At 34.6% G+C, this 119,766-nt stretch overlaps 5 protein-coding genes and 2 pseudogenes across 6 annotated transcripts; 4 read left to right on the forward strand and 3 right to left on the reverse strand.

The window, feature by feature from the left end:
• Positions 1–9,092: 9,092 nt before the first annotated feature.
• LOC143580495 (BEL1-like homeodomain protein 11) lies at positions 9,093–12,564 on the forward strand. The gene is made up of 4 exons (XM_077063498.1): positions 9,093–11,128; positions 11,222–11,589; positions 11,678–11,738; positions 12,065–12,564. The coding sequence occupies exons 1-4, from the start codon at positions 10,439–10,441 to the stop codon at positions 12,329–12,331; spliced, it is 1,386 nt and encodes a 461-aa protein (XP_076919613.1). The 5' UTR covers positions 9,093–10,438; the 3' UTR covers positions 12,332–12,564.
• A 2,768-nt stretch (positions 12,565–15,332) lies between these two features.
• LOC143580496 (peroxidase 9-like) lies at positions 15,333–17,921 on the forward strand (annotated as a pseudogene). Its single transcript, XR_013143668.1, has 4 exons — positions 15,333–15,608; positions 16,959–17,150; positions 17,240–17,405; positions 17,487–17,921. The product of XR_013143668.1 is annotated as a peroxidase 9-like (transcript).
• A 2,149-nt stretch (positions 17,922–20,070) lies between these two features.
• Positions 20,071–20,502, reverse strand: LOC143580503 (bZIP transcription factor 44 pseudogene; annotated as a pseudogene).
• Positions 20,503–37,066: 16,564 nt separating this feature from the next.
• LOC143580497 (mitogen-activated protein kinase homolog NTF3) lies at positions 37,067–39,598 on the reverse strand. The gene is made up of 3 exons (XM_077063499.1): positions 39,289–39,598; positions 38,579–39,005; positions 37,067–37,940 (listed from the first exon to the last, which is right to left on the reverse strand). Exons 2-3 carry the CDS (start codon positions 38,999–39,001, stop codon positions 37,224–37,226), a joined length of 1,140 nt encoding a protein of 379 aa, XP_076919614.1. The 5' UTR covers positions 39,002–39,005; positions 39,289–39,598; the 3' UTR covers positions 37,067–37,223.
• A 12,967-nt stretch (positions 39,599–52,565) lies between these two features.
• Positions 52,566–55,894, forward strand: LOC143580508 (transcription factor bHLH110-like). The gene is made up of 7 exons (XM_077063510.1): positions 52,566–53,006; positions 53,290–53,875; positions 54,005–54,148; positions 54,260–54,325; positions 54,521–54,586; positions 55,293–55,352; positions 55,499–55,894. Exons 1-7 carry the CDS (start codon positions 52,912–52,914, stop codon positions 55,622–55,624), a joined length of 1,143 nt encoding a protein of 380 aa, XP_076919625.1. The 5' UTR covers positions 52,566–52,911; the 3' UTR covers positions 55,625–55,894.
• A 9,544-nt stretch (positions 55,895–65,438) lies between these two features.
• On the forward strand, positions 65,439–70,768 carry LOC143580504 (phosphatidylinositol/phosphatidylcholine transfer protein SFH12-like). Its single transcript, XM_077063505.1, has 10 exons — positions 65,439–65,472; positions 66,585–66,801; positions 67,145–67,244; positions 67,322–67,588; positions 67,659–67,733; positions 67,834–67,935; positions 68,017–68,066; positions 68,160–68,259; positions 68,350–68,436; positions 70,454–70,768. Exons 1-10 carry the CDS (start codon positions 65,439–65,441, stop codon positions 70,766–70,768), a joined length of 1,347 nt encoding a protein of 448 aa, XP_076919620.1.
• Positions 70,769–72,043: 1,275 nt separating this feature from the next.
• Positions 72,044–72,983, reverse strand: LOC143580509 (heavy metal-associated isoprenylated plant protein 2-like). Its single transcript, XM_077063511.1, has 2 exons — positions 72,575–72,983; positions 72,044–72,454 (listed from the first exon to the last, which is right to left on the reverse strand). Exons 1-2 carry the CDS (start codon positions 72,590–72,592, stop codon positions 72,074–72,076), a joined length of 399 nt encoding a protein of 132 aa, XP_076919626.1. The 5' UTR covers positions 72,593–72,983; the 3' UTR covers positions 72,044–72,073.
• Between the last annotated feature and the right edge of the window lie 46,783 nt (positions 72,984–119,766).

Here is a 119,766-nt window from a genome sequence, read left to right on the forward strand (position 1 = left end):
ATTACAATAACCGGCGTCAAACACCGTATGGGTGCCTTGCTCTTCTTATGTTTTGACTTTACATGTGTGGTACATTTTGGTTGGGTAAACACTGGTTCGTAGAAGAAAGCATATTGAACATTTGCATCTGCTCATTCCTTTAGACCCTCGTTGCCCACTTTATATAGAAATTCTAGATAGGATGTCTCCATGCCTGGGCTACAAAAATAATAGTTGGTATCCCTCCTTTAACTTTGAATGGTTTACCATATTTCATATTTGCAATCCAGTTTTTTCTTTCCTTTTTTTTACCCTAAGTAATTGTTTGAATTGTTGACCGAGGCGACACTCACACCTATATAGAGGTTAGTAACTATATAATCAAGAAAAATAAATATATAGTACGAGAAATTAACAACACAAATAAATTTATATCACAAATCTTCAAAACCAACACATTAAGCTTTTCACAAGTTAATAGCACCAATACATTATACATATAAAAAGTTCAATACCAACACATTATTTTTTTTAGTAGTTATCAGTACCGATATCACAAATGTTTAAATACTAACACATTATAGTTACCAGCACTAATATATATATAAAAGTATAATCTAGAAAAAAAAATGTAGCACGAGAAGAAATTTTACTACTTATTTGAGGGGATTTTTTTCTTTCAATATTTAATGTTGATTACCATTTTAATTTTTTGTTTTGATGTTCAAAATTTCGTTAATTAAGGAGGTGAGGTTTTTCTAAAGTTTCTATTATTAAGATTGTTCTAATTCCAAAACTTCCATTTATTCCCATTTAAAATGGTAGAGAATGTTTAATTTGCTTGCCTCATAATCTCACACAAGGATTAAAAAAATAAACGTACAAGATTTGTTTCACCGTTTCCATGCAATTATCTATTTATAGGGTAACCATACTCATCATTTAGATGTTGGGTTATGCAAAACATACATCCCTTGTGTACTTGTCATACATTCTCTGTAACATCCGCCTCCTCGCACCACAAATATTGTCCGCTTTGTCCACGAATAACTCACAGATTTGTTTTTGGTTGCCCATGTGGAGTCTTACCAGGAGGTCACCCATCCTGCTACACTTCCAGCTGAGCACGCTTAACTGTAGAACTCTCCTCTCGTCCACTACCGTTAAGCCCAAAACGCGTTGGTGGTTTAAGAGGCGGGGCATTTACTTATGTATCAAGGATCTCTCTTGTACACGGCCGATGTAATTTTTGCCTAGGATGTTACAAACACTCCCCTTTGGACTCATCGTCCTCGATGAGGTTTGCCCCACCATCCCATTTATGATGTGGGATTTGCCTAAGGTGTACCTTAACGACACCCCCGAGGACTCACCGTATCTGATGAGGTTTGCCCCACCATCCCGAACGGAACAAGAGTGGCTCCGATACCACTTGTAACATCCGGCCCTCGCACCACCAATATTTCCGCTTTGCCACGAAGAGCTCACGGATTTGTTTTTGGTTGCCCAGGTGGAGACTTCCCAGGAGGTCACCCATCCTGCTACTACTTCTAGCTGGGCACGCTTAACTGTGGAACTCTCCTCTCGTCCACTACTGTTATGTCACACCCCAACCAAAGGAGGCTGGAACATTCCGAGGTGTAACGATTGCTCATAAGCGCATGACACTATTTAAAGCGACAATATTTAACAAACTCATTTCATTTCACAACATCGAAAATGTCACATAACCAAATGTTCATAAGTCAAATACAACAAAATATATCAAAATATAGCAAATCAAATATTATTCATTTTTGCTAATATCCTAACGGTATTTGTGTCATTTTCTTCACCTAACTCCATAATCAACCTATATGCAAACCTGTAACATTTCATAAAATAAAGTTGTCAACAAAAATGTTGTTGAACAATTCATAAGTTTGAACAATAGATATATAGTATGAAAAGCCACAAAACTAGTATACAAAACAATAAATAATAGCTATAAACTTGGATAAATTGACAATCGCTAATAGAATTACGTTAGCGCCACCTAGCTACAAGGGATTGCCAAGTAGTCTTGGATTTAATAGAATATCGTTAATTGCATTACGTTAACGACACCTTGCTACAAGGGGAATGCAAGTAGTCTAGGATTTATAGATTCCACCAACCGGAAAGCGATAAATACATAGGGCATATAAGCATAGAACACCAAATCGAGCAATTATTCAAGTAAAGTATACAACAACGTTTTTGGTTTAAGCTCAAGTATAAAGCATTTGATTTGAATAAGTATGAAATGTCACCCCCAAAACAAAAGATAGAAAACGGGGTATGAAGTTACTCACGCTCAAGTATAAAACTTGATCGGTAAAAGATGAATAACCGGATGGATGAAGTTTAACGAGCAAGGCCTAAATGACAATAAAATCTTGGATTTAGAATGGTTGTCTTGAAGATCTTTAAATAAAATAATTGTTGCAAAAAGTAAACAGTTAAAGTTCAAGGTTTAAAATGTAACTATTTAAGAATTTATAATAACAATCCTTTAAAAATGTAAGTTTGCTCGAAACCGGGTTAAAGTATCTAACCTTAATATTTAACTTAACCAATTTTAAGTAATAAGGTGTGAAAAATGCTAAAATGCAAGTTCCTTTGGGACAAAGATACTAAAACGGGTTTTTTAACGAGTGTTCGGGTTGTCGATTCGGGTCTTGACAAAGATCAAACCCAAAGTCAACTTTCCAACATATTAATTGTTATGAGATAACTCATTAAAAATATACTAAAATTTAACCAAGTATGTAGATCTATTGTTTTAGAACTAACAACGCACGTTAAGCGAGTGTGTTCGGTTTTGTTGGTCCAAACTATGTGATGAGATCAAGTTAGATCCAACAATTCCAAGTACTTAAGAAAATAATTAAAATCAGTTTGTAAACTATTTTTAAATAAATATACAAGTCTTGATAACTAAAAACACACTTGTGTGTCTTAAGCGAGTAAAAGTCGGTATAGTTCGGTTTAGTTCGGTCTCCATCTCACAAATAGTTCATAGATGGTTTCTACATGCCCAAATATCATAGAACTTATATATTGGTTTATAAATGAAAAAAACTTAAATTTTACAACTAAAAAGTTAACTACAAGTCTTTTAAGCAAAAGTTTTGGTTTAGTTCGGTTTCCATCTCCCAACGAGGTTCATATATGGATTCCATATGCTTAATATCAAAGAACTTGTAAAAATGATTTTTGAAACTCAAATCTAGCAATAAACATGTTTAAACAACTATTTTAACAAAACTAGTAAACAAAAGTTCGGTTTCCGGTTTGGACTAGTTTCGGTTTAAACCGAGGTTTGGTCTTATACAAACCCACACCATGGAACTTGTAAATAAGATGAACAAACTACAAAGGGTTAGAAGTTAGTCATAAGTGATATGTATAATAAGTTATGTGTGTGTAAATATATATCAAGAACACGAAGTCCTCCATGAAGCCTTGCCTTATGGACATTCGAAACTTAACCAACCGGAGTCGGTGAAGTAACAAAATAAAGGAAACAAGGGGTGTGTATTATTATATAAGTTGTACCACCATATTCAAGTGTTAGTAATATTAGATGAACAAGTTAAAATGAAAGATTATAGTTAGTTGACCTTAAGAAATAAAAGTAACAAAATGTTGAAGATGAATACTTGGATTTGAGAGAGATTTTGGAGAAGATGAACAACCAAAATGGTGTATGGAGCCTTGCTTTATAATGGTAAGAGTATGGTTCATACAAATAGGGTAAATATACATGTGATGGTTGAAATGGTCAAACAAGTTTTTGGTAAATGACAATAATAGTCCCCAAAGTTTGGGTTTTAAGTCATTTAAGGAGGTTTTAAGGACCAAAAAGAATGTTTTCAAGACCCAACAAGTGTAAAACAATATTGTAACATAAAATCCATCATTTTGATTATATAATAAGCTTTGGTTACATGATAAACGAATACAAACGAATACCTAATGGTGGGCCCATACGTACTGGGCAACAAAAAGGGGCGATATTGGGCGACAACAACCGCCCCCCTGGGCGAGAAGATGGGCGAAAAGGGGCGGGGCGACAACAGTTTATCACCTGCTTCCTTTCTTTTTTATTATTATTATATTCTAATGTGTTATATATATATACATACATACACATATATATATATATATATATTATATAATATATATATATATATATATATTATATAACTATTGTAGCCCCTACGCTATTATACCCTAAAAACAAATTCTCACCCCTTGCTGACTTGGGCGCCACACGGCACAAAACGTTCCAATTTGTAGCCCCTCCACTACGCATAGCCTAAGGGTTATGTGCATTTAAAATGTAACTTTGCTGGGCCCAAAGGTTACTTGTGTATCTATTGGGTGGTCTTTCCAAAAGAGAGGGGGCCATAGTGGATGAAAGATGAAGCTGCTATCGATCGGTACCCATGGAAAACACCATTCATTTGGTCTTGGCACCTGCCCAAAATTCCATGGTACACTTCTATCCCACAATGCAACTTTTACCATTTTCTAATTCATTAATTATCATTGTACTATTTATTATTAGGGCGATTTCACCATTTACATTTCATTTTGTAATATAATACATTAAATATTATTATACCACCACCACAACTTAATTGCTAAAGAACAAATATATTTTAACTTGAAGCGATGTAATTTATGTTTTAAATTAATTCAATTTGATTAATTTGAAATATGTGTGCCAAATGTAGTTTGATATATAAAATAATTTATAGCTAATTAGGAGATAATTGGGATATATGTATGATTTAAATGTGATCGGAAACTGGCAAACTACAGTTACCAATTAGTTTTCATTAACAATTTCCGCCGATAGTGATTGTTGATTCACATAGAGAAAGAGAGATGAATTTATGTGATTTGATATCTATTTTTAGACAGTAGACTCAATCCTTCTTTTATTTATTTGCTACTCACAAGGTTTACGTAGGTGTCTTTCCTTTTTTCAACTTTTACACTTCATTATTTCAATAATTTTAAAATTATATGTGAAACTTAGTTTTCGATAATATGAAACTTGAGTGTAAATAGTTGTCAAACTTTAGTGATTTTAGTGTTTTTTTAGGGGTGCACAAAATATCGGAACCCGAAAAGAATATCCGGTACCGGTCTTTTTAACACCCGAACTCGTAATCGACCATACCCATAGGGTACGGATTTGGTATGCATTTCAATACCAAAACTCGTACCCGAAAACCGGAACCGGTTCCATACCCGGATCCGGGTTTCTCCAATACCCGAAATCGGGTTTTTTTAAATACCCGAAAATACTCGAAAATACTCGAAAAATACCTGAAAATACCCCTAAAAAGTGCAACACCTTTAAAAATCAAATCTGACCCGAAATATGGTTTTTCAATACCCGGAAATAGGGTATTCAAAAACCTGGTTTTAGAATACCTTGTTCTATACCCAACCCGAACCCGATGCATAGAATATGGGTTTTAGAGACAGTACATGGACCCGAACCTGACCCGGGTATTGCCAATACTCGATTTTCCAATACTTGTGGTCATACCCGAACCCAGTTCCATACCTGAAACCGGGTATTTGAAAACCCGATTTATGTGCCTCAAGTTATTTTAATCAGAATTTTAGTAATAGTAACCCGATTGACTCATTGACCCAACCTGAAACTTCTAACGCCGAGTTGATAGAAATCCGAATATGACAATACCGTATAAATTCTGGCTCCACTACTAACTTGTAAAACCCACGGAGTGTACACGCACAAACAAAACTTAAAAGACCAAGTAGATATTAGGTGGTCACGACTTAGTCACCAAGGTACCCATTATTAACGATGGTCCAAAGTGGACGGCCATATGTACAAACGAAAGTTGAAAAGCATAGAACTTTTATTGTTTTTTTAACTTATAAAAGTTAAATAGATAGATATTAAATTAAGTGATATATTTCACGCCATTTATTTAACCGTTTTGTTCTATGTGATGAGAAAAAAAAAAAGTTAGTATCTTTATAAACAATTTGTAACAAGTTATATTTGGGGTGGTGTTCTTTTGATTCATTTTGCGGGTTTCTCTGGTCGGGGTACTTTGAGTTTCAAAGTTTTAAATCTTAACCCGAAACCCAACCCAAATCTCTCATGGGTTTTTTGGTTCGGGTAATTTGGGTTCGGGTGTTTTCGGGTTGGGTTAATCGAGCTTTGAGTATCATAGAAAACAAAACAAAAAACAAAAAACAAAAAAAAAAATAAAAAATAAAAACATCAATGCTTAAAAAACGAACAACATATTCTTCTTTGTTCGTAACGCAAACAATCAAATAATAAACCAACATAACTTGATAAAACAGTTCAAAACAATGATAAAACTAAGTAACTAACTTGATCCTTAATACTTTTTCAATCGGACGTGATTTAGTTATTCGATTATGGTTGCTATTAGTTTTAAACTAGAACAAAAATTAACAATAAACAATCGACTCATAATAGTTGGAACGTCAACAATCGATTAGGGTCAGATTCTGATAAATTTAATGGTTAAGACTAAGCCTATCATACCGTAAAAATATATTCAATTTCAAAAATAAAAGTTTATTCGGGTTGACCCGAAACTTATAAATCAAACCCGAAAACCAACCGAATTACTTCGGTTCGGTTAGTCTTTTATTGGGTTCGGGTACGGGTTTTTTTGTGTTAGGTTTTGGGTTTCGGGTAAAAGTGACATCCCTAAGCTATATACAAATCTCATATAGACCAAACTTAATACAAATATATATGCACTTAAAACACTGGGTTTTTGGTTTAGTGGTGACCAGGTTTGAATTAAACGTGTTATCGCGCAAGCAGTTTGGACTTAACTGCCAAAAAAAAAAGATGTAGATTTTAAGTAGGATTCATCGGTATATCAGTTGTTGCTTTAAAGAAAGTATAAAATGTTGTAACTTTATTTTTTGATTAATACTTCTAACTTTATCTACATCGTACTTGAGCCTATCTCTGTTAGACTAAATAATATTTTTACATTATGGTTTATTGTATTTTGCTTTCTTGCAATCATAAAATGTATAAGGTAAAGGAGTGAGAAATTAATACTCGTCTTTTAATATATAGAATTAGACGTCCGTTTACACTGTTTTCCCAAGTTTCATTTAACTGAGGAAAGGGAAGGAAAATGAGGGATGAAAAAAGTATGTTGTGTTCCTGAGTTTCATTTAAGAAAGGAAAATGAAGGAAAATTTAGAAAGATGTGTTCCCGAGTTTCATTTAAAGAAAGAAAGGAGGGGAGGGAGGGGAGGGTAAGAGAAAATGATAAGTAAAATAAAAGAATTTGTATATTTCCAAATTGGAAAGATTAGGAAGGAAAACAAGTTGAAGCAAAAGATGAGATACCCAAAAGAAAAGATAAGAAGAGAAAATTTTTTTTCCTTGCCTTTCTTTTCTTATATAAACTCGGGAACACATCGTAAAGTTGATCTTCATTTTAGGAAATTAGTAATGTGCGTGCCAAACGGGCTTCGTTTTTGAACCTTTTTATAGGGTATTGTCGTATTTGGATCATAGTAAAGGTCATTTTATGAAGTATGGTTAGGGCCTCCACTTTATAAAGTTTGTGGTCGATCCACTTTCATTTCTTCATCGATATAGGACAAACAAACAATTGAATGAATGAATTCTTTGGAAAAGCCAAGGGGCCATTTTATAGTCATTTCTATGTGCATAGATTTGTAAACAAGATGGACAAAATTGTAAATGACTAATTGATGATGTATCAACACTTGTATCAAATGCAAAAACAATGTTCTTAAGTGTCTTAAAATTAAGCTAAATTACTTTCTTACCCTAAATAGATGTATCACATTACGTGAAAACTTTAAACTTTTTAAAAAATAAATTATATAATTTTGGTTGCATGAGGAATGAGATTTAATGCTCTAACAAAGTGATATATAATGAAGAACCAAGTTTAAATTTAGAGTTGCAAGAAGTGCATAGCCGTTTATATATGTTGTGATATATAATGAAGAAGCAAGTTTAAATTTAGAGTTGCAAGAAGTGCATAGTCATTTGTATATGTTGCGACATATAATGAAGAACCAAATTTAAATTTAGTGTTGCAGGCAGTGCATATATAGTCATTTATATGTTGTAGTATAAATATGATAAATAGTACATTTTTTTCCTGTCATATATGTATGATATAGTATATAAACCATGTAGGCTATATTCTAAAAGGGAAATGACTACATATAGAGAAAAATAAAAGTAGAAAGGAAGTTAAAGTATTCAACAACATATATGGTTCCAACATCATTAAATAGTTACGTCTCTTTCAAAAGGTAGTTTGTATATGACTTTATATTGGTACTCTTTTTTTTTTTTTTATGAAAAACTAAGATAAATTCAACACATTTTATCAAAGATAAAACAACCTATGAATGCACTAGATGCGTTTAAAACTCGTTGAAACCGATCAAACCGTTCATGTTTAAGCAAATTGGCCAATTTGAAATGTATGTGGTTTGATAATAACAACTTGTCGATTTATAAGTCTGACCGGTGGTGGGAATCTGAAATTGATCAAGTAAATTGAACCGAAAATTTACCTTTAGATATTTTTTAGTTTGAAGTTATATTTAATGTATTATATCCTTAAAATATTTTTATAATATAAAAATTTTGAATACTGAGTAATTATATGAATTTTTAAAAGAAGCTGATTAATCCTACAAAGTGTAAAAATAAAACCTTCTAACTGTTAAAAACGACAGGCCCAACCAACCTTCCTACTCCGTCGGTTCAGTTTATCATTTTCCGAAGTTGTAGGCGATTTGGTTTGAATATTTGTCTACCCTTATAACATGACAAATCAGAACGTAAACACTAAAAGAAAATATATAGATATGTTGTAAATTACTTAAAACTAGAAAACTAATCCAACGGTGGAAAATGAATCTGAAGCAGAAGTAGTGTTTGTTGCCGGCAATATGAATAAAAATGAAACCCAACGTGTGTTTATTATTATTATTATTATTATTATTATTATTTCACCAATTTCATTTTCTTGATCAACACAATCATATTATTAATCCAAGGTGTGTTATATTCTACTTCTACTTCTACTTCTACCAACTGGTTGTTACCCTTCACAATCTCCAAATTTCAAGCAATCTTCTTTCTTTATTTATTTACTTACATATCAAACACTCAATTCAACCAAAACCCATTTCAATTCCCACGCTTTCTTCCTCAAATCATTCAAAATCTTGCCTTTTGTCCACACGTGAGAATTGGGTGGGTGTTTGATTAATCTTTGTTTAATTATATCCATTATAATATTATTTTTGTTTGCTTGTCATCCAATAATTGCAGTGTTTAATCTTTGTTTAATTGTGGGTGTTGGTCATTGTTCAATAATAATGAGGTTTGGTTGTGTGGATTTCTTTTTTTAATCCATTTGTTTATTAAGTCGTCGTGTTTTGTTCTTGTTCATATCCAAACTTTGTCCCACTTTTAGGAAGATTTCCTCGCACCTGCTTTGTTTCTGTCTTCATCTTTTGGTCTAATTTACACCCCGTCTTTCACATACACACACAGTGGACTTATTTTTGGTAAAACTCGTCTGGTTTTTTATGCACAGTAAGTGTTCGACGATATGCCTGTGTGAAATTTTCAAGATTTTTGTGTTTTGAAAGTTGCTGATTGTTATTATTTTGGGGTTTTCATGCCATGTGTTTCCAGTTGGGACATTTAGAATAGTTATAACCTAAATTAACAAGCTTGGTTCTGTTTTTAAAATTTTTTTTGTATGCACGGTAAGTGTTCGACGATATGCCTGAGTGAAATTTTCAAGATTTTTGTGTTTTGACTTTTGAAAGTTGTAGATTTTTATTAGTTTGTGTATTTCATGCCATGTGTTTCCAGTTTTGACATTTAGAATAGTTAAAACCTAAATTAACAAGCTTTTTTCTGTTTTTCTGTTTCGGTTTTTATGCACGGTAAGTGTTCGATGATATGTCTATTTTGAAATTCTTTTGTGTTTTGAAAGTAACATATTGTTATTAGTTTGTGTGTTTTATGCCATGTGTTTCCAGTTTTGACATTTAGAATAGTTAAAACCTAAATTAAGAAGCTTTGTTCTGTTTTTCTGTTTTGGTTTTTACGAACGGTAAATGTTCGATGATATGCCTAAATGAAATTTTCAAGATTTTTGTGTTTTGAAAGTAACAGACTGTTATTAGTTTGTGTGTTTCATGCCATGTGTTTCCAGTTATGACGTTTAGACTAGTTAAAACCTAAATTAACAAACTTTTTTATGTTTCTTGTTGAATTGGGTACCGTATCTGCTTTCAAGAGGATCATCAGTATATCATCAGCCGGTCTATCTAAATCCGGTTGATAATTGCTGTTTATTCAGGAATTTAGATGGCTACTTATTATTCCACTTCGAGTAATCATCAACGAGATGTATTTCCAAATTCTTATATTTCAAGTGACTCGTATCAAGAATCAGGTCATCCGGTTGACATGATGTATCAAAACCAATCATCAACTGACACCTCGTTTTTGGAGCTTTTATCTGGTAATATGCAACCAAACCCTCAAATTCTCCCACGGGTTGAAGACCGTGACAACTTAGACGAAGAACATAAATTGAATTATCAAGAGTTGTCACTTAGTTTAGGAATGCAACTACCATCATCTTCCATGGATTTGCCTGCTTTCCAATACAATTATTTGGATTCTCAAACCAACAAAGTGGAAAACACTCAATACATATCATTCAATCTAGTTAATACTCCAAAAAATGGAGCTTTGACCAATGGTCAATGCTTGGTTTCCGACACTTATGATGGTTCATACGGGGTTATCGGTAGAATCTTGGAATCAAAATATCTTAAACCGTCACAAGAATTACTCGATGAAGTCGCTAATCTTCGCGACGCGTTGACTCAGCTAAAGATGAATAGGCAGTATAATAATAACAATAATAATTATATGCATAACCTTCATTTTGATGAAAAAGATTCCAAATTTACCCCTCGTGAACTTTCGGCTTCCGAGAAACAAGATCTACAGAACAAGGTCGCAAAGTTATTTTCGTTGTTAGACGAGGTAAATATTGTATTTCTTGAATATTACATTATGTATTTTTGAATTATGATTGCTAAATACTAATACAAAAACATGACAATATTTGACATATAGGTAGACAGAAAATATAGAGAATATTGTCAGCAATTGCAAGTGGTTGAATCAGCATTAGATGTGGTTTCGGGACACGGGTCTGCAAGGCCATACACAGCACTCGCACATCAAACGATTTCCCGCCATTTTCGGTGCTTAAGGGATGCGATTAACAGTCAAGTTCGGTTGACTTGTCAAAGTCTAGGAGAACAAGATGATACACCGGGCAGAGTTTTACCACGTTTAAGGAATGTTGAAAAACAGCTCAGACAACAAAGAAACCTTCATCATTTTGGCGGGACTCGCCATTCTTGGAGGCCGCAACGAGGGTTGCCGGAAGGCTCCGTTTCCATTCTTCGTGCTTGGCTTTTTGAACATTTTCTTAACCCGTACGTTCATTTAATTCTCGGTTCTATTGTTTCTCATTTGATTCGTTATATTATTGTATTTTGTTGTTAAATTGCTAATATTTTACAGTTACCCGAAAGATTCAGAGAAGATCATGCTGGCGAAACAAACCGGTCTCACACGTGGTCAGGTAATTACATATTTTGGAATTATTAGGGATGAACATTTGGTACCGAACACCCATACCGAACCGGTACCGTACCAATAGTTTCGGTACCCACTTTTGCAGAATTTCGGTCTCGGTACGGTACGGACGCCATATAGAGATGAACATTGAGATGAGTACCGGTATCGGTACTCGTTCCAAGCCGAACAAGTACCGATATATTCGGTACCCACTTTTCCAAAAATTCGGTATCAGTATTTTCAGTATCGATCTCATCTCTATTTTGGATGATCTTGATTTACATATTATGAGTTTGAATTATGTTTCGATTTCATATATATTTTTGTTAGATTGCAAATTGGTTCATCAATGTGAGGGTGCGGTTATGGAAACCGATGATTGAAGATATGTATAAAGAAGAATTTGGTGATGCAGAAGGCAATTCACAAGAACATGCATTGAACAACAACTCATCTTCTTCAGAAGATAAAGATAAAGACTTGGGTCAAATGGGCGGACACACGGGTCAATCTAGCGACTCAAATCCTGATATTTACCACCAGATGGAAGTTAGCAGGTTTGTGGAGCCTCAGTTGTTATCTGATTTTGTGGTATAACTATATATATAAAAGGTGCAATTTAGTTATAGTAAAGAAGTGTACACAACACACTTATGCTGATCTTTGTTTGAATCTGTGAAGCAGTTGTGCATAGTTATGTATGCATGTATGTATGTATGTATATAGGGATATGTATATAGGTGGTGTTTTGTTTAGAACTTAATAGTATATATTTTTATCAAAGATCAGTCTAGTAAAGATATTATGACTTCATTGGATGAATAAAGTTATAAAACTTGTTATTTTGTTTAGAACATGTGTGGCATTAAACTATTAAAGGTCCAATTTTGATAGGGTAGCAGGCTACTTTGTGTCCTTTATGGTAAATTGATTTGAATTGATATAGGTTGTTGCATTGTAGACAAGGGTAGGTGCATGTGACATTGCTAGATTTAGATGTTTTTTAGCATGATTAGTTATACATAAAAATCTTGTAGACATTTATTCAGTTTGGAAGTTTATGAAAATGGCCATGAGGGGTCTGAAATGGAAAACTTAATGACATTTATGACCTCTTCTGTCTTTCTTTGGAAAGATAGGTTCTTTATTTTCCCTAACAAGATCATCACTTTCTTGAAATTTGAACTGGTTTTCAAGACTTTCATATTATATTGGCAAACATAGTTTGATCAGAAGTATAAGTCATTCAGATCAGTGTATGATAGTGAGATTCTGACCAAGATTGTCAACCTCATGAGACTTAAAATTATCCCAAAATATTGTATGAAAAATCTTTAGGAGTAAACTGTGATTTTCGTCCCAGTGATTTGTCAAAACATGTGGTTTTTGTTTAATAGTTTCAAATTTACGATTTCCATCCATGTGGTTTCATTTCACTTGCAATTAAACCCGATCCCACTACCCCCGTTAAGTTTGGTTGTTAAACCCGTCAACGTGCCCCTCACGTGAGGTAGTTTTGTTCTTTTTCTCCCCAAATAAAACTCCGTCTAATTTGTAAGCACCCTCACGTGAGGGGCTGGGGTGTATTTTGGGAATAAAGAATAAACTGTCTCTCACGTGAAGGGCATGCTGATGGGTTTAATGACTAGACTTAATGGGGTTACTGGGTCGGGTTTAATTGCAAGTAAAATGAAACCACAGGGATGAAAGTCGCAAAATTGAAATTATTGGACTAAAACCGTAGATTCGGACAAACCATAAGGATGAAAACCACAATTCACTCGTTTAAACATGTTTTCATGTGTTGAAAATCTGGCTAACGTGCCGATTTGACTTGTCAAAATACAATGAAACAACGTAGTAAAAATATGTAGTAATTGGAGCAACTCCAAATGTAGAGGTCAAAGACGAATGAACTACTCGTATCTTTTAGTGTTGTAGGTATTTCTTTATACTAAAATTTTGAGTGCCAAAAACATTACATGAGGTTCTTTTTATGAAGAATCCAAAACATGATGGGCTTAATAAATTGACAAAATTATACAGACTAATAATTTTTTGAGATAAAATTCATAAATAGATGCGTGAAATAATTACGCGTATTAGGTTAAGAGGAAAGGTAGAGAATTGGAAATTGACCAAATTGTTGGAAAATCTTGTGTGACGACATCGGAGCCTTAAGTGAAGAAATTTGGGTCTGATAGCTTGGCTAAATCGCATGTTCAGTTCGCCATATGATCCAACTCGTCAAGTCCTTTTCGTTTGCTAGTTTCGGGCAAATAACACCCTTCCTAGCCCAAGTTGTATTTGCTTTTGAAGGTTGAGGATATTTATATTTGTCTACAGGAGAGTGAACCAATTTTTGGATGCTTTTGTCAATTAGACAAAGATATATATTTTACTAGGAAAATTAATGTAATAAAATTAGCGTGCTAAACATGAGAATTAAGTAGAGTAATTATGTAATTACATCATATAATTACTCTATGATGTAATTACATTATATGATGTAATTACATAAATATTCTACTTGAATTTCACATTTAACACGTTAATTTCATTTGTATTTAATTCAAACACTATATTTTACAATAAAAAATGGAAACTAAGTTAAACAGTAATATCTGAAAACATTGTTTTGAAAAAAAAAATAGTTTTAATTAAACATTCGAACTAATCATGATCATGGGCCATAGCTTACATAATATATTACATTACCTAATAATACAAATTTTCCTACACCCCACACTACCTTATCCCATATATAGGCGTATAGCCATTATATATTTAACGTCAAGAACGAAAAAACAAATAGTTGCTCAACTGTAATAATGCTCATGATTTAATATGCATTTTCTTGAAAACTTAACATTTCCATATATGACACAAGGTGTCATTCACGTTACTTTTTAACTTCTAAAATGAAAACGTTATTTTTCTTGTAAACCAAAGGAAAAAGTAATCATAATAATACAAAAAGATAAAAAAACATCTGCTAAGAATACATAACTTTAATTTGTAGTTTCCTTCGTAATGAAAATAACTTTAGTATGTCAATTTAGGATACAACTTTTAAATATCTCTATATATTATTTAAATATTATTCACTTTTACTTGTTACCGGACCTAATTTGATCAATTATAAATATAAAGAACTATGACATAAGATCCATCTTTTTATTGTGTAGCAGGTAACATTAAATCAAACCACTCTATATAAACTTACAACACCTAATAATTTCAATATTCTGTTATAAAACAGTAACGTTTTCTTTTCGTCCTGTCTCTTGATATAATGATATAAGTACCTAACACATTCTTACCGGTTTCATTCAACCTAACACAATTTCACTTTAAGCTTAGGTAAGATCTTGTATCGTATATGGCCCCGAAAACTTGTCATGGTTTCACCAAAAACACCTACTCAATGATCATTTTTAAAAGGGTATATCATGTAGTATGTAACTATGTATGTATATTGAAATGGTCATAGTAACCTACTAGTGGTAATTGGGTTTGGTGATCTTGAGCCACTCTTTATAAGCTCTTCATGATCATTCAATATTTTTTCACAAAGTACACTCTACTAGGTTCATCAATGGGTTCCTTTCTATACACTACTTTTAAATTAATGGTAATTTTGCTCCCGTCTTGCGGTATATGTTTTGGTTTTCCGGGATATAACTTTGGAGGAGGCGGAGATGGGCCTTTTGGTGGCGGCCAAGGGTATTATGGTCTTTCTCCGGAATTCTATAGTTTCACATGCCCTCAAGCTAATGACATTGTCATGTCTATACTTGAGAGTGTCATTGCTGAAGAGCCAAGAATGGCTGCTTCTTTACTAAGGCTTCATTTTCATGACTGCTTTGTTCAGGTGATTATATTATCTTGTTTCATGATACATGCATGCATTAAGACTCCCAAATATTAGGAGGGGACTCTTTGGCACCTTAGAGAAATTCCTTTACCTAGGGGATCAAGTGGTAGTTGATCAATGAACTAATATCTTTCGGTATAGGGCGAAGGTAAGGGCTTGGGCATGGCACGAGGGTTGTTAAGCTCACATCCGTTGTAAGACTTTGTAAGAAATGCTGGATTGTGCCCTCCGAGCAGAAGGTGTCCTCAGGGCTTAGTTGGGTTTGAGTAGAAATCTTGATTACGTCGAGTGGAGAGGCCTTAGTGTTCAACGCACCACATCCATCCTTATGGAATCCATCTGGACAACTTCCCCTTAAACTTTTTCCAACCCCAGAGAAGAGAACTTCGAGGATACGCGGTAGACATGCTTTTCCCAATAATCTTCAAACTTTTTGCTTATGTAATGGGGGAGGTACCAGCTGATGTCTTTGAAGACATTCAGAAGGACGTTCGAGATATGGAGGGGTGCTTTGGGTTTGATCTGAGATGGGTTCATGCCAGGCTGGGTGCAGTTGCCAAGGCAAGATTTGATACCCATCATCTCGAGGAGTACGCCCAGACTTCAGCAGCGCTCGAGAAAGCTACAAGTGCATTGGCTCAACTTGAAAGAGAGTTGTCTCGGCGTAGTGAAACTGCTTCTGCCCATTTGGTGAACAACTCTGTTGCTACTAAAATGAAACATTTTCCCCTCGAGGGAGTGGTTATTTTCCCGATGAAATCGAGGGCACAAGTTTGAAATGGGTAGGGAGCTCCACGGCTGGAGCATGTATGAGGTTGCCTTGTAGTTGACAAACCTTGCACCTCTTAACAAATGTTGCTGAATCTATCTCCATAGAGTACCCCAGGGTAATCAGGTGATCATATATCTTTGCGCCGCCAATATGTCTGGGGAGTAACAAATTCTTTAAAAAAACGGCATAATTACATCTATGATTAAAACATTAAATGATGGTAGGGAATTTATAAACTGACATGTGTTGCCAAATGTTTATAATTACAAATTGTTTATAAATAAACACATAAATTAAGACATTAGTGATATACGTGTTTTACACTAAAGAGAGATAAAATCGGATCCCTAATTGATGAAATTCGGGTTTGACAGCTAGGCCAAACCATTTATGAAGTTTGCCACACTTTCCACTGCTTGTGGGCCCTTAATTCCACTTGGAGCCCAAGCTATGTCCATTTTATGTTGGGCCCTTTTATGTCGTATTTTCCATGTCTAGTTGGATAATATTGGAATCGGCTAACTCTTGGATAAGCTCCCTATCAAATTAATATCATATGTTTGTTTATGTCTCAGGGATGTGATGCTTCTATCTTGTTGGATGATAGTGAAGAATTTGCAAGCGAAAAGAACTCGGGGCCTAATAGTAATTCAATTAGAGGATTTGAAGTGATCGACGCGATCAAATCCAAGCTAGAAGAAATATGCCCCGAGACCGTTTCTTGTGCAGACATTCTTGCACTTTCTGCTCGCGGTTCAACGATTCTAGTATGCATTTAAACCTCATATCTTTCTATAATGCTAGTGTTCTAAAATAATATCAAACTAACCAAAACTTGCTTCCAAATCCGTCATAGAGCGGTGGACCAAACTGGGAACTACCATTAGGACGAAGGGACGCTACACAAGCAAGCCTCATCGGCTCAAACAATAACCTTCCACCGCCAAACTCCACCATCGAAAACCTTATCACACTTTTTCGGCAACAAGGCCTTGATGAAGCTGACTTGGTCTCACTTTCTGGTTAGTAAAAAACTAACATAATATACATTTATACAACAAATATATATAAATCTAACATATAAAAATAATTAACTTTTTCAGGAGCTCATACTATAGGAATGGCAAGATGCACTTCATTTAAGCAAAGGCTATACAATCAAGATGGCAACAATCAACCAGATTCAACTTTAGAGGTGACATACTACAACGGGTAAAAACCGTTTGTCCACAATTTGGTGGAGATAACAACATTTCTCCTCTAGATTTTGCATCACCTGCAAGATTTGATAATACATATTTTCAACTTATTATGCTGGGAAAAGGACTTTTAACTTCTGATCAAGTGCTTCTGTCTGGAAATGTTGAGGACACTATGTATCTAGTGAAAGCGTTTGCGGAGGATGATGCTCTTTTTTTCGACCAGTTTGCTAGATCAACGGTTAAAATGGGAAACATTAATCCCCTCATTGGGTATAACGGTGAAGTTAGGAAGAATTGTGGAATGGTTAATTAAGTATAAGTAGACAGTTTCTTAAGTTAATGCATGTAAGGTTTCTAGCGAATGGTTAAGTTGCTACATTTATATGGTCTATTTAAAACGGGTCGAATATTCAGTTCGATTAAATCACGAGGGTGATTAGTGGCCATCGAACTTTAATCATCTCCCAAAAGTACAAAATTATGAAGCATATTCAAGAAATTAGTGTAGATTATTTTAACAAATAATAAGAACTAACAAGAGCTTCTAAATTGAGAACCAAGCACTAGGTGATCCACAACTTAGCCAATAAACATTACGTAAATTAGAAACTACAAACAACCACCATTACATTAGTTAGAAAACTAAACAACAAATGTTAACATTTTTTGAAATTTCTATGATTATCCCTAAACTAGGGTTTTACCCGGCGTGTTGCGCCGGGGCAGGTTTGTAAAACCCGAGCAATGGTAAACCCAAGTGTTATCGGTCGCAAGAGGTGAGGTGGTAAGTCGACGCGAATTCAGTCGGTTTCAGTCACGTGTGTTATTGTACGGGAACTAAATCCAAAATGAAAACAAAAAAATAATAAAATTTGAGGCGACGAACCAAGTAGCGTTGGCCGGTAAAACTCGGTCGTTTGTAAAACCCTACCGTTGCCAATCTCGGGCGTTGAGACGGTGAATCTTAGCAAATTCGGTTGGTTTATTCATGTTCGTTACGGTATCGAAACTAAAACAAAATCAGCATTCGGGCGATTTTAGCTACGTTTGTTACGGCACTGGAACTAAACCAAAACAAAACTACATTCGGTCGGTTTTCGTTTCGTTTGTTACAGACCGAATCTAAAACAAACCAAAAATGACCAATAAGTGTTCGGACGGTTTTCGTTACGTTTGTTACGGACCGAAACTAAAACAAACTAAAAAGGACCGATAAGGAGCCGCAAAGTTGCCAATCGGGATTTTCCGGCACGTTTGTTATGAACCGGAACTAAAACAAACCAAATAAAACCAATAAGTGTTAGGACGATTTTCGTTACGTTTGTTACGGACCAAAACTAAAACAAACTAAAAATGGCCAATAAGGTGCCGCAAAGTTGCCCAGTCTAACTTTGTGACACCAAACTTTGTAATTATATTATATAATAATATTATGTACATTTAGCTCTTATCTTAGGCTCTAGCACCCTTTTTGCTTTACTTCAAGTGAATGACATAATTAAGAACATGTTTTCCTTGTACATTTGATTTGATTTAAAGCTGGTACCTTTTGCATAGATTGGAAATTAAGGGTTTGCATGTGATGTATGGGCTGGCTAGGTGAGCATATTCCTCTAAAAAGTATTTGTAGTCAAAGATGCAAAATAATACAATAGAAAATTTCAACCATGAAACATCCCACTGCTCCTTCACATGTATGTGATTATATAATCATATATAAAAATCTTGAACTTGGAAAGTGGAATCCATTTCGATTTACAATCTTTAATAAATATGTTACTTAAATCATAATTTATGGTGAATCTAAAGTACTTGAATTCAATTTAAAATAACAAAGTAACATCTTACATGAATCAGTATCAATGTCAAAAGTTAAAATATCTTTAATTTGATCCGACTTGTTATGTAACCATCACTAGGATTTGTCAATTCATGCATCATCCTATACATAATCATCAGCGGTCCAGAGTGCATTGAAGCGAAGAACTTAGTATCCCATCAGAACATTTTCACATGGTCTCTTCTTGCGACGACTCTTTGCTCTTTCTATTGATGAACTCGTAGACGCCTATTGTGAGCAAATGGTTATGTTATATTCCTTGGTACAAATTTTACAAGTCTTAAAAACTTTTAAAAGCAACACAAAATTATCTCAATCATCCATTAATTCTAAACATACAAATATACAATGCATTCAAACACTACATCAATACTTATCAATATATGGACCATTCAAAATTTCAAATCACCATATTATGTCACTAGCAAAAGAAGCCAATCAACAAAGATAATAAAAATTAATTAGTTTTATTCCAATATGATGACACCCACATAACTTTAACAACATAAAAAAAAAGACATAATACTTAATAAGAAAAATACAAAATCAAGGCATGCAATCCTTGATTTTAACATACAAACAGCCAACTTAAACCATCATCATTAACCAAACCTAAAAGTACAACCAATCAAAGCACAACATAACCTAATATTGTAACATCTCAGCAGAAGCATACATCAAGTTCCAAGGATTATCAAACTCAAAGAAACCAGTGGTTCCTATATCATTGGTGCAATGAGTGGTTGTACAATTGTTATTCAAGTGATTAACAATTTGATTAAGGTAATCCAACCTCTGGCTAAGCTCAACCATCTGAGCTCTAAGAACCGAGTACTCCGCTTCCAATTTAAAATACTGCGGTGTGGTGACGTTAATAGCCGCCAGAATCTGTGCGTTATGTTTCTTCATCTGGTTGATTTGATCAGTCAAATCATCCAGATGCTTTTGTTTCCTCATCCTTGATTTCCGTGCTGATTCGCGGTTAGATTGCATCCTTTTCCGCTTCTTCTGATCCATCAAATCCGATTTGGATCCCGAGTTTTGTATATGAGACGAATTACCACTTGACGTAGCCATACCTTCTTTTTTTTATGTATCGTTGTTCTGTCTGGTTTCTTACTAGATAGTTTTTTTTATAATATAGCTGACGTTGTAAAAAGAAGTTAATTTAAGTATTTAGGACTTAAGAAACGAACCGAAATGAAACGAATGAAGGTAACTAGTTCATGAGAAGACGTAGAACCAATAAAGGAAGACAACGGATAAGGATTGAACGAGATGGGTCCGGCGACGAAGGGAGGAGTTAATGGTAAAGCCGGACAGGAGGATTTCGCTGAGAACAGGAGACATTAAACTCTTAATAATAATATGGAAACATGCATACCCTAGACTAGAAGTATGAAATTGAAGTTAAATGAATGACTGATTTGATGAATATGAATGTGACAAAGGAATGGAATGGAATGGAAATGAAATGAATGGATTAATGGAATGGAAGAGGTTTTAGAGGGATGGATGAGAGGTGAATAAATAGATGGGAATGGAATTAAAATAATGGGAAAAGTTGGGGGAAAAGGAAAAGGGAGTGATGAGTGGTTTGTTTCCACAACAAAACAAGAGACAACTGGTGGTGCTGCAAAAACCAATCAATCATTTTGTTTTTGTTTTGGAATGAAAAACCAATCAAGTATATGAGATTAAATTAGGGATGATGAACGTGTAGTTTCTGATTAAATTGATCTAGAAGCAACTCAAGTTTAGTAGTGTTTGATGTTAACAATAACATCATTATTTTTTGTATTTTTAAAGTCTTCCTCCATTTTTATATATGTGGTTACTTTATTAATTTTTTTAACTTGTAGCAAAACTTGATCGAAAACGTAAGAACTTAACACTTTCGGATAAAAATGGGTAAATTTATAGTTTATATAAAAAATTTACATACGAGAAAAGGTAAATTTACACTACTCTCGAGCCTAAAGGAAGTTTCACCACTTTTCACAACGAAATATAGAGAGTTGAATATAAGCGGTTAGATATAAAGATTCTAATGTAATGATGTTTTGTTTTTTTCTCTACATTATATAGAAACTATGAAAATAAATAATTGGGTCCCGATAAAGGTAAGAATATTGGATTGGAGAATTGAGTTGGAGAGAATACCGGTAATAACATTGTTGGTCAAGAGAAACATTGTTGTTGGTTCGGTTTCTTTTCCGGTTTGTGGTGATATAATGAGACGGTTGAAAACCTTTTCGAGTCTTGCGGGGTGGCACAACTAGTTTGGCAGACGGTTTTGTCATGGTGTAAGATTCCATGCATCTTTACTCTCAACATTCGTGATTTTTTTGATTTGTATAAACTTACTAATTTTACAAAGCGTAAAGCGAAGATTTTTCATGCCATTTGTTTAGGGTCGATTTGGTGTCTTTGGAATACAAGAAATGATATGGTGTTTAATGGCAAACTGATTATGGTGGAAAGCATAGTGGGTGAAATCAAGTGTAAGGCCCCGATACCGGTAGCCCTACTTTAGCGTCGGATTTACTCATAAACACAGTTCTTACAAATCAGAGTAATTAAAACTTTCGCGGAACATTAAAAACTTTCATAAAACATTACAACAATCCAAAACTTGTCTTAATTAAACATTCTTATCTTTCAAATTAAACATCAATTAACATTAAAACATCTTGAGTCTTCAGATGCCAGTCTCCTATTCGCCCACCATGCGCCCGCTCAAGCTAGCTGTCTCATTCTACTCACCTGCGTGCATACTAAAAGTCAGCTACGCTGAGTGAGTTCTAGTTAATCGGACGCCATACAATACATATCCGAAGATACATATCCATACTTAATCCGTTACCCTACTACCATACATACATACATACATACATACATACATATATATATACAATCACTAACCTCAGTCTACCGAGAGTACGTTCATAGTCCGCCGTCTATACCTGTACTCAAGATCGTAAACACGTAAAAGGTACGCAGTCCTTACCTATGTTCACCAGTTATGGTACGTGCAAGGTCCGCAGTCCTTTCCTGTACCATCCTATATTGACAACACGTACAAGGTCCTCAGTCCTTCCCTATGTTGCAACCTAAACCATAGCACGTACGAAGTCCGCAGTCCTCCCCTATGCTAACACAACACAAATATAGCACGTATAAGGTCCACAGTCATTTCCTGTGCTGATGCCTATCTACATTACGTATAAGGTCCGCAGTCCTTTTCTACGTTGGCGTCTATCTCCTATAACACGTATAAGGCCCACCGTCCCTATCTACGTTTACATCTATCATCTACATCACATGTAAGGCCCGCAGTCCTTAACTACCCCATCACCTGCCAAGTCTATGTCTAACAGAAGTTAGAGGGATTCGCCATCCTAACTTACTATGTCGAACGTAGGACTCACATACCATTAGTGTACCTGTACACACATACTTCACATATACAATAATTACATTATAGCATAAGAACACTCTAGGCGTTCTTTACATCATTCATTTAACAACCATACCCCTTGTCGATACGAGCAATATCCGAAGATCGTTCACGTACCGACAAGCAATCATTCATATCTATCACATATATCACATATGGCATACACTTATCACTTAGGATAAATGTATTAACAACACATCGAGTATGCACACAGCCCCAAAAACATAACAAGGAATGGGGCTAGAAACTCACCTGAACTTGGTTACTTCTTCGGCTACTGATTATTCCTTCTCGAGCTGCGCGCGTCTAACTGTTTAATAATTGAATATCAAATACTACTCTAGCCATCCTCATTACTACTTAATTAGTCTTACGTGTCTAAGCCGATTTTACTTCATTGAATAATTACCCGGTTAGTTAATCGTTACTCGTTAATCCTTTAAGGGCATCTTTCATAAATTATCAAAGTCCAAGGGCTACTATGTAATTATCTCATTCCTTTCTAAGTCCAGGGACCATTCTGTCTTTATATTAAACTCCTAGTTCTTTACTTTGCCCTTAACGAATTGGGTAAAGAATCATCCTCTGATTCGCTAAGCTCCCATAACGAACTAGCTAACGAATCACCCTCTAGTTCTCTAAGTTTCCTTAGCGAACTAGCTAACGAATCACCCTCTAGTTCTCTAAGTTTCCTTAGCGAACTAGCTAAAGAATCACCCTCTAGTTCTCTAAGTTTCCTTAGCGAACTAGCTAACGAATCACCCTCTAGTTCTCTAAGTTTCCTTAGCGAACTAGGGTTAGGTCAGGGAACATTCCCTGACACCTTTATCTTTTCCGGCGCCGCCTTTCCGGCGCCGTCATTGCCGGAAAACCGCGTTTTCGCCGGAAAAACGAGATCTCATTCGTTCTTCCACCGTTTTCATCGTTTTTCGTCCCGTTTTGATCCAGATTTGAGCTAGGGTGATCCCTAAACTCATCTTAGGTCCGGTTTATACCCGATTCCACCCGGATCTTGTGATTTAAACGGTTTAACGGTGTCGGCTCGTCGTTACGTGACTATAACTAACGTTTTAGGCTCGTACAATATTAAACTATCATTACCTTGGGTCGAAAATCGATTATCCTTCTTCTTCCTCTGATTTCGGCTAGAGAGAGTAGGATGAGAGAGAGCTAAGTGTGTGTTTTGGTGGTGTATGGATTATGTGTGAAATGAATGGAAAATGGGGATTAAGGTTTATATAATTATGGATCATGGGCTTAAGCCCATGGTCTCTTCCTTCCCAAGTCCATAACCCATATCCATTACCCAACACTAGCCCGACCCATAATAGCTTCTACTCTATTAATTATTTTCCGACTAACCCGAGTAAACTTTCCCACTGATATTAATTTATTTAATTATAATATTCTTAGAAATTTCGGGATGTTACATCAAGACGCTTGTTTACGTTTGGATAAAACATAGATCGGTTGGAACTTCATTATTGTGGGAGGATTGGTGTAGGTTTAAAGTGTAACCAGGTTGGGCGAGAATAAATGTAATCGGGTGTATGGTCTATTTTAGGGGTGGTTGAGTCTAGCTTCTTGCTAGACCCCGTGGGTATTTGTATCGTTGTTTTTTATTAATGAATATATTTCTTTTCAAAATATAAAAATCTTTAATGGTTTCATAAAAATGTGAAAAACGCCCCGTCAGTATCACTACTACGTAGGTGGAAAATGCCCAATTAAAAAACTTGTGTAATGGTTAAACTCATTTTATATAATTAAATAATATTTTTTTATATAAATAAATTATTATATGATATAGGTGATGGTGATTGACTGAAAATAAAAAGGATTCCCTATTTGTTTTTTTACCTTTACATTGTTTTTACAAAATGTCATTGCCAAAAGAAAGCCCCAAGGGGCAACACCCCAATTCTTGAAGCGATGTAGTAGTGCAGCCGTAGGGGCTTCAAAGAGGTGATGTGACCAGGAAAGAAGCCTCGCAACGAAGGCTCTAAGTAACTCATGTTTGACAGTGTTAGCAACGCCGTTGGTGCATTCCTCCCGCCCTGCTTCAACTTCCGATTATTCTGTAAATCCTTAAAAGTAATAAATATATTATAAATAGGTGTTTTTTCCCCTAATGTAAAATGCCTAGTGAAATAAGTTATACGTGTAAATTTGAACATGAGGCATTTACTTAAAAAGAATAATCCAAACATGATGTGTAAACTCTAATTATTTTCGTAATAGTTTTATGACGTGAATCACGGCGTTACTTTTCAAACTATAAACAAATTCACAATTTTATTTCTTTAAATAACTGTCATTGTGGTTGTTTAATAATGTTGTATTTAATAAGATGGCACTTAGCAAGGATGACGATAGAATGGTATGGGTAATTAAAGTCATGTATCCGATTGTAAAACCATGCTTGTATCAGGCCCGACTCTGAGAAGACGAAATTTTTTTTGGGTCAAAGGCGAAATATTTTAGACCTTTAAGTAAAAAGAAACATTTTATTGGGTTTAAACAATTTAATTTTAAATGAGCTTACTTGGTTATTATTTGAGTTCTGTAAAACATTTTTTTATAAAAATAAACTTAAAAATGTCTTAAATAAGACTAAAATCCACAACCTCTTGGTTATATGTCATACCTCTTTGTCACTAGACCAAACTAGTGTTTATGTAATTGTACGTGCTGAAACATTGATTATACATATTTGTTTTCATAAAAAATACATAAAAAAGTTTCGGGTCTAGCAGGGTGTCGGGCCTATGCCCGTCAACTACCCTGCACACCCTTGGGCCGGCCCTGGCTCGTATTCTAATGGGGAGGCAATTCCTCTTCGGTACACTTTTTTAAAGTTTCAGTTTCACCTATTATACTATAAATAATATACATCTTTAGCACATTATATTTTTAATAATATTTCATTAAATCATTTTTTTATAACTTCTCTTCAACAGCCATTCTTTTTTTCTTTTCTTTTTTTAATTCTTATATCTATCTATTTTCTTTAGTTATTCACTAGAGCAATTATGATCTTGAGCTGTCGATCCGGAGCAAGTGTTCAGATATATTATGACATAGCTAGGAGGTGCTCAACGGACCTTTTGGATCTTATAAAAACATTTCTTTAGATTGATACAAAAACTCTTATATTTTGCAACCTAGTCTATTCAGATATCAATTAAAAGTTTTTAGCTGGAGCAGCTTCATGTTTTTTAGATAGAGTAATAGTACTCTATTCCAAATCACGCGAGCAGACATTAGCTATTTATATAGAAAAAAGAACGACAATAGAAAATATATTTTGTAAGCTATCCATATATCATTTAGTCCTACAAAATAGAACACTTAGAATAGATATAAAGAAATTCTTTTAATGATTCTTTCCAAAGGAACGATCTATTTTAGACGTTGCAATACTTAGTTTCTTTCTCAGTACTAGTACTGCGATATAAAATATATTGAAAAGTGATGTCTTCAAAATCAAGTTTTTTTTCTATTTTTTTTATCGTAAACTATTTCTACACATGTTTATAACGAAATAAAGTATTTTTTATATCATAATATACTTTTATAGATGTAAATTCCGCAGCTACAACTTCATGTAGCTTATATATAATAGGTAAATTATGTAGTGTTCGTTAAATATCAAATCCAAAATTATTAATTTAGAGAATTACAGTACATAGTAGATTCGACAAGTAGCATGTGAATTGTAAACCCTTCTGTAAACCTTTAAATACACGATTTTATCATGTAACCATTTATGTGAGGTTTCTAAACCTCAACCATAATTATAAATGATAGATCTATCACATAACATAATGTCCTTTAAAAAATATAAGGGCCTCGTAAAACTATTATTATCAAATTTTGCACATTCGATATTTTAAGAAAGATGATGTTAACTTCAGTGGAAGTTAATCAACTTATCGTATGGTGCTACTAAACGACACCAACAAATTAATAATTGTACTTAAAAAATCATTTCGAACAAATGAGATGTATAGCGCAAATGTAGTTTAATAAACATATATATATATATATATATATATATATATATATATATATATATATATATATATATATATATCTTATTTAATGTGTTGATTAAGGGTCCATTAAAGGGAACTGATCAATGTGTGCTTCAAAATAAACTTTCAAGTTTAAATTCATATAAAAGAATTTATATTAAAATCCTTGATTTTGTTTCGGGGTGAGTCAATATGAATGAAGCGTCAAAATCTATATGAACGACCGATATCTCGTCTAAGTGTAAAGAAAGCTCACTAATTCGACAGTTTCGAACATTATTTTAAAAAAGTTTAGGTAGTGCTGATTAAAGTGTATATACATACGGGTCGGTGTTTTGATGATTAAAGTGTTCTTAATTATCAGTCAACTACAAATTGATGATTAAAGTATTATAACTATGTCTATGTGGTCGATCAGATTACCTAATAGATGGATTATTATAAGAGTTGGGTCTTTACATGTGTCATTTGATGATTAAAATGTTTATATACATTAAGAGTGTTGTTATAAATAAATTTTATATTAAAGATATCACTAATAAAGAAAAAATCACTTAATAGAAATCAAGTTTTCTAATTATTTAACTGGTCAAGCACTCAAATCTATCTTTTAACAAGGAGTAACGTAAAATTAAGAACTATGCATGTTGTTATTTTGGCATGTGTAAATTGATATGGAACCATCTCTCTTTATGGAAATCTACATATATATAGAAAATAACTTTAAGGATCATATATGTCCCCTCTTACCAACATAATAATCGCGTGTAAAGGAACCATCCTGATCGACCTTCTGTTCTACATGACTTCCTTCACTACAAAGCTTTGCATAAAGTTAATTGCTAGCCATTAATCTCAATGCCAACTAGACAACTAAACAGTTTAATACACCAAGACTCACCGCAACATAAAGTGGCCAATAACAGCTCGTTTCTAGCCGGCCTCCCATTGGTGGGGGCAAATGGCCAAATGCAAAAGTCTTGCGTAGGGGCTACGCTTGCGTGTTGGAGTTGAATGTCATGAAAGCCATTCACATGCGGGTGGTTATAAATTGAGTATATGTGGAAAGAATGGATTTAAAAGCATTAGAGGTAAAATCTGATTGTTGAAAAAAAAAAAACTAATGTGATGGATGACTATGTATATAATACATTTGTGGGTAGAATGAGTGTTAGCATTGTGGGTAGTGTTATATTAGTTTGCATGGACAAAGATGCTATATAACGATTCTAATTATAATTCATGTTTAGAAAATTTTGTTTTTATGTTTTATTATTGTATAAGGTTTCTAAATGTTTTTGGATTTTTGAATCCCCATATACTCACTTAATTCGCGTGGTTAAATATTGTAAGATCCTACTTTTGGTTATAATAATAATAATATAAATTTCGTTTATTTTATGTTGTGTCGTTTATCGATTTAGATAATAAACTGTACACGGTTGGGCTTGGACTTTAAAATATGGAATATAAGATGGAATGGGCCTTAGGTCCATGGGCTTAAAAGAGTATAAATACCCCTTAAACTCTAATCCTTTCCATTTTCATCCATCTCTACACCTTAGCCTACACCTTCCAAAACACACACATCATCCTATAACCCGAACCAAAATCCAAAGACGAGAACCCGAGCTTGTTGGTGCTAGATCGACGTGAAGAACCAAAACAACATCAAGGACCAGCTCGTGTTCGTAGTTCGACTCGTTTAAGGTACGTTTATAATTAGAAATCATTCATATAGGTTCGGTTTGATTTGGGAAATCATAGATCTGTGTTAGTTTGTTATAAACGAATCCAAAACAACAAATCTTATGGAAATTGATTAACATTTGATGGGTTAATTGTAAACCTAAAGAAACCCGTATATATATGCCCAAATCGCACCCTTTAAACGTGAATGTTTGGCCGATTGGACACCTAGGGTTTGTAGGAGCTATGATTCCGAGTTCATTGATACCCAAATCGTGATATTTTGTTGAGAAATGAAGGTTTAATTGTAGATTTGGTATATGTTGACTGATTCGTGTTCTTGGCAATTTTGACTTTGACTCTAAGTCAAAGCCTGGATAAGAACAGGGATGATTCGTTAAGAGTGATGCAATTCGTCATGTCCAGGTAGCGAATTAGCTCACCCAGTTCGTTACATCAAGTTAACGAAGTAGACTAACGAACTAGGATAGCTAACCAGGTAACAAATCAGGTGATTCGTTACTCACCAGTTCGCTAAGCTCCAATAACGAATTAGACCACGAATCAAGTCATGTTCAGATAACGAATTGGAATGGCGAATCAAAGGATAAGATGACGAATACAGATAACGAATTAAGGAAGAAAACATAATGAATCAGATCAAAGGATAACGAATTAGGCTTAATTCGTTATAGAGAAGAGTTAGCGAATTAGAAAAATAATTTAAAATTTTAATGGAAAATGTGATAAGGTAGTTAATGAAAATAAAATGGTAAGTGTATTCCACGTATGATTCATATGTTAATTATGTATATCTTGAATGTGATCGAAAGCTTATCGGTACATGAACGATCTTCGGATATTGCGCGTATTGACAAGGGAGGTATGTATATGATAGATGGATGTGTATGATAGATATATGTATGAAAGTGTAAAGAATGTTATGTATGTTACGGGTATGTAAAGACATAATGTACGAAGATGAAGAAGTAAGGGATCAGACCCTAATAATATCTGAGATAGAGAAGAAAGGGATCAGACCCTAATAATATCCGAGATAGAGAAGAAATGGATTATACCCTAATAATATCTGAGATAGATAAGTAAAGAGGGATCAGACCCTAATAATATCTGAGATAGACAAGAAATGGATCAGACCCTAATAATATCTGAGATAGACAAAGGAAAGAGGGATCAGACCCTAATAATATCTGAGATAGAATGGACAGTAAATATATAGTATGAAAGTAATAAAGTATGTATGTATGTATGTATGAAGTTATGTAATGAAAGTAAAATAGTAACGTAATTATTATGTATCGTCGGATGCATAATTGAAGGTAAGTGTACGAATTGTATGTTATGTGATTTACTAGAACTCACTCAGCGTAGCTGACTTTTAGTATGCGCGCAGGTGAGTAGAATGAGACAGCCGGCTTGAGCGGGGACACATGGCGGTAGAATAAAGAAGCTGGCATCTGAATATTATTTGTTAATGTTTTGAACTAAAAGACATGTTTAAGTTATGTTTTAAAGACAAGTTATGAATGTTTGTAATGACTGTTGATATTTTATATTATTCTACGAAAGTTTTTAATTAACTCTGATATTTAGAACTGTGTTTACGAGTAAATCCAACACCAAAGTAGGGCTACCAGTAACGAGGCCTTACAAATACGTGTGATATATACTTTCAAGCACCAGATTAAAAAGCTAAGGTTGCACAAAAAGTGCGTATGGAAACTAATGAAGTTGGTGTAGTAGTTTTATTTTGTCATTTTGGGTAAGTTTGGATGTTAAATTATGTTTACAACATTTTTCTTTCTATTTTGTTATTAGAGCATAAAAATGGACGCTATGTCGGATGTGTTAGATGCGAGGTTGAATGAATCCATGTAACTGTACTACGTGTCTTGATGGATCCATAGACGGATGTGCATTTTGCTCATTCGTCTATCATTTATATCTCCTCCATGTTGGTTTCATGTCCATTATAGGTGCTAGAAAGTGTTATATTAGAGATGCTCTAAATTGTATATTTTATATTTCGGTTTAGGGGGAGGTGGGGGTTGGGTGGGTTTGTTATTCTACACAAAAAATAATAATAAATGTTGTAAAAGTCCTTAGGCGGCCAATCTTCTTGGATGAAGTATTCGGATATGATAAATATAGCAAAAATTATTTATTGGTATATGTCAAAACAAGCATAATTTACGTCAAAATAAACATAATTCTTATGATAAATAAGTATAGTTCAAAATGATACATGTTTAAATAACAAATTGAAACAATTAATCATGTTTGTAATAGAATTAAGGTTTTTAGCTTGTTTTTAATATATTTTACTAAAAAAGTCAAATTGATGCTGCCAAAGTAAGACCGAGTTTGACCGTGGCCGAGTACAATGACTGAGTTGGAATAAGTCGCCAAGATGAAGGTCCAAAGACCGAGTAATCGGCAATTCCAATGCCCAAGAATCCGAATTTTACAGCTAATAATTAATCAATATAAATGGTGGGGCTTTTACCAAATTATATGGTCAAACCTTTATGTTTATAGACTTGGGTTTGTGAAAATGTGTTTAATATAGTTCATATACTAAACTTATGCTTTTGCATTTGCTACTAGCCAGCTTGGTGAGTCAAAAAATTTTTCTTACAGGTTCAGAAAATTTCAAGTAATGGACGACTGATTGTTTATCACTTGGGTTTTCTACGAGTGCGATATCAAAATACAATAATGTAGCACACTAAAACAAAAATTTGTACGGGTTCGACCGAACCCGTTTCCCTAAAGCTACCTAAGCCCCTTAGCAAGTTGTTAGTGATCATATACTAAAAATATATTGGTAGATATATATACTTTTTATGTTCGCTTGTTGGTCCATATATGTATAATGTAATCAGCAATTCTATACAATGTGTTTATTTTTGGATAAATACAAAATCAGAAAACCTCACATGGAGAACTGTACAACGAGATTTAAAGACGATGTTTGTGAATAAAGAGGGGGCACGAAATATTTGGCTTTAATAAAGATGAATATGCATGCATGCATGCATGTATTAAGGGACCATGCAAACTTCAAGATCTAATACTAGTAAAAGAAGATATCCTTCTTCGCTTCTTTAGCTTTTTTCATACTGTAAAACAGTACTTGAATTTCTCACAAACTCTTTTTTATATATTTTTTATTATAAGATTAGAAATGCAAAAAAAAAGATTAAAAAAACTATATATATATATATATATAGGAGATGGTTCAAGAGAGAAATTATATTATTGTAAGAAATGCAATAAATGAATATAGACCACTAGTTTTGTTTTAAGTTTTAAATGTTTAAAGTTAAATAAAGAAAGTATTAATCATTCTCTTTTTTCAATTAATATAACTAATAAAACATAATACTTATCAACTTAATTAATATAACTAATTATATTATTATAATTGGAAAATATTAAGAACTCATTTATTTTTGTAACTTATTTTTTGTGTTGAATTTTTATCCTACACAAGTATAATTTATTCATACATTAAAATTTCTTTCTATCCAAAACTAATTTCTTCCAACTCAATATATTAATATCCATCAAAACATACTTACATTATAATGAATAATACCAAAAACTATATTACATGTGTTTGCATTAAAAATCAACAAAAAAATACAAAATACACAAAAACGTAAATCTACACTTGTTCTAAGAATAAGACAACATATAACATACACACGAAAAACATATAACCTACACACAAAATGTATCATCAATGAAATACACACGCACACGAAAACATATAACCTACACACGAAAAACATATAACATACATACAAAAATTTTATCTTACACAAATACAATTTATTCATACATTAATTTCTTTTTATTCAAAACAAATTTCTTCAAACTCAACATATCAATATTCATCAACACGTAGTTACATTGTGATGAATAATACAAAAAACTATCTTACACATGTTTGCATTAAATGTCAATAAATAATATACAACCTACACGAAAACATATAACTTACACTTGTTCTAAGAATAAAAAAACATATAACCTACATACGAAAAACATATAACCTACACATGTGTAGGATATGTGTATCTTTGTGTAATTTATATAGTTGTTGATGTCGAATTACATATGTAAGTTGTATACTTTTTGTATGTTGTACGTTTTTATCGCTCAAAACAAGTGTAGGTTATATAACTTTGTGTAGGTTGTATATTTATTGATTACATTTAATGGATACATTTGTATGATATTTTTATTATTATTTATGACAATAATTTTTATAGGCATACCAATTGAAAAAAAATATATATTATGTTTTGATATTTAGTGTTAAAAAAACATGCTAATAAATTGAGTGGAAATTATTTTTTTAATATAAAGAAGAATATTATATGAATAAATTGTATTTATGTTGAATAAAATGAAGAATGTATAAATAAAAAATAAAACTAAAGTATTGTTTTTATCTTTTTAATTATTATAGCTAAATTAGTTAAATATATTAATTAATTAGAGAGAGATTTATTATGGTTAGATTAGTTGTATTAATTGGAGATAGAGTGTGCATTTATTGTTGCATTTACATCTTTTTTACTTAATTTTAAATATATAAAACTTTAAATAAAACTAGTGGCTCGTATTCATTTCTCTCATTTCTTACAATAATTTGATTTTTTTCTTGAACTTAAACATTATATAGCTCACGATGTTACAATGTACGCTAGACATATGTACCTTGTATGAGATACGTATATCAACTTTGTAATTATTATTATTTATCTTGTTTACGTTTCTAATCTTATAATTTAATAAATGAATAAAAAATTTTAAAAAACATGGATTGATTAGTAGTAGTTTTCTTAACTTCGTGTTTTTTTCCCTTTAAACCCTCACACACACACACACACACACACACACACATAATACAAATGGATAATGAGAAGCTTTTCTTAATAAGAAAACTAAAAAAAATCATATACTACATACTACTAATTAATATATGTGTAATATGATCATCTGCATATCTACATGTAGTAGTATGTTCTTTTTTCTCATGATTCTTTTTTTTTCGAACGGTGACTTTCATTAAAGGCTAAATGAGCCACAGCTCTTGAGCGAGAGCCTCAACTGCCCCACTCGGGTCAAGACTATGTTTTCTTAACCAAATTCACGCTTGGCATCCGAGTTTGGCTAGGCATTCCACGGGAAATTTCGAGCCCCCTGCCACTTGACAGGAGTTTCCTCACTCTAATAGAAACCCGTGTCGCCATCCGGATTCGAACCTGAGCGGCCCAAAGGCATCAAGTTTTAACCTTCACTTGGCTGGCCATCTAAGCAAACCCATATGGTTATATATAAACTGATTTTATAGTCATATATCCAATATATTAATCAATTATATAAATTTGAAAATAAAGTCGAATAAAAGTATCAAGCAACTTTCAACTACCAAGCAATTAAAAAACACACCTTGTATATGAAGTATTTAAAAATTATAGTTTATTGAGTAAAAAATGATGGAGTATTTAAGTGTCACATGAGTCAAAAAATTGATGGAGTTATGACATAGTTTAAGGGCAACTTGTTATTTAATATTATGACTTTACATGAAGATCAATGGCAACGCATGGTTCAAATACATAAACTTTATTTGTTAATGGCTACAAATTAAGTTTCTTAAAATAAACAATTATTGATGGATGATGTCATGCTTTAATTAAATTAAATACATACATTTATAGAAGTACCTAAAATCAAGATCATGACTCATGAGGTCATGTATGATGTATGTATTCAAAGTAAATATTGAGGCGCAAACTATCCACAATAAAATAAAGTAATAGTGACTAAATTATAGCTACAAATTAAGGTAGCAACTCTTAAGACTTTCAGCCAGTATAATCATATTATTATTATAAGTTAAATGAAATTTAATTTATTTTGCATGGTTGCGATATGATGAGATAAAGTTTTAAACTAAACAACTAAAAAGAGAACAAAATGTTCTTATGTGGTAGTTCATACTCGGATTGAAGCTTTCATGTGCTTTAATAAGGGCTTCATGTACTAAATTGCAAATATAGATCATTCATTCATTAAGGGAACTATAATCTTATTTTTGACCCTAAATTGCTTACAAGTTAACTATAGATGGTTATTGAACCAACCATTGTATTGGTTCACAGGTTCGACCGTTCATAGGTTATACTTATAAGAACCGTATAATGTCATAACTTTATATTTTCTTTTGAATGACATATAATCTCATAAATAAATTTAGGAAATATTTAAACAAGTATGTAAATCACTATATAATGATCAAAATTCATGTGTTTCATTTAGGTCTCCTGTAAGTTTTAAAAACATTATAATATGACACACTTAAATAGAAGTTGAGTGTCCGGCTCGATATGAACAAGGTAGGCTGGTAGATGGGTAGGCTATACACATACAATATGAGTTGTTTGGTTTCCATAAGTTTTGCCACAATAGTTTGGCACATATATATATTTGGCCCTTTCCAACTTGAAGTTTAGCATGTGTAAATTTTGTGCCCCTTAACTTTTGTTTACTAAATTTCGTACATACGTTTTTGGCCTCTCAACTTTTTTTTTACATTTACACATATTTTTTGGCCCCAACTTTGGTAATGTACAAATGAACCTTTGGCATCTATGCTTACATATTTACTTTGTAGCCCTTTCAATTTTGGTTATGAAACTTTTGTCATAAAACTTTTATCGTAATGGAACCGAACCCGACCGATTAATTTCCGGCGTATACGAATGCACGGTATCTTTTCTTACATGTAATGGATTAAGCCTGCACCACCGTAATGCGTGAGTACAATAACTTGTTATTCTTACGTGTGAGTTTTTTTTTCTTTTTCTAAAAAGATTATATAGTTTTTTAAAGATTTGCAAAAATAAGAAAGTTTAAAGAACTAACTTGTATTTAAACCTTTATCCATTTGGCCGTCATCCATTCAAATTCCACGAATGTTAAAATTTAGCTATTCGTTTGTCCAACACTGAACCCAAAATTAAAATAACAAAATATTTGGACACACATTAAAACAGGTTACTAGTTCAACCGCATGCAGTCTGAATTCCAAACTAGTCGATCCATACATAAACAACTCGCAAGTCACAAGTGTTGAACCGGACCTCAGTTCATAGGTCTGGTTCAACCGCTCGTTCTTGAAAACTCCGTAATTTTATGTGAGCAACTTAACATAAAAAAACTTTATGGAAATATTTACCATTATATTATGCTCCCAAGTCCCAAAGTCCCAATGTTCATTGGCATATTTTCATGTAGTGTTGCCTTAATATATATAATTTTTCATTTACTAATAAACTAACATGGTGTGTTTCGTACTCTAATGTCAGGATAATATTAACTTATTTTGTAAGTTTACAAAAGTTACACGCTAAAATGAAAACTATTATTTCATATTAAAATAATAATAAGGAATCTTAAATTATTAGACCAAAAATATAAAATATCAAAGTCGGTCGTTATTCTTTCTGTGCATCTTTCTTCATTTATAATTCTAACTATTATTAATAATGTTCATAGTATTATTATCAATATAAAACTATATTACTTTATATTGTTGGTAAAAGTTTTCAATTGCATACAATTAATTATATATGTTATTGATTTTATTGACATGCTAAAACTATTGTATTTGAAAAAGAATTATATCAAACTTTTATAAACTATTTAACAAAAAACGACAAGATTTGTTATTCATCACTCTCATATTAAACCTCTTTGATTATTAAACAACCAACAGGTTGGTACTCAATTCATAGATTCAAGTATTCAACAAATTAATCATGGGCCACTTTGGGCCTGTTCATGGGCTAGTGTGAAACTGGTCAATGCTAACAAGCGGGCCCACCTAGTGACATTGATATATAAGCCCATTCAAGTTTGATTTCCGGGCCGGCTCCAAGAGTCGTTAAAAATTTTCGGTCAAAGACAAGTATAAATTCGAGCCTTAAATAAAATATAAATTCAATAGCTCATCTATAAAAAAGTAATCAAGTATCCTATATGATTTAGATTTTGGGTCTGACCTGTTGGTATTATTTAGGGGGTGCTTGGAATTCCTTATTTAAGCTCCTTATAGCTTAAAACTTATGGGTTATAAGTTATAAGGTATTTGAGAAAGTTAGGTTTTATGAGTATATAAGGTACAAGCTACAAATTTGTAACTTATACCTTAAATACGGTATAAGGAGGTAAAATAAGAAATCCCAAACACCCCCTTAAACAAAACTTTTGATTAGACCCGATACAATTTTTTTCTTTTAAATGTATACACAAAAAAAATTAATTTTCGATCCTCCGGGCTGAGCGCGCCTCGTCTTCCCTGCCTCCCCATCCCGGACGGCCTTGTTTGGTTTTTAACTTTCAAGTTTTAACCCAAGGATAGCATCAAGAAATCTTGGTAAAGAAAACCACACACATATAACATATTTACATAAAAGTAGTCCAGATTCATAATGCATTTAACAGCACAAACTAATAATGCATTATTACATCCATGCTTATTAGTTATTACACTCATAACAACAGCTCACTCACAACATAACCTCTGCATTAGCATTAGCATTAGCATTCGCAGCAGCAACAGCTTCAGGATGATAATAAACCATCTCCTTCCACATCATCTCTCTTATCATCTCCTCTCCCCAATCTTCGTCGATATCCAGATCCACCGGTACTTGACCCGGCGGGTCCATATTCGGGTCATGAAGTTGAGACATGTACGGATGCTGAAGCGCATCAAACACACTAATCCTCTTTGAAGGATCAAACACCAACATCTTCTGCAACAAATCAATAGCTAACGGATGCGCATGCGGATACAGTCTTGTAAACGAAGTCCCGGGTGAATACGGAAGCGACTTTATAAAGTTTCTTGCTTTCGGGTTGTCAATAAACTCGATGTTTTCTTCTCTTTGACTACCGAGTATGTTGACTATCAGTTTCAGTTGGTTGAGACACTCGGTTCCTGGAAAGAGCGGTTTTCTGCCAAGAAGTTCAGCAAAGATGCACCCGACAGACCACACGTCGATTGAGGTGTCGTAGTTGTCACAACATAAGAGGAGTTCTGGGGCCCGGTACCAACGGGTCACCACGTATTCAGTCATAAACTGGTCTTTACCTGTGTTTGTGCGGGCCAGCCCAAAATCACATATTTTTAAGTCGCAGTTTGCATTGATGAGCAGGTTTCCAGGCTTCAAGTCACGATGCAGGATGTTTATCGAGTGTAAATACTTCAAGCCTCGTAGCAGCTAACAACAAAAAAAAAACGTCATGTATAAAATATAAATAGACCCGTAACGTGCATACATTGATACATAGGGGTGTTGAACGGGTCGTGTTCGGGAGTTGGCGGGTCCAACCCGACATGAACCTGAAAATTTGCACGAACCCGAACACGACACGCATCTTCACGGACACCGCTCGTTTGACCCCAAAGAAAAGTTCTTTATTTAATGTATACTAAACAAAAATGGATTACACATGTCTAACCGTGAACCCTCTGGGTTGACACGAACACGACCTTTTTAGCTAAATGAGTTCACGGGTTCGAACTAAAACTGACTCGAACCTATTAATTACGTGTTAGGTTCGTGTCATCTTTTCGTGTGGTGTCAGAAGTTAACACTTAACACCTCTACTGATACACAAATAAGTTAAATACCGACAATTATGAATATTTTAAATCTTATTTCACAAAAAGATAAAATCTGTTTGCTCATTTCAACTACTAATTCAACATACAATTAGAATTTGCCAAACACCAGATTAGTTATCATACGGTAAATTTCAAACAGTAGAAGCAAATTCAAATATCTAAATTCTATATTATGTTTTAGTAAAAGCAGCATCCAAACACTCCAATTTTGTATATGCATTGCATTTATACCTGGAAGAGGAAATACTGGCAGTGATCATTCGTAAGAGCTTGAGACGACTTAATAATCTGATGCAAATCAGTATCCATAAGCTCATAAACCAAATAAACATCTTTAAAACTTCTTCTATGGATCGGGACCATAACATCTTTCAAACAGATAACATTATCGTGCCTCAAATACCGAAGAAGCTTAAGTTCACGCAAGGTTCTCAACGCATCGATACGGTTATCAAACGCATTATGTATTTTCTTAATCGCTACCTTTTCATTCGTTTCACGGTTAACCGAAGAACAAACAATCCCATACGCGCCCCGACCAATGGGCTTGATGGGCACGTATTTTGTGTCGATTTCGAACAATGCTTTCCACATTGAAAAGTAATGTTTCCCTTCTGATTTAATCCCATTTGGTGGCTCAACTGGAGTTGCCATTTTTCTACATAAAGATAATAATGATATCAAAGTCAATTTGAAATCATTGACTTTTAGTTTCATGACTTTCATCAAGATCAAGAATTTATAATCATAATAATAAACAAAAAATTAGTCATGAGTCATGACATCATAAAAAAGCAATCTTTTTTATCCAAGATTATTCAATTTGCAACAAGATTCCCAATTTACCCTTGAACAGATTAATTCCAAACACATATTGATTCACAAATCAAATTACCCTAAAAAAACAAAGAAATCAAGAAAAATGAAATTAAAAATCTAACCTTGAAATTGATCAATTTCCAATCAATTCACAGCTGAAAACCAAAAACCCAATTCGATTCAACCATAATTACACGCAAACGTCATCTCAATTCATTGATTTCACATGATCGGAAGGTCTGATATTGTAATTCAACCCATGGAAAACAGAGGATAATAATAATAAGTGAAATTGAAGGTATAACTTAAAGGAAGAAGAAATAGATTGATCTATTGGATCTATGTATACACGAGGATTATGATTATAGTTTGATTCGTTATCTGGTTGCAATCAGAAGCCGCATGGGCAGTGTGTTGATGGACCAGGGAATACAAGAAAGAGGGGTGGAAGATGTAATATATTATTATTATTGTTGTTATTATTATTATTATAGTTACGTGGTCAGGCTGCGTTGAAAGTTAAGTCGGATAAAGTTGTTAAACACGATAAACTTGTTTCTTTCGTTTGTTTTTGATACATCTGGTTTTATGTCTATAGAGACTGTGAATTTTTTTAGTAGAGTTTAACGTGTCGTACGCGGAACCTCTTCGACTCCTAGGTCCCAAAGCTTTGTCTTTAGTAGGATTGTCTTTGTTATTCAAAATGGGGTTGCGACGCAGCTTGTTACCTGTTTATCTGCCATTTTACTGTAATCGTTTTGAATTTAGTGGTAAAGTAATAAGAAAGAATAAAAAAAATTGTTATTATTATTATTAAAAGAATAATAATAGATAAGCAACCGTCGCACTCTCTTTCTTTTCCAAAGGCTAAAATATCCAAGCCAACAAATAATGTGTAACTTTTAATACTAGGGTATTGAAGTATTCAATATTGAGTTGAAGATAATGTATAATAACTAAGTGGTTTGTGGGTGAAGTTGGAAGGGTGAAAGTTTGGGGTTGTTTGTTGAAAGTTGGAACATTAAGGGCTAAAAGTAGAAAGTGTAGACACGTTTTGGGAATATTGGCTTTATATTTGGTCCAAACGTGCTTCAAAAGTTGTAATTGTGAACCTTTTGTACCTTACAAGACCTAACATAAAATTTGTATGACTTTAGTTTAAACAGGCCCTAATCAATTTTGTCGATTTTTGTGTTCAGGAATTGTCCTATTTAACCCATTTATTTGCTTATAATAAGGGTGTGCGCGCAGGACAAATGATCTCAAATGGACCATGCTCTAGAGGTGGCCCAAAGTTCTTATTTTTACGTTTGGGGTACCGTAGTTGACATATGTACAAAATTTATAAAATTAATAGTAATCTCATGTTTTTGGGTACCATGGATGAAATGTGTTATAACACTTCTAATAGCTTATTAATGGTGTAAGAAATGATATTAAACAATTTAAACATAGGTTCATGTTGAAATGAGGGTGTAGTGAATTTAGGTGATGTTTGGCGATGTGAGTTTACTCGCTGAATTTTCAAAATATGTAATAGGAGATATTTTGAATTGTATTTATTATTATCGATCCTTTTATATATAACACAAACCGAACTACATATGGATAATGGGTAAGTGAGCAACAAGCTGCGCCGCTATCCCCTTTTGAATCGCAAAGCCTATTCTACTAAATATAAATCCTTGGTTCCTCGGGCTCTGCTAGTCACTGTGGACCACCTTCTGCACCCGCTCCAAGAAGCGAACCGCATCGGGAGCTAGGGATCCAAAAGTGTCGAAGGCAAATGAAATGAACACGAGATATTATGTGTTGAATTGTATTCATTATTTAATTCATACCTATTATAAATGTAGGTGGTTTCATACCAAAATGATCGAAACTCGATATTGCATGTTTTGAAGAGTCGTATTTTTTAAATGTACAAGGTCCCATCCACAAATAGATATGACATGCCTTTTCCATTAAGGGAACGGTCAATGCATCATCAAGTTTCGATAATAGTCAAGTAGTCAACCATTCTAAAACATTATTTTCAAAAGTTTAAACCTTTTGGTAGTAAATTATGTACGCACTTATCCTTTCAGCTAATGTTTAAACTACGTATATTTCCAGGTGATCGATTATCAAATGGGGAAGGTAAAGGAAACGCTCGTGCTCTTCAGAGCCAAGTTGGTAGGCGATCGGAGACCTCATCAGTCATCACCTTAATCATTTTAATATTATATCATTGTTATCTTGTATTATGTTAGTTTTTATATTGTTTCGTTGTTTTGTAGGGTTAAGATCATGTCAAAACAACGTATTTAAAGCAAAGATGTCATAGGATGCAACATAGGATATTCCTAAATTCAAATCCTATATTATGCTAATGCCATCTTAATTAAGACGATTGAAGTTTATTCATATTTTGTGAGAAGAGTAATAATAAGTTAGGCTAAATGTACCTCCCACTCTTCTATTTGTCATACCCATCTCTTAGACTTTCAATTTCTTTAACATATTACTCCCCTCTAACATGTTTTTTAATTTTATAGTATAAAATTTGTGCAGTTTAATACGTAAAATACACTATTTATTTTATTCTTGTTCACAAAATTAAGAAATTTGTTTTAAACTATCTCTAAAAACTATTAAAAAGAACATTCTCTAAACAATGAAAACAATAATAGAAAAAAATGTATTTATAAATTATAAAAATGTCTATTTTAATTAATAAAAATATTTTTTGTTATTTAAAATAAACAAAAAAATTGTTTTAAAATATAAAAAAATAGTAAAAAGTATTCTTAAAAAATATGTTTGAAAACAATCATAATAAAAGATTACAAAATGCCATAAATATAAATCAAAAAAGTTTAAATTGTATAAATGTGAAACTTGAGGGAGAGAGTATGATTAGTAAAAGTGGGATGAATCAGAATACATTTAGCAGCATCCAATAGTAATTAGCCGAGTATCATAGGATGCAACAAAGAAGATATAATGTGCATAAGAGAAAACATAAAAGGTTGAAGGAATAAAACATTAAGTTAAAGCAAAGAGATTAAATCATACATGTGTATATATATATATATATATATATGAGATGGTTCAAGAGATAAATGATATTATTCCAAGAAATGCAAGAAATAAATATGAACCACTAGTTTTGTTTTAAGTGTTAAATGCTTAAAGCTAAATAAAGAAAGTATTAATTATTCTCTTTCTTCAATTAATATAACTAATAAATCATAATATTTATCTACTTAATTAATATAACTAATTAAATTATTATAGTTGAAAAATATTAAGAACTCATTTATTTTTATAACTTATTTTTTGTGTCTTTAATTTTTATCATACACAATTATAATTTATTCATACATTAAAATTTCTTTCCATCCAAACTAATTTCTTCAACTCAATATATTAATATCCATCAAAACATACTTACATTATAATGAATAATACCAAAAGCCTATTTACATGTGTTTGCATTAAAAATCAACAAAAAACATACAGCCTACACAAATACGTATAATCTACGCTTGTTCTAAGAATAAGACAACATATAACCTACACACGGAAAATATTTAACCTACACAAAAAATTCATCATCAATAAAATTCACACGCACACGAAAACATTTAACCTACACACGAAAAACATATAACCTACACACAAAAATTTTATCTTACACAAATACAATTTATTCATACATTAATTTCTTTTTATTTAAAACCAATTTCTTCAAACTCAACATATCAATATTCATCAACACGTAGTTACATTGTGATGAATAATACAAAAAACTATCTTACACATGTTTGCATTAAATGTCAATAAATAATATACAACCTACACGAAAACATATAACTTACACTTGTTCTAAGAATAAAAAAACATATAACCTACATACGAAAAACATATAACCTACACATGTGTAGGATATGTGTATCTTTGTGTAATTTATATAATTGTTGATGTCGAATTACATATGTAAGTTGTATACTTTTTGTATGTTGTACGTTTTTATCGCTCAAAACAAGTGTAGGTTATATAACTTTGTGTAGGTTGTATATTATGTTTTGATATTTATGACAATAATTTTATAGGCATACCAATTGAAAAAATATATATTATGTTTTGATATTTAGTGTTAAAAAACATGCTAATAAATTGAGTGGAAATTTATTTTTCAATATAAACAATAGTATTATATGAATAAATTGTATTTATGTTGAATAAAATGAAGAATGTGAAAATAAAAAATAAAAGAGTAAAGTGCCATTTTAGTCCTTGTGGTTTAGCAAATAATGCGAATTTAGTCCAAAAAGTTTATTTTTTGCATATGAACCCTCCATGTTTCCCAGTTTCTGCCAATTACATTCAAATCACTAACCCCGTTAGATTTTATCGTTAAGTCAGGGTGTACACATGTCTTTTCACTATTTCTTTATTATAATACTTATTTCAGTGAACTGCGGTTTTTGTTCCTCTGGTTTGTCCAAATATGCAGTTTTAGTTTAGTAGTTTCAAATTTACAGTTTTCCTCCCTATGGTTTTATTTCACTTGCAATTAAACCCGAATTCCTTAATCTCGTTAAGTCTGGTCGTTAAATCCATTAATGTGCCCTTCACGTGAGGGGCAATTTTGTTCCTTCTTTTTTTCTCTTTTCTCCAAATACACCCCAGCCAGTCACGTGAGGGGGTTACGAGTTAGGACTGAGGTTTATTTGGGGAGAAAAAACTACAAAACTGATCGTCACATGAGGGGCACGCAAATGGGTAATGACCTGTCTTAACGAGATTAGGAAATTCAGGTTTAATTGCAAGTGAAATATACCGCACGGAAGAAAATTGCAAATTTGAAACTACTAGACTAAAACTGCAGATTTGGATAAACTAGATTGACGAAAACGGCAGTTCATTGAAATAAGTATTATAATAAAGAAATAGTGAAAAGACATGTCTACCCCTGACTTAACGATAAAATTTAACGAGGTTAGTGATTTGAATGTAATTGGCAGGAACTGGGAAACATGGAGGGTTCATATGCAAAAAGTAAACTTTTTGGACTAAATTCGCATTATTTGCTAAATCATAAGAACAAAAATGGCACTTTATAAAACTAAAGTAGTGTTTTTATCTTTTTAATTATTATTAAAGCTAAATTAATTAGATATATTAATTAGAGAGAGATTTATTATGGCTATATTAGTTCTTTTAATTGGAGAAAGAGTGTGCATTTATTGTTGTATTTACATCTTTTTTATTTATTTTTAAATATTTAAAACCTAAAATAAAATAGTGGCTCATATTTATTTTTCTCATTTGTTGCAATAATTTGATTTCTTTCTTGAACTTAAACCTATATATATATATATAGAGAGAGAGAGAAAATGGTTCAAATAAAAAGAAAAAGTTTCCTAAAAATAGTAAGAACCAATAGATTTTTGACAAGTGGAACTACAACATATGGTGAAAGAACAATTTTAAGAAACTATGTCGGTTATAGTGGTGAAAGAGTAATTATAGGAAACTATGTCGGTTTTTGGTAATTTTAAATCTCAACCATTGATTAACATGATCCAATGGCTATGATTTATTCCTAGTCTTCCTAGGAAACTATTTCTTTTTACTATAACCCTCCCCTATATTAGAAAATGGTTCAAATAAAAAGAAGTTGTTTCCTGAGAATGATAAGAACCAATAGAATTTTGACATTTGGCATTAAAACTTATGGTGAAAGAATAATTCTAGGAAACTATGTCGGTTATAGTGGTGAAAGAGTAATTCTATGAAACTATGGCGGTTTTTGGTAATTTTAAATCTCAACCATTGATTGACATGATTGAATGGCTATGATTTATTCTTAGTATTTCTAGGAAAATACTTCTTTTTAGTATAACTCTCCCCTATACACACACACACACACACACACACACTAGCTTTTATCCATGATATTACGTGGTTGTTTTATATTATTCGTTTTAATATTTATATATTTTTTTGGATTTTAATTTTATTTATTGTAAGGAGTTAATAATATATTTAGAATTTGTTGATGAAAGTGTTTCACGAATAAATGAAATGTTAAATCCCGGTTTAAAAGTTACTTAGGTTTGATGAGACTTATGTCCCGCTTATTTTTTTTACTATAAAGTTTTTTTTATTATAAATGACATTTTAAATAAGATGTTAAAACCCAGTTTAAAAGTTATCTGGATTTGGTGAGACTCATGATCCGCTTATTTTTTTTACTGTAATTTTTTCCTTAACTATAAACATGTTTTTTTTAAATCAAATATTTGGTTAAATTAATTTTTAATTTAATAAGATGTTATGACCCGTTTGAGGGCTATATGGATTTGGTGAGACTTGTACCCATGAAATCGGGTCAAATGCATGAGAAACCTCCATTTACAAATAAAACAATCTGATAGTTTGAGAGAATGTAAAGAACAACCAGAGAGTTTTTAAAGGTTTCGTTTATATATATTTAAAATAAAATATATATGGAGTAAAAATGGTTGTTAATCTACATGCTATATGCACAACTCATATAAGTTAATGTAAAAATGGTTGTTAATCTACAAAGCATATAAGCATATGAAAGGCACCAGAAAGCGACAAGTGATGGATAACGTCATTAGCGAAATGATCACGCATAAAGATAAAAAAATATGCAACATATAAAGCTAATTATACATGATATATAAATAACTGCACAACAATATTGCAAAATTTATAAAAAGTTATGCAATATATTGATAATTACACAATATATATTACATGCTATATGCACAACTCATCGACGTTAAAAAAACTATAATTTATTGTTAAAAAAAGTATGACAAAGCTATAGTTAAAATTAAAGAGAGTAAACGACTCAATTTTGTGATTTATTTTTTATTTTAAACATAACGCTGTCTAAAAAGGTCGTGTTTGAAAGATTAGGGAAACCTATAAAAGAAACAACGTAAACACCTCACCCCATTGGTTACTTTCACAAGCCAATTGAATTTTCGTTTATGATCATAAAACATATTATATTGGCCACTACACATGTAAGTTTTCAATTAAATTGATGAATATACAAGTTTCATAAAATTATAAATCAAATCATATAATTTACTGAAAAGTAAACTAAAGTTGCATTATAGCAAATAAGACACAAGCACGAGACACTCTACTTGGGGGGCAAACCAGATCACTTTTTAAACCGGTTCATCAAGTTAAACAAAGTTAAAACTGATTAAGTCCAAAACATATATGTTTTAAAACCGGTTTATACATGGGAAAAATCCGGATCAATTCAGTTTTAACCGGTTTCAAACCGATTTCTCTGAAGATTTGGATCATAATGAAACCGATTTCCCTCATACATGTTTTAAAATTGGTTTACGTATCAAATTAGAAACCCTCATATCCGAACCAGTTTGAATGTGCACCTTCACTTTGTCGATTACGCACTAGTGTGTGGCAATGGATGATTTCCTTCTTACCCACGGATATCTATATATATATATATATATATGGGCAAACTTTGATGTGTTTAAGACTCTTAACTTACTTGCAATCTCATTACCAAATATAATCAATAGAAAATAACATTTTTTAAAAAATATAGAATAAGAAACGTATTATTTTAAAATGTTAGTTTTTCCTTCTTATGTTTGAAGACAAAGACAAGATAAACATGGTTTTTAAAATGCAAGCACTATGCTAACAATATTATTAAAAATTTATTCTATTAAAAGCGTATACACAAGTTATATAATATTATTACATAAAAGCGACTTATATTAATATTTAATAATAAGTGGGATATGGAGCAGCCATCACTCAAAGTCCGATCTTTTGTCCTCTACCTTACAAAAACCTTTATACCCTATTACCCTGAAACCAACTTTACTTTTAGGAAACAAATATAGCTAAATTAAAATAATAACATCATTCTTGTTTAACCTTTATTTTGAACATTAAATGATGAAATTATTTGAAAAAAAGGACGAAGTATCATAAAAATAATAAATACCTCTTAGTCAATTATACAAAAATAATATTCCACTTTTTAAGCTAAGGTTTGCTATAGCCATCATTTCTTTTGTTTATAAACATTTATCACAACAATATTTCATTTCTTGCTAAGAAGTTGTACGAGTCAAAAAATTAATAGGGTTTAGCTTTTTTTTTTAACGGCCAAGTGTAACTAGTTGTCGGGAGACTCTGAAAGACTTACACCCACATGAGCCAGGTTTCAAACTTGACCATCATGAAACCTTAAAGGAAAACATAGATGAAAAAGGAAACAAATGGAAGTAATCAAGTTTTTTTCTTGAATTTATTAATCTGGTTTTTATAGAAAAAAAAGAGAGTTAAGAAGACTTATATTTGTAATATTGGATAAAGAAAATAGAGAATTAGACCAAATTCTCTATTTTTAATGATTTGTAAATTCTGTTTGATGAGATGGTCTGTGGTGGGGCCATTTAGACCGAAAATCCTCCACCTATGATTATATTATTTGGATAACTACATTAGAATAATACTATATGTTGACTGATGGTTTATAAAGTTGGGTAACCTACCATGTCACACCCATTTATTTACAACTAATAGTTTTAAGATTGGCAATATATGCCGTCTAGATCGATAAACCAACGACTAGCATTTGAGGCTTATAGCCAAAATGAGAGATATATTATATACGTGTTATCTTGCTTGTTAATATTTAAAGAATGGTGACCAGTTCATGATTTTTCATGAATAGGTGAAAACGGGTATGCAAAAGAAGCCTACGGAAAATATATGTTCCAAAAGCTTATCTTTGAGACATCCTATACTTAATTGCACATCTGATTATTAACATAATATGCAATCAAAATATTAGGAATTGGTTTGTAAACCATCAATAAACCAAACTATTCCTTGACACATTTACAAAAATGTAATCCGACTTCAAGATGCGTGTTCATATTTCGTCTTAATTTCACGTCTCAGACAGTTATAAGTTTGAAAAATTGTCCGCATTCCTCGATGAATATAATTTGTGTCTCCTTTTGAATGTCGAGATCAATTTGCCCAATTTTGAGCTTGCTTAGTTCACATTTCTCGATATTTTGAACTGAGCTGATTGTGGTTGTGATACAGTTCTACACCCATAATGGCGTGAAACTTCTCTAATACGTGGGTCCACAACGCCACCTAGCTTTGCATATTACCGGTGATCAGGTCCCTAGAGATATCGAGCCACGCGTGAGATAAATTCTCTTCCTCAAGGGTGGTCCACTTTTTGAGCGTTTTAGATTTCCCTTTACCATTTTTGGGTATTGGTTAGGTTTTAGTCTAGGATATCGTACCAGGTTGGGTGTTTGATAAAAAAACACTAGAAGTTAGTGGATGTGGATAGTTCTAATAACCAAACGGTGTTGTTGGTGGTTGCGGTAGATAGTATTGTGGTTTGTTCGGGTCATATGAAGGTGGAGATGGGATACAAAGGTCGTATGGAAGTGGAGACGGGATCCTATAAAATATCGTTGTTAGGGTAATTCAGACCATTTCTTTTATAAGACCAAGTGTAGTCAAAACGCTCACATTTGGGTATCTTGCGTCATGCGTCATCCCCGTCAGCAACGAAGAGTTTTGTAAAAAGTGGCGTAATGAACAAAAACCACAACTCAACTATCCTACAATAATTACATATATTACTCTCTCTCTCTCTCCCTCTTCCCTCACACAATTTTATCAAATCTCGTGCCACCTTCGCTCTTTGTAGAAAATGCCAATCCAAAACGCCTGGGGCGGTGTGCCCCCGCACTTTCACTCATGACGCCACAACGTTGTTTCATCATGGGTGGTGTAAGTGTTGGAATTAATAGAAAAGTTAAGACAGGTGTTTACTATAACCGTTCATATAAGAAAATATGTGAAACATGAGTTGTTGAGGGCCTTGAGGCTCGAAAATGCTAGAGAAATATGTTCCTTTCTAAAAAAAGTAAGTAAAAATGGAAAGATATGACGCAATTATTACGTCATGCGAAGGTCACTGACATCATAATTTGGAATGTGCATTCAAGAAGATGTCGTTTTATAGCGTGGGCCTGTCCATGTTTTGTCCTTTTCCACTTTTAATTACCCACTTGTCTACTCATATAGTTTTATAACTTTATTATCACATCCCATAAACTTTTTATTTCAAAGATCCAAATCTTTAACTAAAAAAATACTACATATTATATTCTAATTTTTCCTAAACTAGCTCATGTGCAATCCGTGATGAAAAATATTAACACAAATTGTTTAAATCTTTAGATATGTCTTACATATGTGAAAGAATGTATTATGCATATACTAATGATTTTTGTAAAAAGAAATAAAAATATGTAAAATTAAATATATGATTGAGTTTTAAAGATACATTAATTACTATTTAATTTAATATGACTTTAATTTACTATTTGTTTGATAACAAAAATTACATAATTAGATTTTAAAAAAAGGAATGGTATTGGCCTATTGGTTCAAATCCCACTCGTAACAAAAAATAAGAAGTTCCAGGTTAATCGTAGGGGCTTCTTACAAATTATGAGTTTCTTTCTAAATGTGATATATAGATGATCGAATGACCGTCAATAATATAAACGACCATTCAAAAGAAAATATACTTCAAAGTTTCTAAAATTAAAGGGGGGGGGGGGGGGATATATATAGAGGCTTTGTACATCTAGTTAAATTTTTTTAACTAAAATATGTGTGAAGTTGAAATATGTATTGTATAAAAGGTGGAATGCAAGTTTTTTTAGGCTTCTATTGACTATTGCAAGTTTAGTGCTACGGTAGTATTGCTAGTGTACATTAATAATTGTATTAATTCAAAAAAGGTATTGTACATATTTGGCATAGGGGTCCACTAGGAGCCAACATAGGGCTACTTCGCTCTCATTGATGCTTTGGGGTGTATTGTAAATTTGTAATAGAAGCTTTAATATATTTAGGTTTATAACCGTAAAGGAATAGTTTGGAAGTTAAGTATGTTTTATCTATCTATCGTTTAGTGGTTTGGTGCTTTCATTTGTTCTAGTAGGTGACATGATTGGTAATGTATGAATCTTCACCCGACCAAAAAGCAAAACTTTTATTAACCATCTTTAATCTATATATACGACTATACGAATATTGTAGCTTCAAAAGATATCCGTGTTACTTAGCTATGAGATCTTCGTCTGCTCACCCACATCCACATCAGTTTGTCACACATCGCAATACGGATTAGCCTCACCATAGGGGGAATGCCCAAAACAATTAAGGGGACGCGGTATGTAAGTATGTTCCCTTATTTAAATTCATTAATGTTATGCGATGTTAAGCTCCGCCATATCAAACTCCAATTTATCCCTTTCCCAAAGGAATGTTTGTTGTATAAGCACGAATTTAATGACTAGTTGACGTTTAATAATCATAAGACGTGACATGAGAGGACGACGAAGATGATTGTATGTATTTTTGCATGAGAAGAAATGACACATTAATACATTAATCAATGATAATTGTCTATGCATGTATAACAATATATAAATTTGTATACATGTAAGTCATGTATAAGCACGAATGAGATGGTATCGAGATAAAAGGCACCCAGAAGATCTTCATGATTATAGGATGGTAGGAGCAAGCATAGCCAATCATCTCTATCTAATTGCATAAACTTCAAAAGTAAAAAAGCGCGCACCATATATTATTCAACCTTTTTTCATGTGTAAAACAATTTCAAAAACACCATCAAATATTCAACCCTTTTTTTGTGTATAAAATAATATAAATATGTGAAGGTGAATGAAAGTTTCAAGAAAAAGAAAAAGGAGAACAATAATATATGTTTCCCTCTAATTAAAGAGTCAGGTTATTTTATAAAAAAAGATAAAAATAAGGATGATGAGATTGATATGTAGAAAAAAAAACATTCAAAAATAAATAATGAAAAATTAATAAAAGAAATCATAAGTCAAATTTTAATAAAAAAACGAAAAATGTAAAAACACAAAAATGTTTTCATCGTCTTCCTTATTGTAAAAAAAATCAAAAAATACACAATGTTTAGGAAAAATGACCATATATTGTGTTTTTTTTATTTATCATTGTATTTTTTTGTTTATTTTCGTCATTAATTGTGTCTTTTTTCCTTGGCATTGTTTATTTTCTTCTGGATATTGTGTTATATTTTGTTCGGCATTGTGTTATATTTTGCGACATATTGTGTCTTTTTTATTTATCATAGTGTTGTTTGTTCATTTTAGGCATTGTGTCTTTTTTTTTCAGCACTGTGTCTTTTCGTCTTTTATTTTTAACCGGAATGACGGGAGAACATTTTGGTTTTTTACATTTTTTTCGTTTTTAATTTATATTTGAGTTATATTTTTTTTATTATTTTTTTAAAAATTTATTTTAAGAGATTTTTATATGTTCACAAATCTTTCTCACACTTCTCATGTTTACCCTTTGCATTTTAACTTTACCTCTAATTACAATACTTAATTAATTAACGAATAGAGTACCCCAAATAAATCAGTTAAATTATGTTGCGTAAGTCCACATCTATTAACAGGAAGAAGGAAACCTTGTTTATAAGAGAATGAAAATCCTCTTTACAAAGATGTGTTTGATCTGGTTGAGCAATTCTTCAGGGGAAAACAATGCCTTGAGTTTCTGGATGGGCAACATCTAGGGTCAAAGTGAATAATATCCTGACATGATTTACTTGCGTTGTTACAAATGATATCAGAGCTGCGGCCGGACTGATGTGCCAGCGAGGATGTTAGGCTCCCTAAGGGGGATGAAGATGTAAGATCCACAATGGTTGTAATTCGCCGTATGAAAACAAAACCGTGAATCCCTAGATAGGCAAGCTAGCTATCGAAAGCAAAGCGAACAATATTCTGATGGTATTCACTTAGGCTGTTACTTGATGGCATCCCTATTTACCAAACAATCTACCATACGTTGTAAATATCTTAACAAGCGTTTGTCCCATGGTAATAGATACAATAACCACTTCACTCGAAAATATGAAAGTACTCCCTAAAAATTGTAGAATACTAAAATTCACAAATATATTCCAAAATATATCGTGAAATTACACTAGATTTGTATTTAACTTCCACTTAGATCATTTCGTTTGTAAATTCCTTCATTTATTCTTACTCATCACTAAAAAAATCAAGTATAAATCTTTAATGATTATATACTATAGGTAATCCCTTGGTAACCGATCAAGTGAAAGTTGAATGTGACCTTAAATTGTAAACATGAATTAGTATCGGTTAATAGGTTGTTATTTATTTTTTCGTTTATATAATTTTCAACACATGTATATAGACACACAATATATATATATATATACATAAAACATGTTTGAAATTATTGATGGTACCTCTTTCTTGCTTTCTTTCTTTTCATTGGGTTACTTTAAGAGGAGAGTTTGAAAGAGAAAGATTGCAGCAGAAACTATGAAAAAGCATCACTAAAAGCCCTCCTGAGTGCACCCACACGCACCAAGATGAGTCAATGTCCATCTATGAGCTCACCGAGGGTGCATGTCACCTGAGACAAATTAACCAAGATTCTCTTCTTACTTGCTTGCCTCCTTTAAACCTTTCATTTTCAGTTTTAATTCTCACAAATAAGATTCAAGGAAAGTGCATATAACACCACCAGTTTCTGTAATCACTCTTTCTTTCATATATATATATAAATATATATTAATGGAGTCTGCAAACTTTCATCTCCATCATCAACAACAAGATCATCAACTTATTGTGGATTCTTCTTCTTTTTCTTGGTCCCAAAGTCCCATCTTGTAACACCTCTCTCTCTCTAACTTTTCTTTTTTCTAACTTTTTTTTTGCTTAGGTTTTGATATGATATGATGCTTTTTCTTGAGATTCATCATTATTTTCAAAAAGCATCACATACAAATCATATATACACTTGAATTTATTCATAATTATTCATAACTTAGTGCCATTATTTTTATCATTAACATATCATTATGTTTCTTGAATTTTCCTTGTTGGTAATTTTTTTGTTAGGGTTTTGTTTTAATATTATAACTTAAGTTGTTTATTATTTAACCTATGCAGGAACAGGCAGAATAACAACATAAATTCAAGAAATCTAGACACTTTTCCTTGCAACAACATGGGCTATCCGGTAGATAACTTCATGACTCATGACTTGCAAAATCTTGCAAGGATCAAAGATGAGTTTTCAGTTGTCGAATCGTACCCGAAATTCCTTGAGCTTTTAAACGGCCGCAACCCTAATTACTCTAGCTTCTTGAAGAATGATGAGCATCAACAAATTAGCTACTCAAATAATAACAATTTTCAAGATTTCTTGCTTGCAAATTATGCTACTGGATGTGAAATTAAAAGTGGCCACCTTATAGATGATCAAACTTGTTCTAATGGGACATTTAGCCAAATTTTCCCAACTATAAGTATTTCAAGTTTGAATCAATCCACCACCACTTCATCATCCTCATCATCAACATCATCTTTCGATATGAACTGCTTACCGGCTTTGGAATATCCCTTTGGCTCTCCAAGATTCGATGCGAAATTTAGTCATCATACGTCACTCAACACGCATAATCTTGGAGGTGTATCTTACGGTTTTGATCGTGTGCAACAACCGAATCAAAGGCCATCAGTTTATCCTAGTAAGGTGAGTTCCATTACAGCTTTAATTATGACCTTTTGACAAGGTTAAAGATCATGATGAACATATAATATAATACAATTAAAGTTAAAATTAAAAAAACTAAACTTTATATCTGTTTCCAACTTATTAAAGGTATCATCAGTCTCCACTACTGGAATTAGTACAGATCAATCAGCAAAGAGGCCAGCTAGCAAATATGTTGATGCAAAGGAGACTAAATCTGTAGCACCAAAGAAATCAAAATCCGAAACACGCTCTTCTACCGCACCCTTTCAGGTTTTATCATTATCTCGTTATCGATCTTGTAATTATTTCGATCTATATATATAAAATTAAAAACCCTAAATTTATATTTTTTTGAAACATTCTTTGACTATATTGAATCAGGTCCGCAAGGAGAAACTAGGGGACAGAATTGCAGCTATTCAGCAGCTGGTGGTACCTTTTGGCAAGGTAATATGCTTCTTTTTTTTTTTAATTTTTTCCACAAATTAAACAACTAAAAAATAAGTAAGAAATATATATAAAAAAAGGTATACTTTCTTTCTTTCTCTCGATCACTGTGATTTTTATTTTTTTATACTTTTGAAACAATCTTGAGCATTAGATTAATTAGTACATTTAATTTTTGAATTAATATTGTCACAGACTGATACAGCTTCGGTACTAATGGAGGCTATTGGATATATCAAATTTCTACAAACACAAGTCGAGGTGTATATACTTTCTTTCTGTTCATCTTTCAAAACATTCTTCTTGGGTTACGTTCTTTATTGTTTCCACCCATAATTACTGAAAAAATATATTATTTTAATACTGAACATTAATTTTTTTAATTAGTTTTATTATTATTATTTGTTTTAGAAAACACAAAAATAAAAACAAAATATATAGTAGTGATTTTAAAAATCCTTTGCTCATTTTTGGGCCAAATTTAAGGTTTTCAAATGCAAAAGAGGGGTTGCTTTTATCAAATTCAATGTCAACATTTATTTTCTGTGGTAGGTGAATATATCTTTAAAAAGTAACTTTAGAAAACAACTTATTAGTTATATAATTTGTGTAACTTTTCTATAATATTAATACGTTTAAAATTTACTGATTAAATAAAACAAAAACATTAAGAACTTGAATATATTTCAAAAAGAAAAAGAAAATAGGAATAACTTAGTGGAAAATGATTGACAATAAATGATTAATGACATGCGTGTTGCAAAATTTTCTTTCCAAAAATATAGGATACAACAAATTCTAGTTCCTAGGACAAGCAGCCATATTTAGGGAAACAAGATAATGACGTAACTTGACAATTTATAAATGTGCCGTCCATTGTTCATTGCTTCCCATATCACACGGGAGAAACTATATATACATCTAAGTTGTACATTGATTTGACTCGAAAACACTGTTGATTTTGTAGACGTTAAGTGTTCCATACATGAAGTCGAGTAACGAGTTTGGTGGGATATCAACACATGGGGTAAGAACATCTCAGGCTCTCAATCTTAGTTAGTTATAATTAATTATAATTAACCATTTAAACGTTTTTGTGATTTGATATACGATTTATTTAAGTGTGCGTGTTTGCATGTGTATTTGAATGTGTACGGTTTGGTTTCTACTCAGGGGCAAATGGAGGATGGAAATCCAAGGGTGAAGAGAGATCTTCAAAGTCGAGGATTGTGTTTGGTGCCAGTGTCGTGCTTGTCATACGTTACAGACGGGTGTGAAGGCATTTGGCCGGCACCCTAATCAACTTGAAGTGCATGATGACTCTAAAGAACTTGAATGATGAGTACTACTTGATCTTGTTTCCTCGAGAAAGATACGTCTAAGATCATAAGTTCATATCTCGTTTTCTTTCCCAAAAGTTTAGTTAGTCTCACTTTTTTACGATGTAAAAGTGGAGCAAATTTGGTCATCTTGTAGAAGATGTCATCAAGTATGGACCATGTTTGATCCATTAGTGAGTTAATGTTATGTTATTATAATCATGGTTAGACTTGAATTGGTCAATTATGTAGAGTTGATGTTAAGTTAATTTGCCTTTACCAAGATTATCTTTATAAACTCTATATCTTCTTATACTAAATTAAAGATAATTATGCTCGGAAATTGATGTGTACTCGTTTAGCATTTAGGGTATTCGTAATTGTTTAACAAAAAGTGAAAAACGTTCCGCCATCTTATCGTCATGTAAATGAAAAATGCCACATGCATTAAAAAATACATAATGGTTTCACTTATCCCCTATAAATAAAATAATATATAATTATATAAAACAACATCAACAATAGTCTAAGTATTGGGCAATGTGGTTAGTTGGGAAAGCTTCATCGCAAAATGTAATAACATTGTCAACTACAGAAGCATAATATCTAGCTTTGCCTGAAGCTATTAAAGTGGCATTATCGTTGAAAGAATTTATGTCTGATTTGTGAATAAATTAGATTATAAAAAGGGGTACTGTAATAACCAAGGTGATCTAAGTTTGTCTAAAGATAGCATGTTCCATGAGATGATGAAACACATCAATGCAAAGTTACTTTTTAACATAGACGTGGTCAGTTCTAAAGAAATCAAGGTTGAAGAAATTAACACAACTTTAAATTCTGCTAATATGTTCACTAAGTCTCTACCCGAGCCTATATGATTATTTGTGAAATCATTTGGATGGTTAAAGTCATGATTTGACTTTAATGGAGATTTATTGAATGTAAAGTCAAAATCATTTATGGTTCGTTAAACGTCTAATAGCAGTTTGGTTAAAGTTAAGGGGTTATTTGTACATCTGCAATAGTTCTTGAAACTTCAGGATTTAAATGAATATTTACTAAACATGAGGGGCCATAGTTACTAATCTTGGAACTGGGTTGCTAAACATGTGAATTTGCAATCTTTAATCATTTCCATATTTAGCCTAAACGTGTGAATTCGTATTATAGTAACTAGGGTATAGCCCGTGTTACACACGGGTGGAAAAACACGTCAATAAATATAATAAATTAAACAACAAATTCAACCCAACATAACACATCTTCAAACTTTCGGACCAAAGCGTTAATCATTTACATGTACTAAATATTAAAAGTTATAATAAGTTAATGTACATCTAACAACAAAAAAAAATCAACAAAAAACATAAACATGTTCTTTCATATTAAACCACCATCAATTTCTTCAAACATTCTACCAAAAGAAACTCATTTTGCTTCATCACCTAAAAATATAATAAAACAATAGCATCCAAATTAAATATATTTAATAATGAGTAACATTTGAACATTAATAAAGTTGTTTTTATTAAAACAAAATAACATACAACAACAAACAAAGTAAAATGACAACATAAAACACATTTCTAACTTAAACCATTAAATCAAAAAGATATATCAATAAAAACCTTTTTTGGCCATAATTTTATACATAACAAAGTTGATACTCTTTTAAAACAACCCGTTTTGAAATATTTTCAAAATCGTTACAAAATATAAAAATATTGAAATTAGTCAACTTAAAAAAATTATGAATTTTTATTATTTTTGACCAATCTTTCAACAACCTTTTAAATCAATGACATTAATAGTTTGTTAAACTTGTAAAACATAAAAACATTTTACAATAAATGAATTTTCAAATAACTTTGGAAGGATTCAAAAAGTTTATGTTGACTTTGAAAATATTTAAAGGTGAAAAAATATAATACAAAAATACATATACCATATATACATGTATTTTAATAAAAAAATATATTAAAAACGTGGAAATTAATTGTTATATTTAAATGAGAATATTTTTAAAGACATTACTAACGAACGTATATGAATATCCCGTAAAAACAGAAAATGTGATAGGCACGCATTTAAGATATTGACATTTTATGTTGAGTATATATTAGGAAAATGAATTAAATTAGAATATATTAAATGACTATTTAAGTTATAAATCTGTTTATCAAAATTTCTGAACTATCAAAACTAATAGTCGGTCAACAATATTAAAGAGTTATTAACTTTAAAAATTTTAGAAAACACCGACCCACATTATAGTCAATTCCAAAAATAAATAAATAAATTATACTCAACTTATTTATTTGAAATTCGAATTATTAATTTGAATACACGTAAAAAATAATAATTATAAATAATGACTTTCAACTTTATTATTTGATTTGATTAAATTATAATATAATAAATTGTTATTTAAGTTATAAATCTGTTCACCAAAATTGTTAAACGAAATTTGTTATAGTCAAAGATCCTAAATAAAAAACATATTACAAAAATCATGGCATAATGTAATCGTGAAATTATTACTTTTTTTAGTCGATCCATAATTAATATTATATTATTACAATAAATGAAATTTATATTCAATTTTGTTACAAACCCATTATCATTAATTGTGACATTTATGTCTAATTATAAATTGGTCAAACATATAAGATAGGAAGATTGTGGAAATTGGAAACTAATAAACATAATAATATTGACAATGGAAACAAAAATTTTCCATAACCAACTGTAATATATCTTATTTTAGAATTCAAATTCAAATAATATTTCGAATTTTTATAGTGCATTAATTGTTACAGTTTCCATAATCAAATGAGGACACTCATTAGCATTAATTATGACATTTATGTTTTATTATATATTGGTCAAACAAAAAAGATGGAAAATGTGAGAAAAATAGGAAATACTCAAAACTTGATCTTACTAATGTAGATTGACAATAATATTGACACATGATAAATATTTTTGGAAGTGCAAAAAATATACATAAATACATAAATAATAACAAAAATATACATCAATATTAAACAAAAATACATAAATGCATGAATAATAACAAAAATATACATCAATATTAAACAAAAAATAAGAATCTTATTAACAAATCCTCAATCCATTAAATTAACTATATCAAGTTGGAGACACAACCTGAAATGAGAAAATTAAATATTAATATTAATATCACATAATAAATAAATTACCAATTATAGAATATTTGAATTATGTAAACAAATATTCTAATTGATAACCGGAATATTTGAATTGCGTTACCGAAAAAAACGAAATAGGAAAAATCTCCATTGTATATTCGATTTTGATATAGAACCTAGAGAGTTTATAAGAAAATCATATAATAATTAATATAAATACAAACAAAAACGGAAAACAAAAATCTTACCGGAAACCCGTAATAACTTCAAAATATCAATTCAATCTTGGATTTTGATATACAACCTAAAGAGATTATTACAAAATTATATAACAATTAAATAAATATAAAACCATATCGGAAAACCTAACCTGAAAAAGATATTATCTTGCCGAAAAATAATTTAACATTGTTGGCCATTAGAGTATAATATATAAACTTACCGGAAAACGATTAATCTCGATCTACTAACATGTGTACCACAATCTTTCACTCTCGATCGTATATCTCATATATATATATATATATATATATATATATATATATATATATATATCAAGGTTATAATAAGAAGTAGATTTTTCCTAAAAAGTGTAAAAATGGGTTTTTACCACTAGATCTAATAAAACACACCGCACAATAAACACACCACAACCAAAATTAAACACACAGCATACAAAACACACTTTCCATATCCACCATCAGATCAACATATCTAACGTACCAGATTACTTCTTACACTTCTTAGACACACTCCACTTTTTATTTTAACCCCACCCTATATATATATATATTTATAATATATATAAACGAAAACAAAAAAATCCAACGTGTCGCGATGTGGTCGCTCCCCCCTTTTTTTGGAGTCACCAGATTTGCTTGATTTTTAAATGGAGGCTTCCCATGCATTTGACCCGAATTCATGGGTATGAGTCTCACCAAACCCATATATTCCTTAAACGGGTTATAACATCTCATTAAATAAAAAATTATTCTCACCAAATTATTGATGGAAAAATCCTATAAAATATGATATACTAAAAATTAATATCTTATTTATTTAAAAAAAGATATATATATATTATTTAAATTAAAAAACCAATTTTATAATAAAAAAATAAACGGGTCTTGGGTCTTATCAAACCATAAGTATATTATTAAATTTTATAAATATTATTTATAATTAAAAAAACCAATTTTATAGTAAAAAAAATAAACGGGTTTTGGGCCTTATCAAAACCATATAACTTTTAAACCGGGTTATAACATCTTATTTATTTGTGAAACAATTTATCATCAAACCATAAGTATATTATTAACTTTCATACAATAAAAAAATATAAATTCAAAAAATAAATAAATATTAGAACAAAAAATTATAAAACAACCCCCGTAATACGAGGGTTAAAAACTAGTATATATATATATATATATTCTAATAAAAGCCTACAATTTTTGTCACTTGTCAATACCATAGCCTCCCTCACCTTTTTTTTAACCAATTTTCTTATGTGGACCTTATATTTTAAATCATTTTAATATATGATTTTAAAATTATAGGTTTATTCCAACTAAATTCATTACTACATATAATAAGTATTCTTCATATGATTGACAGAAGACGATTAGTAAATTTTGAAATATTAATTAAAGTATTTATTATGGTTTATATTTAAAATAATAAACAATAAACATTTGATTAATAATATGTGGAATGAGAACAATAGACTTGGACTAAATCCTGATAACGTCAGTGGTTAAGGCTTAGCATTTAATACCTAAAAATACGTATGATTTTAAAACTAAAAGTTTTCGGGTTGACCTAAAACCTACGATTCGGACCCAAGAACCAACCCGAATTACTTCGGTTCAGGTTCGGGTTAGTATTTTCTTGGGTTCGAGTTTCTTGGGTCGGGTTAGTTTGGGTACATGTACGAGTTTTCTTGGGCTGGGTTTCATGTTACGGGTTAAGTGACAGCCCTACTTTAAAGAATTATAAATAATGCCTTCACTTTATGCAACTTTAAATCTTTTAATATTCTTCTAACTCAGAATAATCACTATTATTTGAACATGACAATTACATTCATATGAAATACACAAATCATTTTGTTATATTTAAATTTTTGGTTTTTATGTGGCTTGATTATACAATTTTTAATTGTAAAATATAAAGTCAATTAAAAATTTGTCATACACAGAATATTAATGACAACAAATTTATCATAATCAATCAATTTCAAATTGTAAAGATTCTAAGAATGATTATATCATCAAAGTTCAGGTATTTTATTTTTGAGATAATCATGTTTTTTTATAAACATGAGCAAATGTTCTTAAATGACATCATATTAAGGGGGTGTTTGGATTCCTTATAAATTTTCATCAACTTATAAATTTTTAAAAAATTAAAAAGGGGTATAAGGTGTTTGACAAACCATAAGGCCTTATGGATTTTAACTTTTGGACAATACAAAATTAAGGGGTTTTGAAAAGTTAGGAATGTGTAACTTATTAACTTAATGAGTTTGAATTACCTATTACACCCCTCTAACTCTCAAAACCGATTACACTCCTTTTAAAAAAGAATGTCCTTTTTTAGTAATTTTGGTTTCCATCAACACACAAGTTAATCCAAACTTACTTTTGAAAATTCCTTTTAAAAAATTCATAAGTTTATAAGTTCTTTTAGCAAAAAGTCCTTTTTCACTTAAATAAGCAATCCCGAACACACCATAATTGATTAAAAGCTATGATATTTTATGTGTATAAATATTTTTTTATTAGTATCATAGATATATATTATCATATATCTAGAGTTGGTATGTACTTAGAGAACCTTTTTTTGTCACACGGACAACTATATATGACTATATCAAGATTTATAAGTAGGCCTATATGTTACTTTATTAAGAGTTACAAGTAGACCTGAACTAAAGTTTTTTACTTTTGATAAACAATGTATACCTGCTAATATAACCACAAATGTAATGTAAAAGGAAGTTTTTACCTATTTGAAACATATTTATGTAATCTTAGTTATGGAATTTCTGTAATTTTAATTTAATTGTAATTGTATTAACAATATATGATCATTTTGGTTGACTGTATTTCACTTAATGATCAAAATTTATATTTTTCAACAAGTACCCGTGTAATACACGGGCCTCAAACTAGTATATATATATATATTGATATGGGATCATAAACTGAAATGAGATTCAAAGGCTTATAAATATGATGCTGATAGACAAATTAAAATAATGGAATTAAACATTAACACGTTAGAAGCGCAGTTGAAATCTAAAATTTGTGACAAAAACATATATAGTTGAATTTGTGACAAAAATCTTACCGGAAACTTTACCGGAAAACCGTAATAACTTCAAAATATCAATTCAATCTTGGATTTTGGTATATAACCTAAAGAGATTATTACAAAATCATATAACAATTAAAATAAATATAAAACCATATCGGAAAACTTTACCGGAAAAAGATATTACCTTGCCAAAAAACGATTAATCCCGATCTACATTACCGGAATATAGAAGATGGTGGATGGTGGAATTAGTAAGCCGAGAGAGAGAGAGAGAGATTAAAATGATTTGGGTGGAAAAATCTTAAGGTTTAAATAAGTTTTTTTGGTGTTTGGTTAACATGACATGTGACAGTCTAATAGAGAATATGTGAATTGGAAAGTTGTTGACTGGATTGCACACGTGAACAGCCTAGAAGAAGACCATGTGTACAATTGTATTGTTTTAATGGTATTTAAAGATTTACGTCTTTATATATAGTTTTAATTTCAATATTTATGAGTCAAATTTTAATTTTCAAAATTTGTCAAACTTATGAAATTAAATCCTTATTATAGGGCTTCTTATGTCTTTTTTAAGTCATTCATTTTTAATCCAATTTATATACGAATATATCTATATCTATTTATCTCTTATGATTTTATTATGCGCTCATGATCGAACCTGAATATTTGGCTTTTGAAATTCACTTTTTAACAAACTTGAGATCGAGTTTCAAGTGATGATAGTTCATCACTACAAAACAGCATATATGTCCATTCGGATATGATTTTGAAAGGAATAAACTTTGGTTATCAATTTATTTCCCCATACAATCACATAGATACCGATTTATAGTAAAAAACTGGGAGTTATTTATATATTAGAAGTAATATTTTCAAGTCGTCTTACGGTTTTACCTAGGACTATCCAAACTGCTCGTTGCCTACCGCTCACTTGAAAATTTCTTGAAAAATGCTCGTTTGATTTCGGCTCAGTTCAGTTTGAAAGCAAGCCCAGCATGAGGAAAGCCTCGCTCGGTTTGGTTCGTTTTGCTCGGATTTTTTTATTATTTATCTGTTTTATATATTTTTTTATGTATATGTATAAAAATATACTATTTTTCAAAGTTTCTAAAATTTAAAGTTTAAATTAAAATCAACGCTTATTTTATATATATATATGTTTTCTTGTTAACTTTGAGTTTTAGACGTTTAGAGTTTGAAGTTTAGACAATTTAGAGTTGAAAGTCTTGTATTAACGATACTTGGAGTTTTAGAAATTTAAAATTGAAAAACTTGTACGAAATCAAGCCAAACCAAACCACTCGTTTCAAACCAAACTAAGTTCAAGCATAAAAATATCATTCATTTCTTTAAATTCAATCCGTTCGGTTCTGCTCACTTTCAAACCAAACCATGTATGAACAAAGTTGCGTTCGGTTCTACTCGATTTGTAAACAACCCTAGTCTTACCCACCCAAGGGACCGATATAAAACGTCATCCTTTTTTGTGTGAACCAGAACGATAAGACCAAAACCAGTTATCCACATACGGTCCAAACCCAACCAACAGTCGGTTTAAAACCAAAACCAACTCCATATGGACCACATAGTACATGGCTTGGAGTATGACTCATTCTAAAGACCGGCCCTATCTTAAACCCAACCTTTTTCCCCAAACACATAATAATTTCTTTAAATATGTTTTTGCATATTCAAAATGTCAACGATGTGTATTTACGTTTTCTATATTTTCCTAGACAAAATAGTTTTATAGTCAACCATTATGTATTTCACACCACCAAGTTATGCAAGTTATTTCTTCATGTTTACGATACTAGCTTTTGCAAATTTCGTACTATTCTATTATATTATTGATTCTACTCAATATGTCTTTTGACGTAGCTTTTGTAAATTAAACCATCTGAGAATCTAAAGTTTATAATTGATGGAATGTAATCCCTTCCCTTGTCATTCATTATAATCATCTATATATAATTACATATGGCAATCTTCTAATTAGGTTACTGATACAATATTATCTCATAAATATATATAGAGATTTATATCCTAATATATGTGTAACCGATTAATAATAATGATTTAAGTGATTATCCTTCTCAATTTAGTCTTTTGACGTAGCTTTTGTAAATTAAACCGTCTTTTGAACCATCTGAGGATTTAAAGTTTATAATAATGATTTAAATGATTATCCTTATTGATTAATTAGTTTTTCCGCATAACTTTAAGATGATGATAACTGAAATAGAATTTTTAAATCCATCTTACGATTCGAACAATTATAATAATGATTTAACAGTTCTTTTAAAAAAACGTCCTTGCAAAACGGATGCATAGTATCATTGTATCAACTTGAGCTTGCTTTGAATAACAAGAAATGTATGGAAGTATTATTAAATTTATCTTATCGTATATCGATTATATAAAAAAAGATATTCAAATTATAATTTTTTAAGGAAAGTGTCGTTCCTGGCACATAAAAATTTAGCCAAAGTTGCTCCTGTATAAGGAATGGGGTATTTTAAAGTAGCTGGGGAATCCGTCGTTTCGATTACCACAATAATACAAATTATGTTGCGCACATTTTCTAAAAAGTAGTAATTACTATAGACACGGAATTTTTTTTACTAATAGCTACATAAACACATTATATGTTGACCTTATTGATCTAGAATAGTAGAATTGTATCCTGCTGTATTATCGGTAATTAATTTGGTGAACACTTTATATCAGAATCAATCATTAGATCAATAGCAACAAGTCCTCTTTGAAGAGCCTATAACTTTCGAGGAAACTTATTGATTTTATCCACAATAAATCATTTAAAAACTTAATATATTTTTTCTTGTGATGCCATGACAAAATTGCAAATAAAAAAGTATTTAATGGACAATAACAGATTCTCAATTTGGAGCCTCAAATATTTATAAAACTCGCCATTTTTGTAAATAGGTAGAGAGTTGAAGGGGTAGTATATAATATAATATAATTTTGCACATGAGTTGAGTATTGAAAAGATGTTATTCTTGCAAATGCGCATATTCTCATTTCTCCCACGACAAGTAAAATAAAGACGTACGTTGCTAAACAAAACACCTTGAACTCGCATCATACCATACCATACCATACAAAACCAGAACTCTTAATCCCGCCTTCCGACGTGCCGTCTACAACCCTCTCTTTCTCTGCATTCAATCAATCACTATTGGTAACTCTTTGTTTCCAATACTAATATGTTCTTGATTCTTAAACTTCATTTAGTTTTAATTAAGATTGAATTTTAACAGACCAAATTATACCATGTTTGGAGCGATTCAACGTAGTTCGGTGTCTGGTAAGCTCATCTGTGTATTTTATCTTTTGTGCTCATGGTTACGGAATTGGATTGTATAATTCAATTGATTTATGTGGAAATAGTTTTTTTTTTATTTTAGAAATAGCATGTTAAGATTGGCACTTAACCTTGAAAGTTGCCTATACTTGCTTATGTGATGTAACTTGTAAGTAAATAAATATAAGTGGTACATGATGGCCTTATGTTAAGTGAATCTAAGATAAATGTGTAGCATTTGCAGCTAGCAGTGTCATTCCCCTCTAGTTATGTGACTGTATGATGCAGCGTACTAATAGTAAACGAAGGCTAGTCACGGTGATTCTTTGAATACCCGTGATGATCCTTCCCCAAACCCCAAATTCGACCCCAAAAGGCAGGAATTTGAAAAACCAGTTCGTTTTTATTAAAATCTTATCAATGATCGGTCGCAAGGTAACTCAACATATTAATAAAGCATCCAAAATGGGCTTGGGCCAACAAAAATAACCACAGGCCAAACAACAGCCAAAAGAAAACCCAAAAACTAGACAAAAAACATAAAAGTGGCCCAAAAGTCTATTTAGAAGGCTTATTTCGGAAAAATAAACGGGATAACCCGCCTTTGGCTGGTTACCACAACGTGGCCCACGTTCCAACGCTCGTTTTGATTGGTAGCATGCTTGAAACGGAGACCCGTAGCCCAAGTTATGCCCATTTTCGTGCAACACCTCTGGAAACGCGATCTTGGGCCTCCAGAAACATCATAGCCTAATCTTCGACACTTGAGCCCACATCACTTTATAGTGTTAATAATTTGTGCCCGTAAGTCGTTAACTCAAAGGTTTGTTGCCAAAGAGCTTATCCGGTTTATTAATATGTGAAGAAATGAGAACCAACAAAATATAAAACCAAAACATATACAGAAACAAGTTTTATTATGTTGAGGGTAGTAAGGTCCACAAAATAAAATTTGATAATAAGCAAACATAAAATTGTCCATTTTTTGGCATTTACATCTAATATAATAAGAACATTTTTAAGATGTTCTTCAACAGTTATATACAATTATATTGAGAATGAAAACTCTTATGATATATAAACCTTACTCGTTTTCACCTATATATGGAATACAGATCTCGGCGTCTCATATGAAGAACGCACACATGGAACTTGTAAAAAGAACGTAGAATACACTTCCAAAATGAGAAAGAAAACCATTTATCAAGATTCTTCTACATTAGGTGAAGCTCAAGATCTTGAGGAGGCTGAAGCGGTTAATCTTCTTCGACAAACACTAATTGCTGACAACTTGCTACCTCCAATACTAGATGACTATCATATGATCTTAAAGTAATAAGCATTATTATCTTGACCAAATTATTGCTCCCTCCGTCCCCTTATAAGTGTCCAGGTTTGAAAAACACAAAGTTTAAGATGGATTGAATCATTACTTTTTTTTCTTACCAAATGACAATAATGCCCTTGAAAAGTGGGTCCATCAATATTGTTTATTAATGTTAGTTGTGTGTGTTTAAGGGTAAACTTGGAAATTGGCTAATAAATTTTGAAAGTGGACACTTGTAATAAAACAAATAAAAAAGAAAATACAGACACTTATAATGGGACGGAGGGAGTACAATAGAATGCCATTCTTCGTTGCCGAATTGAAACTTATCAAATCACAACCTTGCAGATACTTGAAAGCCATGAAGTTTAATCTCGAAGACACCAAGAACATGTGGATTAACATGCTTAAGTGGAGAAAAGACTTTGGAGCCGACACCATTTTAGAGGTAAAACAGAAATAAATTTAGTCGAATCTTGAATTCCTTAATACTTGTATCGTGAAAAAAACTTTCTTTTTTGGCAGGATTACAAATTCGATGAGTTGAGTGATGTTCTACAATATGTTCCTCAAGGTTTTCATGGTATCGACAAACAAGGAAGGCCCGTTTACATTGAGATATTAGGACAAGTGGACCCAAAGAAGCTTCTGAGAGTAACGAGTATTGAGCGGTATGTGAAATACTATGTGCAGGAGTATGAGAGAACGTTATCCATTCGTTTTCCAGCCTGCTCAATTGCAACCGGAAGACGTGTTGATTCAAATATAACAATTATAGATGTTCAAGGCATGGTATGACATGACTTAATATTTTTGGAGCTAAAACTGTTTTTGTAACTCGGTGATATGTTTATATTTTTAGGGTATATGGAACTTAACAAAACCGGTGATTGAACTCATTAGGAGGCTGCAACAGATCAACAACAATTATCCTGATGTATATTGCTTACATATATAAAAACTCAATTTTTATTTTTATTTTATAATTTTTTTTAACATAAAGTGTGTTGTTTAATGTTTATACCTGCACTCTGCAGACACTATGCCAGATGTTCATCATAAATGCCGGTCAGGGGTTTAAGATGCTCTGGAACATGGTTCAGTCGTTTCTCGAACCCAAAGCAAAATCCAAGATTCATGTAAGTTGACAACATGTTGTGTGCATAATATTAAGCTCGTGTTAACCATGATTCTTTTTCTTTAATACTTTACATCCTCAGGTTCTGGGAACCAAATATAAAAGCACATTGCTTGAAGTAATTGATGCTAGGTAAACCTTTGTAAGTTAATTATATATTTGGGTGGTTATAAATTAATATATGCATTATTGCATTAAACTTGATAAGTCTTTTTAATGTGACAGTGAATTACCAGAATTTCTAGGTGGTTATTGCAATTGTGCGGAAAAAGGAGGCTGCATGCGATCGGATAAAGGACCTTGGAAAGACCCTCATGTTATGAAGGTAAACACACACAAAAAAATATATTATTTAACAAAAATTTATAAATCTAATTATGTTTGCAAACTTCATATGGCATGGTCTTGATTTCAGGTTATTTCAAGTGGCAAAACAAAAGGTTGCATTTCAAGATTGGAGTCAACTGGAATAATACATAATGTCGGGCAGTGTTCCACATCGGTACCATCTGATGACCTTATGTTACATTAAAACTGAGACATAAAAAGAAATGTTATATAGTTTAAACAAATAAAGCTAATGCATAACTGAGATATGCGGCTTATGTATTACAAGAAGGTACATTTGTGCATAGAAATCATTCATCCAAACCGAGTACTTTGGTGGCTGATCACCGTGCTTCAGTTGAATGTAAGTATTAGAAATTGTAAATATTAATAAGCTCTTGATAGTTATAATCATCTTTTAACCATTGCAAGTGATTATAATTATAAATTTCGTCTGGCTATTTATTCTCTCTGTATTTGGTTCTGTAAATGGAAATACAAGATAATTCATTACTAATTTCTTTATTAGAGAAACCAATATCCTGTTATTGTTTTGTAATTAAGTAAAATTTTTATGAACTTATTTCATAGTGTTGGCCCAGTTTTTATTATTTGTTCTGTTGGGCTGTTTTGGCCCAAAATACTATGAGATTTAAGAACTTTTTAAGCTATGTAAACTATTTAAATTACTCTTACTATATTATAATAAAACCGCAATAATAGATAAATTTTTAGGTAGTTTTTGAATGTCAACAAGGTACATGGCCTACCAAACTATATTCTCTGCTATGTACTCTCTAACATGACCCCTCACCTCTTGCTTCTTAGTTACTTTCTTTGCTGCTTCTCTGGTTCAACATAAAGATGTTAATTCATCCTCGCACTAAACCACCATCCCACTTCAACACCCACCACCCTTACGAAAAAGGAATACATCTTTTCAATCTCTTTTTCTTGAACTCTCTTCAACACATCCGTATATTGACTTTTTCCATCACTTAGAATTAATATAAGAGAAAAATAATATATATAAACTATTAAAACTTGTAAATTAATCAATATATAAATAAATTGGTTGTGGCTCGGCCCTCACTTTACTAGTGAGAGGTATGAGGTTCAAACCTCACTACCACCAATTTATACGGGAGATATGAGGGATGACCCTGCCTTGCCAGGGTTCGAGTCCTGATCTGGCTCCTTGCTGTCATGCCGTTTGGCGGGCGTGGGGGTCGGGTTTTATCCGGTGAATCCCTCAATAGGTGGATCGCTAGGGGCTCCGTCCGTCCGGACTAGTGGCCGGCTCAGGCTACCTTTAGCCAGTGGGGGCCGCGTACGGAGTACCCGACGTTACTTAGTTGGCCGTTCAAAAAAAGAAATTAGAAAAGATTACAAGATAAAATAAAAGCATCTAACCTATCTCTTTTTACATAAATCTTGAACTTAGATATATTGAAAATTCAAGTGAAGTAGGTTGAGCAATTGTAGATAAAAATTAAGTGAAAGTTATGCAAAATAGTGTGCATAGCTTTTGAACTAGATGATGGAGACAATTTATTTAGTTTGGTTGAAATTTGAGAAAGAATGATTAAGATGAATGTGAAATATATAGAGATGATATATATTAGAAATGATTTTTATTAATATAAAAATAACATTTTTTTTAGAAAACTAGCCTTTAACGGTCAAAAACTAACAAAACCAAATCACAACATCAGGAGTTACTTCCAAAATCACCGCAAATTCATAAGAATCACAAACTAGTTTCGATTACCGCCATCAATCAAATTTCCATTGTAGCAATCTATCTACATTCATTAACTTATCGGACCCCTCTACCCACAATCTTAGTTTGATGGCGACGAAAGATCCAGTTGTGGTGGCGGAGGTACCCGTCCCTACAACGGTTGCAGCTAAACCAAAATCCAACAAAGGCAAGAACACATCAACAAAGCGCAAATCCACGATTCCCTCGTCGCATCCTCCTTACTTCGACGTATGGCTTTTTTTTTGAATAGCCAACTTTGTAAAAAATAAAAAACCTCCCTGGTTAGAAATTCCTAACTGACGCAAAAAAAAAACAAATTACATTCTATGTAACGGGTTTTTACGTCACGTTACCCAATTCAACTTAAAATTACAGTTATTGGTTATTACATGTTATGAGATTAACATAAGAAATTATTGTGAATTAGATGATTCAAGATGCCATTTCATCGTTGAAGGATAAAACCGGTTCAAGTCAGTATGCGATCGCAAAGTTTATTGCGAAGAAGCAAGAGAATCTTCCTACGAATTTTAAGAAAATTTTGTTGATTCAGTTAAAGAGACTTGTCGTAAAAGGTAAGCTTATTAAGGTCAAGGCGTCATATAAGTTGCTGCCACAGGCTAATAAGAAACCAGATGCTAAGCTCATCCCAGCCACCAAGCCTAAGCCAGCTTCTAACGCTAAGCTTGTAGCAAAGCCGAAGGAAGCTGCTGAGACCAAGCCCAAAAGCAAAGCCAGCTAAGTGTATCTTATGCTAGATTTAAGGTTAATAGATCTTGCTTTTATTATAAACTAAGTTTAATATATTTATTCTTTTGTGTTAGATAGGTTCCACTTGATTTCTTTTATTGTTTTATGTAAAAAAATTTATTAGTAAGGGTTAAAAAAACATTTTCTACATCACTTAACTAGAAAACTAATAATCATGTAATTTTAGAGAAGTAGGGAGGAAACATGTAATCTGTGTGGTATAAAGAGTATCCTTGTAATAATCTCCTTTGTTATTCTTTTGAGTAAATGAAAAGTTGATTAATAAACTAATAAAATTTTATAAAAATAATAGTGATCAAAAGAATAAACGAAAAAGATGGAAAATATTATTGATCAATATATGTTTGGTCTTTTAGTTGTAACTTGTAAGAGTTGATGACCATTTACAAAATTAAAAGAAAAGGCTAACACAGATAATGAGTTTGTGATAAAAACAAAAATTGTAAAAATGTATAAACGTTTAGAAAACTCTGTATACTTAATGAAATTAAATGAAAGGATAGATAAGCCCCCACAATTTTACATACTATAAAATATATTTTTTAACAAGTATATATTTATATTCAGATTTTAATATATTAGTTTCTATTTCTTGTGAAATAAATGAATCTGTTTATAAAGTAAATTAATTTGCTTAACAAACCTATATATGAGTAGAATTTACCCAACCTTTCCCTCACAAGCACGTCTTATACAGGGACCAAACCAAACACCCCACAAGGACCAATGTCACAATATACGGTCTTTGGTCTTCAAGTTCTAGGTTTTCCACGTTAAAGCCTTTGACTCCACAAATCTATAGATTGGAAATGGTCTTAAAAGGAGATAAGTTAGGATTAAAAGCGTGAAAATTTAACATATTACCAAACGCGACATCTAATTACACTTTTTAAAACACAACAATTTGACGTTTAAATATTTACGTATACTTTTATATAGAAGTACGTCTTACCAGCTTAGCCAGTCAATGATTTTCTTTTTTACAAGTACAATCAATTAAAACCACACAACTTTCGTCTCATGTTACAATCCTTTTTCTTAAAAAAAAACCTCATAATTTATTATAGCTCAATGGTATCAATGTAATGTATTTATTAAGTTGGAGCCTCTTTCGAACGATATTAAGATATTGAACAGAAAAAATGGTGAAATAATGTTTGAAAACAAACTTATAATGGGTGCAAATCTGATTCTCGATAAAGTGACAGTATTCTTATAAGATTATGAACATCAAAATCAATACGAATATTAATGAAGATGGATCGACCCGAGGAACTCACAAAATGTTACAAGGATGAAGGTAATCCTGATTAACAACATACCAAACGTCGCATCTATGGCATGTTCTTGGGGTCGAAGGAACAACAACACTGTGTGCTTCACTATCTTTCTTCTCGTTTTTCTTCACGTCTTTCTTGACGTCTTTTTTGTCATCTTTCTTTTCTTCTTTAGCCGGTCCAACGCTTACAATGTGTGCAGATTTTCTAGTCTTTCTCACTTTTCTAATAATCGACACGGGATCAGCTTCACCAGTTACGGTTGCTGTGGATTTTGAAACATCAAGAACTATCGAGTCTATACCTTCGATGGACGATATCAACGTCATTACTTTCTTCCTGCACTTTTTACAATGTAGATCCACTGACATAACCGTTTTCTGCAAAAACAAGTTGTAAGCTTCATGTTCTGACACCATTTTCAATGACCCACAAGACAAGATTCATAGTAAAACAATGAAACATATGCAAACATGTTGAATTTGAGTAGATGTTTAAACCTTTGCTGGTAATGACATGGTTTAATCACACAAAATACTTTGCATCTCCTATGGCAAAAATTGCCTTCTTTCAATAAACACATGTATGTGACATACATATATATTATTTTATAATATGGTTAATATGTATATATAGATAGAGAGGGAGAGGAAAGAATGTATGGATCTAGTTATGCCAGTTAGAGAGTATTAAATGGTTCACCTATTAAATCCAGTACACATTTATTTGGCATAATTATATGCTCCAATACTTATAGCAAAACATTTATGCCCATGAGGGGATTATACATTGGTTTGGTAACATTTACTATCAACCAATATCAAACGCATATTGTCACATCCATGGCCAGTTAATACTGCCAAAATCTCCATAACTGCTAGTTATTAACAAATCGTATTCACAACTGTTGGAAATGCTTGATCTTCAATAGTCTAACAAGTGGAACGGGTCCAAAACTAGTGATAAACAATCGGTCGTCCGTCCCTCGAAATTTCCCGAACATGTAAGAAAAAATTTCTAGCTACGCCACTAGTCTTAAATAAAAAAAATGAAAATGAATTAACTATTAGTAAGGATATCTTTAGTCTCAAGTTTCAAAGACCTTTACTTCAATATTTCAGAAAAGGTAAATGTAAATTATTAACGGATGATTTAATAATAACAAATTCACAAATATAATTAATTTAACAATGTAGATGGAGGTCCATTTCAAAACCAATTACAACGTTAATGACATTCGTAGTGGTTTCACAGGTGGTTAATTACACGGTGAAAGTACGGATTGTCGGAAGATGTGGTTGGCGGGAACTGAAATACTTCATTGTAATTGGTTGTCGGAATCAAAGGATCGAAAAACAAGGGTATAATAACTTATTGTTAAGCTGTTGAAAGTAATTGGGGAGTCTAATTCTTCCTACGAAAACGGGGGGAGGGGGGGGGGGTAATTTAAGTTTTCTTACAATATGTTTTTTGTGTAATTGATTTAAATATTTTTAGTTAGATAGGTAAAATTATCCATTTGTCCTCATGTAATGCAAGACATATAATGAGAAAAACTAACTGAATTAATATCAAAGAATAAATGGTGTAAATTTAAAACCATTAAATACAAATAAATTCAATTTTGAAAATAAATGACAAAATATCTATAATTCTTTCTATATTTATTTATTTATTGAGTCACAAATCTATAATAATGAAAAAACATGAAAAAATTGTGATTATGTCATCTTTTCACGATTCTCAATTTTAGACATTAATTTATACCTCTATAAAATATCTGGCCCACTTTTATATATATATTTTTTAGACCACGCGGTCTATTTGATTATATATACTTTCCTGCGATCGTGACTCGTGAGGACTTCCTATTTTATTTTTCTTTGGAAGAGATCGAATTGAGATGATAATGGTTTTTCAATATGATTGCCCAATTTCTTAAAAGAATTGTGATAGATCACGAGAAATATAGATAAAGATATTTTTATGATTATATAAGTATTTGAGCTAGCCCACCTCCCGACCGTTTTGGTTTAAGTTTCGCCAATAATTACACATCCACAAACTTAATTAATGCCCCCCCCCCCTTTTTTTAATTAAGTGTGTGCTAGCTCTTACATTTTTTGGTGATTTTATTCATGAACCTTTTCTTTCCTCTTTTTTCGACTGTAACTTTATGAGGAAGATATTTCGGCTATGGACCTCCTGATGTACCCCATTACCGCATTACGGGTGGTCCGTTGGCTATACATAAGTAGAAATTATTTGTATAATTGATCAAGTCATAAATAGGTTTTTTTTCAATTAATTAATCATTTATAAAAGCATAAATGCTACGGTATCTTAGGTAATTAGGTTATTAAGTATATATTGTATGCATGCGGTATCATCATCATCATCGTACTCGGTATCTTAGGTAATTAGGTTATTAAGTATATATTGTATGCATGCGGTATCATCATCATCATCATCGTACTCGGTAGCATGTATATAGACTATAGTAAAAAAAACCTACACAGTTTTAAATGAATGATTGCAAACCTACTATACAATATCCAAGCATCAATGATTAGTCACTAACGTAGGATATATATAGTCAACAAAGTGAATTTTCTTGCACTAGAAATTCAAAATATGAGAGCTTTAGCAACCTTTTTCCTTTTGGAATGTGAATATATATAGATGATGGTTTCTATAATAAGGTTAGCTTTTTATTTGGTGTGTAGAGACCAAATATATGTACCTAAATTACAAATGGTTTTAGATATATCGTTTTAGAGGTTTGGACACAACTTTATTACTCCCTAGTCTATTTGATTTAGGTCATGCATAACGTCGATCAATCCATCATATTGAACGATATATCACTATAATAAATAACATGCCTTGCATTGTTTTGAGTTAAACAACTATTTCATTTATTTTTATAGTTTAGTTATGAAAAACTTCAAAGATTAGAAAGTAATTAAGAAAATGAACATAGAGGGATAGAAAACATTAATTTCGATATAAAAATATGGATAAGGTGAAAGAACATGCATTTTAGCTTGGATAAAGTAGAAGATTTTTTTGGTGATTAACAAAAAAAAGTGTGTTTACTTGCAGGTGGCTATATTTTACTGTTTTTAGGTAATTATTTGATATCTCAGATAACGGATTAAAGTTAAACATAAGCCACTTTCCCAAGTCGTAGTCCATGTCATCCATGTCAAAACCTACAAACTTGGAAAGGTTGTGCCCAATTGGATTACACTGACCGCCACTTGGAAATGTGGCTTATATGCAACCCTAATTCTGCTATCTGACGTATCAAATTACTTAAAAGCATTTAAAATAGGGACCACACTGTACGTAGAATAGACTGAATAGTAACCAAGTTTTAAGTTTGTTTCAGTTAAGTCACTCTTATTTTATTTAGTCTCAATTATGTCACTCAACTTTGAATTTTGTCTCAGATAGGTCACTCAACTTTTAATATGTCTCAATTAGATCACTCAACATTCAATTTTAGCTCAATTAGGTCACTCAACTTTCAATATATGCTCTAATACTATCTTTTTTACCTTCATATTTAAAACCAATATTTTTTCATTTTTTATCAGCAAATATATCACTTACGATAATATAGCAATCGTCAATCTCGTTTTAGAACACAAATTAAAATTTAAGTGACCTAACCGAGACAAACTGAAAGTTGATCAGTGACCTGATTGAAACAAAACAAAATATGAGTGGCTTAATTAGAACAAACTTGAAACTTTGGTTACTATTCTATAGTGTTTTCACTTTAAAATATAATCACCCATATAAAAAGTATACACATTTTATTTTTGTTAAACCACCTAATCCATAAAAAATATCAAAATAGAATACATAAAAACAAGTCGATATAATACAGATATGGCACGAGACAGAGAACATAAATCACATATGATTTAAGCCTATATTTTATTAGATTAAAATATTATATGTTAGATTTTAAAACAACACACACATTAATCTCCTACTCTTGAGTGTATATGTTATGATGGTGTGACTGTGAGCCCCATACATTTTTGGGCACCAAACACTGCATGCTACATAGATAGGGGCTTGATTTTGGTACATAATATGCTAGCTAGATACACTAATATATATATATATTTTTTTTCAATCAGAATCTAATACAGTAATATGCATTGCATAATTCATGACACAAGTGTTATCTTTTATTTGAAAATATTCATAGAAGTATAATTATCAGAATACAAAGCCCAATTTTCTTGTATTCCTCTCAAAACAAAGCATCACGTATGCACTTCTAAATCAATCATAGTGCAAACTTGCAATTATATGTGAAACTCAATTACATTAATTCTTCAACCCTATAAAAGTGCCTCAACTATAAGACCTCTAATGTTTGTGGTATGATGTGATGTCATACAAGATGCGACCGTCAACATGGAAGAGAAACAATGCCGACGCCTTATCTGCTTCATTTTGAATTCGAACTATTAATCGAATATGTAATTCGATCAGTTCGGCTTTAACAAGTTTAAAACCGAGTATAACACCTATCACTTAACAAAACAAATTGGGATATATAACTACATATAATCTTTCAATTCCTTCAAATAATAATATGGCTTCATATCACTACTACTATTACTACATAATATAGTAATAGACAATAGTTATTAACTTATTATGAAAATTTGTATCAACAATAATCATAACTAATTAACACTCAAAGTTAAAGATAATATGATTGTTGATCAACCATGGTCTGCTGCTTCAGAATTCTCTGCTGGTTTGAAATAAAAGCCTCCACCGCAAGCCGGAACTCCTCATTGCTCAGCTTCTCCACCGTCTCAAACGCCGTTGATATCTCCCGCCTCTCACTCACTGACCTCCTCAGTTCCACACGAGGCTTCATCGATATCTCCCGCCTCAATTTCACTGACTGTGTCCTTTGAAACCTCTCAATTTGCTTCGTCGCCTGTTTAATCATTGTTTCCGCCTCCATTTCCTTCTTCACCGGCAACTGCTCCTTTACCGGTTCAATATTTGAACCGGCTTCACTAGTTTTACAACTTTCTTCAATTCTATTATTATTATTATTATTATTATTATTATTATTATTATTGCGCAGTTGTTCCCTGTTTACCTGCCTCTCTGTTGTAATTGGATCATTTTGTTTATTACTGGACAGCAGATAACAGAGAACAACGATCACATTTCCGAGTAGAAACACGACGTGTTGACTCATGGCGTAAGACGAATAAGCGAACACACACTCGCCAATAATTGTAGGAAGTTTAGTAGACGACCATGAAACGAATGCACCCGCAACCAGAACTTCAATAAAAGTTAACATTTTGGAAATGTTATCGAACCGAATGTATCCGGCCACGGCATTAGTCTTCTCGGGTTGAATACTGTCAATGAAACCTGAAGAGGTATGTACCCGCCTCAACACCGAGCAAGGCGGGTCAACCCACAAGATAAAGACATTATGAAGGCACAAAGCCAAAACCTATGCGCATGGCGCATACAAAACATGCTCAGGCATCATATGCCCAGGCACACATATGCTCGCGCATCACATATGCGCGCGGCGCATCAGCGCGCGGCGCATATCACATGCTCGTGCATATCACATCTGCCCAGGCACACATATGCTCGCGCATCACATATGCGCGCGGCGCATCAGCGCGCGGCGCATATCACATGCTCGTGCATATCACATCTGCGCATGAAATATCTGCGCGTGAGAATGAAGAGAAGACCTCGCGCATCCTCAGGATTGGCGCATATCACACATGCACATAATCGACCTCGTCCTTATCCAAATCAGGATTAGGGCAACCTTGATTGTGCACGTCAGACAACCTTCCAGAAGGCATCTTTTAAGGAGTAAGAATATGCTGATGTTGACAGCTGCCAAATGAAAGGTCGACAACTCAGCATGACACATGTGCTACCACGTGATTACAACCAACGAGAAAGCGCCAGGTGTCCCAGAGGACACGTGGCGCAGTGCGATTGGAGGAGGCCAACGAGGCTGAGCCCAATCAGTGGAAACCCTAGCACTATAAATACAGCATCAACTCCACTTTGATGGACATTCATACTCAATCATTGACAGTTACAGGCAGTGATATCACATTCAATCATATTGAATTACATTCACTCACAGTCAGTTACATACAAACACACAGTCACACAATCATACAGTATTCAGCTATTAAGCAATACTCTTGAGATTCCCTTACTCTCATATTATTATCTTCTCCACCATATACTTATTCTCACGCTTGAGGGTTACCCCAAAGAGGACCCCTCTGTCCCTTTCTGACGCGTAAGTTAACGGCGTTGTTCATTTTGTAGGTGGAGGAACACAGATCCAGAAGAACCATCGGTGAAATAGTACAATCAAAACCCGAGGAAAGTAGATCTACTACCAGTGAGTAGATCCACGTTTCTTCAAAACCGTAAGAATTCATAATATTAATGGCATGTAATGGAAACAATATCTTACAGCGATGGAGGAAGAAACCGCCACAAGATATATTAAAGCGTCAAAATAGGAGGCGATGATAAATATATAACTAACACTACTTTTGAATATGAGTTTTTAAGATGAAATGTTTGTAACCTTATATAGGGCGTATAGAATCTTTTTAAAGAATCTTTTGTTAATTAGAGACACAATATAATATTGTGATTTTCTTTTTATAAAGTAAAAAATCTTTGAAACCGAACTTATAGTAAACTACAGGTTTTAATTGGTGTGACTGTTTTGCAGTTTGTACACATGTTTCATGACTGAAAATTATTTATTGCATAGTTTGAGATTTTATACTTTTAGATGATTAAATATGGCTAATCAATACCCTATTGATTTGAAAATCGTACGTAGGTGTATCATGGTTATAGTACTTCTATATGCTAAGGGTGAGCAGAAAACGAATTAACCGAACCGAAACCGAATAATCGAATAAAGAAACAGAACCGATGGTTAACTTTTTAGTTTTTCGAAAAATCGATTTTTGGGTTTAGGTTCGGTTATCCATTTTAAAACAACCGAAAAACCGAACCGAACCGATTAATCGAACCTATGTTTTCTACGTGTTTTTTAATATGTTATCGAAAACAAAACACCAAAAGAATCTACCATTGACGGTGATGAAGATTACGAAGATGATGAAGACTGAGTCTAAACTTTGAAGATGAATAAGATAATGAATGAAGATTCGGACCAAACTTGTTAAAAATATCTAAGTATTCATTCATACTAGTGAACTTAGTGAACTGGATATGCTATTATTCTTTTGTTAATAAACTTTGAGTGTTTTTTGTTTTTTGTTCAGAAGTGCAGGGACTTAAGTTGAAAATGTGACAAGGGGCTAATATGAAAAATGGTTGCTATATAACAAGGGTTCAAGATCTGATTGTTAAGTCAGTTAGCACAAGTTATTAGAGATTTCATTTTTCATATATTCTCTCAGTAATACTCTGTATGTTTCTAGTTCAATTCATTTTGTATTTTCTGTAATTGATCAACTGATAAAGATATCCAGTTGATCAAAACTTCTTGTATTGAAAGAACTTAGAGAGATTTTATTGATGGAACTTATGTTAAACCAACTGAAGATGAAGTTTTGATTAGACAATGGGAGAGATGTAATTCAGTGGTTCTGTCTTGGTTGTTAAATTCTATTAGTGAAGAATTATACTTAGGACAGGTCTTCTCCAAACTTGCTTCTGAAGTATGGGAAGACTTAAAGGAAACTTATGATAAAGTGGATGGTTCAGTTGTATTCAATCTATATCAAAAAATTAATTCACTTAGTCAAAGTGGGTCATCTGTGTCTGAATATTATCATAGGTTAAATACTATGTGGAAACAACTTGATGCTATAGTGCAATTGCCTTCTTGTTCATGTCAAGCCTCCAAGGATTTCAATGACTTTAATCATTTGATTAAGTTGATGCAATTCCTCATGGGACTTGATGATGTGTATCAACCTGTTAGAACTAACCTGTTAACTAGAGAACCATTGCCAACCGTGAAAACTGCTTTTTCCATCATATCAAGAGAAGAATCTCACAGAAGTGGCAGTGGTATCTCTAAAGGACAGAATATGTCTTTTGTCTCTAAGACAAACTCTAATTTTGATAATAAGAAAAAATTTGTCAGGGGTCCTAATCCAAACTTGAAATGCACTCATTGTAATATGTTGGGACATACTATTGATAGATGTTTTGAATTAGTTGGATATCCTCCAGGATTTAAAAAGATGAATGTGAGTCAGGGTAATAAAACACGTGTATCTAATAACACCACACCTAATAAATCATCAATGTCTAGTTCTTCTGTGTTACCTTTTACTTCTGAGCAGATTGCAAAGCTGATTAGCTTAGTGTCAGATAAGTCTGGAGATGATCCACAATGTTCTGGAATAGGAGGTAAAAGCAGTAATATGTCCTATCGTTCTAATGTGTCATTCATGAACTTTGCTAATTGTTCTAGTATTTTCAATTTTGGATCTGAATATGGATGGATAGTTGATTCAGGTGCTAATCAACACATGGTTAGATCTGAAAAAGATTTAATAAATTGTGTTGATGTGTCTGAATATGATTTAAAAGTTGGTCATCCGAATGGTACTAGTGCTAAAGTTACCAAGATAGGAGATGTTAAATTAGCTGATGGTGTTGTTCTGTCTGATGTGTTTTTTGTTCCTGAGTATTGTGTTAACCTTTTGTCTATTCATAAAATGGCTAAGGAGAATAATTTGTCAGTGTTGTTTAATGAAAATACTTGTGTGATTCAGGATTTGAATTCAAAGAGAGTCCTGGTGACTGGTAGACAAAGTGATGGCCTTTACTTTGTTGGTAAAAAAGTAAGTTCGAACAAATTTTGTTGTAATAGTACAAATAGTTCTAGTTTGTGGCATAGTAGGTTAGGACATCCTTCTGACCAAGTTTTAGCTATTCTAAAAGGTAGTTTAGAAATTGATTTTGTGAATTCTTTACCTTGTGAAGTTTGTCACAAAGCTAAACAAACAAGAGAACCTTTTCCTTTAAGTGATCATAAAACAAAGCATGTTGGAGAATTAGTTCATCTAGATTTATGGGGTCCATATAGAATAACTAGCCGAGAGGGTTATAAATATTTCTTAACTGTTGTAGATGACTATTCTAGGGCTGTTTGGTGTTTTATGTTGAAAGGAAAAGGTGAGGTGTTTGAGAATATCATGTCATTTTGGGAGTTGTTAAAAAATCAGTTTGGGAAAGGTATAAAAATATTTCTAAGTGATAATGGAACTGAATTTGTAAACAATCAAATGAATAATTTTTGTATAAAAAATGGAATAATTCACCAAACATCTTGTGCTCACACACCACAACAAAATGGTGTGGCGGAGCGAAAACATAGACATCTTTTGAATATGGCTAGAGCTCTGTTATTCCAGGGTAGTCTACCTCTTAGGTTCTGGTCTGATTGCGTGTTGACTGCTACTTACTTGATAAATAGAATTCCATCTTCTGTTCTTTTAGGAAAGAGTCCATATGAGCTTATGTTTGGTTTTTCTCCCTCCCTAGCACATTTAAGAAGCTTTGGTTGTTTGTGTTTTAGTACAGTTCTAAATAATTCTGATAAATTTTCAAGTCGTGCTGAAAAATGTGTTCTAATTGGTTATTCAAATGTAAAAAAAGGATACAAATTGTGGTCTTTAGATAAAAAACAAGTCATTTATTCAAGGGATGTTAAATTTTATGAAGAAATTTTTCCATTTAAAACTGGGTCCTCTGTCACTATTGAAGCTCCTGAGGCTGATAATAGTGTAAATCATTTAAATTTTTTTGACTGTTTTGATTCATCACTTATTAAAGTTTCTAAAATGGTGTCTGTTAATACTCCTAATGATGATGAGGAAGAACTAAGATCTCATGAGGTTGTTGGGGGTCAGCAAACAAGTATTTCTCCTAATGTTTCCAGCGGGGTTGATCCAAGTGATCAGCAGCTAGGTAGTACTAGTAGAAGAGATTATGTTAGGGTTGACACTAGTAGGACCTCAGATGATGAGACTTACTCACCTGAGGGAACTAGGAATCATGATCATGTTAGAAGGTCATCTAGAAATATTGTTGTGCCTAGGAAATTTGATGATTTTGTTATAGAAGGGAAAGTGAAATATGGAGTAGAAAAAGTTGTCAATTACTCTCATTTGTCTACTGAGAATTTTTGTTTTATGTCTGTCTTGAATAAGTCTGTTGAGCCTACATCTTATCAAGAGGCTGCCAAAGACCCTAGATGGATTGAGGCAATGAACTCTGAGATGGAAGCTTTACATAGAAATAATACTTGGGTTATGTGTGATTTACCTGTTAATAGAAAACCTATAGGATGCAAATGGGTATACAAAGTTAAATATAAGTCAAGTGGTGAAATTGAAAGGTTTAAGGCAAGGTTAGTTGCAAAAGGGTATAATCAAAGAGAAGGGATTGATTTTTGGAGAAACCTTCTCTCCTGTTGTGAAAATGGTAACAGTTAGGTGTGTGATTTCTTTAGCTGTTAAGAAAAGTTGGCCTTTATATCAATTAGACATAAATAATGCTTTCTTGTATGGGTCTATAACTGAGGATGTGTATATGGTACCTCCTGAAGGTTATTTTTCAGAAACTGAAACTAGGGTGTGTAAACTAGTAAAATCTTTATATGGCTTAAAACAAGCCCCTAGGAAGTGGAATGAAAAATTAACTAATGTGTTGATTAGTATGAATTTTGTGCAAAGTATATGTGATTACTTTATGTTTGTCAAATCTATTGACAATGTTATTGTTGTTTTACTTGTGTATGTTCATGACATTGTTATAACAGGAAATAGTAAGGAAGAAATTTATAATGTAAAAGAAGTATTAAAAACAAATTTTCAAATTAAAGATTTGGGAAAGTTAAAATACTTTCTAGGAATAGAAGTCCTGTATTCTGGCTCTAACATTTGTTTGTCGCAAAGAAAATACTGTCTTGAACTTCTAAATGAGTTTGGGTATTTAGGCTATAAACCTGTAAATACTCCTATAGAACAAAGTTATGTTGTTGAGGTTAAAAATGAAAAAGATGGAAAGTTGTTAGAAAATATTACTGGTTATCAAAAGTTAATTGGTAAATTGATCTATTTGTCTTTAACAAGACCAGATATTAGTTACTCTGTTCAATATTTGAGTCAATTTATGCATAGTCCAACTGATGGGCATTTAAAAGTTGCATTAAGATTGCTTAGGTATTTGAAGTTTTCTCCGGGTAAGGGAGTTTTGTTTAAAAAAGGTAAAGAATTTGAGTTGACTGCATTTGTTGACTCTGATTGGGCTAAATGTAAAATAACTAGGAGATCAGTTGTAGGTTCCCTGGACGGATCACACGAGATATCGCGGTCTACTCAGGTGCGGAATCCCTGCGTAGATCGTTACGAGCGTAGAAAGCAAACCAAACAAACACGATACGATAAACGAACACGTTATATTGATAACCGAACACGTGATACGATATCACTATTACAGACTCACGTTACCGAACAAACTCGTTAACCAAAACTGCTAACAACTATCAACTCGATCAACCGATTAACCAACTAACTAACACAAAACAAGCCGTAAACTCTATATAAATACACGACAACTTCGCCTGATATGTTCAGGCGAAGTTGTCCATAACTTCGCTTGTTCAACAAGTTCGCCTAGGCGAACTTGTTAACAACTTCGCTTAAACAAAAACCTAAATAACATTACAGACTCGATTACAGACACTCGACTATGAACTACTGACATTTATGCACCAACAGACTCCCCCTTGGCAGTAGCTTCATATCTTGATCTTTAAGCTCTTGTCTTGTAATCCTGTATTTTCACGCATGCACTTCTTCTCTAACACATACCGTGACTACTCGCTGATATTTCCTTGCTTCGTCTTTCCAAGCAGGAATATAAAAGATTTTCTTCTCATTAAGCACCTTCAGATCAGCTTGCGATAAGTTTACCAAATGCATCGGATCGTAAACTCTAAGGAGCTCTTGTTCATCCTCGTCTTCCATCACCGCCTCTGCTGTCTCACAATCCACGTACCACCACTTTAGGTCTTTAAGCACATCCTTGGGCATTAGCTTCATCGGTACTTCTTTCAGGCACCGGATCGGTTTATACTTCATTACCATCCAAGGTTTTCCATCAGTTCTTAGACCTCTATCCTTGTCCTCAACAAGTTTTCCCTTTTGTGGCTTCAACAGCTCAAACTTCTTCTCTTTTATACTCTCTCTCCAAACAATTTTCTCAATGACTCTAGCCATATTATCTTCACTTCGATTGATTAACCCCAATCTGGCTAAGTCTTTCACTTCACATTCCGGCAGTGTATTCAACGACCTTAACATTCTTTTAAAATACTGAACGCCGTCATACCGTTTGAGCACAAAGAGCTTCAACTGCTCATCATAGATCCAGCAAATAATCCCTTTCTTCGCTTCAGCATAGCCTTTGATATTATAATTCTTCTTGAACATGGTTGGAACAGCAGGCTTTTTAGTCTTAATAAACCAATGAGCATATCCTTCTTTCCACCTAGGCTGCTCCTCCCACTCTGTCTCATCATTCTCCATCTCAGTACCAATATCGGCTTTTTCAACATCTGGGATCTCGTGTTCAACATTTTCTTCAATTATTTCACCCTCTTTAATCTCATCTTCAATCACAATTTGTGCGCCAATCTTCTCAATATCCTCAATCGGCAGCACATCATCATCAAACATATCATCATCTTCTAGCATATCATCATTCAATTCTTTCAACGCATCTATCACATCATCATCATCATCAACCATCACCACCTCATCACCACCAACTGCACCTGCAGACTCCCCCTGAGCTGTGGAAGTCCCAAGAGCTTGAGTAGTTCTTGTCAACTCACCACCTGCACCTTTCGGTGCATTGGGATCATCGTCTCTATCAAAACGCTTCTTCGTCCTTAACTCGTCGCCTCTACAGCCTGTCTCCCCCTGAGATGCCAAGAACTCCTTCATAGCATCTATAATTTTCCCATGCTCAACCAGGAGGGACGACTGTAGTTGATTCTCTGCTACAAGGCGCTGAATAGCCTGGGTCTGGATAAAGTTTATCCTCGATTGCTCTGCCACGACTCGTTCAAGTGCAGCTATTCTCTCCGAGTCTGAGAGGGTTGCATCGAAATCAAACCTCATGTTAGATGTGTCTTGAGTATACTGAGGAGGGATCTTGAATGTAACCGGGACTTCAGAAGCAGTTGTGGACGTAACCGCAGGTGGTATCGTGACCGACAACCCTGCAGTTGCGACGACCGTCGACTCTACAAACCGTGCCACCACCTCTGAAGGAGTAAGCGTTGGAGGTGGTAACGACACAATCTCCGGAGTCGTCGTCTGTAGTGTGATGGATGGGATGCCGACAGCTGATGTAGCCACCACAGGAACATCTGCGGCGCTTGTAACCTGTACAGAAGTAGGAACAATCGACATACCTGACAGTGCGGATGGAGCAAAACGTATAACTCGTGAAGTCTCTCCAGCTCCCATACCAGCACCTGTTCTTTCACGTCTTGATCGTCTGATCAACTTGTGTATATCCTCCTCTTCTTCTTCTGACTCACTATCATCCACTGTCCTCTTCCTCTTCCCCAACGTCCTCTCTCTAGTCACCAACATCCTCCTCGCCTCATCCATAACATCGTCAAGATCTGAGTCAGCCACCGTCGTAGCTGCTCTAGTAACAATCACTTCCCGAACCTGTGCAGCAGAAACCTGCACTTCTTCTTGTGGATCAAAACGATCCATGTCGAAGAATCCTTGGCCGCCAAATGCAGCATCAAGGTCTACATCCTCCTCAGCCGATACAACAGGCACAGTAGGTACATCTCGAGTTGCTCCTGCCTGTTGTGGTTGAGGGTCTCTGAACTCGTCCCCCCCGAGCTGGCACATACCCCGGGTTTATCAAGTACCCGAAGAGTGGAGTTCGCTGCGGTTTACGAGGATAAGTTCGCTGTAATTTCAAATACTGAACAGTTTGACTCTTGAAAATCCTTATATAGGGGCGAAGTTATACAGGCGAAGTTACGGTTAACTTCGCCTAGGCGAAGTTATTCACAAGTTCGCCTGTTTAACAACATCGCCTATATTTACAAAATCAACCCTTATAATTTGAACATTTTGCAATTAACTTTTAAAACTTCCCTTTAAGAATTAAATAACATGATCAAGTCCAAGTAACCAGTTATAAAAGCATACAACTACATAAAAAGAAAACTTTAACAATTAAAGTATAAGGGATCAAATTTCAGTCTCGATAGGGACTACTACGTTTTTAGAAAAGATCCGAACAGGAATCATACTAACTACGTGACTGTCACATAGATCCGTGTTTAGCTGTATTATGACATATAGAGACAGGTTGTAAGCAGGTAAATAACTTAAGATGGTTTTCCTCGTTTCTGTGATACGAGTTAGGTTCAATTAAGCTCAAAATTTAAGTGGGCAACAACTCAGAATTTATGATGCCTCCTATCTATTCTTAAAGCGTATTTGGCTTTCCCCAAGTCACCCCGGATTGACTTCGACCCTTAGTGTCTGATTAAGTTTGTAGTTACTCTTCATCTCCTTCCCGTTCTCTCTCTTACTCCATGATTAAGAAGTCTTGATATGTTGAACTCTAAAATGTTTCAATAACTCATAAGTTTTTTTTTTTTTTTTTTTTTTTTATAATAAACATTTACATAGACTTCAGAGTAGTGACCAACTGCAAGTCCCGAATCTGGATCACTGCAGTTTCTTGAAACGCTATCTTCACGGGAATCAGAACACTTACGGGCTCGTGTATGACTGGGTAATCGCTTTTCTGCCTATCATTCGGAAAGATATATATGAAGACATGCAAAACTCGTAAGGAGTTTCCACGTAAAATCAAGTAGTTTTAGTTTGTATAACATCTACTTTTACGCACCATAAAAAGTTACCATGACATACAATGACTGTCCTAAAGCCTTTTAAAACTTCACTAGTTAAGCACACAGAATCAGTATATATATCATTTTCCAAGGTTGGATCAATTTTCTGTTAAACATAGCTAACGAACTTCTTACGAAGTAGTAGACTTGAAAAATAATTTCATTTCCCTTAAAAAAAAATTTTAACATTAATCGCCCCGATCAAAACAAAGTCTTCAGGTAAACGGCTATCCCGAAGATCCAATGGATCAGCTGGACCGACCACATACGAGTATGTGTCCTTCTAACTAAGTAATATGATCGACTAATTTTAAGCGAAAGAATGAAAACTCATCATAAACCGCCCCGGTCACTTTCAGTCATCTGGTTAATGGCTATCCTCAAATTCTACAAGTAGAAAATGAGGACCAAAATATATCCGAAGACAAGTCCTTCAAACTAAGGTAACCGACATATTTTAAGCGATAGTGATTTTTTTTTTTTTTTTTAATATAACTTGAAAAACATGGTTACTCGGGATTGATCATCCCATTCAACTCAATAAGGTTTTGAAATCTCGTTTTGTCAAACGCTTTAGTATAAAGATCAGCGAAATTATCAAGCGTATCCACCTTTTCAAGCACAATCAGTTTCTTCTCAGCACAATCCCGTATAAAATGATGACGTATGTCAATATGTTTAGTTTTACTATGCTTCACGGGATTGTTAGTTACTGAGATAGCAGCTGTGTTATCAATGCAAATAGGTGTAAGTAAGAAATTCAGACCATAGTCGCGCAACTGTTGTTGAATCCAAAGAACCTGGGAGCAGCAGTTGGATGCTGCCATGTATTCTGCTTCACAGGTTGAAATTGCGACTGAAGTCTGCTTCTTGCATTGCCACGACACCAATCTGCCACCAAGAAACTGACATCCTCCAGTTGTTGACTTCCGACTCTGATTGCACCCTCCATAATCAGAATCTGTGTAAGCGACTAGCTCCAAGTCTCCTCCTCTCGGGTACCACAACCCCAGCTTCGGTTTGCCCTTGAGATACCGCAAGATCCTCTTCACACCTTTCATGTGAGATTCCTTTGGGTTTGCCTGAAAACGAGCACAAAGACAAACAGCAAACATTATATCAGGCCTAGAAGCAGTTAAGTACATTAAAGAACCTATAATAGCCCGATACTGAGTTGGGTCCACATCTGCATCACCGTCTGACTCAGCCCTTAATTTGTGATTGACGCAGATAGGAGTGTCGTATGGAGTGCTGTCCTCCATCTTGAAGCGTTTGAGCACATCATGGACATACTTGGTCTGATGAATGAACATCCCATCCTTCTTCTGATCAACCTGCAACCCTAAAAAGAAAGTTAGTTCACCCATAGCACTCATTTCAAACCTTTTCTTCATGACGTCCTCAAACTCCTGACACATGGAGACTTTAGATGCAGCAAAGATAATGTCATCCACGTAGACTTGCACCAGCAGGAAGTCGCTTCCTTCTCTCTTAACGAACAACGTGCTATCAATTTTCCCTCTTTCAAAACCATTTTCAAGCAAGTAATCTGATAAAGTTGAATACCAGGCACGAGGTGCCTGATGTAGTCCATACAATGCCTTGCTTAACTTGTACACGTGATCAGGAAAGTCTGGGTCAGGAAAACCCAGAGGTTGCTCAACATACACTACCTCATCAACTTTCCCATTCAGAAACGCACTCTTCACATCCAACTGAAATACCTTCATCTTCTTAAAAGCAGCGAACGCCAAAAACAATCTAATGGCTTCCAACCTTGCGACAGGAGCGAACACTTCATTATAATCAATACCCTCTTGTTGATTAAATCCTTTCACAACTAGTCTCGCCTTGTTTCTTATGATAATCCCTTTCTCATCTCTCTTGCACTTAAACACCCATTTTGTGCCTATCGCATGCACATTCTTCGGTTTTTCAACCAAATCCCATACTTCCATTTTCTTGAACTGAGCCAATTCTTCTTGCATGGCTTCGACCCACGAGCTGTCCTTTAAAGCCATTTGATAATTCTCCGGCTCAATCTGGCTGATAAAGTAGGTGTACAAGCATTCGTTGATTATCCCTGTCTCCTTGATGCTTGTGTAAACACAGGTGTGCTCATTCAAGCTACGTCTTGTTTGTACACCGGAGGACACATCACCAATCACATTCTCCAAAGGGTGATCTTTATGAATTCTCGTGGTCGGAACAGAACCGACATGCAAATTGTCTTCCAAGTTAGAAGAGAGCTCGTCAATGGTTGTTTCATGCTGAGAGTGAAATGGATTGAAAAATTCTTCTTCAGTCGAGGCAGCAGGGGTATCGACAGCATTTGATGAGGAAGGTTGACATTTATCGATCAGCTGTCTTTGCAATCGATTTTCTTCCTCATCAAGGATCATCTTCGTAGCAACTCTCTCTTCTTCTTCAGCAATATCCAAATACGGTATGTTAAAAGACTTAAAAAGTTTAACATAGTAGAAAAACTCAGCAGGTCCGTTGCTTGGTTTTGGCGGTTGGTAACTTGTGATATCGGTGTTACACACCACCTCAACCTTGCTGGTCGATGTATTGAAGACACGTCTGTTGGGAGTCCCAACAACATAACCGACTAAGATTCCTTCATCGGCTACTTCACCAAATTTAGAATTTGTCTTCAAAATCGAACAAGGGGACCCGAATGGTTCAAGACCACTCAAGTTGGGCTTTCTCCCATGCATAAGCTCATAACACGTTTTACCAAGTCTTTTAACAGTTAAGACTCTATTCAGAACATAACAGGCTGTAGCAACAGCTTCAGCCCAAAACACCACAGGAAGCTTCGAATCAGCCAGCATAGTTCTGGCTCCAACAATTAATGTTCTATTCTTCCTTTCAGCCACTCCATTCTGTTGCGGTGTATACGGAGCGCTGTATTGGTGTTCAATCCCTCTCTGAAGGCAGAAGATTTCCATCTCAAAATTCTTGAACTCCGTTCCATTGTCACTCCTGATGAACTTAACCCTTTTATCCATAACGTTCTCAACTTTGGTAATCAAATTCTTCACCATCTGAGCCGTTTCGTCTTTTGATTTCAGGAAATACACCCACGAATATCGTGAGTAGTCATCAGTGATCACCAAGCAATAAGAAGTTCCTCCTAGACTTTTTGCATTCACGGGACCGAAGAGATCCATATGAAGCAACTCCAGAGTACTGGTAATTGAATTGACTTCCTTGGTGAGATGGGATTTCTTGTGCTGCTTTCCCTTCTTGCACGCAATACATTTATCTTCAAAATTGAAATTCTTCAAGGGAACGCCCAGCACAAGTCCATTCCTGACAATGTGGTTCATCTTCCGAAGATGAATGTGCCCCATTCTCCTATGCCACAATTCGGACTCTGATTCACTCGCTTTAGTCATAAGGCATGATTCTGCCGTGGCCATTTCAGTTGATCTCATATCCATAATGTATGTATTTCTTTCACGTGGAGCCTTCATCAAAATCCACTCGTCTGGTATCTGAAAACCAGGTTTCAACACAATCGCCTCATTCTTCGTAAAGTGAACGGTGTACTCCTTATCACAGATCTGCGACACGCTCAGCAGATTGTGCTTCAATTCTTCTACAAAGTTAACCTTCTCCAAAGTCATCTGTCCGTTTGACACCGTTCCCATTCCAGTAATCTTGCCACCACTTTCACCGGCAAAGCTCACTCTCCCTCCTTGAACAGGTTTCAAATCGTGTAACAAGTATTTGTTACCCGTCATGTGCCGGGAACAGCCGCTATCTACAACCCAAAGATTGTTGGCAGCCCTGTTCAACTGTTCCTGCACAATAAAGCAAAAGATTAGAATTTAGGGATCCAAGACCAATTGGTCTTGGATCTATACATCCCAAACTTTGGCTTTCCAAAGTTAGTATCTCGGTAATTCCTATAAGTCCCATAAGGATATCTCATTGAGGATTGATTGTGAGGCCTTCCAAACCGTTGTGAATTGAAAGAATTATAGCTTGTGGTTTGGTTATTAGCAGTGTAAAACTGAGATTTGTTTCTATGAAAACCTGAATTAGTCACATTTTTGAATTTTAAATGGTTTTCATTTTTAGGAGCATGATAATTACTATTAGGTCTATTCTCAGCTTTAGTAGGCCTTACACCTCTGAATCGCTGCCTCAGAGGGCAATTTGCAACAAGATGTCCTAACTGATTACATCTAAAACAACACCTATGCTCAACTTTTTTATCAACCGGTGTTTTAGATGTCGAGGCTATATTACCGCCCGTTCGTCTCACATATGGTGGGACGTACGGGTTTAGTGGAGTACTCTTTTTATTCATTTTATCTTTTTCTCCACTCTTGGGTAACACAACCTCCTCTTTTGCCTTAACAAACTCGGATGACTTATCCGAATCTGACGAGACTGGACTTTGATCAGAATTTTCAACACTTGAAACAGGCGAACTTGTTTCGCCTCTACTAACATTTGGTTCTTTAACAGTTACTTTAATTGGCACAGTCTGAGCAACCTCAAAATCAACAGATTTCTGAACACTAGGGTTAAAAGTGTAATTGTGATTGTACGGTGGTGGAACCTCATGATGTAACACCCCGACCAAAGGCGGATTATACATCGGGGCGCCACATATTGTTTCATTACTCGTGACACTATTGGGTGTCAATATTTAATAAATACATTCATTCGCGCACACGCAAAGTAGACAGAAGATAACATAAATCAACATAATTCGATATATTATAAGGCAAAATATTCGAATAACAATAACTTGTTTTGATACATTTTAATCTAGGTCCAAAATAAAGAAAACTTCCTACGTGTTCACAAGCTCCAAAACAGCTACTGCAAACCTGAACATGTGTTAAAATAAAACGTCAAACACTTGCGTGTTGGTGAGAAATCAAGTTTAATACAATACATAGATAACAATAAATCTGCGCGCAACATGTGTATGTCTGGTTTTCAACAAGGGTGTAATCTGATCGGGACCAACTCTAAGATTCATAGACTGCCAGTGCTCACAATTGAGCTCACAAACAAGAAAGACTGTGCAAGTGTAAACAAAAGAGAAAATCATAAACGATTGTTCTCCCGTGTTCATCTAATGGTACCATGAGAACTGCGGAATAGACCGACAAGACGGTTAATGATCCACACATACAAATAAACAGCCAAGTCTACGTCCTCAACACATGGGATACTGCGCGACTAAAGTTCATAAACAGTTTAAGACTCTAAGTTTGTATGAACACATGAACATCCCAAAACATTAAAAATAAAAAGGGATTAGGTACGAGATTACTCACTTGACAAACGATGCGGTGTAAGATAAAGCAAGAACCAACTTTAAACAAGCACAAGTTAACCTATAAATAAGATTATTGTTTTAATGATTTGATTTAAGTCTTGATTATAAGTTAGCATAATTAATAAGTAAATTATTATATATAATTTATATATATTACCGGAAAAGCAGGGCAGAACAGGGAGGAAGACGGAGGCAGAGAGGGAGGCGGCAGAGAGAGCAAGGAGGAGGTTAAATTAAGTGTTTGTGTGTGATGTGTTAGGAAAAATAAGATTATTATTTATAGAGAAACCCTAGGGAACACAATCCCTAGAAAAGGGGAAAAGATCTCAAAAAGCAAAAGATTCCAAAAGCAAAAGATATCAAAAGATATGGCAGCTGCAGGGGACAAGGAAAAGCTGACAGGTAACAGTAAAAGCATGGGCGGGTCAGATAAAGGTACTGGTCAAGCATGGAAAAGCAGATCTCCAAAGATAATGTCAGTCACTTTTTCTGTCAACCAATGGGGTTGGTGCGCATGCTGCGCCAAAAGTGGCTTTTCAGACATAAGACAGGTTAGGTCAACAGCACAGAAGATAAGACAACACAAAAGCAAACGGCTAGATTAAACAGAAGAAAACTCAAAGGGTTTAGCGCGAGAAGGCTCGAGCGCACGCGTGAGGGCGAAGGGCTGACAGAACAAACCTTAGCGCGCCGCGGGAAGAACTATTATCCTTAGCGCGCCGCGGGAAGAATTACCATTCTTAGCGTGCTGCGAGAAGAACTACAATTCTTAGCGCGTCGCGGGAAGAACTACCGTTCTTAGCGCTCTGCGAGAACAGTTTGCCTCGCGTGTCGCAGGAACAACAGGTCTTCGCGCAGGCTTCCTTGTAAGGAGTCTGGCGCGTGGAGCTGCGCAGACAACCTTAGGCGGGAAGAAACAAAGGACAAGCAAAGAGTTAAGAGAAGGGGTTCAAGGCTTAAGGGCGGGACGGCGACAAGAGAGAAAGAAGGCGGAGAGAAGAAGAGGGACGGGACGGAGGAAAGGAAAAGAGAGGAAGAGGCGGGAAGGAAAATATTATTATTATTAAAAATAAAGTATAAGTACAAATAAATATTAAATCATAAAAGAAAGAGACCGGATAAGGGAAACGGGTACCTGGGTCGGGTCGGATCGGGGCAGATGTCACAGTCTCCTCTACTTTAAAAAATTTCGTCCCGAAATTTATCTCGAAGTAGGTTGCGCAGAGAACAGGTGCGGGTACTTGATCTTCATTTGATCTTCCCTTTCCCATGTAAACTCGGCTCCGCGCTTGGACTCCCAGCGAACTTTCACGATAGGGATACGACTGCGCTTGGTTTGCTTAACCTCGCGATCCATAATCTCAACAGGCTTCTCAACGAAATGCATAGATTCATCAACTCGAACTTCATCAAGTGGAATGTGAAGGTTCTCGTCAGCTAAACACTTCTTGAGATTGGATACATGGAACGTTGGATGCACATTATTGAGCGCGGGTGGCAGGTCTAGTCTGTAGGCAACTTTTCCTACACGCGCGAGAATCTTAAATGGTCCAACATATCGAGGAGCAAGCTTACCTTTCTTCCCAAAGCGGACAACACCTTTCCAAGGCGATACTTTGAGGAGAACAAGATCACCAACTTGAAATTCGAGAGGCTTTCGCCTGCGATCTGCGTAACTCTTCTGTCGGCTTCTGGCAGTCAGCAGATGATCACGGATCTTGGCGATTTTATCGGTTGTCTCTTGAACAAGTTCGGGTCCTGTGATTTGAGTTTCACCCACTTCGCTCTAACAAATCGGGGAGCGGCACTTACGACCGTAAAGTGCTTCAAATGGGGCCATACCAATACTGGAATGATAGCTGTTATTATAAGAGAACTCGATCAAAGGCAGGTGTGAATCCCAATTACCTCCAAAATCATGAACACAAGATCGGAGCATATCCTCAAGAGTTTGAATAGTTCGCTCAGACTGACCGTCAGTCTGAGGATGATATGCCGTACTCACGTCCAAGCGAGTTCCTAGCGCAGATTGGAGAGATTTCCAAAAGCGAGATATAAAACGGCCATCGCGATCGGATATGATGCTCAAAGGAGTACCATGGCGGCAGACAATTTCCTTGACATAAAGCTGCGCGAGTTGCTCAACACGGTAGTTTTCACGAATGGGCAGAAAGTGAGCAGACTTAGTCAAACGATCCACTATTACCCAAATGCTATCATGTTTGCTTGCTGTCAAAGGTAACTTGGTAATAAAGTCCATCGCTATACCTTCCCATTTCCACGTAGGAATTTCTGGTTGTTCGAGCAAACCAGATGGGCGTTGGTGTTCAGCTTTTACTTTAGAACAAGTCAGGCATCTAGCTACGAACACAGCAATATCCTTCTTCATACCGGGCCACCAATAAGTAATGCGCAAATCCTTGTACATTTTATCGGTGCCGGGATGAATAGAATACCGAGATTTATGCGCTTCACTCAGGATATCAGCGCGAAGATTCTCATCGAAGGGAATCCAGATGCGATTGAGATAGCAGAGAATTCCACTCAGATTGGGCACAAAATGCGCTTCCGCGCCACACGCTAACTCGGCGCGAAGGTTACCATTACTGATGGATGCGCGCTGCGCGTCACGAATGCGCGATTCAAGGTTGCCTTGGATCGGCGCGAAGTGAAGCTGCGTGCGCGGCAAAATACAGTTAAGCTGGCAGGGTTTTCGGCTGAGCGCATCGGCTACCACATTAGCCTTACCAGGATGATACCGGATCTCACAATCGTAATCGCTGATGAGTTCGTTCCATCGGCGTTGCCTCATGTTGAGTTCCTTTTGATCAAGGATATGCTGAAGGCTTTTATGGTCAGTGTAGAGGATACACTTGGTACCATAAAGGTAGTGTCTCCAGATCTTCAAGGCAAAAACAACTGCGCCTAGTTCGAGGTCGTGAGTTGTATAATTCTTTTCATGAACCTTAAGTTGTCTTGATGCGTAAGCGATAACCTTGCCTCGTTGCATAAGAACACAACCGAGACCTTGGTTGGATGCATCGCAATACACGACAAAATCATCATTACCCTCAGGTAACGCAAGGACAGGAGCTTCACACAACAAACGCTTGAGCGTCAGAAAGGCTTCTTCTTGCTTCGAGCCCCAAATGTACGGTTTACCTTTGTGCGTTAAAGCTGTTAAAGGCAAAGCGATCTTCGAGAAGTTCGAAATGAAGCGCCGGTAATAACCAGCTAAGCCCAGAAAGGAACGGATCTCAGAAGGAGTGGATGGCGTAATCCAGTTCTTGATTGCTTCAATTTTGGATGGGTCGACATGAATACCCATCTTGTTTACAACATGACCAAGAAACTGTACTTCATCCGACCAAAATTCACACTTGGAGAGCTTGGCAAAGAGCTGCGCGGCTCTAAGCTTTTGCAACACCAACCGAAGATGTTGCTCATGCTCGGCCTTGGTCTTAGAATAAATCAGAACGTCATCGATAAACACAATCACGAATTTATCCAAGAAAGGCCTACACACCCGATTCATTAGATCCATGAAAACGGCGGGTGCGTTGGTTAAACCGAAGGACATGACCAAGAATTCAAAATGGCCATAACGAGTTCGAAAAGCAGTCTTCGGAACATCTTCATCGCGGATGCGCAACTGGTGACAGCCAGAGCGGAGATCAATCTTGGAGAAACAAGAGGCACCTTGGAGTTGATCAAAGAGGTCGTCAATACGCGGTAAGGGATACCGGTTCTTGATGGTGAGTTTGTTCAACTCGCGGTAATCAATACACATGCGAAACGAACCATCTTTCTTTTTAACGAACAACACCGGAGCATCCCAGGGCGAAGAGCTAGGGCGAATGAATCCTTTAGCGGTCAACTCTTGAAGTTGGCTTGCCAATTCTTGCATCTCAGCGGGCGCAAGACGGTAAGGAGATTTAGCTACGGGGGAAGCACCAGGGACAAGATCAATACGGAACTCGACTTCACGAGCGGGAGGGATACCAGGAAGATCATCAGGAAAAACTTCAGGGAAATCACGCACAACAGGGATATCGCGAAGCTTCTTCTTTTCTTCAGCAGGTTTAACCACATGGGCTAAGAAAGCAATACACTTCTTCCGCATGAGCCTTCGGGCTTCGGCGCAAGACATAAGTTTAAGACCGCTGGAGGGTTTTTCGCCGTAGATGTGAAGATCACCATTTTCTCGAGGTATGCGAATCATCTTCTTGGCGCAAATAACTTCGGCGCGATTATTCGAGAGCCAGTCCATACCAATAATAACATCGAAACTTCCAAGAGGCATGGGGATGAGGTCGATTAGAAAATCGTTTTCGTTAAGGTTAAGTGTGCAATTTTTAATCACTGAGTTAATTAAAACAGTTTCGCCATTAGCCAATTCAACTGAAAAATTTTCTTTTAAATCGCTGCGCGGTTCGCGCAAGCTTCTGCTCAAACGCGCGAGAGATAAAACTTCGATCGGCGCCAGTATCAAAAAGTACAGAAGCATAAAATCCGTAAAGTAAAAATGTACCATTAACTACGTCATTATTCGCTTGCGCTTGGTGCGCGGTTATGTTAAAAGCTCGTCCACGCGTCACTTGGTTCGAAATCTGGTTCACCGGATTCGCTTGCGTAATCTGAACTTGTAGTCTCGGGCACGCGTTCCGGAAATGACTGGGATCACCGCAGTTAAAGCACGATCTGGGTCGTGGGTTTTGGTAGGTTGGTTGTGGGTTCTGCGGGTAGACTGGTGGTGTTGGCACAATTGGATTGGCGGGAAGAACTCTACAGTTTTCCGCCATGTGACCAGCGCGGCCACATCGGTGACAAAGTCGACACGGGGTTTGGGCTGGGTGGTGAAATCTACAGGTTGGGCAAAAGGGGTGGTTTCCTGTGTAAGGTTTCTTAGTTGGCGGGGCAGGGAGTGCGGGATTGGTTAGGGCATAGTTGTGGACTATAGGGGGAGTTGGGTAGGTTGACAGTGGGTTAGGCGCGTAAACTGGAGGTTGGTAGGTGGGTTGCTGGACAATGGGCGGGTTGATAAGCGCATAGGCTTTGCGCCTGCGCTTGAGGTTGTTACGGTTTGAGGGTTCTGGCTTGGTTTCTGTTGGTTCAGGGGCAGTCTTGGTGAGTTTGGTTTTCTCAGCTCCCCGCAGGAACAGGGTTCCTGCTCTGACATGGTTGTCGCTGAGCACAGCGGCCAACTCAATGGCGTCAGAGAGGGTTGCTGGGTTTCTGGCCCATACAGAATCTTGAATTTCCATAGGGAGACCCCCAAGAAATTTCTCGATGGCTCGGCGGGAAGGGGTAACAAGGTGAGGGACAAGCAGGCTTAGTTCGTGGAAACGCGTCGCGTACTCGCGCGCTTCGCCACTGTACTGCTTAAGATTCCAAAATTCTTCTTCCAGGCGCTTAACTTCGTTGGGAGGGCAGAATTCTCGCGTCAGAATTTCCTTGAATTCCTCCCATGTCATGCTAGAAGCAGCTTCTGCGCCACGTGCATGAGCTACTCCATTCCACCATGTAAGCGCTCTAGATTCCAGGACACTGGAAGCATATAAGGTTCGTCTGTCTGAGGGGCATTGGGTGTGGAGGAAAGTGTTTTCTATCTTCTCGAGCCATTGGAGCATCACGGTGGCTCCTTCAAGACCTGTGAACTTCGGAGGGTTACCCGCATTAAAGGACTTAATGTTATAACTGGAGGTATTGTTTTGGCTCAAAGCTTGGGCTATTGCGGCGGCCATTTCCTGGGAACGTTGCTGTCTACGCATGCGCGAGGCTTCTCTTCTCTGAAATCGGCGAGATAGTGGAGGCATTCTATAAAAGTTTTAATTTTTGTTAATATCTTAGTTTTAGCGCAAAGTTTAATCTTATAAAGCTTGGTTTCGCGGAGTCAGTTACTGTCAAAAGTTAAAGTAAAATAAATGACCCTAAATGCAGACTTAATAAAGGTAACAAATTCGAATCAAGAATCGACAATTCATGTATCACCATGACTTTCCGAATTCCCAATTTAAAATATACGAGCAAACGAGTATTGGGGATTGACGATTCATGCATCACCATGACTTTTCAATCCTCAATATAAAATATACAAGAAAATGAGTATTGGAGGTTGACAATTCATGTATCACCATGACTTTTCAAGTCTCCAACCTCAGAACATAATCGTAAATGGAAATTAAAAATCAACTATTCATGCATCACCATGACTTTTCGGATTTTCAAATCCCAACAAACGAATATGCAAGAAAAATCAATAAAAATCGAAATTCAGCAAAAATCGAAATATCGCGAAATAAATCATAAAATCATATACTGCGTCTGCGCAAGCATATAAATAACGAGTAATTAACAATAAGCGTGCAATCATGAGATTTCTCTCATGCGCGAGAAGGGACTCTTAGGTAATCTAGGCCGTTACGTCTAACCACCTATCCTAAAGTCAACGAGCTCTGATACCAATCTGTAACACCCCGACCAAAGGCGGATTATACATCGGGGCGCCACATATTGTTTCATTACTCGTGACACTATTGGGTGTCAATATTTAATAAATACATTCATTCGCGCACACGCAAAGTAGACAGAAGATAACATAAATCAACATAATTCGATATATTATAAGGCAAAATATTCGAATAACAATAACTTGTTTTGATACATTTTAATCTAGGTCCAAAATAAAGAAAACTTCCTACGTGTTCACAAGCTCCAAAACAGCTACTGCAAACCTGAACATGTGTTAAAATAAAACGTCAAACACTTGCGTGTTGGTGAGAAATCAAGTTTAATACAATACATAGATAACAATAAATCTGCGCGCAACATGTGTATGTCTGGTTTTCAACAAGGGTGTAATCTGATCGGGACCAACTCTAAGATTCATAGACTGCCAGTGCTCACAATTGAGCTCACAAACAAGAAAGACTGTGCAAGTGTAAACAAAAGAGAAAATCATAAACGATTGTTCTCCCGTGTTCATCTAATGGTACCATGAGAACTGCGGAATAGACCGACAAGACGGTTAATGATCCACACATACAAATAAACAGCCAAGTCTACGTCCTCAACACATGGGATACTGCGCGACTAAAGTTCATAAACAGTTTAAGACTCTAAGTTTGTATGAACACATGAACATCCCAAAACATTAAAAATAAAAAGGGATTAGGTGCGAGATTACTCACTTGACAAACGATGCGGTGTAAGATAAAGCAAGAACCAACTTTAAACAAGCACAAGTTAACCTATAAATAAGATTATTGTTTTAATGATTTGATTTAAGTCTTGATTATAAGTTAGCATAATTAATAAGTAAATTATTATATATAATTTATATATATTACCGGAAAAGCAGGGCAGAACAGGGAGGAAGACGGAGGCAGAGAGGGAGGCGGCAGAGAGAGCAAGGAGGAGGTTAAATTAAGTGTTTGTGTGTGATGTGTTAGGAAAAATAAGATTATTATTTATAGAGAAACCCTAGGGAACACAATCCCTAGAAAAGGGGAAAAGATCTCAAAAAGCAAAAGATTCCAAAAGCAAAAGATATCAAAAGATATGGCAGCTGCAGGGGACAAGGAAAAGCTAACAGGTAACAGTAAAAGCATGGGCGGGTCAGATAAAGGTACTGGTCAAGCATGGAAAAGCAGATCTCCAAAGATAATGTCAGTCACTTTTTCTGTCAACCAATGGGGTTGGTGCGCATGCTGCGCCAAAAGTGGCTTTTCAGACATAAGACAGGTTAGGTCAACAGCACAGAAGATAAGACAACACAAAAGCAAACGGCTAGATTAAACAGAAGAAAACTCAAAGGGTTTAGCGCGAGAAGGCTCGAGCGCACGCGTGAGGGCGAAGGCTGACAGAACAAACCTTAGCGCGCCGCGGGAAGAACTATTATCCTTAGCGCGCCGCGGGAAGAATTACCATTCTTAGCGTGCTGCGAGAAGAACTACAATTCTTAGCGCGTCGCGGGAAGAACTACCGTTCTTAGCGCGCTGCGAGAACAGTTTGCCTCGCGTGTCGCAGGAACAACAGGTCTTCGCGCAGGCTTCCTTGTAAGGAGTCTGGCGCATGGAGCTGCGCAGACAACCTTAGGCGGGAAGAAACAAAGGACAAGCAAAGAGTTAAGAGAAGGGGTTCAAGGCTTAAGGGCGGGACGGCGACAAGAGAGAAAGAAGGCGGAGAGAAGAAGAGGGACGGGACGGAGGAAAGGAAAAGAGAGGAAGAGGCGGGAAGGAAAATATTATTATTATTAAAAATAAAGTATAAGTACAAATAAATATTAAATCATAAAAGAAAGAGACCGGATAAGGGAAACGCGTACCTGGGTCGGGTCGGATCGGGGCAGATGTCACACATGATAACCGATTCCTCCTCTCTTAGCAGAGGAACCTTGATCACTAACAAGGTGATCAAGAATAGCAGAAGAATTTCTGAACTGCTCCAGTTTTCGATTCAGTTCCACCACTTTCACCTGGTGGTCAGCAATCTGTTTTTCTCTCTCAGCAATTAGTTTGGTCTTTTCTTCCAAAACTTCATAACTTAAATCAATCACTTCAATCTTTTCAGCAAGTTTTGTTTTTAAACTTTTAACATCTTTTTCACAAGCTTTTATTTTAATTTTATAATTATTTTCTTTTGATTTAATAAAGTGATGATCTTCTTTTAAGGTTTTAAATTCAGCATCCAACCTAACATACTGATCGATTATGGTTGCTAGTTGCTCAGACAAGTTCTCACATTTTGAACAAGTTGGTTTAGAACATACCTCGGAGAGCTGGTCATTAACGACTGCCATTAGAGCTTTTTCCTCCCCGGTAACCTTCTCACTTTCTTCAGTTTCTACCTTTGCCAAATTTGCCTGCTCAAAAGTTTCTTTAGAAAGCAGGTTCCAGTTGTATTCTCCATCTGCTCTAGACATCATGGCACTATAATCTTTTCTACCCTCACTTTGCTGTGGAGACCTACCCTGACTTCGTTCCACACTCTCATTCCTGCATTCTTTTGCAAAGTGACCGTTTTGTTGACAATTGTAGCATCTCACCTTTGCCTTGTCAAACCCCGGCTTTCCACCGACAAACTTCCTTCCCGTCTTTCTCATAAACCTCTTTACTCTTCTCACGATCATGGCCATTTGCCATTGTAAATCCATTTCTTCCATATCGTCAGCATCAATCTGATCGTAATCTTCATCCAACATAGCTGGATCAACAATCTTCCCTTGAATGTAGTTCTCATAGGAAGCAATGAAAGAAGCATAGAGACCAAACTGCTCTTCAGCAGACTTGATACTCATAGGCATCTTGGAGTAGTTGTTGCTGGGAGAACTTGGAGAGCAACTATTCTTGCTTACCTGGGGTTGAGAACCACTCGATCCAGCTGCTACATAGCAAACATCCCCATTGGTGTTAACTGACACATGCCCCTCATGTGATGAGTTGGGGCCCGACTCTCCCTTTGTGTAGTAGGCAGCAGATTCAGTCTTCGATCCCGAGCTAGTGTTGACTTTAGCTCCATACATACCTGGATCTTGAACCTGATCCATAGGTGTCTCTTTTCTGACCATGTTAAGCTCAAAGGTTCTGAGCTTGTTGACTGCCGTTTCAAGATCATATGTGGGAAAGTCCTTGTCTTCCCTCATCAGCACAGTGTACATCTCCCATTTTGGTGGGAGAGCATCCAGAAGCTTCTCAACTATTTCTTCTTCTCGGTAGGAAATTGAATAGTTGCTCAATTCAGTCATCAGATGGTAATATCGAGTGATAATATCATCTAAGGATTCATTCTTCAAATACTTGAAGACTGAGAACTGGGTTTTGAGCAATTTTATCTTTGAAGCACGGATTCCTACATTCCCTTCAAATCTGTTCTCAAGAGCTTCCCAAAGCTCTCTTGCTGATGTATACTTTCTGAACGTATGAAGGATCTCTTGAGGAAGAGCCATAGTAATAGCAGCATGAGCCTTGCTCTCGGCCTCATACATCTTTTTCTCTTCTTCTTCCATTTTACTATACTTTTTAATTTGATCACGACCTTCATACTCCATGACTGGTGGAATATAACCATCCTGGATGCATACCCACATCTTCGCATCCTGGTATTTGACGTATTGTATAAACCGATCCTTCCATGCAACGAAATCGGTTCCCTTCAGCAATCTTGGGGCCTTGGTAGCTGACCCTGCTTCAACTTCCATCTTCACTAACTCAGAGATGTTGATCGACGACATCTTTCCCGAAAAGTAAGAAACCAGAAAAAATAAAATTTTTTTTTAAGTACTGTAGGCGAAGTTACGGATAACTTCGCTTGAAGTAGGCGAAGTTGTAGAGAACTTCGCTGAAGAACTTCGCTGACGAACTTCGCTGATAACACTGCTGTATAACTTCGCTGATTAACTTCGCTGATTCTTAACTTCGCTTGAGGTAAGCGAACTTAAGAGGTAGGCGAAGTTGTAGAGAACTTCGCTTGAGAAGGCGAACTTGAGAAGGTAGGCGAAGTTGTGGATAACTTCGCTTAACCTTATATCTTCGCCGAAACCCTACGAACAGTGACGGCAACTTCGCCTGATGAACACGAAGTTTCTGCAGATCTGTAATTCGGATTTTAACGAGGTTTTTGACGGTGTAAAAGCTTGAACACGATGGTAGGAGGTAAGAATGATCAATAACACAGAAAACACGTCCCGCGAATAGTCGAAACGGGACGATTTCTACACCCACGTGAATATCCCGAACCTCACAATCGAGCAAAAGCTCTGATACCAATTGTAGGTTCCCTGGACGGATCACACGAGATATCGCGGTCTACTCAGGTGCGGAATCCCTGCGTAGATCGTTACGAGCCTAGAAAGCAAACCAAACAAACACGATACGATAAACGAACACGTTATATTGATAACCGAACATGTGATACGATATCACTATTACAGACTCACGTTACCGAACAAACTCGTTAACCAAAACTGCTAACAACTATCAACTCGATCAACCGATTAACCAACTAACTAACACAAAACAAGCCGTAAACTCTATATAAATACACGACAACTTCGCCTGATATGTTCAGGCGAAGTTGTCCATAACTTCGCTTGTTCAACAAGTTCGCCTAGGCGAACTTGTTAACAACTTCGCTTAAACAAAAACCTAAATAACATTACAGACTCGATTACAGACACTAGACTATGAACTACTGACATTTATGCACCAACATCAGTTACTGGTTTCTATGTTTTTTTAGGAAAGTCTGTTGTATCTTGGAAAAGTAAGAAACAAAGTACTGTTTCAAGGTCAACAGCAGAGGCTGAATATCGTGCAATGTGTTCAGCAACTTGTGAGTTGATGTGGTTAGTGAATTTGTTGGGAGAGTTGAAAGTTAAGTGTCAAGTTCCGGTTAAGTTGTTTTGTGATAGCAAGGCTGCTATATCTATAGCATCAAATCCAGTATTCCATGATCGTACAAAGCACTTTGAACTTGACTTACACTTTATCAGGGAGAAGATATCTGCTGGGTTAATATCAGCTGTTAAAATAGCTTCTGAAAATCAAATTGCAGATTTGTTTACCAAGGGTTTGAGTTGTTCTCAACATGAATTGTTTTGTAAACAATTAGGAATGTTTGACATGTTCACTAGTTGAATGAAGGGGGGATGTTAAAAATATCTAAGTATTTATTCATACTAGTGAACTTAGTGAACTGGATATGCTATTATTCTTTTGTTAATAAACTTTGAGTGTTTTTTATTTTTTGTTCAGAAGTGCAGGGACAAAGTTGAAAATGTGACAAGGGGCTAATATGTAAAATGGTTGCTATATAACAAGGGTTCAAGATCTGATTGTTAAGTCAGTTAGCACAAGTTATTAGAGATTTCATTTTTCATATATTCTCTCAATAATACTCTGTATGTTTCTAGTTCAATTCATTTTGTATTTTCTGTAATTGATCAACTGATAAAGATATCCAGTTGATCAAAACTTCTTGTATTGAAAGAACTTAGAGAGATTTCTAAGTTCTAGGGTTTGGTTAGGTGTTTTCTGGTTTGGGTGAAGATTAATAAGATTTTGTCATCGTGTTTTGCCGCCTACATCTCTGTGTTCGTGTATGATATTGTGATTTTGTTCAAAACTTTTAGTGTTTTTTTTATTAAAAACTTTATTGAATTTTAAATTATACTTCTCAAACAAGTTTGTATTTGTTTAGTTCCATGTAACATGTGCCCATTTTTGTGTTTTGAGTTCAATATATATGAGGTACTATATTTTTTTGAATATTTTATTTTTGTAATGTCTACTCACAGTAAAAAAACCGAAAATTACCGAAACCGGAACTGAAAATAACCGAAAACCGAATAAACGAAAAACAAATAACCGAAAACCGATCGGTTGGTATTTTAGAATAACCGATAGCTACGGTTTCGAATTGGGTTTCAGTCAATAACCGAACAGAACCGAACTGTGTTCACCCCTGCTATATGCCAAGGGTATTGAAGAACTATACGTTCATATACTAGATAGAGGTATTAAAAATTATATGTATATGTATATACTAATGCTAAACATATGAAATGATTGAAATGACACGTATTTATCAAGTTAAAAAAAACTTTTAGATGTATGTAACACGTTCTATTGCTATGCTGAGAAATGAGAACGGTGGGAATTACATCAAATACATGTACGCTATGCATTGAGATTTTAATTTTGTCACACTTAAAACAAAACTCACAAATATAGCTTTAATAATTCTTAATAGATCTTTGGTTATTGAATAAACAGCGGGACCTTCAAATTTTAGAATCCAACAATTATTAGGCTTTTTTAGGAGATAAACGATGTATTATTTAAAGGGCGTGTGGGTGGCACGGCGTCCCAATCTTTGGAATGTAGCACTTGTGACTTACCCCACTTCATCCTCTTTATATTTTATCAGTGAATAATCATTGTGTAACATAACAAGAGCAATAGAAGGTACAAACCAAATAGGTGTACACATATTTTCATCAAATAAGTAATATATACAGGATCGGCCCAACCATTTTGATAGCTCAAAGCAAAAAAGAACTCGGGGCCTAATTAATTGTTACAACACCTATTCATTTTGGGTTTGGAACAGCAATGGAAAGCTTTTTTTAATAGAAAAAGTGTAGTATTTCATTTGTGAAGAGCTCTCATGTTATGTATTTTTAGTTACCAAGTACTTATTATGTATTGAGCAATTTACGTATTTCGTGTATATACTCTTTTATTATTCTAAAGTTATTATAAAATAACAAGTGATTTGTTTATATACATATTAACAACTTAAAATGAGAAATGGGAATCAACGGATTATGAAGCTGAGCAAGAGAGATTATATGAGAAAAATGATTAAAAATGCATTAATTAGAGGTTGAACCCGCATATAAAAGTTCTAAATGAAGTTTGAATAAAATAACATACAATATCCATTTTGGTCACTATGCCTTTTATAAACAAAAGTGGAGTTATATATTTATTAACTTACTAGTTTGAGGCCCATGTATTACACGAGTAGTTCTTGAAAATACAATATTTAATAAATAATCAGTATACAAGAGACAATAAACCCGTTTAACACTATTAATACATTCGTTATACAATAGTTTTTAAAACAACTTTAAAGTAAAAGATAATTATAAATAATAAATGTTTGAAAAAAAGTAGGAAGTAAATATTAAATTAACAAATTTTGAAGCATAAGTTTTAAGAATGGTAACTATTATATATTTTAATTATAAATTTGTTAAAAAAATGTGAGGTTTAATGTAGAAGTGACAAGTGGCAAAATTTGTATTCTTTTATTAGAAAGTATAGATATAGATATTTTAAAATGTAATATATAATTTTGAATGGTGGCCCTATTTTGTTGGTAGCCCTAAGCTAGGGCTTTACCTAAGTATACTGTTAAGCCGGCACTGAATATACATCGGACCAAATAGGTGTATCATGCATACTAGCAAGTATCGAGTATACTTGGGATTTTCAAACAAGTTTATCATTCTAATCTTCATATGATTTTATTTTTCAACAAGTAAAATAAATTTTGAAGTGTAAAAATTTATGAAGCGTTTAAAGTACACAATTTTCATGATGATACATATCCTAAAATATAAATTAATACTTTTATACCATAAAAAGTACAAAATAAGATTATCAAGTACATATTACAAAAGTAAAGTTTACTTTTCACATGATTAAAGTACTATAATGAACCGAACCGGTCCAATTTTGAAGTAAAATAAAATTAAAATTTTTTTATATATGCTTTTAAATAAGCGGGTGGGGTTTTAACCAAATCTAATACTCAACCCAAACCCATGAAAAGTTTTAAAGCTTATCACATATACCCGAAATACCCATCTCATATAATGTCCAAAGTATTTCGAGTTTCAGATTTATTTATCAGGTTCAAATTTAATTGTCATCCTTAATTAGTACAACCCTACACCACAAAACATTGTTTTGTCAACATCTTTTGATTATTTCATACTTTTATGTTGTTATATGTTCATGACCTACTAAATTATTTTTGTTTTGTCAACATCTTTTGATTATTTCATACTTTTATGTTGTTATAAGTTCATGACCTACTAAATTATTTTCTTTCTGGATTTGATTATACTTTTATGGTGTTATAAATTAACAATGTAATAATATGTGTAATTGATCACTTGTTGTTTGACATGGATAGACTACTGAAAAAAGTTATCTAGGAAAGTCTTTATATATATGTTTTTATTCTGCATTATTTTAATTTCCTTAATGAAATTGTCATTAAACTTTTAATGAAAAGTCTTTTATTTTAGGAAAAAGAAAATTCGAATATTCCTGTTATTTTTGGTTTTTAACCATTAAACATTATGTATACGTACATCTAATTTTTCAGGCCACAAATAGATCCAGATGTATACTTTTCTTTCAATTAGTTAATGATTTAATAAATTCAAAAGTTAATATATGTGAAAATAGATTGTAAAAAGACAACCTCAAAAGAAGATTATGACAAAATTATACATTTTAGTTAATTTTAAATTTTAAATATAATTTAAATAATTATATATAAACCGAATTATTACCTCTCACACCTTCTCCTTCTGTAGCTCTTTTTAACTTTTTTAAACTATGATAGACATCGATTATTTTTAACTTTTAAATAGGTAAGTCACACATCTACTAATTTTACACAATTCTTTTTATTATAAGACTTAAACCCTCACAACTTGAATATGAACATGACTCCATATGCTCTTAATTCTACTAAGCCACAAGCCCTTTGATAGGTCTTGTGCATAAGTTGATTTAAGTACTCACCAACCACATCAAATAAGTTTCTAAGGGTGTTAATTCTTTACATGACTTCAAACATGACACAAATATAATTAGATTGTGTATTGTCCAACCTATTAAGTAAAGCACAGCATGAAATTTAAAATAAAATTGTATTTTACAAGTGCAACTATATATATAGAACGGGTGATGCTAAACGTACATCCCTACCACTTATATTTACTAAACATACTACCTCTCTTAAGTTTTATATACTAATACGATTTACACATTTGTTGTTTCTTTTTTGTCATTTTGTTATCTTTATTAGAACTATTTTAAAACACATTTAAAAAAATACTTTTTGTTTGTTTTTTTAAAATAAAACGGCATTTTTTTCTTATTTAAAGTAACATTTTTTTATTACTTAAAAATAAGTTTTTTTTCCTATAAGTGTTTTATATTTTTAAGAGTGTTTTTACAATTAGTTTTAAATGTAGTTTGCATTTTTTTAAACAAATTTTATATTGTTTGTTAATAATAAAAAATAGTGTATTTATTTAATAAACTGCACAGATTTTGTAAATTGGGAATAAATATCTATTTTTATGTGATACTTAATAGATAAATAGTGTTAGAGAGGAATAATGTGTCAAATAAAATTATTAAAATAAATGAAAATTCATGAGAATGGATATGACAAGTAGAGGTGGTCAAAAAAACCGGTCCGGGAACCGGTTTGCCGGTTTAAACTGGAAACTGGTTTATAAAAAAACCGGTTTTTTTAAAACCGGTTTGACCGGTTTACAAACCGCCGGTTTGTATTTCGGTTACACTTTTTAGAGCCCAAACCGGTTAACAAACCGGTTATAAAAAAAACCGGTTTTTTTAAATAACCGGTTACTAAAAAACCGGTTAACCGGTTTTTTTATAAACCGGTTTATGACCGTTATAGAAAAACCGGTTAACCGGTTTTTTAGTAACCGGTTAACCGGTTAAAAACCGGTTTATTTCCGTTGTGAAACGGCTATATAGCCGTTTTTTTTGTTTTTAACCGTTTTTTTTTTTTTTACCATTCTACCCCCACAAACATCTATATATAGTTTAGGTTGGGTATTGGTTAGAACACACTCGATTATACAACTCCAAACGCTCCAAACGCTCTAAACGTTTATTTCATACGCGATTATTTTGTTATCTCACGCTCAATTATACCACATTACCACTCCATACGCTCTTATTTCGTAGTCGATTATCATGGCCTCCCAAAGTGCTGCTTCATCCGTCAACATGGGTGCCTCGAACACGGGAGAAACGGTCGTTCGGGTCATCCCCACGAAACGAAACCAAGATGTTTGGCAACATTTCGACCTATGCGAAATGTCTAACGGTAGCCAAAAAGCTCGATGCAAACATTGTTTGAAGTTTTATGGCAAAGATGCAAACTCCACTTTAAAAGCGCATGTACAAAGGCCCTTTTGCAAGGCCTTGAAGGACGAATCGGGAAGTAGTTCGCAGCCGGAGATGACGAATCAAGGAACGGTGTTTACGTACGACCTTGAAGCGGTACGTCAACAGTTTTCAAACTTTGTGATTCAACAAACACTTCCTTTCAACCACTTCGACAACCCTCAATTCACGGAGATGATGCAAAAGTATGTTCAACCACGCTACCAACATGTAAGTCGTTCGACCCTTAGAAGAGATTGTCTTAAAGCATGGAAAAACGCTAAATCCGAACTAATTTCATACTTTTCAAACTTACAAACTGGTGTAAACTTAACAACGGATGTGTGGTCGGTACCTAATGGTTCGCTCGACTCATACATTTGTGTGACGGCTCATTGGGTTGACCCCGAGTCGTGGCAAATGATGAAACGAACCGTTGCGTTTCAATTGTTTGATTACCCGCACACGGTGTCACACCCCGACCAAAGGCGGATTATACATCGGGGCGCCACATTTTGTTTCATTACCCGTGACACTATTGGGTGTCAATATTTATTAATACACATTTATCGCGCTGCGCGCAGCGCAACACAAGATAACATAAATCAACAAAAATCATTATATAATAAAGCAAAGTATTCGATCAACATAAACTTGTCTTGTTACATTTTAAATCTAGGTCCAAAACAAAAGTAAACATCCTATGTGTCCTCAAGCTTCAAAGCAGCTACTGCAAACCTGAACATGTGTTAAAATAAACGTCAAACACTTGCGTGTTGGTGAGAAATCAAGTTTAATGCAATACAGTAAATCTGCGCGCAACACGTGTATGTCTAGAGTTTAGCAAGGGTGTAATCAGATTGTGATCAAGCCTAAGATAGATCATAGCTCATAGTTCAATCCGTGCTCCCAATTGAGCACAAAAACGAGAAAACATACAGTGCAAGTGTAAACAAAGAAAACCGTAAACGATTGGTCTCCCGTGTTCATCCAATGGATCCATGAAAACTTCGGAATAGGCCGAACAAAGCGGTTAATGATACACACATACAAATAACAGCCAAGTAAACATCCTCAACACATGGGATACTGCGCGACTAAAGTTCATAAACAGTTTAAGACTAAGTTTGTATGAACACATGAACATCCCAAAACATTAAAAGCAAAAAGGGATTAGGTACGAGATAACTCACATGATAAACGGTGCGATGAAGATAAATAAAGCAAGAACCAAACAAGCAAAGTTAACCTATAAATAAGATTATCGGTTTAACGATTGGTTTTAGTGTCTTGATTATAACTAACCATAGGTAATATGCATCGATTTACTTAAACAAATTATAAACATTTACTAACCGAGATCTGGGCAGAAAAGAAGAGAAAGAAAAACAGAGGCAAGGAGAGCTGGAGTTATGTTGACGGCTACGCTGCGAAGGTCTTCAGCAGGGAGAAGGAGAAGAGATTAAGTGTCTGCGTGTGAAATGTTAAAGAAAAGGCTGGGTATAAATAGGCAAACCCTAGGGAACACAATCCCGGAAAAAGGGGAAAATATCTCACCAAATCTAAGCAAAAGATATGGCAGCAGGAAAAGGGGAAAAAGCTGTCAGGTTACTGTTCACAGCACATGGGATATGTCAGGCAAACACTGATCAAGATAAGGAAAAGAAGATCTCAAAAGATATTGTCAGTCACCTTTTTCTGTCAACCAATAGGATTGACGCGCATGCTGCGCCGAAAGTAACTTTTCAGACAAAGCAAGTTAGGTCAACAGCACAAAAGATACGATATCACCAAAGGTAAACGGCTGGATAAATCAAGATAAAAGACACAAGACTTAGCGCGAGAAAGCTGGGTGCGTGAGCGCGAAGGCACACACAGAAGGCTGACACAGACAAACCTTAGCGTGCTGCGGGAAGAACCACATCCTTAGCGCGTCGCGGAACGAACTGAAATCCTTAGCGCGTCGCGGGAAGAACATAAATCCTTAGCGCGTCGCGGGAAGAATTACAATTCTTAGCGCGCTGCGAGAAGAACTACAAATTTACAGCGTGTCGCGGGAGGATCTACAATTCTTAGCGCGTCGCGCGGAGAAGTATCATTCTTAGCGCGCCGCGGGAAGAACTATAGTTCCTAGCGCGTAGCGCAGGAACAGTCAATCTTCACGCAGGCTTCCTTGTAAGGAGTTTAGCGCGTGGAGCTGCGCAGACATCCTTAGGCGGGAAGAGCCAAAGGACAAGCAAGGAGTTAGAGAGGGGTTCAAGGCTCAAGGGTTAAACGAGGGGGGGGGGGGGGATGGCGACAAGAGAAAAGAAGGCGGGACGGCGGAAAGAAAAGAGAAGAAGAGGAAGGAGAGGCGGAAGAAACACTTTAAATATACATAAAGATTTATTAAAGGTTAGATTTATAAAGATTATAATTAATTTTTAAATCATAAAAAGAATCGGATCAGAAAACGGGTATCTGGGTCGGGTCGGATTCGGGCAGATGTTACAGTCTCCCCTACTTTAAGAAATTTCGTCCCGAAATTTATCTCGAAGTAGGATGCGCAAAGAAAAGGTACGGGGATAAGGTCGATAAAAAAAATCGTTTTCATTAAGGTTAAGCGTGCAATCCATGATTATAAAGTTTATTAAAATAGTTTCGCCATTAGCCAATTCAACAGAAGTTTTCCTTAAGTTAATGCGCGGTCGCGCGAGCTTCTGCTCAAACGCGCGAGAAATAAAACTTCTATCGGCACCAGTAACAAAAAGTATAGATGCATAATGCTCGTAAAAAAAAATGTACCATTAACTACGTCATTAATCGCTTGCGCTTGGTGCGCGGTTATATTAAAAGTTCGTCAGCGCGTCACTTGGTTCGAAATTTGGTTCACCGGATTCGCTTGCGTAATCTGTACTTGTAGCCTCGGGCACGCGTTCCGGAAATGACTGGGATCACCGCAGTTAAAGCACGATCTTGGTTGGGGATTCTGGTATGTTGGTTGTGGGTTCAGCGGGTAGGTTGGTGGTGTTTGCACAATTGGGTTGGCGGGAGGGACTCTACAGTACTCAGCAGAGTGACCAGCGCGGCCACATTGGTTACATTGCCTACACGAGGCTTGAGTTGGGTGATGAAATTTACAGGTTGGGCAGAAGGGCTGATTTCCTGTGTAGGGTTTCTTAGTTGGCGGGGTAGGGAGTGCAGGATTAGTTAAGGCATAGTTATGGACTACAGGGGGAGTTGGGTAGGTAGACAGTGGGTTAGGCGCGTATACTGGAGGTTGGTAAAGGGGTTGCTGGACAACGAGTGGGTTAGAAAGCGCGTAAGCTTGATGATTGGTTTTGCGCCTTCGTTTATGGTTTGAGGGTTCTGGCTTGGTTTCTGTTGGTTCTGGGTCAGTCTTGGTGGGTTTGGTCTTTTCAGTTCCCCGCAGGAACAGGGTTCCTGCTCTGACATGGTTGTCGCTGAGCACAGCGGCCAACTCGATGGCGTCAGAGAGGGTTACTGGGTTTCTCGCCCATACAGAATCTTGAATTTCCATGGGAAGACCCCCAAGAAATTTTTCGATGGCTCGGCGGGAAGGGGTAACAAGGTGAGGGACGAGCAAACTTAGTTCGTGGAAGCGCGTCGCGTACTCGCGCGCTTCGCCACTGTACTGCTTCAAGTTCCAGAATTCCTCCTCAAGGCGCTTGACCTCGTTGGGAGGGCAGAATTCTCGCGTCAGAAGTTCCTTGAATTCCTCCCAGAGCATGCTAGAAGCAACCTCTGCGCCACGCGCATGAGCTACTCCGTTCCACCAAGTAAGCGCTCTAGATTCCAGGACACTTGAGGCGTATAAGGTTCGTTGGTTTGGAGGGCAATGGGTATGGAGAAAAGTGTTTTCAATTTTCTCGAGCCACTGGAGCATTATGGTGGCTCCTTCAAGTCCTTTGAATTTCGGAGGGTTACCCGCATTAAAGGATTTAATATTGTAACCAGAGTGGTTGATATTGTTTTGGTTTAAGGCTTGGGCTATCGCGGCGGCCATTTCCTGGGAACGTTGCTGCCTACGTCTGCGCGCGGCTTCTCTCCTCTGATAACGAGCTGATAGTGGAGGCATTCTATAAAAGTTCTAGTTTTAGTTAATATCATGTTATGAGAAACCGTTTTAGCGCAAAGTATAACCTTGTTAAAGTTTGTTTCGCGAAGTTAGTTGCTAACAAAAGTTAAGGTAAAGTAAATGACTTTATATGCAGACTTAATAAAAGTAACTAATTCGAATCGAGAATCGACAATTCATGTATCACCATGACCTTCCGAATTCTCAATTTAAAAAAAAAAAATATACGAGCAACGGGTATTGGAGATTGACGATTCATGTATCACCATGACTTTTCAATCCTCAATACAAAATATACAAGTAAATAAGCATTGGAGATTGACAATTCATGTATCACCATGACTTTTCAATCTTCAACTTAAAAATATAAAGTAAATGGGAATTGAAAGTCAGCTATTCATGTATCACCATGACTTCTCGGATTTTCAATTCCAACAAACGAATAAAAATCGAAAGATCGCGGAATAAAACATAAAATCATATACTGCGCAGGCGCGAGCATATTTATAAATAACGAGTAATTAACAATAAGCGCGCAAACACGAGATTTCTCTCATGCGCGAGAGGGGACTTAAGTTTTCTAGGTCGTTACGTCTAACCACCTATCCTAAAGTCAACGAGCTCTGATACCAATCTGTCACACCCCGACCAAAGGCGGATTATACATCGGGGCGCCACATTTTGTTTCATTACCCGTGACACTATTGGGTGTCAATATTTATTAATACACATTTATCGCGCGCGCGCAGCGCAACACAAGATAACATAAATCAACAAAAATCATTATATAATAAAGCAAAGTATTCGATCAACATAAACTTGTCTTGTTACATTTTAAATCTAGGTCCAAAACAAAAGTAAACATCCTATGTGTCCTCAAGCTTCAAAGCAGCTACTGCAAACCTGAACATGTGTTAAAATAAACGTCAAACACTTGCGTGTTGGTGAGAAATCAAGTTTAATGCAATACAGTAAATCTGCGCGCAACACGTGTATGTCTAGAGTTTAGCAAGGGTGTAATCAGATTGTGATCAAGCCTAAGATAGATCATAGCTCATAGTTCAATCCGTGCTCCCAATTGAGCACAAAAACGAGAAAACATACAGTGCAAGTGTAAACAAAGAAAACCGTAAACGATTGGTCTCCCGTGTTCATCCAATGGATCCATGAAAACTTCGGAATAGGCCGAACAAAGCGGTTAATGATACACACATACAAATAACAGCCAAGTAAACATCCTCAACACATGGGATACTGCGCGACTAAAGTTCATAAACAGTTTAAGACTAAGTTTGTATGAACACATGAACATCCCAAAACATTAAAAGCAAAAAGGGATTAGGTACGAGATAACTCACATGATAAACGGTGCGATGAAGATAAATAAAGCAAGAACCAAACAAGCAAAGTTAACCTATAAATAAGATTATCGGTTTAACGATTGGTTTTAGTGTCTTGATTATAACTAACCATAGGTAATATGCATCGATTTACTTAAACAAATTATAAACATTTACTAACCGAGATCTGGGCAGAAAAGAAGAGAAAGAAAAACAGAGGCAAGGAGAGCTGGAGTTATGTTGACGGCTACGCTGCGAAGGTCTTCAGCAGGGAGAAGGAGAAGAGATTAAGTGTCTGCGTGTGAAATGTTAAAGAAAAGGCTGGGTATAAATAGGCAAACCCTAGGGAACACAATCCCGGAAAAAGGGGAAAATATCTCACCAAATCTAAGCAAAAGATATGGCAGCAGGAAAAGGGGAAAAAGCTGTCAGGTTACTGTTCACAGCACATGGGATATGTCAGGCAAACACTGATCAAGATAAGGAAAAGAAGATCTCAAAAGATATTGTCAGTCACCTTTTTCTGTCAACCAATAGGATTGACGCGCATGCTGCGCCGAAAGTAACTTTTCAGACAAAGCAAGTTAGGTCAACAGCACAAAAGATACGATATCACCAAAGGTAAACGGCTGGATAAATCAAGATAAAAGACACAAGACTTAGCGCGAGAAAGCTGGGTGCGTGAGCGCGAAGGCACACACAGAAGGCTGACACAGACAAACCTTAGCGTGCTGCGGGAAGAACCACATCCTTAGCGCGTCGCGGAACGAACTGAAATCCTTAGCGCGTCGCGGGAAGAACATAAATCCTTAGCGCGTCGCGGGAAGAATTACAATTCTTAGCGCGCTGCGAGAAGAACTACAAATTTACAGCGTGTCGCGGGAGGATCTACAATTCTTAGCGCGTCGCGCGGAGAAGTATCATTCTTAGCGCGCCGCGGGAAGAACTATAGTTCCTAGCGCGTAGCGCAGGAACAGTCAATCTTCACGCAGGCTTCCTTGTAAGGAGTTTAGCGCGTGGAGCTGCGCAGACATCCTTAGGCGGGAAGAGCCAAAGGACAAGCAAGGAGTTAGAGAGGGGTTCAAGGCTCAAGGGTTAAACGAGGGGGGGGGGATGGCGACAAGAGAAAAGAAGGCGGGACGGCGGAAAGAAAAGAGAAGAAGAGGAAGGAGAGGCGGAAGAAACACTTTAAATATACATAAAGATTTATTAAAGGTTAGATTTATAAAGATTATAATTAATTTTTAAATCATAAAAAGAATCGGATCAGAAAACGGGTATCTGGGTCGGGTCGGATTCGGGCAGATGTTACACACGGGTAGAAATATTTTTAAACTCTTGGATAAAGTCATTCGACAATACAAGATTGAACATAAAATCTTTTCAATTTCGTTTGATAACGCGTCCAACAATACGGCCGCGGTTGGCCATTTTAAATTAAAGTATAAACCTATTTGTGATGGAGCGTTTTTTCATAGCCGATGCATTGCACATATTATCAACTTGGCCGTGCAAGATGGGTTAAACGTGATCGAAACGCAAAGAAACAATTTTAAAAGAATGTTACGAGATGTTTTTAGCAACAATAAAACATTTTCAAGATACAAAAAATTTTGTGTAGAAGCTAATTGTCAATGGTTGGGGCCAAATTGGGATTGTCCAACAAGATGGAACTCGACTTGTGATATGTTTGAGAAAGCCATCCAACAAAAAGAATCACTAGTTGCGTTTCATCAAATTTTGTCAAGTAGGGGTAAATGTGCACCGTACGATCCTAGAAACTGGTTATTGATTGAGATCGTTACGGAGGTCCTTCAAATTTTTAAATCTTGCACAACTAGTTTATCCGGGGTTTACTATCCAACAAGCCCCATTGCTTTACCAAAAATTGCTGTCATGTGCACAAAGTTGAGTGAACTTCATTGTAGGGGTGCACCTTATTTTGATATGGGTGTAAAAATGAAAGAAAAATTTAGAAAATATTTTCAACAACTACCCGCTGTTTTGACATGTGCTGCTGCGTTAAACCCTTGCATCAATGTTGGTGGTGTTGAAGCTTTAATAGAAAAAATTTGTGATGAGCTAGAGTTAAACGACGATCAAAACCCCTATTATAACCAAACTTTAAAGAATGCTTTCAACACCACCTTGTCTAACATGTATGATGTTTACCTTACAAAATACGGGTCGTCTTCCCAAATTCATGACTCGTTAAGAGCTGTTGCCCAATCCCAATCCCAAACCGACCTTGAAATGGGGATGTACTACATGATTTGGGAAGACGCCGGTAAACGTCAAAAGGTAAACACCCCAAGCAGTGAACTTGGAAGGTATGGTGGTACCAACTTTGTGAAACACATGACTCCGGATGAATTTAGAAGTCTTGATTTGCTGGCTTGGTGGAGAGGTAAGGAGGATGAGTTTCCGATCCTCGCCGCCATGGCCAAAGATTTACTAACGGTCCAAGCTTCCACGGTAGCTTCGGAGTCTGCTTTTTCTGTTTCTGGCAGGGTTATATCGATTAGGAGGACTCGACTCACTCCACCAGCTGTAGAGATGTCGATTTGCTACAAGGATTACTTGGACTCTTTAGATAGGGCACAACATCAACGCTCACTCGAGGGGGAAATGGACTATGAGGCGGGCTTGTATGAAGACGAGGTCAATCAAGGACACACTCAACCAATGACCGATGAAGAAGCCGCGTACGACGATTACCTAAGGAATAGCTCGGGATCGGGTAGCGAAGAAAATAATGAGTAAGAAACAGCAAGTTGTTAATGTAATCGTGTCTAAGCATTCTTTAATGTTTGTATTTTTGAGTTACGAATATGCGATAACGATTTAATGTTTGTATTTTTAATGTAAAAGCTATAAATGAAAGTTATGTGTTTTTAATCTTCCAAGCAAAGAACCCTAACAACGAAAGCAAAGAATGGAGTCAGTCCATTTTGCCTTGTAGTTACCGGTTTGCCTTGTAGTTACCGGTTTGTTTATACTGTGAAAAAATAATGGTTATTTAAAAAAAAAAAAAAAAAAAAAAAAAAAAACCGGTTAACCGGTTAGACCGGTTATTAAAAAACCGGTTAATAAAAAAACCGGTTTATTAACCGGTTCTAACCGGTTTCTAAACCGGTCCTAACCGGTTAGGGTTTTCAGATACAAAAACCTGTTATTAACCGGTCCGGTTATTAACCGAACCGGTTTTTTCCGGGCCAAAAAAACCGGTCCGGTTAATAACCGAACCGGTTTTTTTTAAAAAAACCGATTTGTGCACCTTTAATGACAAGTAAGGGAGTGTCATACGTTTAGTCTAATCCATATAGAACTGGTAGTACAATTTTATACATAATAATAATAATAATAATAATAATTGGTTACATGACGTTTCATTGGTTTACAAAATGGGTACAATATATTTGAAGGTAGGGCTGAGCACGGTTCGATTCGGTTCGGTTTTTGGGTGAAACCGAAACCGAAAATTCGGTTTTTTCATATATACAAACCGTTCAGTTTCGGTTTTTCGGTTTTCGGTATTTCGGTTTCGGTTCGGTTTCGGTTCGGTTATATTCGGTTTTTTTTTCATTTTTTTTTGTTTTGTTTTTTTTGTTCTATTAATTGTTTTATGCGACTAGTTCCTACGTACAAAAATACATATTAACATTTACTATTCCTTTCACAAACTCTAATTTCTCTTACAAATCTATTGAACCAACAAACTCCTAATTTGTTTCGGTTGTTGTCGCATATGGCTTAGTATAAATATATTAACAATCATTTAAATTATTTATTTTAATATTTAAAGTTAATCGGTTCGGTTCGGTTTTTTTCGGTATTTTTGAAATGGGTAATCGAACCGAAACCGAAATTTCGGTTTTTCAGAAAAACAAAAAAAAAAACCGTCGGTTAATGCTTCGGTTCGGTTTTTTCGGTTAATTCGGTTTCGGTTCGGTATTTTCGGTTTTCTGCTCACCCCTATTTGAAGGTTTCCTGCGTCCACTATGGTTGACTAAATAATCATACTCCGTTGGATTTTGCTTTGACATCGACCCATCTTGAGGTTCCTTTCATGTTGAAATGGTACTTTGCACTTTTGCAGTTCATCCTGCTTATCACTGAAACTATTGACCATTGACTGTTGATATATGAACTTTCAATTAAGGGTTTTAGACATGAAACCGTCCAAACCGGTATTGGTTTGGTTTCGTGATAGGTTTTTCAGTTTTCTTGAAAGATCGGTTGGAAAATTTTAAACCGCATCGAATGGATTTGTTTACGGTTATGAGTAAAAAAGGGCTCAAAAAACCAAACTGGACTGTTATATTTTATGTATTAACTAGTTATTTAGAGTAAAAGATTAATTTAAAGTTGTGGTAATTGAATGTTATAGACCATATCGATGAAGAAGCTACTATTTGATTTCTTTTTTAACAAGGAGTCTTTTTTATGTTATATGAATGCTACTTTATAATCCTGAGTCAATATGTAACTCTTGTTTAAGAATGGAATGAGTACTATCTTTCTTAACGACGAAAACATACAAATTCCTAGAAAACCCTTAGGGGGTCTGCTGTTGTGAGGCTTAATCCACCTAGTGGTGTTTTACCCAGGCTTAAACCAAAGAACACGTGAATGCGATTCGAACTTGCAACGTTAAACAGGAGAAACCCTTGTGAGAACCTAATGTAAAACTCCTGACGACCCCACCAAAATTGGAATGGTGGATGAGTACTTAACTATGTGTTTTTAAATGCTATTGCTTAAATATCAATATATAGATAATTCTTCCATGGAACGCCAAACGATGTGCCAAACGATGTGTGAGGGTTAATATCCAGTTACGCAAAGAAAACACCTAGTTTTCATTTGATATTGTATAACTGTATTTATAACGCCCCCAATCTAATCCGTAAAATCAAACCGTTAGTATTCAGTTTTCTTTTCAACTTTTGGTAATTGATTGAGCTAACTGTAGAAAATTTTCAGAGTTGATATGGGTTCGAATATTGACTTGGTCCAATAATTATGTAAAAGCTTAAATTAAAATGACCCACATCAAAGCCCAGCCGAGTTTGGTATCTATTCATGTGTGACCTCAAATAAAAGGGGGCGCACACGAGACAAGCAACTCGTGAGTTACTCAAGATTGGATCATAAATAGCTTGAAATAAGCTGAGCCAACCAAGCCCGAGACTCAATTAAAACTAGTGATCAGGCCTA

This window comes from Bidens hawaiensis, unplaced genomic scaffold, assembly GCF_021521415.1.
Source record: "Bidens hawaiensis isolate Kalapana, Puna unplaced genomic scaffold, B.hawaiensis_p1.1 tig00030503_1, whole genome shotgun sequence".
Classification (NCBI taxonomy): Eukaryota; Viridiplantae; Streptophyta; class Magnoliopsida; order Asterales; family Asteraceae; genus Bidens; species Bidens hawaiensis.

What these genes read in the sequence shown, in the direction of transcription:
- LOC143580495 (XM_077063498.1), top strand. Translation starts at nt 10,439, where the DNA reads ATGGCTACTTATTATTCCACTTCGAGTAATCATCAACGAGATGTATTT. An exon ending in TATTTTCGTTGTTAGACGAG is followed by an intron (nt 11,129 to 11,221) that starts GTAAATATTGTA and finishes TTTGACATATAG; the next exon opens with GTAGACAGAAAATATAGAGA. An exon ending in CCGGTCTCACACGTGGTCAG is followed by an intron (nt 11,739 to 12,064) that starts GTAATTACATAT and finishes TATTTTTGTTAG; the next exon opens with ATTGCAAATTGGTTCATCAA.
- LOC143580497 (XM_077063499.1), bottom strand. Translation starts at nt 39,001, where the DNA reads ATGGCAACTCCAGTTGAGCCACCAAATGGGATTAAATCAGAAGGGAAA. An exon ending in GCCAGTATTTCCTCTTCCAG is followed by an intron (nt 37,941 to 38,578) that starts GTATAAATGCAA and finishes TTTTGTTGTTAG; the next exon opens with CTGCTACGAGGCTTGAAGTA.
- LOC143580508 (XM_077063510.1), top strand. Translation starts at nt 52,912, where the DNA reads ATGGAGTCTGCAAACTTTCATCTCCATCATCAACAACAAGATCATCAA. An exon ending in CTTCTACCGCACCCTTTCAG is followed by an intron (nt 54,149 to 54,259) that starts GTTTTATCATTA and finishes ATATTGAATCAG; the next exon opens with GTCCGCAAGGAGAAACTAGG. An exon ending in GTGGGATATCAACACATGGG is followed by an intron (nt 55,353 to 55,498) that starts GTAAGAACATCT and finishes GTTTCTACTCAG; the next exon opens with GGGCAAATGGAGGATGGAAA.
- LOC143580504 (XM_077063505.1), top strand. Translation starts at nt 65,439, where the DNA reads ATGTTTGGAGCGATTCAACGTAGTTCGGTGTCTG. An exon ending in TCAACGTAGTTCGGTGTCTG is followed by an intron (nt 65,473 to 66,584) that starts GTAAGCTCATCT and finishes TATGGAATACAG; the next exon opens with ATCTCGGCGTCTCATATGAA. An exon ending in CTTGAAGTAATTGATGCTAG is followed by an intron (nt 68,067 to 68,159) that starts GTAAACCTTTGT and finishes TTAATGTGACAG; the next exon opens with TGAATTACCAGAATTTCTAG.